Below are 144,179 nucleotides of genomic sequence, written 5' to 3' on the forward strand. Positions count from 1 at the left end.
GATACTTTTACACAATGTTTTATGCATGTTTGAAGAAAGAAAAATATATTTTTGTAAAAAATAGTATTAAGCAGGTTGCTATAATGTGTAATTGATCAGGATGTCAGTACAGGATATCAAAAACATCTGGCAAATTGACGTTCAATAATGAGACAAGCCATTCCAACCATCAACAAGGTCGTGTGCACCACTCTTAATGACAGAGGTTAATGCAGCTTCCTGTAATATTCACAGCTCTACATCCAGTTTCTGCTAGAGAAATGAGAACTGTTCTCAACAATGACTGGTTACATCTCTACCTCCAGTTACTGTTAGAGGAATGAGAACTGTTCTCAACAATGACTGGTTACATCTCTACCTCCAGTTACTGTTAGAGAAATGAGAACTGTTCTCAACAATGACTGGTTACATCTCTACCTCCAGTTACTGTTAGAGGAATGAGAACTGTTCTCAACAATGGCTGGTTACATCTCTACCTCCAGTTACTGTTAGAGGAATGAGAACTGTTAAAGGAATGAGTTCTACAACCAATTCCTTCGATCTCATGGCTTGGTTTTTTACCTGACGTGCACTATCTTTTTGAGACGCAGTTGGTAAACGTTTGATGGTGGAACAGCCATTTCCCCCCTGTGAAGGTAAACATTTCACTTTAGCCAAAACTAAGCAAATCACTTTATCGCCAACAATATGTACCTTTAGACGTTACATCAGGTGTGCAAATGTTCTATTCAGCAATTTAGTGATTTTAGACGTGACTTGTGAAACTGCAGAGAGGATTAATAATGTGAATGTGATAGGAGTTCTCCAAAACAACAGCACCATGAAGTATAGACACAGGCTACAGTTTGAGTGCAGCAACCCAGACACGTTCTGAAGGGGGTCGTAAAGCTTCAGCTTACATGAAGAGATGGGCTCTGGCTTGTTGGACAAACATGTCAATGGATATAACCCCCGTCAATAGTTTGCTCAAACTATTTTTTCTGGGGCTTGCATAAACTAAGGAACATTGATATCACAGGAGTTGTTTTTCATGTCAGTCCGAACTTCAATAAAGTACCTCTGGTTTTGAATACTCAATTATTTTGTCTGTTATTAGGGGAACAGTATTATACTAGACATGGTCAGAAACAACAACGGTGGGGATAAAGCATCTCATGGCAGGAAGTGGTCACAGCACAAGGCTCTTTCAGGTGACATCAGATGTTTTATTTACAGCAGTAGGCAGTCAAAGTAAATATTTACAGAATGGATTCAAGAATCGCTCCGGTATATTTTCTGTTTGGCATGTGCAAATTAGATCTAAATCACGTCTTTCTATAACCAGATGCTTCACACACACACCTATCTAGACAGTTAAAACGCCACGTTACTCACCCATTGTCAGGAGACTTCTAGTGTTTTTCTCCCACAGAGGTTTTTAGATCATTAACATGGGATAATAGTAATAGGTCTACATGTTCTTTAATTCACCCTTATTCAATCCATTAACCTACAGCCTAAATGCTTCCACCGTGTGGCCACCAACCATCAGTGTATACACCTTGCATCATGTCTTCTTATTGAATCAAATGTTATCAAAGACAACTCATGGAGCTTTTTCTAGATAGAATCAAAACATTAACAACGGTTCATGAAGTTATAGGCTATACAACACCCTGCAATGTGATCTTTCTCCGTAGTGGTGAGTTGTGTCCCCGAGGCTGCAGATGGACGGGTGGTTGTGAGCGGTCTGCCAGATGATGATGGTGTTATACAGTACGGTCATGAGCTCAGGTTCAGCTGCCCCAACCCAGCACACCAACTGAAGGGAAACCCACAGGTAGTGTGTGCCGCGGGGGGGATGTGGAACAGCCGTTTCCCCATCTGTGAAGGTAAACATTTAAGGTCAGCAAAAACAAAGCAAATCACTTTACGGACAACAACACATTACTTCAGGTGTGCAAATGTTCTACAGCTGCACCATTGAGAGCATCCTGACCGGATGCATCACCGCCTGGTATGGCAGCTGCTCGGCATCTGACCATAAGGCACTACATAGGGTAGTGCGTACGGCCCAGGACATCAATGGGGCCAAACTTCCTGCCATCCAGGACATATATACTAGGCGGTGTCAGAGGAAGGCCCAAAAAATTGTCAAAGACTCCAGTCACCCAAGTCATATACTGTCCTCTCAAGCCGGCAAGCAGTACTGGATCGCCAAGTCTAGGTCCAAAAGGCTCCTTAACAGCTTCTACCCCTAAGCCTGCTGTACAATTAATAAAATGGCCACCAGGACTATTTACATTGACAGCCCCCCATCCCCCTACCCCTTTGTCTTTACACTGCTGCTACTTGCTGTTATTATCTTTGCAGTCACTTTACCCCTGCCTACATGTACTAATGACCTCGACTAACCTGTACCACCGCACATTGACTTGCTACTGTAGCCTCGGTATTATTTTATTGTGTTACTATTTATTTTGTTTATTTAGTAAACATTTTCTTAACTCTATTTCTTGAACTGCATTGTTGGTTAAGGGGCTTGTAAGTAAGTATTTCACAGTAAGGTCTACAGCTGTGGTATTCGGCGCATGTGACAAATTACATTTGATTTGATCTATTCCGCAATTTAGTGATTTTTCTCTCTTTTTCCCCCAGAGTCTTTTCTCTCTTCACAGAGTCTTGTGAAGCTGCAGAGAGGATTAATAATGTGAATGTGTTAGGAGTTCTCCAAAACAACACCATGAAGTATGGACACAGGCTACAGTTTGAGTGCAGCGACCCTAAACACGTTCTGAAGGGGAACCAGAGGTCGTCTGCTCAACCAATGGACAGTGGAGTCACTCCTTTCCAATTTGTTGTGGTAAATAGTATTTGTATTGATCTAACACATTGGGAAAATAATGCAACACAACCAAGTTATTTATTGTTTAAAGTAGATTTACAGTTATTTCCAACTCACACACAAAATTAAGCAAAATAAAGCATTTTGGAAACTAGGAAAGTTTCCTGGACTGCTATTCTTGCTGGGAAAAAAGCAGCTGGGTACATTAAATCACTAGTACTTTTATGACCTCACTCATGTCTTCCTAGAGCCCAAGGATTTCTGTGGACCACCTCCACATCTCATGAACGGCGACACGATGGGCCGTACCAGAGAATGTTACAGAAACAGAGAATCAGTTCATTATGAATGCCAGTCTTACTACACCCTTAATAGCCTTTCATCCTACAAGACGTGTCCTAGTGGGATCTGGATTGGAGAGATGGCATGCCTGAGTTAATTATATCTCTGAAACAACATTTGCCTGATTCATATCCAATCACTCGCTCACATCCCTATGCTATGCCCATGCTCACTCCCATTCACAGATCATGGTGGATTGTTGGGATCAATTCCCTTTCAAAGCCCCTCTGTGATCTCTGACTAGCCAGGGGAGATAATAAGGGCCTAGGGATTGGAGTGAGGGAGCAAATTGGAACGGGGCCCAACTGTAATGCCACCTGATCTTCAGGACATTTTCACACACTGATTCCTGTACCATCTTCTCGTTTCAGAAACCTGCACTGTGGATGAACAGCTAATGAACACACAGAAAATCCAATTCATGCATCCTCAGAAAGATCAAACTAAACACTATGTCACACATGTGGACTATATCACTTTTAAGTGTGCTGCTCATAGTAGACTTAGCCCAGGAAGTGTTGATTTTCGTCAGCAGTGTATACATGGGGTCATGAACTTGCCTCATTGCCAATAGTGGCTTCAGCTCACGGGAAGAGATGGCCACTGGCTTGTTGGACAAACATGTCAATGAATAACCCCTGTCAATAGTTTTCTTAAATTATTTTCAGCTTCATGATTGTCCAACATTAAAGTGCCTCTGATTCTAATTTAATTTAATAAAATCTAATCTATTCTAATCGAATCTAGTCTACTCTAATCTACTCTTATACAATGTACTCTAATCTAAACGAATCTAGTCTACTCTAATCTAAACAAATCTACTCTAATCTAATATTTATTATTTTAATTGTTCCCTGGAATATTATCCCACACACCATCAAGCCTTCTCATCCCACTGGACACAGACGCCAAATCAACATCTATTCCACGTTGGTTCAATTTAATTTCAATGACATGGAAACAACGTTGATTCAACCAGTGTGTGCCCAGTGGGAAGTTAGTGGTGCTGGGATTGACATGATCAAAGTTCACTATAAAGATACATAACGTATTTTTTTTACAATATCAAAGCAGCCAGACAATATCTAGTAAAATGTCCTTGTGTTCCTTGCCAAGTATTTCAACTGCATCATCGTTGCTGAGTGTCATAGATGTGTTCTTTGCATTCTACACATTGAGGCAGGAACATTGACCTTCAATTCTCATATGCAAGAAAAAGTTAAATGTAACATTGTGTGTTTTGTTGAGTTGGTAGGTTAATGTGGGGTAAACCCTGGCATGCTCTCAAGGTGTAGAAGTCAATAAAACATTAACTTTAAATCGATTTTGGCCCTCCCATTTTGCCCCTGGAAAATACGGCTTGACGGGAAAAGGTTGTCTTGCTGGAACAAACATTAGCTATGTCAATAGACAGTAAACAGACAGGTTTATGTCAGTACAGATTTGTTCAGCATATTTGGTGATTCATCAATGACCTTACAAATGGAGCTTATCATCATTACAATCAACATTCAAAGTATTTGCTACCTGTCTAAATGTCTTTCTATCTCTAAACCTATGCACTTCAGATTAGATATGTCTCTATATGGCTGACCAAATGATTTGCACTTTTAAATTTGTTTTGATTTGCTCAATTAATTAATAGACTGAACCAATGCAGTTCCTACATTGAGCATTTTCCTCAGTGTTTCCCCTCCCCGCAATGTAGGTTTGATTGAATTCTAGTATTTTGGGTCAGTCCCCCTGGACAGTGGTTCTCTTCAGTGCTCCCTGGGGGCTGGAACTCTGTAGACAAACATTAACTTTGGGATAGACACTGTTTATTTATGTTCTATTCCTTCCATTTTTACTGCATCTACTATTTGATCAACATGAAATCATCTCTGACTCTGCTGTGTCTGGTGGTATGGCTGAATGTGGATGCTTCATCAGCTCAGACTGGTAAGGATGTGTTTTCCTTCACTTTCTCACATGCTTCTAGTTCCCACATTGTGTTAGTATCCACCAATTGCTCTGTAAGACTCTGACTAGACAAAGTGAGTAAACGTAATTGATGTACTCACATTTCTTATTATAGCTAATAATTTAGCTCATTGTCAATATATAAGTAAGTGAAATAACAATTAACCAGCAGAAAATCTTGCAGACATAAGCGTGATTTGTTATTCAGGGTGAATTTTCTTGTCCGGGGGGGGGGGGGGTGGCAATGGCCAGGATCACACACTACTTTTGTGTAGAAAAAAATATACTGCATGTTTTTACATTTTTCAGGGGGTGCTGCTACTTCCCATGGCTAATTTTGCAGAATGTGCCTTTAAAAGGTTTTAATCCTAGTCTCCAACTCATGTAACCCCAATTCCTCTCTAACTTATTCCACTGCAGATGAATCTCATAATTTCTAATAATATTCATCATGATTTAATGTTGTATTGATACAGATCCGAAAATGTCACAGAACTGAAACATATTTGTGCTAAACTACTGTAATCGAGCTGTGGGATGATCCATGCTTGGGACTAGAAGGTTCTATCGGCTAAAAGAAGATTCTGAGATAATTGGCTTTAAAACTCCAAACCCTCATTGGTTTGAATGGTGTCAGCAAATTTGATCTTGTATTTTTTTTTTACTTAACAGCATGAATTAGGGTATTTAGAGTATATAGGTAGAGAACATTGAACAGAACAAGGCTGTGTCAATAACAACATAGAACCTTGTAGTCCCAAGCTCTCTATTTGTCTAAAGGTTTTTCCTCTGCTTCTCTGTCAGTGTGCAGGGGACCTCTTCCAAATGTGCCCAATGCCAGGGTCACTGAGGAAAGCGTCAAAGAAGAGTACAAAGAGGACGACATTGTCCTCTTTTCCTGCAACTTTGGCTTTGTGCCAGCAGGCAGAATAAGTTATCAGTGTAAGAAGAATAAGTGGGTGGTGCTCCGTCAGGGGAAATGCAATCGTGAGTATTTATTTAAATGTTATAGATTCAAAATTGTCATTATACATATTACATTTTAGTCATTTAGCAGATGTTCGTACTCAGAGCGACTTATTGTTCGTGCATTTATCTTAAAGGGATAGTTTGGGATTTTGTCAATGAGGGGAAGTAGATAATGGGCCTCACTGCCAAAATCCCTATCCCTTTAAGATAGCTAAGTGAGACAACCACATTATCAGTGGTAGTAAGTACATTTTACATCAACAAAATAGCTATAGTAGCAGTTATGATTAGCATAACCCCATAATAGCTTAGTTAAACACTCTAAAATATCTGTTGGACATCATTTTCTAAAATACTGTATCATGATCTTGTTTTCCTGCTGTTTCCTGACATCTAGCTAAACCATGTGAGCTCCCTGATGAAACTGCCAATGGCCACTACAGCATCCACGCTGGGGATGACTTTGTCTTTGGGGCCACTATCAAATACACTTGCAATGATGGGCAAGTTTATTTTTTTTAAAGATTGCATTTCATTATTATTTAAGATAAATGTTTTTGTTAATAGCTCCCATGCCAATAGCCCTCTGTCCTTCCAATCCAGCCTGCCTAGTGTGGGGCTGAATCCAGCCTGTCTAGTATGGGGCTGAATCCAGCCTGTCTAGTATGGGGCTGAATCCAGCCTGTCTAGTATGGGGCTGAATCCAGCCAGTCTAGTATGGGGCTGAATCCAGCCAGTCTAGTATGGGGCTGAATCCAGCCAGTCTAGTATGGGGCTGAATCCAGCCAGTCTAGTATGGGACTGAATCCAGCCAGTCTAGTATGGGGCTGAATCCAAAACGTCTAGTATGGGGCTGAATCCAGCCTGTCTAGTATGGGGCTGAATCCAGCCTGTCTAGTATGGGGCTGAATCCAGCCTGTCTAGTATGGGGCTGAATCCAGCCTGTCTAGTATGGGGCTGAATCCAGCCTGTCTAGTATGGGGCTGAATCCAGCCTGTCTAGTATGGGGCTGAATCCAGCCTGACTTTTATGGGCTGAATCCAGCCTGCCTAGTATGGGGCTGTAACCCAGCCTGTCTAGTATGGGCTGAATCCAGCCTGTCTAGTATGGGCTGAATCCAGCCTGTCTAGTATGGGGCTGAATCCATCCTGTCTAGTATGGGCTGAAACCAGCCTGCCTAGTATGGGGCTAAATCCAGCGTGTCTATAGTATGGGGCTAAATCCAGCCTGCCTAGTATGGGGCTGAATAGAGACTGCCTAGTATGGGCTGAATCCAGCCTGTCAAGTATGGGGCTGAGTAGAGACTGCAAGTATGGGCTGAATCCAGCCTGCCTAGTATGGTGTCATGTCTTTGGCTATGCCGGATTAAGTGATATGACATGCTAACCTATAAAATTCTTTCTCTAATTAATATTACCTGATTAAGCTAATCATGTAAATGTAATTAACTAGAAAGTCGGGGCACCACGGAAGAACGTTTATAGAGCTGTTATCTTCCAAATAAACTCTTAAAATACTTAGTAATACTTTACATCGATAGCAGTCAATATTAACCCTTATCTTATTTTCAGTCTCATAATGAAAGTTGTAAATTCTTGGCTATCTTCACGAACCCTGGCTAACAAGTTGAATCAGCAATACAAAATTGGGTTTAATTATTTATTTACTAAATACCTAAACTAATCACACAGAATTACAAATACACCGAATACAAATGATGTCATACATGATGGCTGGTTACACAAAGGAAAGGGGGTTGGGCTTGAATGAAAGAGCGGGAAGATTTAGGAACAAAGAAACAGCAGCTATGCTATCGTAAATACATTATCTTATGCATTCTAAATTACCGCCCATTTGGAAAAGGAAAATGCAATAAATATTTACTCTGAGCTGCGCTTCGGTAGATTGGTCGTAGATGCTGTCCGGGTTGGCCAACAGATCTTCCTGTCCTCGGAAGAATGTCTCTGGTGGTAAATTGGATACGTGGTGGTATCTTTGTCCGTCTGTTCGACTGGATCCGTCGTCCGTCCTTTCCTAGCCCCCGTCTACAGCGGCCGCTGCTAACTCAACGGCTAGGAAGTATCACTTCTGTAGTGAATAAGCTCAAAGTTCATACCATTTGCCACCAAAGCTCACGCCGAGGTTGGCTTAGTTCTATACTTGACGTGTGTCCTTCTAACGTAGAGGCTGCAGACCTCACGTACTGGAACATGTGGTTATCTTTTCGTCAAAGGCTTATATAGTGGAGAGGGGGAAGGATGTGTTTCATCATTTATAACCCCTGTCTCTTCACAGGGGTGGGCCACTGATCAAGCAGGGCACTTTCCTTATGAAAACCCAATTCTCTCATTTGGAAGCTAAAATTACATTTAATCTCCTAACAACCAATTTCAATATCAAACATTTCAATTGCATAACAATTCCATGTTACTCTGATAACTAGAGGGTGTATACTTTCTCAGGTACAGTTTATGTCGTCCTGTCATCAGTCATAATGTCTCAGATGACAACCGAACTGACATCCATACTCATTACGTTCCCAAGCATATTTCCAACTGGTTTTATTACCAAAATATGTGGTACCTTTCCCCATTTGTTTGATGTTCCCAGACTCTCTATATTTAACACAGGCTATTCAAGTCCTTCAGTAGGGTCAGAAAGAGAGGGGAAGGGAGAAAGGTATTTATGGTGGGGGTCATAAACCTTACCCACAGGCCAACATCATGACAATGGGCTGAATCCAGCCTGTCTAGTACGGGGCTGATTCCAGCCCGTCTAGTACGGGGATGAATCCAACCCGTCTCGTATGGGGCTGAATCCAGCCCATCTAGAATGGGGCTGAATCCAGCCCGTCTAGAATGGGGCTGAATCCAGCCCGTCTAGAATGGGGCTGAATCCAGCCCGTCTAGTATGGGGCTGAATCCAGCCCGTCTAGTATGGGGCTGAATCCAGCCCGTCTAGTATGGGGCTGAATCCAGCCCGTCTAGTATGGGGCTGAATCCAGCCCGTCTAGTATGGTGCTGAATCCAGCCCGTCTAGTATGGTGCTGAATCCAGCCCGTCTAGTATGGTGCTGAATCCAGCCCGTCTAGTATGGTGCTGAATCCAGCCCGTCTAGTATGGTGCTGAATCCAGCCCGTCTAGTATGGTGCTGAATCCAGCCCGTCTAGTATGGTGCTGAATCCAGCCCGTCTAGTATGGGGCTGAATCCAGCCCGTCTAGTATGGGGCTGAATCCAGCCCGTCTAGTATGGGGAGAATCCAGCCTGTCTAGTATGGGGCTGAATCTAGCCTGTCTAGTATGGGGCTAAATCCAGCCTGTCTAGTATGGGGCTAAATCCAGCCTGTCTAGTATGGGGCTAAATCCAGCCTGTCTGGTATGGGGCTGAATCCACACTGCCCAGAATGGGTTGAATCCAGCCTGTCTAGTATGGGGCTGAATCCAGCCCGTCTAGTATGGGGCTGAATCCAGCCCGTCTAGTATGGGGCTGAATCCAGCCCGTCTAGTATGGGGCTGAATCCAGCCCGTCTAGTATGGTGCTGAATCCAGCCCGTCTAGTATGGTGCTGAATCCAGCCCGTCTAGTATGGTGCTGAATCCAGCCCGTCTAGTATGGTGCTGAATCCAGCCCGTCTAGTATGGTGCTGAATCCAGCCCGTCTAGTATGGTGCTGAATCCAGCCCGTCTAGTATGGTGCTGAATCCAGCCCGTCTAGTATGGTGCTGAATCCAGCCCGTCTAGTATGGGGCTGAATCCAGCCTGTCTAGTATGGGGCTGAATCCAGCCTGTCTAGTATGGGGAGAATCCAGCCTGTCTAGTATGGGGCTGAATCTAGCCTGTCTAGTATGGGGCTAAATCCAGCCTGTCTAGTATGGGGCTAAATCCAGCCTGTCTAGTATGGGGCTAAATCCAGCCTGTCTGGTATGGGGCTGAATCCACACTGCCCAGAATGGGTTGAATCCAGCCTGTCTAGTATGGGGCTGAATCCAGCCTGTCTAGCATGGGGCTGAATCCAGCCTGCCTAGTATGGGCTGAATCCAGCCTGCCAATTATGTTTTGAATCCAGCAAGTCTAGTATGGAGGTGAATCTAGCCTTTCTAGTATGGAGCTGAATCTAGCCTGCCTAGTATGGGCTGAATCTAGCCTGCCTAGTATGGAGCAGAATCCAGCCTGCCAATTATGTGTTGAATCCAGCAAGTCTAGTATTGAGCTGAATCTAGCCTGCCTAGCATGGGCTGAGTCTAGCTTGTCTAGTATGGGGCTGAATCCAGCCTGCCTAGTATGGGTCTAAATCCAGCCCGTCTAGCATAGGGCTGAATCCAGCCTGCCTAGTATGGGCTGAATCCAGCCTGCAAATTATGTTTTGAATCCAGCAAGTCTAGTATGGAGGTGAATCTAGCCTGCCTAGTATGGGCTGAATCTAGCCTGCCTAGTATGGGTCTAAATCCAGCCCGTCTAGTATGGGGCTGAATCCAGCCTGTCTGGTATGGGGCTGAATCCACACTGCCTAGAATGGGCTGAATCCAGCCTGCCTAGTATGGGTCTAAATCCAGCCTGTCTAGTATGGGGCTGACTCCAGCCTGCCTAGTATGGGGCTGACTCCAGCCTGCCTAGTATGGGGCTGAATCCAGCCTGTCTAGTATGGGGCTGAATCCAGCCTGCCTAATAGGGGGCTGAATCCAGCCTGCCTAATATGGGGCTGAATCCAGCCTGCCTAATATGGGGCTGAATCCAGCCTGTCTAGTATGTAGAGAAATCCAACCCGTCTAGTATGGGGCGGAATCCAGCATGTCTAATATGAACTGAATCCAGCCTGTCTAATATGAACTGAACCCAGGCTGTCTTACATTTGCTGAATCCAGCCTGAATAGTATGGGTCTGAATCCAGCCTGTCTAGTATTGGGCTGAATCCAGCCCGCCTAGTATTGGGCTGAATCCAGCCCGCCTAGTATTGGGCTGAATCCAGCCCGCCTAGTATTGGGCTGAATCCAGCCCGCCTAGTATTGGGCTGAATCCAGCCCGCCTAGTATTGGGCTGAATCCAGCCCGCCTAGTATTGGGCTGAATCCAGCCCGCCTAGTATTGGGCTGAATCCAGCCCGCCTAGTATTGGGCTGAATCCAGCCCGCCTAGTATTGGGCTGAATCCAGCCCGCCTAGTATTGGGCTGAATCCAGCCCGCCTAGTATTGGGCTGAATCCAGCCCGCCTAGTATTGGGCTGAATCCAGCCCGTCTTATATGGGGCTAAATCCAGCCCGTCTTATATGTGGCTAAATCCAGCCCGTCTAGTATTGGGCTAAATCCAGCCCGTCTAGTATGTGACTGAATCCAGCCCGTCTAGAATGGGGCTGAATCCAGCCTGTCTAGGATGTGGCTGAATCCAGCCTGTCTAGGATGTGGCTGAATCCAGCCCGTCTAGTATGGTACTGAATCCAGCCTGTCTAGTATGGGGCTGAATCCACACTGCCTAGAATGGACTGAATTTAGCCTGCCTAGTAGGTAGCTGAATCCAGCCTGTCTAGTATGGGGTTGAATCCAGCCTGTCTAGTATGGGGTTGAATCCAGCCTGTCTAGTATGGGGTTGAATCCAGCCTGTCTAGTATGGGGTTGAATCCAGCCTGTCTAGTATGGGGTTGAATCCAGCCTGTCTAGTATGGGGTTGAATCCAGCCTGTCTAGTATGGGGTTGAATCCAGCCTGTCTAGTATGGGGCTGAATCCAGCCTGTCTAGTATGGGGCTGAATCCAGCCTGTCTAGTATGGGGCTGAATCCAGCCTGTCTAGTATGGGGCTGAATCAAGCCTGTCTAGTATGGGCTGAATCCAGCCTGCCAATTATGTTTTGAATCCAGCAAGTCTAGTATGGAGGTGAATCTAGCCTTTCTAGTATGGAGCTGAATCTAGCCTGCCTAGTATGGGCTGAATCTAGCCTGCCTAGTATGGAGCAGAATCCAGCCTGCCAATTATGTGTTGAATCCAGCAAGTCTAGTATTGAGCTGAATCTAGCCTGCCTAGCATGGTACTGAATCCAGCCTGTCTAGTATGGGGCCGAATCCAGCCTGTCTAGTATGGGGCTGAATCCACACTGCCTAGAATGGACTGAATTTAGTCTGTCTAGTATGGGCTGAATCTAGCTTGTCTAGTATGGGGCTGAATCCAGCCTGCCTAGTATGGGTCTAAATCCAGCCCGTCTAGCATGGGTCTAAATCCAGCCCGTCTAGCATGGGGCTGAATCCAGCCTGCCTAGTATGGGCTGAATCTAGCCTGCCTAGTATGGGTCTAAATCCAGCCCGTCTAGTATGGGGCTGAATCCAGCCTGTCTAGTATTGGGCTGAATCCAGCCCGCCTAGTATGGGGCTGAATCCAGCCCGTCTAGTATGGGGCTAAATCCAGCCCGTCTAGTATGGGGCTAAATCCAGCCCGTCTAGTACGGGGCTAAATCCAGCCCGTCTAGTACGTGACTGAATTCAGCCCGTCTAGGATGTGGCTGAATACAGCCCGTCTAGTATGGTACTGAATCCAGCCTGTCTAGTATGGGGCTGAATCCACACTGCCTAGAATGGACTGAATTTAGCCTGCCTAGTATGGGCTGAATCTAGCCTGCCTAGTATGGAGCAGAATCCAGCCTGCCAATTATGTGTTGAATCCAGCAAGTCTAGTATTGAGCTGAATCTAGCCTGCCTAGCATGGGCTGAGTCTAGCTTGTCTAGAATGGGGCTGAATCCAGCCTGCCTAGTATGGGTCTAAATCCAGCACGTCTAGCATGGGGCTGAATCCAGCCTGCCTAGCATGGGGCTGAATCCAGCCTGCCTAGTATGGGTCTAAATCCAGCCCGTCTAGTATGGGGCTGAATCCAGCCCGTCTGGTATGGGGCTGAATCCACACTGTCTGGTATGGGGCTGACTCCAGCCTGCCTAGTATGGGGCTGACTCCAGCCTGCCTAGTATGGGGCTGACTCCAGCCTGCCTAGTATGGGGCTGACTCCAGCCTGCCTAGTATGGGGCTGACTCCAGCCTGCCTAGTATGGGGCTGAATCCAGCCTGTCTAGTATGGGGCTGAATCCAGCCTGTCTAGTATGGGGCTGAATCCAGCCTGCCTAATATGGGGCTGAATCCAGCCTGCCTAATATGGGGCTGAATCCAGCCTGCCTAATATGGGGCTGAATCCAGCCTGCCTAATATGGGGCTGAATCCAGCCTGCCTAATATGGGGCTGAATCCAGCCTGCCTAATATGGGGCTGAATCCAGCCTGCCTAATATGGGGTTGAATCCAGCCTGTCTAGTATGGGGTTGAATCCAGCCTGTCTAGTATGGGGTTGAATCCAGCCTGTCTAGTATGGGTCTGGATCCCGCTTGTCTAGTATGGGTCTGGATCCCGCCTGTCTAGTATGGGGTTGGATCCCGCCTGTCTAGTATGGGGTTGAATCCAGCCTGTCTAGTATGGGGTTGAATCCAGCCTGTCTAGTATGGGGTTGAATCCAGCCTGTCTAGTATGGGGTTGAATCTAGCCTGTCTAGTATGGGGCTGAATCCAGCCTGTTTAGTAGGTAGCTGAATCCAGCCTGTTTAGTAGGTAGCTGAATCCAGCCTGTCTAGTATTGGGTTGAATCCAGCCTGTCTGGTATTGGGTTGAATCCAGCCTGTCTGGTATGGGGTTGAATCCAGCCTGTCTAGTATGGGGCTGAATCCAGCCTGTTTAGTAGGTAGCTGAATCCAGCCTGTTTAGTAGGTAGCTGAATCCAGCCTGTCTAGTATTGGGTTGAATCCAGCCTGTCTGGTATGGGCTGAGTTTAGAACACGGCTAATGAAGTCAGACTTCGTAATACCACCTAATCACTTTATTAATGTTTGTAGTTATCAGATGGTGAGCAAAATGGACATCAGAACCTGTATGGTGTCAGGATGGAGCAACCACCTGCCCATCTGTGAAGGTAAACATGATTCATTCAATATTTAAAACTGGGTAGTTTGGCTCCTGATTGGCTTAAAGCCGTGGTATATCATACCGTTTACCATGGGTATAACCCCCTCAAAAAACGTCTTAATGTTCGAACGTTGTAACAAGTTTATAATAGCAAAAATGCACCTCGGGGGTTTTTGGTATATGACCAATATGTCACAGCTAATAGCTGTTTCCAGGCACGCCGTGTTACATTGTGTCTAAGAACAGCCCTTAGCCGTGGTATATTGGTAATATATATTGGCCATTTTTCTCAGGACTTATTGCTTAAATATAGTATGTACAGCATAACACCTTACTTTATACAATACACATTACACTGTAACTCGGTGGGTTCATGAAGTTATACTGTACAATACCCTGCAATGTGATCTTTCTCTGTAGTGGTGAGTTGTGTCCCCGAGGCTGCAGATGGACGGGTGGTTGTGAGCGGTCTGCCAGATGATGATGGTGTTATACAGTACGGTCATGAGCTCAGGTTCAGCTGCCCCAACCCAGCACACCAACTGAAGGGAAACCCACAGGTAGTGTGTGCCGCGGGGGGGATGTGGAACAGCCGTTTCCCCACCTGTGAAGGTAAACATTTCATCGACAACAATATGTACCTTCAGCCGTTACATCAGGTGTGTGCTCTATTCAGCAATTTAAAAAAAAAAATCCCTCCATAATAGATGTGACTTGTGAAGCTGCAGAGAAGATTAAGAATGTGAACGTGATAGGAATTCCCCAAAACACCATGAAGTATGGACACAGGCTACAGTTTGAGTGCAGCAACTCTAAACACGTGCTGAAGGGGGAATCAGAGGTCACCTGCTCAACCAATGGACAGTGGAGTCACTCCTTTCCAATTTGTGAAGGTAAAATTGTATTTTAATTGATTTGACACATTGGGAAATGGGACAATCAAGTTTTGTTTAAAGTTGATTTACAATTATATCTAAATCACAAAACATTTTGCAAAATAAAGCATTTTTGAAAGGGAAGGAAAGTTTTCTGGACTACTATTCTTGCTGGGGGAAAAAAAAGCAGCTTGGTACATTTTATCACTGGTATTTCTCTGACGTCACCCATGTCTTCCTAGAGCCCAAGGATTTCTGTGGACCACCTCCACATCTCATGAACGGAGACACGATGGGCGGTACCAGAGAACGCTTCAGAAACGGAGAATCAGTTGAATATGCCTGCCAGAAATACCACATCCTTGATCCCCCGTCAGCGTACAAGACATGTCGTGACGGGATCTGGACAGGACTGATAACCTGCCTGAGTAAGTTCTCACTAAAATAACATTCGCCCAATTCCTAACCACACACTTGCTAACTTCACTTTAACGATCGGAAAGGATGACTTCCAGGAATAGAATTCAAGATCAACTGATTCACTATTATTTTAAAATGCATCTAGAATTTAAAGGTAACTGTTGAACCATGCTCCTGAGGCATTGACAAGTGACATTCCTCAAGGATCTATGGGCATTCATTAAAATGAAAAACAACTAAACATCTTTGGCCCTTGAAGCTGATTCCTGTACCATCTTCCCGTTTCAGAACCCTGCACTGTGGATGAACAGTTGATGAACACACAGAACATCCAATTTCTATATCCTCCGGAACATCAAAATAAACTCTATGCCGAACATAAGGATCACATCACTTTTAAGTGTATTGGTCATCTTAGACTGAGCCCAGGTAGCGTTGCTTTTCGTCAGCAGTGTATAAATGGGGTCATGAACTTGCCTCATTGCCAATAGTTGCTTCAGTTTACGGGAAGAGATGGGCAAAGACTTGTTGGACAAACATGTCAATGAATAACCTGTCAATAGTCTGCTCAAACTATTTGTTCTGGGGCTTGCATAAACTAAGAAACATTGATTTCACAGGAGTTGTTCGTTATGTCAGTCCGAACTTCAATAAAGTACCTCTGGTTTTGAATACTCAATTATTTTGTCTGTTATTAGGGGAACAGTGTTATACTAGACATGGTCAGAAACAACAACGGTGGGGATAAAGCATCTCATGGCAGGAAGTGGTCACAGCACAAGGCTCTTTCAGGTGACATCAGATGTTTTATTTACAGCAGTAGGCAGTCAAAGTAAATATTTACAGAATGGATTCAAGAATCGCTCCGGTATATTTTCTGTTTGGCATGTGCAAATTAGATCTAAATCACGTCTTTCTATAACCAGATGCTTCACACACACACCTATCTAGACAGTTAAAACGCCACGTTACTCACCCATTGTCAGGAGACTTCTAGTGTTTTTCTCCCACAGAGGTTTTTAGATCATTAACATGGGATAATAGTAATAGGTCTACATGTTCTTTAATTCACCCTTATTCAATCCATTAACCTACAGCCTAAATGCTTCCACCGTGTGGCCACCAACCATCAGTGTATACACCTTGCATCATGTCTTCTTATTGAATCAAATGTTATCAAAGACAACTCATGGAGCTTTTTCTAGATAGAATCAAAACATTAACAAGCAAAAAAAAAAAAAAAGGACATCAGCATAGAGTACATAAAAAAAAAATACAATTATCATATGCGTATCATTTAATAAACAATTATACAAAAAAATGTCTATGGAAAAAGCTAAAGAAAATATTTCATTAAGTATATTTAAAGCACAATAGAGAAGACGTCAGCCACCATCTGTACAGCTCGGAGAGGGTCAACGATGTCTTGCAGTTTGTCCTTTCTGAGAACCCAGTCAGGGGAGAATCTGAGAAGAAAATAATGCATTAAAATCTGTGACAACAGGTTTACTGAAGAAATAGTTTGAGTACATCTTACTCATACTTGGTTCAAGTAGAATCAGCATTATTGACAAAGATTGTTTCGGGCAACTTTTCTAAGTCCTAAGCAGTTACCTAGATACTTGATGCGCTTGATTTAGCTTGATAGACATGCAGGGTGGGCAGTTTGCACTTTTAGGACTATCCCATTTGTTCCATGGTACTGGTACCAGCGTACTCACTTAGGCACTGGCTTGGATTTGCGGGGGGTTGCCGGGACCATGAAGCTTCCATTTATGGATGCGCCCATCTTCTGCTTGACCACTGTTCTCTCTGCATCCATCTTGTGTTTGCGTGCAGTGAGGCGGTAGATGCTGCGGAGCCGGTCAACTGCCTTGGAAAGCTTCCTCACTTCCTGAAGACCACAGAAACCAACCCAAGTCAGACATGTTGAGTTGTGAACAACATTAACCAGTCAGACAGAAGCAGTAGCAGCAGTAGCCGCCGCAGGTTGAAGTAGCAGCAGAAAAATAACCCATTTGTCATACTTGAGTAAAAGCAAAAATACACCTTAATAGAAAATTACTCAAGTGAAAGTCACCCAATAAAATATTACTTGAGTAAAACTATAAAAGTAAATTGCAAAAAGAGAGTATCAAAAGTATAAACAATTTTAAATTATTTCTATTAGGCAATCCAAACGGCACAACATTCTTGTTTTTTTAATTTACGGATAGTCAAGGGCACACTCCAACATAATTTACAAATGGAGCATGCATGTTTAGTGAGTCCACCAGATCAGAGGCAGTAGGGATGACCAGGGATGTTCTCTTGATAAGTTTGTAAATTAGACCATTTTCCTGTCCTGTTAAGCATTCAAAATGTAACGAGTACTTTTGGGTGTCAGGGAAAATGTATGAAGTAAAAAGTACATTATTTTCTTTAGGAAAGTAGTAATAATAAAAGCACCGCAGCAATAGAAGCACCGCAGCGATAGCATCGCAGCAGCAGCGATAGCATCGCAGCAGCAATAGAAGCAGAGATAGCAGCAGAGACAGCAGCAATAGCAGCAGAGATAGCAGAAGCAGCAGCAATAGAAGCAGATAGCAGCAGATGGCAGCAATAGCAGCAGATGGCAGCAATAGCAGCAGATGGCAGCAATAGCAGCAGATATCAGCAGCAATAGCAGCAGATATCAGCAGCAGCAGCAGCAGCAATAGCAGCAGATAGCAGCAGCAGCAATAGAAGCAGATAGCAGCAGCGATAATAGCAGCAGCAGCAATAGAAGCAGCAGCAATAGAAGCAGCAGCAGCAGCAAATGATATAGCAGCAGCAGCAGCAAAAGATATAGCAGCAGCAGCAGCAAAAGATATAGCAGCAGCAGCAGCAAAAGATATAGCAGCAGCAGCAGCAAAAGATATAGCAGCAGCAGCAGCAAAGATATAGCAGCAGCAGCAGCAAAGATATAGCAGCGGCAGCAGCAAAAGATATAGCAGCAGCAGCAGCAAAAGATATAGCAGCAGCAGCAGCAAAAGATATAGCAGCAGCAGCAGCAAAAGATATAGCAGCAGCAGCAGCAAAAGATATAGCAGCAGCAGCAGCAAAAGATATAGCAGCAGCAGCAGCAGCAAAAGATATAGCAGCAGCAGCAGCAGCAAAAGATATAGCAGCAGCAGCAGCAAAAGATATAGCAGCAGCAGCAGCAAAAGATATAGCAGCAGCAGCAGCAAAAGATATAGCAGCAGCAGCAGCAAAAGATATAGCAGCAGCAGCAGCAAAAGATATAGCAGCAGCAGCAGCAAAAGATATAGCAGCAGCAGCAGCAAAAGATATAGCAGCAGCAGCAGCAAAAGATATAGCAGCAGCAGCAGCAAAGATATAGCAGCAGCAGCAGCAAAAGATATAGCAGCAGCAGCAGCAAAGATATAGCAGCAGCAGCAGCAAAAGATATAGCAGCAGCAGCAGCAAAAGATATAGCAGCAGCAGCAGCAAAAGATATAGCAGCAGCAGCAAAAGATATAGCAGCAGCAGCAAAAGATATAGCAGCAGCAGCAAAAGATATAGCAGCAGCAGCAAAAGATATAGCAGCAGCAGCAAAAGATATAGCAGCAGCAGCAAAAGATATAGCAGCAGCAGCAAAAGATATAGCAGCAGCAGCAATAGAAGCAGCAGCAGCAATAGAAGCAGCAGCAGCAATAGAAGCAGCAGCAGCAATAGAAGCAGCAGTAGCAATAGAAGCAGCAGTAGTGCCATACCAGAGCCCTGTACTTGTCCTGTAGCAGGATGATCAGGAGGAAGCAGGCCTTGGTGAAGATGCTGCCTCCTTTGTCGGCCACCTTGTCTCCAGCCTTCTCCCTGTATATCTGGAGCAGGTCCAGCAGTGTGTCCACAGAGTTCTCCACCGCATAAACTGCCTCGATTGTCTTGTCATACTGATGAAGAGCGAAAGAAACACGCAGCGTTAGTCTATTGAGCCAGGAGGGCTGCAGCGAAGGCCGAGAATATTCACAATTAAACAAACATTTTGTTTTACAAAGTAAAAATAACAGGAAGAATTATAGTTTTATCTGGGCAGAATTGACATCTACTCAAAAGTATCCATATAGGCCTGTGCACAACAAGGGGTGTTAGGGAGGACCCACCTTGGAGAGGTTGAGGAGCACCTGGATGGCATAGGTAATGACCTCCATAGAGGGGACGCTACGGTTGCAGCTGCGGATCAGCGTGAAGATGACCAGCGTGGCTCCGCTCGTCACCAGACGCTCACAGCACTCTGGGGACAGCCTAGTGGCGGTCTCTGCATAAACAAACATCCACCTCCTGTTAGCCAACCAGTCCCCCTAACATGGTTCATCATGTCAATACACCCCCACACTTCCTGTTAGTCAACCAGTCTCCCTAACATGGTTCATCATGTCAATGCCCCCACCCCCCACACTTCCTGTTAGTCAACCAGTCTCCCTAACATGGTTAAATGTCAATACCCCAATAGTACCATCCAGTGTACTACTCTACCAACAGCCGTTAAGCTCTGACATGCTGTCAACTAGCTCTAACCCTGCATATATCAGTAAAGATATTTTTCACATTTCCATGTAATGGTCATTTCAGGACTATTATTGCTTCAGTGTAGTGGGATGAGCGCGGTCTCACCCAGATTCTTCAGAGCCTCCAGGATATAGGAGAACTGCTTGTATTTGAGGAGGTATTCGATGGCCCAGGACGTCTTGTTGCACAGCCGGTCCTCCTCTCGTACCTCCTCAGACACCTTCCGCAGACGATGCCTCATGGACACCACTTTACGATTGTCATGGAGCTTTCTGGACTGGTGGCCTCGCCACAACGCCTAAACAGAGAGAGGGATAAGACCCAGGGGTGGTGAAGAGAGAGGAGTAGAGGGAGAGAATGAAAAAAGCATTCATTTTTTTTCTAATGACAACATAAAGCAAGGATGCTGTACTGAGTGGAACTTAATTCCCTCTTGAATGTATTGAACAGAGACTCTGGCTCAGTACAGTACCTGTGCCTTGATGATTCCCTGCTGAACCCTCTGTTCCCGCCTACGGAGGAGGAAGGTCCTGGCGGCCTGCTGGATGGTGGAGGCGGCGTGATGGCGGCGGGCTAACCAACTCCTGGCTGCCCTCTGGGCCACGACCAACCTCCTCCTGTCCTCCAGGTATCGCCGCCTCTGGAGCCGTGCTCTCAGCCACCTCTGGCAGGAACAAAATGTCAGAAAGACATGTTTACTGTCCTTCAACAGAACTGTCCATTCATAATGATCCCCCTCCAGTAGTAGAACTGATGCGATGTCTTGTTACTCTCAACTCATATTGATGACAACATACAGTTTGGGGGGGTTCCAGTAGTTAAAAAGGGATGACGTTGTACCTGTATAAATATGACAGAGGTGATCTGTCTCTTGGCAGACTGCAGAGCCCAGTGTGACCTCAGAGCTCTCTGGATCCTCACAGCACAGAGGTGGTGGTACACAGCCGCGCAGAAACGCACCCTCCTCTCCGCAGAGGCCGTGTCTCTCAACTACAAGACAGAGGACAAAACAAAAGATGGTGTTCCGATCTCGTGTTCTCTGAGAACACTATAGAAGAGAAGCGACAGTTGGCTTTCTTGTAATAATCTCAGCATTTACCACTGATTCAGGGTCAGTTGATTTCACCCATCCTAAATAGTAACACTAACGATTTACCGTAGGCTTAACTGATCCTAGATCAGGTTACACAGTAAGTTCTATTACCTGTCTTCTGACGATCCAGCCTCTGCAGTGAGCCTGGACAGTGATGGTAGCCTGTTTCAAACGTGTGTATTTGACCCTCTCTGCTTTAGCCTGCTGCATAGCTCGGACTCTCCTCTGTAGGACCAGGGCAGCCTCTTTTTGTCTCTGGAACGCCCGTTTCTGGACCCATCCCCGGAAGGACGACTGGACCAGCACCGCAGCCCTCTGCTCCTGGAGGGGAGATAGAGGTTCAGTCTGGATGACTCAATCATCAGAGTTGGCCATCAAAAGAAAGATGGACCTGGTTAGATCCATGAGATGAAATAGTCTTACCTTACGCAGGTGATTCCTGGTCGCATGGCCTCTCCATGACGCTTCGATTGTAACAGCGGCGGCTTTCATGACCAGGAAGTTGTGACGCTCTTCCCTGGCTTTCAAGGTCTCCCTCCATCTGCACTGAATGACCCTTACACTACGCTGGATCACTAGGAACCTGGAGGAAAACAAAACCAAAGCACTTCATTTGACTGAGGCCCACTTTTCCATAGTAAAGTAAGGCACATCCAAAACAAGTCGACAGGACCCTAGTCATCAAAGCAATCTATGAAACTTAAGAGGACAAACCATTTCTGATGCTCAAGTAACTAAAAAAGATAAGTTGTATTATTACCTGTTGCGTAGATGCCTGGTCTGCATACATCGGTGGACTGTGGCGACAGCCACCTGGCGATTCTTGGCACTCTGTCTGGCAAGGTCACCACGGAACACTGCCTGCAATCCAAACAAGCAACAAGATAACATTCGACCATGATCAATAAAATAACATTGATTCATCTCAGTACGGAATATTATTAGCAGTAGTCGTCGATTGATTACTAACTTGAATAAGAACAGCAGACTTCTTCATTTCCAGGTACTTTGCCCTCTCTCTTTGGCAGAGGAGATGGGCCCTGAAACGTTCCTGTATTATAGCAGCAGATGCCCTTTGATGCTGAAACCGTCGCCTCTCCACCATTCCACGGTAAAATGCCTGAATGAAAAAGGAACAGTAATTTTTGTCAACTGCATTTACGGTCCAATTTTGGCATATAGTTAAGGTATTTTTAATAAATCCAAAGAATGTTAACATCAACAGACTATATAGGAAATATTACTTTGGTACAGACCTGAATTGTGACTGCACTTCTCTTGAGATTCTGGTACCTCTTGAGTTGGATGTGTCCACGCACTCTGGCCTGCAGCGTTTTGACAGTGGTCAGGGTCTTTAGGTACAGGGATCGCTGCTCTCTCTGGGCCTGCCGGCCTCTGTAGTACTTTTGGAGAGTCGCGGCCGCTGTCCGACGCTTCAGGAATATCCTCCTCGCCACCCAAGCCCTGCAGTGAGACTGCAGCTTTACCGTGCTGGTTCGCAGGGTCAGATACCTTGTCCGTTGGATGGACATGCGTATCACGGACTGGATCTTGACAGCCGCACGTTTGCGTCTGGCCAGCCTTCTTGCCAGCGTTCCACGGATGGCTGACTGAAGCTTCACAGCAGCTTCTCGGAGGGCCAAGTAATCATCCCTTTGTCGTCTGAGGACGTTGCATGATCTGTACCATCTTTGGATCGTGACGGCAGAGGCTTGTGTTTTGTTGTACCGTGTCCTGGCCTGGTGTCTTCTGAAGGCAGACTGGATCACAGTAGCAGCTCTGCACATCTTAGCAACGTCTTGTCGAACACGATACCCTCTGAAAGCAGCCTGAAGGACTATGGCAGACACTCTGCACTTTTTTAACCTGTCTCGGTCTTGTTTCATTTGAATGTAACATCTGCAGTATCTCTGGATGATGGTGGCAGCAAACCTCATGGCCTGGAACTTGACTTCCTCTCTGTGCTTTCTGAAGCCAGCCTGGATCATGGTGGCAGCTTGATGTTGAAGACTGATCTCCTTTCTGGCTCTCTGGCCTCTGTATGCTGCTTGGAGCAGGATTGCAGCACTGCGCATTCGTTGGTAGTGATGCATCTGCTGTTTCGCTGCAACAGCGGCACGATATTTTTGTTGAATGGCAAGGACAGAGGATCTCAAGGAGAGGTATAGTCGGCGTACGCAGTGAGCCCTGTAACTTCTCTGGAGAACACTGGCGGCCTTGTGCATCTCTCTCATGCGCTGTCTGGATAGCATGCCCCGGAAGGCAGACTGTAACACGACAACAGCACTCCTCTTTACACTCAGTGCTTTCCTGTCTTCAATCATCTTCTTGTTGGCTCTGTAACGAGCCTGCACTGTGTTTACAGCCCAATGAAGCCTCTTATAGTGCGCCCTCTGCAGGCGTTTCCGGACGTGAGATTGAATGAGTACGGCCGCTCTGCATTCAGTCTGAAACTGCTTCAGGGCCATCATTTCTCTAAAAGCTTCCTGAAGGACGATGGCGGACTCTCTGATCTTAATGAATCTGTCTCGGTCTCGTTTCATGTGAATGTGAGATCTGTAGTACCTCTGAATGATGACAGCAGATAGTCTCATGGCCTGGAACTTGACCTGCTCCTTGTGCATTCTGAAGTTGGCCTGAATCACAGAAGCAGCTCTGTGCATCTTAGCATCTTGTTGAATGTGATATGCTCTGAAAGCTGCCTGAAGGACTATGGCAGACTCTCTGAGCTTTATGAATTTGTCTCGGTCTTGTTTCATTTGAATGTGAGATCTGTAGAACCTCTGAATGATGACAGCAGACAGTCTCATGGCCTGGAACTTGACCTGCTCCTTGTGCATCCTGAAGCTGGCCTGAATCACAGAAGCAGCTCTCTTCATCTTAGCAACGTCATGGCGCACACAACGCCCTCTGAAAGCTGCCTGAAGGACTATGGCTGAATCCTTCAGTGTCAAGAACTGGTCTCGGTCTTGTTTCATTTGAATGTGAGATCTGAAGTATCTCTGGATGATGGTGGCAGCAAACCTCATGGCCTGGAACTTGACTTCCTCTCTGTGCTTTCTGAAGGCAGCCTGGATCGTGGTGGCAGCTTGATGTTGAAGACTGGTCTCCTTTCTGGCTCTCTGGCCTCTGTATGCTGCTTGGAGCAGGATTGTAGCACTGCGCATTCGTTGGTAGTGATGCATCTGCTGTTTCGCTGCAACAGCGGCACGATATTTTTGTTGAATGGCAAGGACAGAGGATCTCAAGGAGAGGTATAGTCGGCGTACGCAGTGAGCCCTGTAACTTCTCTGGAGAACACTGGCGGCCTTGTGCATCTCTCTCATGCGCTGTCTGGATAGCATGCCCCGGAAGGCAGACTGTAACACGACAACAGCACTCCTCTTTACACTCAGTGCTTTCCTGTCTTCAATCATCTTCTTGTTGGCTCTGTAACGAGCCTGCACTGTGTTTACAGCCCAATGAAGCCTCTTATAGTGCGCCCTCTGCAGGCGTTTCCGGATGTGAGATTGAATGAGTACGGCCGCTCTGCATTCAGTCTGAAACTGCTTCCGGACCTTCATCCCTCTGAAAGCTGCTTGCAGAGCAGTGGCTGCCCTAAGCCTCAACAGATAGTCCCTCTGGTATTTTCTTACCATGGCCACATCCCTGCATCTCTGTTGACATAGTAGAACAGCAGTTTTGACCGCAAGGAAGCGTTTCCTGTCCCTGAAAGTGAGGAACCTCCTCTGAATGACCATGGCTGAGTGGTGCATCCTAGCAACCTCTATTCTTGCTCTGTGACCGCGATACACTGCCTGAATCACAACTGCAGCAGACTTCACTGAGGTGTACTGCTGCATCTGTAGATCTCGGAGCCGATTGGCCCTGTAATGCTGCTGTACGATGATGGCCGCCACCTTTGTGGCAATATAGGCCTGACGCACTTTGTGCATTCTTAACCGAGCTTGGATGACCATAGCAGCTTGGTGTTTCGTCCTTAGGTCTCTTCGGACTGTGTCTCCCCGGTAAGCAGCCTGTAGCTTTACAGTGGCCAATTTCAGCTGGCTGTACTGCGCTCGCTGTGTTCTGCCTGCTACAAGAGCCCGGTACCGACACTGGAGGACTATAGCGGCACGTTGCAGTAACACATATCGTCTTCTACAGAGAAAGACTCTCACTACTGACTGAAGGACAGTGGCGGCCTGGTGTTTTTGACTCTGCTCTTGCCTAACTCTCATGCCACGGAACCTGGCTTGTACAGTAACAGCAGCTTTCTTGACCAGGAGATAGTCAGTTCTAATCGTTTTCCCTGCCCTATAAGCTCTGTACTGGCTTTGGATGGCCAAAGCAGCCTCCTTTCTCGACCTGAACTGTGACTGCAACACATGTCTACGGTAGGACGACTGAATGAGTGTGGCGCATTTATGCAGTTTTTCCTTCCTCTTCCTCTCGGCCCTACCTCTCCAGATAGATTGTATTCTCAATGCAGAATATTGGAGGGCCATATATTCTTTCCTTGATTTCCCCCCTACTAGCTTGGCTCGAAATCTCTGTTGGACAACAATCGCAGATTTTTTCAAGGACAAGAATTTTCTTCTGGCCACAAACTTCATGAAAGTTGTCTGGATGACTGTGGCTGCCTGATTCTGTTGTTGCATTAGTCTCCGAGCCGTATGTCCACGATAAGCGGACTGTATGGTAACAGCAGCACATCTCATTTTCAGGAACTGTTGCCTCCCTGCATCTCTTTGTACAGAGGCCCTGAACCAACGCTGAATCACGACTGAGGATTGTCTCATCGTCGCCATCTGTTTTCTGACCGTGCTTGCCCTAAAAGCACTTTGGATGATAGTGGCAGAGTGATGCTGCAGTTTCAATGTCTCAAAGTTACGTCTCTGTGCATGCCCTCTACACCAAGTCTGAATGAGGATGGCGCTCCGCTGGGTGCTCATGTACTGTTCTAGGCACCTGCGCATTCTGTAGCAAGACTGAATCTTCAGGGCAGCTGCGGTCCTTCGGGACATTTTGTCACTGTGCCATTTCTTAAATGCAGTTTGTATCACTGTGGCAGCATGGTTCTCCCTCTGCAGTCTCCGAGTCTTCCGTCTCCGATAGTTTCTCTGGATTTTGACAGCTGCCGATCTTAGTGAGCAGTAACGTTCACGCTCTTCCCTTGCCAGAGTCGAGGCCCTAACATGCTTCTGAATTACTGTTGCAGCCCACTGTGTCCTTCTGTAGGTAGTGACTGCCATCTTCATCCGCCAGAGAGCTTGAACTTTAACAACGTGCAATCTCAAGCGCTGGTAGTTTTTCAAGGTAACATACTTCTTCCATTGTGCCTGTTTGACAAGTGAAATGTGCTTAGATAACTCAAAACCAGTTACCAGTTATCAATACTGTTCAAGATCTTTCCACAGTGATGCAAACTGGCAGAGATTACTTTACATACTATACCTCATGCATGTAGTATAGCTATAACTAATGGTGAGTAGGTTACTAAGTATGAGCATGATGGGTGGGTGGGTAGGTAGGAACAACAGCAGATATATGAAATTCTATAATAATAACAAACATACTTGGATGGTGGTAGCAGCAGCAACCTGGAGAGCCCAGAGTAGAGCCTTTCTCCTCAGTGTCAGGGCGTTCCGTGCCTTGTAGCCCCTCCATGCAGCCTGGATGCGGATGGCTGCAGCTGTCTGACAGACAGCTCTGCGTCTCTGGAGAAACTGCCTGACCAGCACCTGGATCTTCCCCGCAGCTACAGTCCTTTCCTATACCAGATGAGGGGATAGATGAGATGTGAGAAGTTTTTCCATGTACAAGAGATGACATCTGCACCAAACAGAAAATCACAGAAAAACAGTAACTTTGACAGGTAATATAGACTAGATGTAACCTGGTAAAGCTTCAGATCCTTCTTCAGCCGGTACTTTCTCCAAGCTTCCTGGATGACCCTGGCAGCACGGGTCTCATTCCGCAGGTCCAGGAGACGGGCACACAGGAAGGACAGGTAACATGTCACCACCTGGAACAGAGAAACACAGATCAAATGGATCTGGAAACACTTGAGATTCAGCATTTTTGTAAAAAAAAATAAATAATAATAATTAAAAAAAAAAAGGCACTGACAATTACAAGAATGTATCGAAATGAATCAAAGTTGAAACAGTTCCCTAGTTTTCCCTGAGAAAATAAATGCACAGTCCAACCTTGGTAGATCATAAAGCACCTCCCACCTTCTCATTTGGGATAGTGTTTGACATGTCAGCAGGGTTCATCATGGCAGGAACCCCTCCCAGGTCAGACACTGCAGTGTTGACCAGCCTGAAGTTATTCTTCTCATTCTCCAGAAGCTCTTTGAACTCCATTGATGGCGACACTAGGCCTATTAACAATAACAGAATAAAAATAACCTGCCCATTTTCTACTTACGCAATGAAAACGTTTTAACTGCTTCACTAAATGGATGCATTTTGGGAAGAAATACCATTTTGTGTGGTGGGCCAGGTGTCAAAGGAGATGTCCGAGTCGCTAGAGGAGCTGTTGAGTTCAACTCGTCCTCTCTGGGAGCACTCCACAGTTTGGGTGGTGTTGTGGCTGACGCTGTCTGCCGGTAGGTGGCTGGGGTGGTAGTGGTGGATCAGGTAGCAGAGGATACGACCGTCTGAGAACGACACCGTGAAGTTCTCTGCCTGGAAAAAGAGATCAATTCAAAATGGCTGACCATAAAATGCATGTATGTGAAGTATTAAGTTGTTTAAAAAGATTACCTGATTTTTATTTTTTATTTAACTAGGCAAGTCAGTTAACTTCTTTGGGATAGGGGGCAGTATTTTCACAGCCGGATAAAAAAAACGTACCCGATTTAATCTGGTTACTACTCCTGCCCAGAAACTAGAATATGCATATAATTAGTAGATTTGGATAGAAAACACTCTAAAGTTTCTAAAACTGTTTGAATGGTGTCATATGGCAGGCCAAAACCTGAGAAGATTCCATGCAGGAAGTGCCCTGTCTGACAATTTGTTGTCCTTCTGTTACATCTATCAAAATTACAGCATCTGTGCTATAACGTGACACGTTAAGGCTTCCATTGGCTCTCTAAAGCCACCTGAAATTGGAATGGGGTGTCTGCTGTCTCTGGGCAAAGTATAGGAGCAGAGTTTGTAAGTGGTCAGCCTGGGGACAGTGAGACTGGAGATGCGCGGTCACGAGAACCCGCCATGTTTTTCTTTCAGTCTTTGAACGAATACAACGTTGCCCGGTTGGAATATTATCGCTATTTTACGAGAAAAATAGCATAAAAATCTATTTTAAACAGCGTTTGACATGCTTCTAAGTACGGTAATGGAATATTTTGACATTTGTCACGAAATGCGCTCGCGCGTTACCCTTCGGATAGTGACCTGAACGCACGAACAAAACGGAGGTATTTGGATATAACTATGGATTATTTGGAACCAAAACATTTGTTGTTGAAGTAGAAGTCCTGGGAGTGCATTCTGACGAAGAACAGCAAAGGTAATCCAATTTTTCTAATAGTAATTCTGAGTTTAGGTGACCCCGAAGTTGGCGGATGTCAAAATAGCTAGCCGTGATGGCCGAGCTATGTACTCAGAATATTGCAACATGTGCTTTCGCCGAAAAGCCATTTTAAAATCGGACACCGCGATTGCATAAAGGAGTTCTGTATCTATAATTCTTAAAATAATTGTTATGTATTTTGTCAACGTTTATCGTGAGTAATGTAGTAAATTCACTGGAAGTTTTCGGTGGGTATGCTAGTTCTGAACATCACATGCTAATGTAAAAAGCTGGTTTTTGATATAAATATGAACTTGATTGAACAAAACATGCATGTATTGTATAACATAATGTCCTAGGAGTGTCATCTGATGAAGATCAAAGGTTAGTGCTGCATTTAGCTGTGGTTTTGGTTTATGTGACATATATGCTTGCTTGGAAAATGGCTGTGTGATTATTTGTGTCTATGTACTCTCCTAACATAATCTAATGTTTTGCTTTCGCTGTAAAGCCTTTTTGAAATCGGACAATGTGGTTAGATTAACGAGAGTCTTATCTTTAAAATGGTGTAAAATAGTTGATTGTTTGAGAAAATTGAATTGTGGTATTTTAGTTGGTTTTGTATTTCGCGCCGTGCGATGCCATTGGCTGTTCGCTAGCGGAACGTCTGTCCTCAACAGGTTAAGAACAATTTCTTATTTACAATGACGGCCTAGGAACAGGGGCAGAACAGATTTTTACCTTGTCAGCTCAGGGATTCGATCTAGCAACAAACTCACCTTCAAGTGGTAGAACTGGCAGACAGCACTGACCCATTCCATGAGTAGAGTGATCTTTGAGCTACTGTGCTCGAACGGGGGTCTAGGCTTGGCAGTCTTCTGCAGCACACCTTTGTCGGCCCTCAGTGAGGCCAGCCTCTGTTTGGTGGTCCAGGTGTGTTTGAGGAAACTGATCTCTTCTCTCAGCTGGTCCTCGTCCAGAAGCACCTCCACCTGGACAGAAGGTGGGGGGGGGGGGGTCATTCATAAAAACAGAGATGAATGTGGGATAAAATGTGTTATTGTAATGGGAGTGGATGAAGCGACACTTATCCAAAGTCATTGTCAGGTTATGAAATGTACCTGGAAGGTAAAAATGATCTTCCACAGCAGGCTCAGTGTCTTCTCCCTGTGTCCATCCACAATATCTCTGGAGTCAATGACAGCATCTGGAAGACATGATGGCAATTAGTTAAAAAGCGACTGCACTTCCTGATTTTTTTTCACCCCTTTTTCGTGATATCCAAATTGGTAGTTAGTCTTGTCCCATCGCTGCAACTACTGTACTGACTCTGGAGAGGCAAAGTTTGAGAGCCATGCGTCCTTCGAAACACGACCCAGCCGCTGCTTCTTGACACACTGCTCGCTTAACCCGGAAGCCAGCCGCACCAATGTGTCGGAGGAAAGACTGTACAACTGCCGACCATGTCAGCATGTATGCGCCCGGCCTGCCACAGGAGTTGCTAGACCACAATGGGACAAGGACATCTCGGAAGGCCAAACTGTCCCTTAACCAGGACGACGCTGGGCCAATTGTGCGGCGCCTCATGGGTCTCCTGGTCGTGGGCAGCTGCGACACAGTCCGGGATCGAACCTGGATCTGTAGTGATGCCTCAAGCACTGCAATGCAGTGCCTTAGACCACTGCAGCATTAGGGAGGCCCTGCACTTCCTGATTTGGCCTAGTTTTAGATTTGGTTGATTAAGAAACGCTAGCGGCCACGACGAAATTAAAACAAGTTTGTTCAGCGTGTGGTTTGATACGGGTGTCTCGTGTGTCTGCAGGTGGGAAACGTTAAACCAAATTATTTAGCCAATTAGCTTCACCTGGCTGATGTGCAACTATCGCAAAGTAGGTTCAACTTTGGACAGCACATCTCTGGGGGAAGTTAGGGACCGTCAATAAATTACAGAATGTAAATGAAACAATATTTTCACGTTGCACATCTTTTAGCCTTCAATATTTGTACATGAATTTCTACAATTTAAAATTGGTTTTAAGTTAAGTCATTGAAATTTGGAGCTAACGTCCCATGTACATTATTTAATTTAATGAGGGTCCATAACTAGCCCTATAGGGGTATCTAATGTCAATCCAAATTGACCATTACGATCTAGTCACATGCAGCTGTGCTCTGAATTGATTATTATTTGGGTGCTGTCGGCAGAATTAAAATTATCCCAAGAAAAACTGTTACGGTACACTTCATCCCGTGACATACCATTTCTTCCTATCTTGTAAATCTGTTTTAGACGAGACTGACTTTCACCAAAATTATCCTATTCACTCTTAGTAGTACATTTTGACACTAGAACAAATGTTTGAATCATATCGATGCCACGGGCCATTTTCAAAACAATACGTTTCTTTTTAGAGTCAGTCACCTGTTAATCTTCACTGGGACACCTCACTGTCTAACTAGCAGAGTTTCTCATTCATTATTTTTGTCAAATTCTATTTGACAAAGAATTGGAGAGAAAAAGGTGAATTTACCATGCTCATCCTTGAGGTCAACCCCTCTGGCTCGGAGCACCTGCAGGGCTATGTCAACGTTGTGGACCTTCTGCAGACGACTGATTGCAGGCATCCTCAGCTTATGGGACAGGCTCCAGTCCTGAATGAACAGCTCCATCACACGCCTGACAGAAAAACATACGCTAATACAGTCACCAACCCTTAACATGGAGAGCCAACACTTTGTGCAGGCTTTCTTTACACCCCAACAATGACACCAAAATGACAGGTGTGATAATATGTCTTACACTAGACGGATTCCACACTTAAGGTCAACGGACAGATTCTTGACAGCGAAGTTGAACTCGTCCAGAGGCGTCTGGACGTGGGAGACCGGTAGGCCCATGTAAGCCAGGTGACGAGGGAGGATCCCCTCTCCACTCAGGAAGTCCCTGGAGAACGCCAGCAGCAGGTCCTTGGTAGTCTGGAGAATAAAAAACAATCAAGAGATCAATGGGAGGTACTACGGGGGGGGGGGGGGGGGGGGGCTGCAAAGGAATGATAATAATTTAATAGAGTCAAACTCTGTTAATGTCTGTCAGACAGATTACTTAATTTGTGGCCATGGGAGTTGGTGTCACCTTACCTTGAATTCTGCATCCATACAGAACAGACAGGGGTCATGTTCGATCATCCTGGACTCTTTGGCTTTATCCAGGAAGCACACCAGGAGGAGAAGCTTCTTCAGAGTGAAACGAGACAGCGCCTTCTCGTGGCCTACACAACATAGACCAATAACAATCAATGACCAACTAATATAATACACTTCATAGAATATTCCATTCAACAGATTTAAATAAATTATATATATAGATTTAAATAAATAATATATATAGATTTAAATAAATAATATATATATATATATATTTTTTTTTAAATCACTGAAAATAGCAACAAAAAAGCTGAGCATAATGGAAGATAGGAGAGCAATGAGTTACCATCTTTGTAGAGGTTGGGTACTTTGGCATGTCTGAACTCCGCAGCGATGTCAGGGTTCCACAGCAGACGTTTCAGAATGAACAAGGCTAAGCCCATGACGTCACTGTTGCTCTCCAGTGAGATCATCTCCCCGTAGATAGTCTGAAAACAGGTTGCATTTCATGAGACTTCAACATGGACAATAGACATATAGGGAAAAAAACATGAAACAAATAAAACCAATATCTGACTGCCTACCTCAAGTCCAATCCGTAACCAAAGAGGATTGTACGATAGAAGCCAGTTGAGAACCTTTTGGCGTTCCCCTAAAAAAACAAGGAAAAAACAACTTTGCATTGGCTTTTGGACCTGAACCTTTGAATATGCGTACTACTACTTAGAAATGACATAACTTTTAATTCAACTCGAGTTTTAACGCACATCCATATGAATCAGACTGTTAAATATGTCTAACGCCACTGTGCATACATACCGATGTCCTTCCAAAGATGCCGATCCCCGCGTACCAGTAACCTTCTAGCCTCCACCTCCAACTCCAGCCTCTGGATGGCTTTGACCATGGGCTCGGAGGTGAAAAGCTGGCAGGCGGAGCGACGCAGCCGGTTGAGCCGCCGCCTGGCAGTGTAAGTACTAAACGACATCTCCTCTTTGGTGGGAGCCTTGTTGACGGCAAACTTGTCATTACCGCCCATCGCCAGGGATACGGCATTCACTACACATCAAGAGAGATGGTGAGATACGAAGCAATGGAATTCTATATCCAGTTGAAGTCGGAAGTTTACATACACTTAGGTTGGAGTCATTAAAGCTGTTTTTTCTACCACTCCAAAAATGTCTTGTTGAACTATAGTTTTGGCAAGTCGATTAGGACATCTACTTTGTGCATGACACAAGTAATTATTCTAACAATTGTTTACAGACAGATTACTTCACTGTATCACAATTCCAGTGGGTCAGAAGTTTACATACACTAAGTTGACTGTGCATGATGTCATGGCTTTAGAAGCTTCTGATAGAATAATTGACATCATTTGAGTCAATTGGAGGTGTACCTGTGGATGTATTTCAAGGCCTACCTTCAAAAATACTAAATTGTTATCTTATCCACTGATTAGAACCACTATATGAAAATTCAACATCATGCCATCAGTTGACTATCATGCCACAAATGCCCATGGGTAGCAGGGTTCCAAGTAGGAAGCCGTCATGGCCCATGTGGTCTATAGCAGGTCCAGTCAGTGAATAAGAACAGTGGTCCCTCCACGAGAGCTCTAGCACACCAAGACAACACGTCAGGGTGAGAGTCTCGGAACTAACAGTACTCTACGTCACCGTCTTGCTCTAGCCAGGTGAACATTACCTTTGGTGACCTCCGTGTTGACCTTGAAGTCATCAGGGGTGAGGACGTAGTTGATCCACCAGGTAAACCCAGTCTCCTGTTTCTCTATCCAGCGCTCATCATAGAACATGTTCTTCGCAGCGAACGGCATCGGGTGTCTTGGTATGGCTGCAAGTGACAAGTATGTTCCGTAAGAGAAAGAGATATATCTATCTATACACACACACACACCACATGGCCAAAAGTATGTGGACACCTGATCGTTGAACATCTTATTCCAAAATCATGGGTATTAATACGGAGTTGGTCCCCCTTTTGCTGTTAGAACAGCCTCCGCTTTTCTAGAAGAACATTGCCAGAGGGGACTTTGCTTCCATTCAGCCACAAGAGCGTGAGAGGTTGTGAGAGGATGTTGGGCGATTAGGCCTGGCTCACAGTTGGCGTTCCAATTCATCCCAAAGGTGTTTGATGGGGTTGAGGTCAGGGCTCTGTGCAGACCAGTCAAGTTCTTCCACACCGATCTTGACAAACCATTTATGTGCAGACCTCGCTTTGTGAACGGGGGAATTGTCATACTAAAAACAGTAAAGGGTCTTTCCCAAACTGTTGCCACAAAGTTGGAAGCACAGAATCGTCTAGAATGTCATTGTAAGCTGTAGCGTTAAGATTTCCCTTCACTGGAACTAAGGGGCCTGAACCATGAAAAACAACCCCAGACTATTATTCCTCCTCCACCAAACAGCATTGGGGCAGGTAGCGTTCTCCTGGCATCCGCCAAACCCAGATTCGTCCGTCAAACTGCCAGATGGTGAAGCGTGATTCATCACTCCAGAAAACGCGTTGCCACTGCTCCAGAGTCCAACGGTGACTAGCCTTCTACCACTCCAACCGACGCTTGGCATTGCACATGGTGATTTTAGGCTTGTGCGGCTGCTCAGCCATGAAAACCCATTTCATGAAGCTCTCAACCAACAGTTCTTGTGCTGACGTTCCTTCCAGAGTCAGTTTGTAAGCGTCGGTGGTCCCGTTCTTTGAGCTTGTGGCCTACCACTTCACGGCTGAGCCGGTGTTGCTCCTAGACGTTTCCACTTCACAATAACACTTACAGTTGACCATGGCAGCTCTAGCAGGGCAGAACCTTGACTAACTTGGAAAGGTGGCATCCTATGACGGTGCCATGTTGAAAGTCACTGAGCTCCTAAGTAAGGCCATTCTACAGCCAATGCATGGCTGTTTGGTTGATTTTTTTCACACCTTTCAGCAACAGGTGTGGCTGAAATAGCCAAAACCACTCATTTGAAGGGATACTTTTGGCCATGTAGTTAGTTAGTGTATGCATGTATGTATGTATGAAAAGGGCTAGCTTACCTGTTTGACCAGGCTTGGTGAATGTGAGCTTTGACTGGGCCACAGCTACAATCTTTGCAGTTTTTACAGATGAGCCACCAAATGATTTCAAAGACTGTGCACCTATGATCAGAGTAGAAAACAAAGATATGCAAAACTCTTCCACATAGAAAGTGGCCTACTAATTTACCAATACAACACATCTACAGTGTACTGTCTTGTTTTCCACATTGTAGGACAAGCTTTTTGTACCTCGCTGGCCAGGTTTTGGAGCTGGCTGCTTGGCTTGGGCAGGGGAAACAGACTTTGGAGCCATAATGGAGGAGGCAGAACTAGTACGCACAGAAGCTGAAAAACAAGAATACACACAGATCACATCATTTAAGAAGTATAGACCAGGGAATGTTAAATATTCATAGCAATAGGCATGTCGTGACAGTGCACGGGGTTTCACACTGTCTTGGAGGCCAGGCATAGGCAGTGACAAAAGGTTGACTCAGACAGGAGCGTGGTGCAAACAAAGAGGCTTTAATTAACAAAAGGAAAATAGAATTCTGGCTCTTCCAGAGCTCTACAGGGCCAGAATTTAAACTTAGAAAACTAAAGCATGAAGTGAACAAGACTAGCCAAAAGCTTAAACGCTGCAAATCATAAAAATCAGTCCTAGCCATACCTGACAGGATGTGCGCTCTAGAGCAGGTATTCCAACCCCAGGGGTACGCGCAATGCCGTCGGAGATACACAAAATAGAAATGTGATTCACATTTTTCAAAATGTAAACAATTATATTTTCCAATGGGGCTACACATTTGGGTGAGTTTCTCTCGCCTGTGTAGCCTCGTTTCACTGTTAAACACACATTTTAATAATCTAGTGTTCAGCAAAATAACATCAATAGAGGCAGCCAAGACAAATAATTAACATCCAATCACATTAAGTTGGGTACAATTACGCAGGTACTTTCCCAAAACAGATGACACAAACAACTGGATTTGTTATCCCGTTCATGCCCTGCCTCCAGTCCACTTAACGATATCTGAACAGGAGAGCCTCATTGAAATGGCAACAAGCAGTTCTGTGAAAATGTCATTTAAATCAGAAGCCACTGCCAGATTTCTGGATTGGGCTGCGCTCAGAGTATCCTGCCTTGGCACATCACGCTGTTAAGACACTGATGCCCTTTGCAACCACGTACCTATGTGAGAGTAGTTTCTCGGCCCTCACTAGCACGAAAACTAAATACAGGCACAGACTGTGTGGAAAATGATTTAAGACAGACTCTCTCCAATAAAACATTGCAGAGTTATATGTGCATCCTTTCAAGCACACCCTTCTCATTAACCTGAGGTGAGTTACTCACCCTTTTCGATGAACAAATAAGGTTTTATATGCAAGATGGTTAAACGAAGAGCAAAATTATTGATGATTATTATTAGTGACCTGGTCTTATAAAGAGCTCTTTGTCACTTCCCACAAGCCGGGTTGTGACAAACTCACTCATTCTTATGTTTAATAAACGTATCATATAGTGTGTGTGTGGCAGGCTTACAATGATGGCAAAACACACCCTGGTGCTAGAGGGGATACGGCTGGAGGTTGAATGTTTGAAGGGGTACGAGACTATAAAAATTTGGGAACCACTGCTCTAGAGAATGCTCCCCCCATAGTGACAGCTGCACACCTTTAAGTCTTCAGGCAGTCAATTAGGAGGGCTGCCACACCCTCTTTAAGGGAACTGTGCTCAACTGCAGCTTGTTCCCCTAGTCAGCAGTCCTCATGCTTTCTAAGCTTGGCCCTACTACTCCACTAGAATGCTGCCATCCTCGTTAACAGTCCTCATGCTTTCTAAGCTTGGCCCTACTACTCCAAAGCAGTCCATTAGAATGCTGCCACCCTTGTTAACAGTGCTCAACTGGAGTTCGCCCTCCCCTAGCCTTGCTGCACCACACAAGTCAATGTGCACAATGGTTAAAATCAATTCAATTTACAGAGAATACCGTGGAAATGTCAAAAATCAACATTTACCAACTCACCTGATGTTTTTGTGTGCTGCCTGTGAGAGGAGGCACTGAACCCCTTCTGCTGAGCTGGTCTGTTGGGTGCCTTCACCACTGTTGACACCCTACTCTTTTTCACATGGAACGTTTTCTCCACAGCATCCTCCACTTTCTCCCCTCCATCCCTCAGAAACTCATCGCTCTTCCTCTTTTTGCTCCGCACCACCCTCACGTCAAACTGGCTCTGGTTGTAAACAGGAAACACACCTGCCCGGTCAGGTAGAGGTTCCACTACTGGTGCTGTGTGGAGCTGAGTGGCTCCCAGAATGGAATCGTCCAGGCCAAGGTGCTGGGGGCCACCAGTGGGGGGGTTCATAGGCAGAGGAGAGCTGAGGGAGAGGTTGACTGGAGCAGGGATATCATCCAAAAACACTGGGCTATAGGAAATTGACTCCAGCACCTGCAGCCTGGCCTCCCGTGGGGAGATAATTAATGGAGAATCATGGTTTGCATCAGAGTCTATGACAGGGAGACCAGGGGTAACTGTAGTACCAGGGCTTGACTCTGAATGGCCACTGTCTCCAGACAGCTCCAGTGTTTTCTCCAGGAGACGGCGCCTAGAGGTTTTGATTCTCCTCACCCCAGGACTGCGTACCTGGACAGGGGCTGGTTTGCTTTTGATGACTGTGGTGGAGGTGAAAGTAACCTTTTTGGATTGAGGAAGAACTTCTCCAACCTCTACTCTACCCTCCTTGTCAGTAACACGTTTTGGTTTGATGAAGAAGGTTAGTCTAGGCTGTGCAGGATCTGACTTGATGGGGCTTTCAGACAGGGCTTTGAGGTCAATCACAGATTTGACAGGGCCACAATTCTTCTCTCCATTTGCTGACTCCAAGGAGTGGGAGAAATCAAAGCTAGAGCACGCATTTGGAGGGCTTGCACCAACCACATGAGTTAGATCTGACTCAATCAAGACCAGTGCATCTCTCACAGACAACACTGGTGTTCCGGCCAACACTGTATGGCTTATGTCCGCAACAGTGTCATCAATCACAGGGGCTGGGCTCTGTATAGACTGAATACGGGGCATCAGCTTTTGAAACCTCTCTGGAGTGCCTACAGGGGACACAGTCGTGTTCAGTAGTCTGGTGAGGTCTCTGCACTCAGGTGTGCCTACTGGGCAACTGTAGCTGGCTGCTGCATCAGAGGAATCGATGAGCTTTGCAGCGGGGACTAGAAAGACAACTGGCGAGTTATTTTGGACATTGTCAAAACTCAACTGTCCCAACACATCCTGCTTAAATGTCTGCCCTTCGACAGGTGTGCAGGCTTTTTTGTTAAGTGAGGCAAGCGGGCTGCGAACCTTCTCCCGTCTGTACTGTGGTGTCCGGGACACATGGAAGGTCTTGTTGGCTGCCATCTTCAGGGAAGACACAGAGTGTTTCTTCCCCCTTGGTGGGTCTGATAGATCAAATGCCTTCTTGCTTTTGATTGAGTCCCACAGACTCTTCTGTAACAAAGGAATAAATAACATGAAGTGATTTGTAGTTATTTATAGAGCATTTGTGATGCTTTTAAATAGTTCAAATGAAATTGGATTTCTTAGGTTACATGTTGATATTAGTGTGAATTAGTTAGTATGCGACGCATAATATATATATATATATATTTTTTTAAGTACGTTACCTTTCTCTTTTTAGGTGCGTCTGCTCTACCGAGCAAAATGGCTTGGTGTTTGACCACCCCATTGGCAATGAAAGTGATCAGCTCTCGAATACCACCTTCCTCTATCGGTGTCCAAGTTATTGTCAAATTGACATGTTCCTCAGGCTGGGAAAAAAACGACAGGGGAAATAACGTTAGCTAGCTACGGGTAAAATGTATGGCTAGCTAGCTAGTAGAACTTGAAAACAAATGTGACAACTGTTGGCTGGCTAGCTAGTTTACGTTACATCTGACAGCTAACAAAACGTTAACTTGGTGAATGTCATGCCAACTAGCCCCACTCGTTGCCATCTAACGTTAAGTTAGCTAACTAGTTATAGTATTATATTTGAGCACATGCTAGCTAGCCCTTACCTGAATTGTAAATCGGGTTTGATCCACGGAAAAGCCTTTCGTCGATGCAATCTTATCAATTGCCACCTCTATGTTTGCATCTTCAACAGGATTCTCAATGCAAAGAACTGATGATTTGGAAGATCCCAACTTTACATTTCCAAATGTTACAAACGGAGCCCTTGAAAACTGAATTAAACTCAAAACTGGATGGGAACTATTGTTTTCTTTATTGCCATAAGAAACAGCAGATGAATCTTCTTTCTTGATGGGACTAAAATCCAGGAAACCTCCCCTCGCTGATAACTGAGCCATTTCCAAACTTCTCTGTAGAAATCAACGCAAGTTAGTCACCGAATCATCTCAAGAAATATCGCGCTAATTAAAGAAATTATTTTTCTTACTATTCTCTACAACGCGCTAACGTTAACTGCCTGAAAACACCTTTCTCTGTTAATAGTTACGTTCAGTTTGAATTTCTCTTTAGTTTGTTAGCCAATCATATCGTAGGTTGGCCGCTTCATGTTCCAATCGCTGCGGGGTAAACAATGAATGGCCAATCAGAGATCCTCAACATGTTTAAACTGCCATAAGCCGCGCCTACTCCGAGATGCACACGACAGTCATCAGATGCAACTCAGGAAGGGGCGAGGTTGATATTAGATTTTGTAGCAGTTTTTAGCTAGAAGTTATAATCTACAGTGGATGTGCATTCACGGTTCAGACAGTGTATTCTTATCACTTAAGACAACATTCAGGCGGGGCTATGTCTTCCACATAGCCTACTAAATTAGTAAATAAATGTTGATACGTGATGCAATGCTTGTTGGCGAAAATAATTTGACCCATATAGTGAGTGCTACGTTTGGCCTTCTGTTGTCCAATTCAAAAGTTAACCAGTGGAACAAATGTTGTACAAAATCATGTAAATGAAATTGCATTGACTGGTACTTGATTTGTGTTTGATTGAGTTTTGTGTGTTGTATGCAACATCTGAACTTTTTTCGAATTAGGTTTACAATGTTCAGGCTCGATAAGAGAAGCTAGGCTATTCAGTACAGTGCTGGAGCCTGAAAGAGCAGCAGCGGAAGACAGCATCCTCGGCTACATCTTCCCGCATGATTAGGCTATTCAGTGCGGTGCTGGAGCCTGAAATAGCCATTCTCATTATGTATGTAATATGCACCGTTTCCTCCTTCCCATCCACTTACATTTATATTACAGTATTTCAACACTGACAGACCATCTCATTGAGCCTACCAGTGCTATATTGAACAAACACCAGCAATCCGCTTCCCCGGCGGCCTTTTTATAGCGTTCACGTTTGATTGAGGATCATCTGAAGAGCTGACGGTAGAGAGAGCCCATTGGTGCGTCAGGGGACAAGGGCGCATCAAGTGATTGGTGAGCCTAGCTCAGGAATAGTGGCACTTGAGTTCACAACAAGCACAGCACATCAGAGAGAGAGAGAGCGAGGAGTAGCCTACCGACATGCTTCACACAGAGCGAGCAGGATGATTTTCTATCACGAATATGGATTTATTGCGATCTACTAGGTTTCATTCACTTGCGTGCGCCTTGGTGATCTCTGGCGCACTAATTATAGGGATAGATGGTGAGTAAGTGTACTTGTATTATGTATTGTTTGGTTATACCAGTTGATAACTGTTAAATTCTCATTTCGCAGTTTTTTAGAAGACAGGCTAAAGTATAAAATGTCATCTGGTGGTTGGGTTTATTGATTTTGCAGGTGTCCTCATTGTGTTGTCACCCTAGTTTGTGTACCCGTCTGTTTAGCTATCATTCCACTCCTTGTCACTACTTGTCGTGCTACACAGGTTAAGTTATATAAAATGTTTTGTATAGCGCACCATTACTGCTGCTGCGTTTCTTCTGAAAATAATGCTGATCAGATCATCCTCATTCTCTAATTGAAATATATTAAGGGATCGTCTGAAAGTGTAAATGAATCCATCACAGTAGTAGCCAACACTATCTAATTGAACCAGTGTGATCCATTTCTGTTTTATTTTTAATAAGTGTTAATAATAGTCCTATAACCCGCTTATATAGGCATGAAAAAGTATCCATTTACATGTAGGATATCTATGTTTTTTAATTTACCTTACATAAATGTTGCCCTCAGCTGTAAGTGTGTAGGAGATCTTAAAAGTATTGGCATACCTGCCTTTTCTCTGATCAGGGGCATTCTCTACTCTCTAACCCCTGAGCTGCATGTGTCACAACAACTTTTGTTAAGTAGCTGATCAGTAGACTGTTGTTTCTGATTAGATATAGTGATTCTAACTGTCATGCCTTGAATTTCAATTGGAAATGTGAGGGGTGACATCACTGCTATCTCCCAGTGTTCATGGCACATTCTGTAAGGAGCTCTGAAGCTAAAAGAGCACACAAAGACAGACCCAACAATGAGGTGCAGCGTAAGCCCCCACAGGGGGCGGGCATATTCTATGTCTCCAATACTCCTAAGAGTGTGTGTGTTTGAGTCTGTGTGTGGGTCTGTGTGTGAGTCTGTGTGTGCATGTGAGCGCTTGTGTGTGTGTGTGTGTCTGTGTGTGCTCGTGCATGCTTGTTCTGTTATCACCACTGAAACAAGCAAACACACCAGCCTGTGTGCGCATCAGTCAGTCTGTGAAAGAGAGGCCGGTCAGATCTCCCCTCCACATATGCTGCAAAAATGAAAGGGCCTTTCTACAAGAGATAGCACTGAACAAAGAGCTATACCTCCATTAGCATATGAAAGAGGCCTTACATGCTGTGGGAGGGGATGTTTGGTTGGCTGGCGCTACGTTTTGAACGCACCATTAGTCAACAGGCTTGTGGTTGAATCTTAAGGTACTGATATGCCTCACAGGAAGACCTCTTGGTCTTATAAAGGGACTGTGGTTTCTTAAATGAATGCCATGCAACAGTTATTGTCTTCAAAAAAGTATTTCCTGATTAATTGATTGATTAAAAGGCATCTCCGTCAACAACCTGTTGGTGTTGGCAAGGCCAGGATGTGTGACTGCACAGTTGGCAGCTTGCGACCTTGACGGTGTGTGTCCCCCAATGGGAGCAGACGTCAGTTCAACGTCTAGTTTTTATTTACATTTTGTTGAGTAGTCAACTAACATGAATTCAACATAAAATCATAAACAAATTTCACAATGTCATTGGATTTAGGTTAAATGTTGGGTGAAAAAAACATTGAATTTCACATTCATTTTTTGTTGTTGGAATGACATGGTTTCAACCAGTTTTTGCCCAGTGGGGCGTGTGTGTGTGTGTGTGTGTGTGTGTGTGTGTGTGTGTGTGTGTGTGTGTGTGTGTGTGTGTGTGTGTGTGTGTGTGTGTGTGTGTGTGTGTGTGTGTGTGTGTGTGTGTGTGTCTGTGTGTGTGTACACTGGTAATGCACACTGGGTGATCCACTGTCTGATCTGCCTTGGATCTACGTACTTCCAGCTGATAGTCCGTGATAGTGGACATATGGCTGGACACCCGATATTCTCCCCCGACCTTCCCCAGCCCACCTGGACACCAACCCACAACCGGGGCCATGCTGAGATGAGGTCTAGACACTCATAAGCTGCTCTAGTGAAAATCTGGAGGCTCTCTGTGAAATTGATTGACCTTCACAAATGATACTAAGGAGAGAGAGGATGAGTAAGTTGTGCCATTGTCCACCGTGGAAAGTGTGATTGCACCACCACCGTGATTGGTCTGATTTGACCATTTTCACAGTCACTGATTGGTCTGATTTGACCATTATGATAGTCATTGATTGGTCTGATTTGACCATTTTGACAGTCACTGATTGGTCTGATTTGACCATTTTGACAGTCACTGATTGGTCTGATTTGACCATTTTGACAGTCACTCACCTTTCCAGTCAGAATTTGACTGATCTGTTCACCTACTTTACCAATACATATCTGTAGTTAGAATGGAGTGGAAAGCTAAGATTTTTGGCACAATACATTCCTGTGTAACTTGATGTGATATACCCTTATGGTTGTGTCACCTGCATAACATGGAACTCTGTAAATCCCAAATCTTCAAACGATCGTCATGCAGTGCACACCCACAACATGACAGGCCATTCATCGTTTATTGTCATATCCAGCTTTGAGAAAGGCCCGCTGGAATGAACCAAAATGAAAACAGGTGTGCACTTCACACCCCTCTGTGTGTTAAATGCTGTGGGTCCCTTCTTACACGCATTCCATCCATTACACGGCCTGCCACTGCTGATGATCTGGTTCTGCTGGGGGGTTATGGTAACTTTGGGTTGCCATGTTTGGGGAAATCCTTGTCTTTGATATTATCCGTTGTCGGTCCGTATCCTAGAGCTAGTTTTCTTATTCATCACGTGCTGTTGGCAGTAAGTGCACCCGATTCAGCTGCCCTCCGCGCCATTTTGGGTGGCAGGTAGCCTAGTGATTAGAGCGTTGGACTTGTAACTGAAAGGTTGCAAGATCAAATCCTCAAGCTGACAAGGTAAAAATCTGTAGTTCTGCCCCTGAACAAGGCACTGTTCCTAGGCCGTCATTGAAAATAAGAATTTGTTCTTAACTGACTTGCCTAGTTAAATAAAGGTAAAATAAAACACATTTTTTTGAACCATTTCACGTGTCTAAAGGTACAAACTCTGACTTCCCGGCGGGCCCGGGGGGAACAAATCAAGTATACTATACGCCTACCTCTGGCCAATCGGATGGCTCACATTACCGTGTCTGTAGTAACGTAGTAGGCGTAAACGACTGCTACAGCTAAATTGATACTGTGAAAAAATGTGAAAACCATGAATAGAGAGACTGTCAATGAATACAGCAAAGATCTGCTGTTTTTATGAGTCAGTTCATGTTTTTTCTCAGCACTATCCACTTTCTATTCAACACTTTTGTAATTCATAAACTGTGTGTTCTCCCTAGTTCCACTTGCGCTACAAATCAAATCAAATGTATTTATATAGCCCTTCTTACATCAGCTGATATCTCAAAGTGCTGTACAGAAACCCAGCCTAAAACCCCAAACAGCAACCAATGCAGGTGTAGAAGCACGGTGGCTAGGAAAAACTCCCTAGAAAGGCCAAAACCTAGGAAGAAACCTAGAGAGGAACCAGGCTATGAGGGGTGGCCAGTCCTCTTCTGGCTGTGACGGGTGGAGATTATAACAGAACATGGCCAAGATGTTCAAATGTTCATAGATGACCAGCAGGGTCAAATAATAATAATCATAGTAGTTGTCGAGGGTGCTACAACCAGCACTGCAGCTGAAATGAGTAGGAAAGGGTATCGATAGGTTTGCGTTCTTACTATTAGCCGCATGGATCTTTTTTTAATATCAAGGAATATTTCACGTTCTCCGGTCATAGGAGTAACAACATGAATTTGTGCATGAGGCAGAAATAATGTGGTGCGACTTGAGTTTTGCCATCGGCTGGAAGATGGTGTCGCTTTTGGGTCAGTGTCAGCGGAGGCAAAGGAGAGCGGAGGGACGTTGAGAGGCGGACATTCAGTCTGCTGCCCTCTCCCTCCGCTGAGACTGACCATCAGATGCAGGCATTCTCCATCAGCCCAGTAAAATAAAAAAAAGCGAATGATTTACATTTATACTCTCTCAGCGTGTGTCACAAATAATACAACAGCTAATACCAGTGTGATCATATAGCCTACCTCAAATGTTGAAATATATATATTTTAAATGGTCTGAGAAGAACGACAAAGCATTGGCAGGGCAATTCAAGCAAAGCCAATATGCTGTGAGAATGTTTTGTGCCTGCAGCCTACTGAACAAACCTCATTAGTACAGTACTGTTTTTAATAGGTTCATGTTGCATAGGCTTATGTGTTATTCTTTTTTGAATGGTAGATCTAAGCTTGCATTTTAACTGAGAAAGTGATCTCGACTCAAAAAAGGTTGGTGACCACTGAGCTAAGGGATGAGGAGACGGAAGTGATTCATCTTCATTCTGTTACAGTATCTCTGTCAGGTGTAATGTTTAGGAATGTTCTGTCTCCTTTGGTACCATGTAGGATCTGGTGTTTATCTGGTAACATGTAGGTAACGTAGGATCTGGTGTTTATTTGGTAACATGTAGGATCTGGTGTTTATTTGGTAACATGTAGGATCTGGTGTTTATTTGGTAACATGTAGGATCTGGTGTTTATTTGGTAACGTAGGATCTGGTGTTTATTTGGTAACATGTAGGATCTGGTGAGTGTTTGTTTGGTAACATGTACGATCTGGTGAGTGTTTGGTAACATGTAGGATCTGGTGTTTATTTGGTAACATGTAGGATCTGGTGTTTGTTTGGTAACATGTAGGATCTGGTGTTTATTTGGTAATGTAGGATCTGGTGTTTATTTGGTAACATGTAGGATCTGGTGAGTGTTTGTTTGGTAATATGTAGGATCTGGTGAGTGTTTGGTAACATGTAGGATCTGGTGTTTGTTTGGTAACATGTAGGATCTGGTGTTTATCTGGTAACATGTAGGTAACGTAGGATCTGGTGTTTATTTGGTAACATGTAGGATCTGGTGTTTATTTGGTAACGTAGGATCTGGTGTTTATTTGGTAACATGTAGGATCTGGTGAGTGTTTGGTAACATGTAGGATCTGGTGTTTGTTTGGTAACATGTAGGATCTGGTGTTTGTTTGGTAACATGTAGGATCTGGTGTTTGTTTGGTAACATGTAGGATCTGGTGTTTGTTTGGTAACATGTAGGATCTGGTGTTTATTTGGTAACGTAGGATCTGGTGTTTATTTGGTAACATGTAGGATCTGGTGAGTGTTTATTTGGTAACATGTAGGATCTGGTGAGTGTTTGTTTGGTAATATGTAGGATCTGGTGAGTGTTTGGTAACATGTAGGATCTGGTGTTTGTTTGGTAACATGTAGGATCTGGTGAGTGTTTGTTTGGTAACATGTAGGATCTGGTGTTTGTTTGGTAACATGTAGGATCTGGTGTTTGTTTGGTAACATGTAGGATCTGGTGAGTGTTTATTTGGTAACATGTAGGATCTGGTGAGTGTTTGTTTGGTAATATGTAGGATCTGGTGAGTGTTTGGTAACATGTAGGATCTGGTGTTTGTTTGGTAACATGTAGGATCTGGTGAGTGTTTGTTTGGTAACATGTAGGATCTGGTGTTTGTTTGGTAACATGTAGGATCTGGTGTTTGTTTGGTAACATGTAGGATCTGGTGAGTGTTTATTTGGTAACATGTAGGATCTGGTGAGTGTTTGTTTGCTTACTTGAGTTTAGCAGTTTGTCCGATAACAGCAATGTAGCCCCTTTCTGCTTTGGGATGAGTTGTTTATACTGTATGTACAGTCATGGCCAAAAGTTTTGAGAATTACATAAATATTAATTTCCACAAAGTTTGCTGCTTCAGTGTCTTTATATATTTTTATCAGATGTTACTATGGAATACTGAAGTATAATTACAAGCATTTCATAAGTGTCAAAAGCTTTTATTGACAATTACATGAAGTTGATGCAAAGAGTCAATATTTGCAGTGTTGACCCTTCTTTTTCAAGACCTCTGCAATCCGCCCTGCCATGGTGTCAATTAACTTCTGGGCCACATCCTGACTGATGGCAGCCCATTCTTGCATAATCAATGCTTGGAGTTTGTCATAATTTGTGGGTTTTTGTTTGTCCACCCACCTCTTGAGGATTGACCACAAGTTCTCAATGGGATTAAGGTCTGGGGAGTTTCCTGGCCATGGACCCAAAATATCGATGTTTTGTTCCCTGAGCCACTTAGTTATCACATTTGCCTTATGGCAAGGTGCTCCATCATGCTGAAAAAGGCATTGTTCGTCACCAAACTGTTCCCGGATGGTTGGGAGAAGTTGCTCTCGGAGGATGTGTTGGTGCCATTCTTTATTCATGGCTGTGTTCTTAGGCAAAATTGTGAGTGAGCCCACTCCCTTGGCTGAGAAGCAACCCCACACATGAATGGTCTCAGGGTGCTTTACTGTTGGCATGACACAGGACTGATGATAGCACTTACCTTGTCTTCTCCGGACAAGCTTTTTTCCGGATGCCCCAAACAATCGGAAAGGGGATTCATCAGAGAAGATGACTTTACCCCAGTCCTCAGCAGTCCAATCCCTGTACCTTTTGCAGAATATCAGTCTGTCCCTGATGTTTTTCTTGGAGAGAAGTGGCTTCTTTGCTGCCCTTCTTGACACCTCCAAAAGTCTTCGCCTCACTGTGCGTGCAGATGCACTCACACCTGCCTGCTGCCATTCCTGAACAAGCTCTGTACTGGTGGTGCCCTGATCAACTTTAGGAGACGGTCCTGGCGCTTGCTGGACTTTCTTGGGCGCCCTGAAGCCTTCTTCACAACAATTGAACCACTCTCCTTGAAGTTCTTGATGATCCGATAAATGGCTGATTTAGGTGCAATCTTACTGGCAGGAATATCCTTGCCTGTGAAGCCCTTTTTGTACAAAGCGATGATGACGGCACGTGTTTCCTTGCAGGTAACCATGGTTGACAGAGGAAGAACAATGATTCCAAGCACCACCCTCCTTTTGAAGCTTCCAGTCTGTTATTCGAACTCAATCAGCATGACAGAGTGATCTCCAGCCTTGTCCTCGTCAACACTCACACCTGTGTTAACGAGAGAATCATGATGTCAGCTGGTCCTTTTGTGGCAGGGCTGAAATGCAGTGGAAATGTTTTTGGGGGATTCAGTTAATTTGCATGGCAAAGAGGGCCTTTGCAATTAATTGCAATTCATTTGATCACTCTTCATAACATTCTGGATTATATGCAAATTGCCATCATACAAACTGAGGCAGCAGACTTTGTGAAAAGATATTTGTATCATTCTCAAAACCTTTGGCCACGACTGTAGGAGTTAAATAAAGAACAAGCTCATAATGGATTTATAACATAATTTATCCCAGAATGACCTCTACCTGATCCCATCTTTATCACCTAGATGCCTGACACACACACGCACGCATGCAGGAAAGCAAAATGGGGATACCTAGTCAGTTGTACAACTGAATGCATTCAACTGAAATGTGAAGGACCCACACATGCACACACACAAACACACACCCTACCCTCTCTGTGTACCTCTGGAATCCCTATAACCGCAGAGCTCACTGCCCAGGGGAACTCCTCTCCAGCTCATCCACAACACCGAGGTCATCCCACCTATTAACACTGAACCTTTCTCTCTCTCGTGCACATCTACAGCAGTTTCCATTCACCCATGGCTTTGTGTGTCGACCTGGCTGTTACTTGTTAAACTTCTATTCTTGTGATAATTGAAGTAGTGTGTGATACTGTTGGAGAAGTTATGTGCCATGTGTGACTTGTCTGGATCTCATCATATGTGGGAACTCCTTCAAGACTGTTGGAAAAGCATTCCAGGTCAAGCTGGTTGAGAGAATGCCAAGAGAGTGCAAAGCTGTCATCAAGGCAAAGGGTGGCTATTTTGAAGAATCTAAAATATGAAATGTATTTTCATTTGTTTAACACATTTTTCGTTACTACATGATTCCATATGTGTTATTTCATAGTTTTGATGTCTTCACTATTATTCGACAATGTAGAACATTTGAAAAATAAAGAAAAACCCTTCAATGAGTAGGTGTGTCCAAACTTTTGACTGGTACTGTATGCCATGTGTGACTTGTCTGTATCCATCTCATTAGAAATCCATTATCAGGAATAAATTATTGTACAGTCCACATCTTACCTGTACAGTAGGAGGTCATATCTTCCATCCCCAGTATGTGTACTAACCTACCTCTCTCAGATGAGTGTTTACTGGTTGAAATGGGTGCTATAGAATATACTCTACGTCCTCCTGGAGAGCTACTGGGTGTGAAGGCTTTTGCTCCATCCCTACTGTAACACACCTGAGGTACCGTAAAAATGATCTCTCCAGGAGAAGGATTGGCCATCTTTGATCTGATCTACAGTGTAAATGATACCAGTTCATCTGAATGGACGTTCTATATCCCAGTAAGCCAGGCATTAGGAGGAGCCATTCGGTTAATTCCTCTCTCCCCTGGTAGACGTGTTGGACAAACACGTGAATGGATTAATCCACTAATTAGTATGGGCGGCAACATGTTTACAGCCAAACTAATGAACAGAACAGCAACATAGCTGTGATTGGCAGGCGTTGTGTCATTAATCTCTGCAGTGCTGTGCGATTAAATAGATGTACAGCAGCACCGAGGCCGTACTAGGAATGAATGCATTGATAAATTACTGACTTCTGTCCGCCTGCTGTCGTCATGGCGATAGAGAGACTGCAGAAACAGAACCGTGGAATTAGTTGCCATGGAGGCCAGCTGTGATGCTTTGTGAGGCTATTAAGTTCCAAAACATCCTTGTACCGGAGATGAGAATGGGGAGCGAGGAGGCCTGTTTTCATAGGAGGAGAGAGAGCCTTTTGTGTCATATGCTATAGGACACAGTTGCTGTGTGTGACAATGCAAAACTTGACTCATTGTAACACACTGCTGAGAGAATAAAATACATTAGTAGACATATGAATCCCTTTTAGTTCATCCTCACTAGTACATTTTTTAGTGGTACTGACATTTGTACGACAATGTAAAAGAGACAGAGAATGTATGAAAGACACCTTGAGAATAATATACAGTATATCAGAATAAGTCTGCTGTGACATATTTCAATTTCCCCCTGAAGATCAATTGCTATTAGTTGAATCAGACATTTTAGTGCACGTCCGGAACTAAAGCCTGCACACCTTTGGCCCTCCGGGTCTGGAATGTTCCACCCATGTGCTATAACAGAAACACACATAATGACAGAATATGGAGAATGAACAGAGCGCATCTTCAAGACCCAAAATGTATTAAATACTTAACTGAAAAAATAAAGGCCTTTACCATTACAAATGCAGACATAGAGGACAGAGAAAAGCCGACCCTCGACATAATTTGGGATGCTTTTAAGGTCTACATTAGGGGAATGGTAATATCATACTCTGCTAAAATTAAATCTGAGTTAAAAAAAAATCATTCAAGAAAAATATAAATAAATCCCTATCTTACAAAAAGCCCTAAAAATCTTTACAAGGTAAAGAATAAAATACAATTTCAGAACTTAAGTAGGAATATGATGTTTTACTCTTGAAGAGAGCCAACAACTACAGGTTAAGTAAGGGATAAACATCGATATTCTGTACATTACCTTGGAAATAATGGACGATTCAGCAGAGTTCATTTTTCCAAGGTAATGTACAGAATGGAAGCCTTTATGTCGTTTATACCACAATTGCCAAAGAAAAATAATAATAACAATACTAAAGCACACATTTACCAGTAGAAATAACATTATTTTGTTGAAATTTAAATTTATATAAGATAATTCATACTTTTTGTTGCTAGAGACGCGACCCAGTCGTTCGTTCGATTGGTTTGATATTTATGGTCGCGACCCAGTCGTTGGTATTTTATGTTTCGTTGCTATGCTTGTTCATTCTTTATGTCCCTTGTTTGCTAGCTAGCCATCTAGCTACGGCTAACACAGCCACGACCTCTGCAGCCAGAATAACAGCAAAGTGGCTGCATTTGCGTTTGTTTAGTTATTTTCTATTGACATTCATTTGGATACGTCCATAACAATGAGCTGGTGATGCCCGATTTTTGCCTGGCATAGCTAGAAAAGTTAGCCTTCTCGTCAGGATACTCGACAATGTTCATTACAGGGAGATGGAATTGCACGTCAAACACTAGGCTAGAAGCTAGCTAAACAGTTTGTTGCTAGCAAACCTGCCAATATGACAACCAAATAAAAAAAATATCAGATGTTGTAAACAGCTTGTCAAATTAGAAACATGTGGGAGGATTTGATAGCATACAAATAATAACTCATGATCTACAGCAATCCTTTAAGTGAACCACAAAAAATATTAAATACTTAATATGTTTAACAACAAACGACAAATATATAAAGATAACTTTATCCCATTACTCAACAACATGAAAGCAGATCTAACTAAATATGGGAATAATTGTTTGAATGTTAAATGACGAGACAGAGGCGTTGATGCGAGTAACCAGTCTTGTTCAGTACATTACAATACATCCGGGAATCTCAAGCACACCTGTAAAAACACTGGAGTTGCAGTAATTAACATTTACCAACAGATGGCATCACTGTGCCATCTTACACCCATAACATCTTCTCTTTTATAAAATAGGACAGGAGCTGTCAATTCACTAACAAAACAAACCTAGTAATAATTTCCAACATGAACAATTTTTTTTCCTTTTGTATTTTTTATTTTTTTTCAGGTAACAACTTAACACATTTTGATACTCTCTTCCCTTTTATCTCTGTCTGTCAACAATCCCTAATGGGAAACCTACAGATTAAGTATTTTTGGTGGCTGGGACAGACGCCCGCAGCGTGAAAAGACAGGGGGCTTGTCTGCGAGGACTGCGGGTTCCCGCACAGGCATGTCACCTGACTGTCTAGGGGGAGTATTGATGGGCGAGGGAGCGGCCTACCTGTGATCCCCTGTCTCTTCGCCCAGTGCCTCAGGCCCCATGTGACTTGCTGGGGTTCCGTCTTTTGTCATGCGACCCCTTTGACCATCAGGGTTCTGAGTAGGTGCTGGCTCAGCAATCCGAAGGTCAACCCTGTTACGACGGTACAGAGATCCATTCATTTCGACCAAGTAGGAGCGTGGTGCCACTTTCTGTTCACAGGATCTGAGTCTCCAGAGGCCCGGACGGTCCCCTGGTAGTGGCTTCATTCGCACCGTTTCACCCACCCTGAGCTCAGGTAAGTCTTTGCTGATTTGTCATAAATGAACTTGGAGACCTGTCTTCTGTGACGTAGCTTCACCAGCACATCTGTCACCACACATGGCTCCAGGAGAGTGCTGGCTACTGGCAGAGCTGCTTTTAAGCGCCGTGCCATGAGGCGCTGGGCCGGGCTGCTATCCATGCCTTCTGTCGGGGTATTGCGCTACTGCAGGATTGCTTTCCAGGCATCTTTGCCCTCTCGCAGAGCTTTTTTGCTGAGGTTCTTTGTGATTTTGACTGCAGACTCCGCCTTCCAATTAGCTTTTTGGGTGTCGTGGTGATGAAGTGACGTGCTCGAATTCCCATTCTGTAGCAAATTTTCGGAACTCAACTCCGGAGAATTGGGGTCCATTGTCTGAAATTACCCTATCTGGCTGGCCATAGCGGGCAAACTGAGCCTTGCGGCATTTGATCGTTGTCTCTGCTGAGAGGTCGGGGAGGAGGTCAATCTCCCAGAAGTCTGAGTAATGATCGACTACCAGTAGAAAGTCTTTGCCACTGTGCTGGAAGAGATCTAGACTTACTATCTGCCAGGGGCGCATCGGTAGCTTGTGGGACATCATCGTCTCTCTCTGTTGCTCAATGGCATATTCATTGCAGATTGTGCATTTACTGACATAGTCTTTGATTTCACTCTGCATTCCTGGCCAATACAGTGTGTCACGTGCTTGTCTGTAACAGGCCTCACCTCCTATGTGACTTGAGTGCACGCGCGCAAACATCTCAGGGCGCAGAGACCGGGGAATAACGACTCTCTGACCCTTGAATATTACTCCGTTTTGAACACTGAGCTCCTCTTTGACTGGCCAATATTCTCTGACGGCTAAAGCAGTTTCTTCCTTGCAGTCGGGCCAGCCCATCAGAATCACAGACCTCAATGCCTGGAGTTGCTCGTCCCCGTCTGTGTGCTGTCTGATTTGTATAAGGCGCTGGTCCGTAACATTGAGGTAGTCAGCCTGGTTGATGTGTTCAACATCCACTTGCTCTGTTTGTAAGCTGGACACTGCGTGTCGTTCCTGCATGGAGCGTGTGTGAGTGCCTGATGCAGTAGCCCTGCTGAGCGTGTCACTCACATACATCTCTGGCCCTGGCTTATACACCACCTTGAGGTTGTAGTTTTGTAGGGCCGGTAGCATGCTCTGCAGTCGTTTCGGGGCATTCAGGAGAGGCTCGCTGAATATAGAAATAAGGGGCTTGTGATCTGTCTCTGTGGTAATATTGTTGCGCCCGTACAGGTAGTGGTGGAAGCGTTGGCATGCAAACACAATGCTGAGGTACTCCTTCTCTATCTGGGCATAGTTCTGCTCTGTTAGGGTGAGTGCCCTAGAGGCAAATGCCACAGGCTGGCCCTCCTGCATGAGGCAACAGCCAAGTCCATACTGGCTTGAGTCACTTTGAATCGTGACAGGTTTTGACACACCGTAGTATCGCAGTACAGGTGTCTGGGTGACCAGTTGTTTTATTTCCCTCACCGCTGCGTCATGTTTTGGGAGCCAATGCCAGATGGTGTCCTTGTCCATGAGCCTCCTTAGTGGCTCACACACTTCAGAGAGCCGCGGTAGGAACTTGGCCAGGTAGGTGACGAATCCGACGAAGCGCTGCACTCCCTTCACGTCAGATGGGTGGGGCATTTCCAAGACCGCCTTCACTTTTTCAGGATCCGCCTTCAATCCGGTGGAGGACAAGATGTGCCCATGAAAGAGGACCTCTGGCACTTTAAACTGAAGCTTTTTTATGCTTAGCCTTAGCTTGACCTGTCTACATCTGACCATCAGGGCAAGCAGCTTGGCATCATGGTCACATTCTGCCTCCTCATCACTGTCCCCACAGCCCACTACGAGGATGTCATCTGCTATGGGTTCCACGCCACTGAGTCCCATCAACAGCTCGTGCTGTTTCTGCTGATACACCTCTGGGCCACGGAGACACCAAACGGGAGCTTCAACCACCTCTTCCTGCCCCAGGGTGTCCAAAAGGTGGTCATGTAGCTGCTGGGCTCGTCGAGCTTGCACTGCAGGAAGGCATCTCTGGCGTCCACGAGCGTGCAGACTCTGGCCTTTGGGAGCTTGTAAAGAACATCCTCCAACGTGGGCATAATGTAATGTGAACGTCTCAGAGCTCGGTTGAGGTGTTTAGGATCAATGCATATCCGTAGCTTGTCTGGTTTCTTGACGATAACCATATTACTTATCCAGTCTATAGGCTCGGTGACGGATATGATGTGGCCATCTGCTTCGTATTTGTCAAGCTGAGCCTTTGTAGCTGCTTTCATGGCCACTGGTACATTGCGGGTGCACACTGGACAGGCTGGATTGCTGCGTCCAACTCAAAGTGGACTTCGCCGGGAACTGACTTGACCGGTGCATTGAAGACATCATGGTACTTGCTTAGGAGTGTCTCCTTGCTCAGGGGCCCAGCCTGGACTTTGTCTATAATGTTAAAATCAGCTGGGATGGTGAAGTTAATAAGCCCAAGGCACTCGCATGTAGAACCTGACAGTAATGGCTGTTGACTAGCCTCAACTATTTCAAACTCAAGGGTGTGTTTCTGGCCACGTAAAACACACTGTCACAAACAGGCCTAAAGAGGTCATGAACTGGCCTGAATACAGTTTCAGCTTGGTGCAACTCTGTGAGTTTGTCTCTGGGCGCGAGCCTCCTTTTATCTTTAAGGCTCATAACGTTACATGTGGCCCCTGAATCTAGCTGGCATTGCAGTGGTTTATTATTAAGTAGTAGAGTGACAAACCACTTTTGTCCTTTTGCCCTCACTGCCCCTATGCACTCGCTAGCATATACATCCTCTGTGCTGTTGTTCCCTTCATCTGTGTTTGTTTCAATGGAGTGCACTTTACCCTCCTTTCTCTTGCTTTTCATGCAGGCCCTTGCGAAGTGATTAGCTATACCACAGGATTTGCATATTTTTCCATAGACTGGGCAGTGTTCTTTTCCTCGTCCATGAGAAATGCCACAATATCGGCATGTATTGGGGTTGTCTACTGCAGAGTTGGCTGTAGTATTAGCATTAGCTGTGGCAAATGGGAATTTCTTTACTGGCTGCCTGAATGTAGCATTGACATTGTCCATATGTTGCCTTTCTAGCTCCATGGACCTTATCCGTATATCAGTAAGCTCTGCTGTAAGGCATGTCTCCACTGCTAAGACCAGCGTCAGGTCAGGTTCTCTCAGCAAACGTCTGCGGGTGCCCTCATCAGTTATGCCAAGCACTATCTTATCTCTGTTCAGTTAATCTCTTAAAGCACCATAGTCACATGTAGCTGCCTTTTCCCTTAGCCTAGTGACAAAGCTGTCAATGGACTCCCCGTCCTCCTGTTTGCAACAACCGAAAACATAACGCTCGTAGATAACGTTCTTTGCTGGCTTAAAGTAATGTTAAAAGTAATGCATCAAGAATAGCTGTAGCATTACCTTGCTGAGCTGCTGTTAGGTTCAGGTTGTGTTTGTATACGTGTCGGCATTCAGTTCCCATTATAGTCCTCAAAGTGGCAGCCACTACCTCATCATCCTTTTCCAGAAGTCCCGTTGCTAGCGCATAGTCCTCCCATTCACCTCTAAACGTATCCCAGTTTGTGCTCCAGTCTCCGCTGAGCTTCATAACGGTGGGAGGGGGAATGTTCGCTGCCATGTCTAACCGGTGCTAACAACACTGAAGCTAACTAGCAAACTCACTCTAGCTAAGGCCAATTCCGGCGAAGTTTTACTCAAATAAGGATTTTTTTTGGTAAACCAGAACAGGTGACTCTAATTTGCGGAAAGCATGGTTAGTTATCCGACTCTGACACCATGTTTGAATGTTAAATGACGAGACAGAGGCGTTGATGCGAGTAACCAGTCTTGTTCAGTACATTACAATACATCCGGGAATCACAAGCACACTGGTAAAAACACTGGAGTTGCAGTAATTAACATTTACCAACAGATGGCATCACTGTGCCATCTTACACCCATAACAATAATCTTCCCATAAATCTTACTGGTAGAATAAACTTCTTCAGAATGGAATGGCTCGCAAAGTTGTTGTTTTTTCGGTAGTACTAACTACTCCACCAAAGACATTCTTTAAAAAAGTATACTCGGCTATAACAGACCTCATATGGGCAAATAAAACTCATAGAGTAAATAGAAAAGTTTTACATCTCCCTAAATCTGAGGATAGTTTTAAACTTCCAGATTTGATATGCATCAACTTGCCACACAAGGTTTTTACTTGCGACATATAGTTAAATGCACTAAAGAGGAACAATGGGAACGTATTGAAGATGTGCATGCTCATCCCCAGAATATTTGCTCATATTTGTTTTCAGAGGATAGAGCTAAGAGGATTAACAACTCTATAGTTAATAACACTTTAACAATATGGACGAAAATGACACAAATTCTACAAGAACCAATATCACTCCCTAAAAACACACCCCAATGGAACAATCCTTGGATAGCTTTTCAGAATTCACTGATGAATTGGCCCACATGGGCATAGAAACCGTAAATGATGTGGTAACAGGAAATACAAATATTTCCATGTCAGAATTAAAAAGCGGGTTGGACTGACCAATGTAGACATTTTCAATATATACAACTTAAAAGTTTTATATCACGAAATATTGAGCTGTAAGCAATGCTGAGGGAATCCTATTTGACTCAGAAAAATATACGCATATGATAGGTAAGATATACAAAACCTTGCAGAGAGCATATCTAACTGACAATGTCTTAGAAAAAAATATAAACTATTCGAGTCAAGACTTAAACATAACTGATATACAGTGGAGGAAAAAAGTATTTGATCCCCTGCTGATTTTGTACGTTTACCCACTGACAAAGAAAGGATCAGTCTATAATTTTAACGGTAGGTTTATTTGAACAGTGAGAGACAGAATAACAACAACAAAAAAACAGAAAAATGCATGTCAAAAATGTTATAAATTGATTTGCATTTTAATGAGGGAAATAAGTATTTGACCCCCTCTCAATCAGAAAGATTTCTGGCTCCCAGGTGTCTTTTATACAGGTAACAAGCTGAAATTAGGAGCACACTCTTAAAGGGAGTGCTCCTAACCGCAGCTTGTTACCTGTAAAAAAGACGCCTGTCCACAGAAGCAATCAATCAATCAGATTCCAAACTCTCCACCATGGCCAAGACCAAAGAGCTCTCCAAGGATGTCAGGGACAAGATTGTAGACCTACACAAGGCTGGAATGGGCTACAAGACCATCGCCAAGCAGCTTGGTGAGAAGGTGACAACATTTGGTGCGATTATTCGCAAATGGAAAGAACTGTCAATATCCCTCGGCCTGGGGCTCCATGCAAGATCTCACCTCGTGGAGTTGCAATGATCATGAGAACGGTGAGGAATCAGCCCAGAACTACACGGGAGGATCTTGTCAATGATCTCAAGGCAGCTGGGACCATAGTCACCAAGAAAACAATTGGTAACACACTACGCCGTGAAGGACTGAAATCCTGCAGCGCCCGCAAGGTCCCCCTGCTCAAGAATACATATACATGCCCGTCTGAAGTTTGCCAATGAACATCTGAATGATTCAGAGGACAACTGGTGAAAGTGTTGTGGTCAGATGAGACCAAAATGGAGCTCTTTGACATCAACTCAACTAGCCGTGTTTGGGGGAGGAGGAATGCTGCCTATGACCCCAAGAACACCATCTCCACCGTCAAACATGGAGGTGGAAACATTATGCTTTGGGGGTGTTTTTCTGCTAAGGGGACAGGACAACTTCACCGCATCAAAGGGACGATGGACGGGGCCATGTACCGTCAAATCTTGGGTGAGAACCTCCTTCCTTCAGCCAGGGCATTGAAAATGGGTCGTGGATGGGTATTCCAGCATGACAATGACCCAAAACACATGGCCAAGGCAACAAAGGAGTGGCTCAAGAAGAAGCACATTAAGTTCCTGGAGTGGCCTAGCCAGTCTCCAGACCTTAATCCCATAGAAAATTTGTGGAGGGAGCTGAAGGTTCGAGTTGCCAAACGTCAGCCTCGAAACCTTAATGACTTGGAGAACATCTGCACAGAGGAGTGGGACAAAATCCCCCCTGAGATGTGTGCAAACCTGGTGGCCAACTTCAAGAAACGTCTGACCTCTGTGATTGCCAACAGGGGTTTTGCCACCAAGTACTAAGTCATGTTTTGCAGAGGGGTCAAATACTTATTTTCCTCATTAAAATGCAAATCATTTTATAACATTTTTGACATGCGTTTTTCTGGATTTTTTTGTTGTTATTCTGTCTCTTACTGTTCAAATAAACCTACTATTAAAATTATAGACTGATCATTTCTTTGTAAGTGAGCAAACGTACAAAATCAGCAGGGGATCAAATACTTTTTTCCCTCACTGTAGATGGAGGGAGTGTTGGAACATAACATGAAATTACAGTTAACAAAAATGTATGCTTAATCCAGTATAAACTAATGAATAGAATGTATTATACAAGAGACAAAATTATACAGCAAAACAGCAGAGTCATATCTTAAGTGTAAAACGAGTTATGGGTGGATGAAACAAAAATATATTATTATTTAAATATTGGAAAGGTGTGGGCTACAGAGAAAAATAGAACAGTGCAATTTGTGGCATAGAGTGCTACAAGCACTGGAAAGTTCCAGAGGATGAAGGATGAGGGGGAGTGTGCTTGTGAAACATATGTGATGTGTATGGTTGCTGTGGGAACATGTGGGTCTGAGCAGGTGTGATGTAATAATGTGTATGGTTGCTGTGGGAACATGTGGGTCTGAGCAGGTGTGATGTAATAATGTGTATGGTTGCTGTGGGAACATGTGGGTCTGAGCAGGTGTGATGTCATAATGTGTATGGTTGCTGTGGGAACATGTGGGTCTGAGCAGGTGTGATGTCATAATGTGTATGGTTGCGGTGGGAACATGTGGGTCTGAGCAGGTGTGATGTCACTGATGTGCATGGTTGCTGTGGGAACATGTGGGTCTGAGCAGGTGTGATGTCATAATGTGCATGGTTGCGGTGGGAACATGTGGTCTGAGCAGGTGTGATGTCATTGATGTTTGTTGAAATGTGTGTACGTCTGTTTATTGTCTCATGTTTATGTATTGTTGTTATTGTTTGAGAGGGAAAAAAACATAGTAAAAAAAAAAGAAACCTATCAGTCAGACAATCAATCAAAACATGACTTCCTGTCCCCAGGTGCATCCCCTCTGAAAGCGAGGTCGGCGGCCCCGTTAACGGACCAGTGTTTCCCCAACCCCTGCTACAACCGGGCCATCTGCCGTAGCCGTGGTGATGGTTACTCTTGTTTCTGCGTGCCGGGGTTCCAGGGTGAGCGCTGCCAGATTGAGGTGAACGAGTGTGTGTCGCAGCCCTGCAGGAACCAAGCCACCTGCGTAGACAGGGTGGGCAGGTATGCCTGCCTCTGCAGCCCGGGGTTCACAGGTAAGAGGAGAGAAGAGACGGCTCCTCCAGGGCTCTGTTCAGTAATGCACCAATAGGGAAACGGATGTACTACCTGAACTTAGGCTGCAAAGGGTTCTGCTCCATTGTTTGGTGAAAAGTATGGAGAACACCTCCAAATGGTTCAGGTAAAGGGGTGCCCAATCTTACATGGGTGCAGGCTTTTGCTCCAGCCAAGCAGTAACACACTGCATAATCAACTAGGCTTTAATTATATCTTTGATTAGTTGAATCAGGTGTGTTCCCAGTCAAGGGATGAATATTGCTCACCACTGGCCCCAATGAGTGTACAATGTTGTCATCTAGTGTCTGTTTGAGCTCATTACACTAGTCCTCAATCTAACCCTACCTTCTTCTATGCTCTCTAGCTCATACTGTGTTTAAAAGAAGAAAAACAAACACAAAAAATCAGAATATCTATATCGTTTCCATACTCTATGACAGTTATAGATAGAGAATAATGCTAATTAAAGATAATCTGTGGGTAATCCTAGTTCTTTAGACTATTTTAGGTACGATAAGGTTAAATACAAGGCTACTTTCAGATGGACGAATCTTGTTAAATCTACTCTGTTTACTATTTTGCCACCTGTCCAAGGCCGAACTCTCCATCACTCTGTGTTCTGGTTTACAGTGTGATTGATTAGTGGAGTCTGCTGAGTGGAGGCCAGCTAATAATAATGTCTGGAACGGAGTGAGTGGAATGGCATCAAACACATAGAAACCGTGTGTTTGATACCATTCCAACGCGTCCGCTCCAGCCATTACCACGAGTCCGTCCTCCCCAATTAAAGTGACACCAACCTCCTGTGTCTGGGCTCCAGAATAACATGTTAGAACATGATCAGGTTGAGAGCTTCAAATTCCTTGGTGTCCACATCAACAACAAATTAGAATTGTCCGAACACACCAAGACAGTCGTGAGGAGGGCACGACAAAGCCTATTCCCCCTCAGGAAACTAAAAAGATTTGGCATGGGTCCTGAGATCCTCAAAAGGTTCTACAGCTGCAATACCAAGAGCATCCTGACCGGTTGCATCACTGCCTGGTACGGCAATTGCTCGGCCTCCGACCGCAAGGCACTTCAGAGGGTAGTGCGTACGACCCAGTACATCACTGGGGCTAAGCTGCCTGCCATCCAGGACCTCTACACCAGGCGGTGTCAGAGGAAGGCCCTGAAAATTGTCAAAGACTCCAGCCACCCCAGTCATAGACTGTTCTCTCTACTACCGCATGGCAAGAGGTACCGGAGTGCCAAGTCTAGAACAAAAAGGCTTCTCAACAGTTTTTACCCCCAAGCCGTAAGACTCCTGAACAGGTAACCAAATGGTTACCCGGACTACTTGCATTGTGTGCCCCCCCCCCCCCCCCCCTGCTACTCTCTGTTTATCTTATATGCATAGTCACTTTAACTATACATTCATGTACATACTACCTCAATTGGCCCAACCAACCAGTGCTCCCACACATTGGCTAACCGGGCTATCTGCATTGTGTCCCACCACCCGCCAACCCCTCTTTTTACGCTACTGCTACTCTCTGTTCATGATATATGCATAGTCACTTTAACCATACCTACATGTACATACTACCTCAATCAGCCTGACTAACCGGTGTCTGTATATAGCCTTGCTACTCTTATTTTCAAATGTCTTTTTACTGTTGTTTTATTTCTTTACTTACCTACACACACACACCTTTTTTCAATTTTTTCAATTTTTTATACTATTGGTTAGTGCCTGTATTCAGCATTTCACTGTTGTATTCGGCGCACGTGACAAATAAACTTTGATTTGATCATCGGTGCTTCGATCAGGAAACGGACTCAGAAATAACCATTAACAAAACAACAACACAAGGGCTCCCGAGTGGTGCAGCAGTCTAAGGCACTGCAGTGCAAGAGGCGTCACTACAGTCCCTGATTCGAATCCAGGCTGTATCACATCTGGAGTCCCATAGGGCGGCGCACAAATTGGCCCAGCATTGTCCGGGTTTGGCCAGGGTAGGCCGTCATTGTAAATAAGAATTTGTTCTTAACTGACTTGCCTAGTTAAATAAAGGTTAAATAAAAAATAAATTATAAAAGAAACAGCCTCTAATATCAGTACATGATGATCAGTCAGCCAGTCAACATGAAATCATTTCATCCTCAGTATGATCCCCACAGGTGCATGTTGACATTCCCCTTCATGTTTCTCTAACAGACCTGTCCAGATGGCTTGGCCAATGTGTTTTATAAGACCACAGTCCATGTTACAGACCCTCTGACGGCCATGTTTGATGTTCCAGGTGCCACCTGTGAGGTCCAGATTAACGAGTGTCAATCACAGCCCTGCCTCAATGGCGGGAGTTGTCATGACTACGTCAACGGCTTCTCATGCACCTGCATGCCCGGTTTCCAGGGCGACCGCTGTGAAATCGACGTTGATGAGTGCCAACACCAGCTATGCCAAAACGGGGCCCTGTGTATTGATAGGTTGAATGGGTCAGTAGTTTGTGAGTGAGAGAGAGATTTGTATTCATTTGTGTTGAGTAAAACAAGACACGCCTGCGTAATGAGCAAGGCAGTTCACCCACTGTTCCCCGGGCGTCGAAGACGTAGATGTCGATTAAGGCAGCCCCCCTCACCTCTCTGATTCAGAGGTGTTGGGTTAAATGAGGAAGACACATTTCAGTTGAATGCATTCAATTGTATAACTGACTAGGTATCCCCCTTTCCCTTTCATGCTTGCTTGCAAAGCTTCACTTTTTATTGGAAAAGTCATTGGCACTGAAACTGCAAGATCCGTAACTGAAAATCCTTATCATTTCAGGTACAGCTGTGACTGCTCTCAGACCACTTTCACTGGGCGACACTGTGAAACTGCTGCTCCTCCATGCACGTCCCAGCCCTGCCTCAACAGCGCCATCTGTGTGGAGGACGAGGGGAACTACACCTGTGACTGCTGGCCAGGTACAGTACAGTCACAGGACAGAAAGAACTGTAGGTACTTCATTAGCAGTCAAGTCTGAAGTCTGTTCTTGAAATGGCACCTGCAGCCCCAAGGAGGTATTTTGTATTTGTATTTATTATGGATCCCCATTAGTTCCTGCCAAGGCAGCAGCTACTCTTCCTGGGGTTTATTATGGATCCCCATTAGTTCATGCCAAGGCAGCAGCTACTCTTCCTGGGGTTTATTATGGATCCCCATTAGTTCCTGCCAAGGCAGCAGCTACTCTTCCTGGGGTTTATTATGGATCCCCATTAGTTCCTGCCAAGGCAGCAGCTACTCATCCTTATCTCTTCCATAAGGTGTATTTTATCTGTTTAAAAAAAAATCTGATTCTACTGCTTGCATCAGTTACTGGCTTCCAGCCACAGCAGCTTGTGCTAATGTCCTGCCTGCCTGCGGCTAAAGTTAAAACAGTGTGTGTCTGAGTTTCAGGCCTAAAATGCACCTCTCCCCCAAATGTGTGGAATGTTCTTTGTTATCCTGAGAAATATAGAGAGAGGTGTGTGTGTGTGTGTGTGCGTGCATGGGTGCGTGTTGTCTATCCCCCTGTATGTCTTACATTCTGTCTATGTCCTGCCCAGGGTTCAAGGGTCGTCAGTGTGAGGTGGATGTGAGTGAGTGCAGCAGCAGCCCCTGTCTGTACAGGGGACGCTGTATAGAGCTGTCCTGGCAGAGCCTGTATGGTTCAGAGCCTCTGCTTCCAGACCACTACGACCCACAGCAAGCTGCAGGCTTCAAATGCAGCTGCCCACCAGGAACCACAGGTAATGTCCCATTTGAAACACATTATGAACCAGGAACCACAGGTAATGTCCCATTGAAACACATTATGAACCAGGAACCACAGGTAATGTCCCATTGAAACACATTATGAACCACAGGTAATGTCCCATTGAAACACATTATGAACCACAGGTAATGTCCCATTGAAACACATTATGAACCAGGAACCACAGGTAATGTCCCATTGAAACACATTATGAACCAGGAACCACAGGTAATGTCCCATTGAAACACATTATGAACCAGGAAACACAGGTAATGTCCCATTGAAACACATTATGAACCAGGAACCACAGGTAATGTCCCATTGAAACACATTATGAACCAGGAACCCCAGCTAATGTCCCATTGAAACACATTATGAGCCACAGGTAATGTCCCATTGAAACACATTATGAACCAGGAACCACAGGTAATGTCCCATTGAAACACATTATGAACCAGGAACCACAGGTAATGTCCCATTGAAACACATTATGAACCAGGAACCACAGGTAATGTCCCATTGAAACACATTATGAACCAGGAACCACAGGTAATGTCCCATTGAAACACATTATGAACCAGGAACCCCAGCTAATGTCCCATTGAAACACATTATGAGCCACAGGTAATGTCCCATTGAAACACATTATGAACCAGGAACCACAGGTAATGTCCCATTGAAACACATTATGAACCAGGAACCACAGGTAATGTCCCATTGAAACACATTATGAACCAGGAACCACAGGTAATGTCCCATTGAAACACATTATGAACCAGGAACCACAGGTAATGTCCCATTGAAACACATTATGAACCAGGAACTAGAGGTCGGCCGATTAATCGGAATGGCCAATTAATTAGGGCCGATTTCAAGTTTTCATAGCAATTGGAAATCGGTATTTTTGGACACCAATTTGGCCAATATTTTATTATTATTATTATATATATTTTTTTTACACCTTTATTTAACTAGGCAAGTCAGTTAAGAACACATTCTTATTTTCAATGACGACCTAGGAACGGTGGGTTAACTGCCTTGTTCAAGGGCAGAACGACAGATTTTTACCTTGTCAGCTCGGGGATTCAATCTTGCAACCTTACGGTTAACTAGTCCAATGCTCTAACCACCTGCTTTACATTGCACTCCACGAGGAGCCTGCCTGTTACGCAAATGCAGTAAGAAGCCAAGGTAAGTTGCTAGCTAGCATTAAACTTACCTTATAAAAAAACAATCAATCAATCATAATCACTAGTTAACTACACATGGTTGATGATATTACTAGTTTATCTAGCCTGTCCTGCATTGCATATAATCGCTTAGGTACACGTTGCTCCAATGTGTACCTAACCATAAACATCAATGCCTTTCTTAAAATCAATACACAAGTATATATTTTTAAACCTGCATATTTAGTTAATATTGCCTGCTAACATGAATTTCTTTTAACTAGGGAAAATGTGTCACTTCTCTTGCAACAGAGTCAGGGTATATGCAGCAGTTTGGGCCGCCTGGCTCGTTGCAAACTATGTGAAGACTATTTCTTCCTAACAAAGACAGCCGACTTCACCAAATGGGGGATGATTTAACAAAAGCACATTTGCGAAAAAAGCACAATTGTTGCACGAATGTACATAACCATAAACATCAATGCCTTTCTTAAAATCAATACACAGAAGTATGTATTTTTAAACCTGCATATTTAGCTAAAAGAAATCCAGGTTAGCAGGCAATATTAACCAGGCGAAATTGTGTCACTGCTCTTGCGTTCATTGGACGCAGAGTCAGGGTATATGCAACGGTTTGGCCCGTCTGGCTCATTGCGAACTAATTTGCCAGAATTTTACGTAATTATGACATAACATTGAAGGTTATGCAATGTAACAGCAATATTTAGACTTAGGGATGCCACCCGTTAGATAAAATACCGGACGGTTCCGTATTTCACTGAAAGAATAAACGTTTTGTTTTCTAAATGATAGTTTCCGGATTCGACCATATTAATGACCTAAGGCTCGTATTTCTGTGTGTTATTATGTTATAATTAAGTCTATGATTTGATAGAGCAGTCTGACTGAGCGATGGTAGGCACCAGCAGGCTCGTAAGCATTCATTCGAACAGCACTTTCGTGCGTTTTGCCAGCAGCTCTTCGCAATGCTTCAAGCATTGCGCTGTTTATGACTTCAAGCCTATCAACTCCCGAGATTAGGCTGGTGTAACCCATGTGAAATGGCTAGCTAGTTAGCGGTGTGCGCGCTAATAACGTTTCAAACGTCACTCGCTCTGAGACTTGGAGTAGTTGTTCCCCTTGCTCTGCATGGGTAACGCTGCTTCGAGGGTGGCTGTTGTCGATGTGTTCCTGGTTCGAGCCCAGGTAGGAGCGAGGAGAGGGACGGAAGCTATACTGTTACACTGGCAATACTAAAGTGCCTATTAGAACATCCAATAGTCAAAGGTATATGAAATACAAATACAAATCAAAAGAGAAATAGTCCTATAATAACTACAACCTAAAACTTCTTACCTGGGAATATTGAAGACTCATGTTAAAAGGAACCACCAGCTTTCATATGTTCTCATGTTCTGAGCAAGGAACTTAAACGTTAGCTTTCTTACATGGCACATATTGCACTTTTACTTTCTTCTCCAACACTTTGTTTTTGCATTATTTAAACCAAATTGAACATGTTTCATTATTTATTTGAGGCTAAATTGATTTTATTTATGTATTATATTAAGTTAAAATAAGTGTTCATTCAGTATTGTTGTAATTGTCATTATTACAAATACATTTTTTGTATTTAAAAATCGGCCGATTAATCGGTATCGGCTTTTTTGGTCCACCAATAATCGGTATTGGCGTTGAGAAATAATAATCAGTCGAACCCTACCAGGAACCACAGGTAATGTCCCATTGAAACACATTATGAACCAGGAACCACAGGTAATGTCCCATTGAAACACATTGTGAACCAGCAACCACAGGTAATGTCCCATTGAAACACATTATGAACCAGGAACCACAGGTAATGTCCCATTGAAACACTTTATGAACCAGGAACCACAGGTAATGTCCCATTGAAACACATTATGAACCATAGGTAATGTCCATTGAAACACATTATGAACCAGGAACCACAGGTAATGTCCCATTGAAACACATTATGAATGATTTCTGATCACTGTCATTACCCATCAAAGGTTCAAATTTCTGCTCGATGAGGCTAGGCACTCCCATAACAAATGAGTACATGCTCATACGCTAAATGGTAAAATATGACAGCCATAAGTATGGATACTGGTCCAGCCTATTGTTTAGGTCACCCCCAACAACCAATGATCAACTCTGTTTCATAACTATATGACAGGCAACAACCATATGTATGGTTGTAGCTTGGGCCTACTCACAGTTTTCACCCATTAGGGAAAGGGGGGATACCTAGTCAATTGTACAACTGAATGCATTCAACTGAAATGTGTCTTCACATTTAACCCAACACCTCTGAATCAGAGAGGTGTGGGGGGCTGCCATAATCAACATCCACGTCTTCGGCGCCCGGGGAACAGTGGGTTAACTGCCTTGCTCAGGGGCAGAACGGGGATTCGATCCAGCAATCTTTTGGTTACTGGCTAAACACTCTAACCACTAGGCTACCATTAGCGCTCTATTCTATTCATCCTGCTGCATATGCAGGCCTGTGATCTGCCTGTAAGGCCCAGCAGGTAAGACTAGTGGCTGTGTCTATAATTGACTCCCCCAGCAGTCACCAGTGTTCACTCTGTAAGAAGGCTGTAATTGCATTAGTGTTAATCCTGAGGATCTGGCTTCCCTGGACTACTTCCTGCAGAAGGACTCAGCACTGTGTTCAGTTGTGTATGGCTGGAAACCAGAGGACAGGGACTGTCGGCTACTATCATGACCTATGGTCACAATGGGATTGAACACTCAGTGGTAGTTGACATCTAGATGAGTGTATAGTTATTGGTGGGAAACTCGAAAACCGGCGCAATGCTGCAAGTGGAAGTATGGATTTGGAGCATTCTATTGCTAAGTGCAGGTATGGTTATAGGTTATGCCTTACGTTTGTTTTTTGTCAATAACAATATACTACTGTATGCTGGTAATGACCTTGTTATACTTAATCTCATTGAAGTAAATTGTATGAAGTGATTATTGTTGATCGTCATCGTGTTTTAGAGCAAGATTCCCGCTTTTGCTGTTTGTTTTTGCAAAGATTGAAAAAATGTCTTAGTGTAGTAGCTTTTGTTGCTATGTGGTTTTCTACTGTATAAATGATTGGATGGGTCTATTGGGTCTGTGGACCAGAGGTTGCCCAAAGACTTTATGCAACAGGCACACGATAGTCCAGTTAGGTTTGAGTATGAACTTGACATGGTGTAGAGGTTTGCGAGCTTTAGCTCACAGACAGCATCATGGGAAGGGTGGCACCGCAGGGAGCTTCCTTTAGTCTAAAGCTTAAAATCACTCATCATATACAGTACAATGGAAGACGTGTTTATGGTGAAGATTTACGTGTGTCTTCGGTAAGAAGTTATAGTGTTTATTGTGAAGGTTTACATGTGTCTTCAGTAAGAACATATAATGTGGTCATGTGCCTCAATAAGTTATATACTGTATATTATTCATGATTCAAAATAGTGCTTCAAAAGATGAGGAGAAGAAGTATATTTTCTGTACTAGAATAGCAGGAAATGCAAAGAGTGAATATTTCACGCCTGGTACCAGCTCTTAGAGAAAAAGTAATAACGTACTTTAATTTCCATTCCTCCACAGACTAATTTCTACCGATCGTAGTATTATCAACCCACATCATCACCCAGTCTCCCTTCTCTTCCAGGTACTCTTTGTGAGGAGGTAGTGGACGCGTGCGACCCCAGCCCTTGTGAGAACGGGGGTGAGTGTGAGAGCCTTGTGGGGGGCTATGTGTGCCACTGCTCTCTGCAGAACCAAGATGAGTTCCTGTACGGGGGACAGAACTGTAGCGAGGCTATGGTGGGCTGTGAGGGCCATGAGTGTCAGAACCAGGGCTTGTGTTCTCCCTTCCTGAGCGATGGCCATCATGGCTACTCCTGCCTCTGCCCCCCGGGCCTCACCGGGCCTCTCTGCCAGACGCCCACAGCTTTCTCCTTCGAGCAGAAAGGCTATTTGCTGTTGCAGAGCCCACTGGTGGCCGCGGAGGCCTCATGCAACATCACCCTGAGCTTCCGGACAGTGCTGCCCAGGGCCGTGCTCTTCCAGCGGGGCAGTGGAGGGCTGGTCCTGGGTCTGGAGCTACTGGGGGGCCAGCTGACACTCAGCCTGAGGAGGGAGGCCTTGGCTGGGGGTGGGGAAGAGGGAGAGGCCCTGCAGCTTAGGCAGACCCTGGAGCTCCCCCTTAACGTGACTGATGGGGAGTGGCACTCTGTGAAGGCCGTGCTGGAGAATGGCCTGCTCAGCCTCAGGCTCCTGGATGGTGGGGTCTGTCAGGAGCAGGACTGTGAGAGCGAAGCCTGGGTTGATGGCACCCTGGCTGGGGCGGACTTTCCAGAGTCTCCCCTCCAAAACACTTTCATCGGCGGGGTGGTGGAGGCAGGCGGCGCCCTGGTCCCAGTCCCGGCCTTCATTGGCTGTCTGCGGGATGTGTTTGTGGACTCCCAGCTGGTGGTTCCGGAGGAGTGGCTCAGCGACTCGGCAGTGAACGTGACTGCAGGCTGCAGCCACAGGGACCGATGCCAGGACAGCCCATGTGAGAACAGAGGACAGTGCATCAACCTGTGGCAGAGCTACCAGTGCCGGTGCACCCGGCCATACGAAGGTCACGACTGTGCTGAGGGTAAGAATGGAGGAATGAGTGGAGGAGGATAGGGGTAGTGAGGAAAAGGCATGGGAGCCCCCGAGATCTTCTCTAATTTCAAGGGCTAGTTTTGCCCATTACATACAAACAGTTGAAGTCTGAAGTTTACATACACTTTGGTTGGAGTCATTAAAACTAGTTTTTTAACCACTCCACAAATGTATTGTTAACAAACTATAGTTTTGGCATGTTGGTTAGGACATCTACTTTGTGCATGACACAAGTAATTTTTCCAACAATTGTTTACAGACCGATTATTTCAGTTATAATTCACTGTATCACAATTCCAGTGGGTCAGAAGTTTACATACACTAAGTTGACTGTGCCTTTAAACAGCTCATAAAAATTCCAGAAAATGATGTCATGGCTTTAGAAGCTTCTGATAGGCTAATTGACATAATTTGAGTCAATTGGAGGTGTACCTGTGGATGTATTTCAAGGCCTACCTTCAAACTCAGTGCCTCTTTGCTTGACATCATGGGAAAATCAAAAGAAATCAGCCAAGACCTCAGAAAAACAATTGTAGAACTCCAAAAGTCTGGTTCATCCTTGGGAGCAATTTCCAAACACCTGAAGGTACCATGTTCATTTGTACGCAAGTAGTAACACCATGGGACACCATAGTACACAAGTATAAACACCATGGGACCACGTAGCTGTCATACCGCTCAGGAAGGAGACGTGTTCTGTCTCCTGGAGATGAACATACTTTGGTGTGAAAAGTGCAAATCAATCCCAGAACAACAGCAAAGGACCCTGTGAAGATGCTGGAGGAAACAGGTACAAAAATATCTATATCCACAGTAAAACGAGTCCTATATCGACATAACCTGAAAGGCCGCTCAACAAGGAAGAAGACACTGCTCCAAAACCGCCATAAAAAAGCCAGACTACGGTTTGCAACTGCACATGGGGACAAAGATTGTACTTTTTGGAGAAATGTCCTCTGGTCTGATGAAACAAAAATAGAACTGTTCGGCCATAATGACCATCGTTATGTTTGGAGGAAAAATGGGGAGGCTTGCAAGCCAAAGAACACCATTCCAACCGTGAAGCACAGGGGTGGCAGCATCATGTTGTGGGGGTGCTTTGCTGCAGGAGGGACTGGTGCACTTCACAAAATAGATGGCATCATGTGGAAGGAAAATTATGTGGATATATTGAAGAAACATCTCAAGACATCAGTCAAAAAGTTAAAGCTTGGTCGCAAATGGGTCTTCCAAAGGGACAATGACCCCAAGCATACTTCCAACGTTGTGGCAAAATGGGTTAAGGACAACAAAGTCAATGTGTTGGAGTGGCCGTCACAAAGCCCTGACCTCAATCCCATAGAAAATGTGTGGGCAGAACTGAAAAAGCGTGTGCGAGCAAGGAGGTCTACAAACCTGACTCAGTTACACCAGCTCTGTCAGGAGGAATGGGCCAAAATTCACCCATTTTATTGTGGGAAGCTTGTGGAAGGCTACCCGAAACGTTTGACCCAAGCTAAACAATTTAAAGCAATGCTACCAAATACTAATTGAGTGTATGTAAACTTCTGACCCACTGGGAATATAATGAAAGAAATAAAAGCTGAAATAAATCATTCTCTCTACTATTATTCTGACATTTCACATTCTTAAAATAAAGTGGTGATCCTAACTGACCTAAGACAGGGAAGTTTTACTCGGATTAAATGTCAGGAATTGTGAAAAACTGAGTTGAAATGTATTTGGCTGAGGTGTATGTAAACTTCCGACTTCAACTGTAGCTACGTATGGGAAGAAGTGGAGGGCACTCAACCAACGTGAGTCGAGGTGAAAACAAAAAACGTATTATATAATTTAAGCAACTATTAAAAACTTGACGTTTCGGCCTTCATCAATGGCCATCATCAATGGCCTTCACCAGTGGCCATCATCAATGGCCTTCACCAGTGGCCTTCATCAATGGCCATCATCAATGGCCTTCACCAGTGGCCTTCACTGGTGGACATCATCAATGGCCTTTATCAATGGCCTTCACCAGTGGCCTAGAAAATAAGGGAAAGCCGCACACTCTAAGAGCTCAGATGCAAAAATTAAATAACCAACGTTTCGACAGCAAAGCTGTCTTCATCAGGGTATCATCACAAACACTGCGAGATGAGTCATTTATATAGTGTCAACTGACACACAGGTGTTTGTAATCATGGCCAAGTGTGACCTAATATCATTGGTTAACTCAAATATTTAAAAAAATGGCATACAAAGAACATACAAAATGACAAACAAATGGATAGCATACGATCATAGCATTTGTAGTCTAAAATGTATCTAACAAACAATTACAATGGCAAAATCACAATAATCACAAGAATTGTAATTGTTTGTTAGATACATTTTAGACTACAAATGCTATGATCGTATGCTATCCATTTGTTTGTCTTTTTGTATGTTCTTTGTATGCCATTTTTTTTAATATTTGAGTTAACCAATGATATTAGGCCACACTTGGCCATGATTACAAACACCTGTGTGTCTCTTGACACTATATAAATGACTCATCTCGCAGTGTTTGTGATGATACCCTGATGAAGACAGCTTTGCTGTCGAAACGTTGGTTATTACATTTTTGCATCTGAGCTCTTAGAGTGTGCGGCTTTCCCTTATTTTCTAGTTTTCTACTCCGCTAGCCAGCACCTCGCCTTTATAGGTGTGCGTTTCTTTTTTCTAGATTCTTCACCAGTGGCCATCATTAATGGCCTTTATCAATTGCCTTTACCAGAACCATACATAGCTTCATACCCATGCTCAGATGTATTGAACAGAACATCCTTAGTAGGCCTACATAACAGAGAGAGTGTAGAATAGAGTAGAGCAGAGCAGTCAGAAGTCACATTTAGAGATCAGCTCCCTGAAAGGATAAATGGATTAAAGGAGGGAGGAAATCTGTTGGAAACGATGACGTAATGCATTGTCATGTAAGGACTTACAATACTTACACAATACAAAACACAGATTGAGTTGCAATCCTAGACTCACACAAATGCCAGTGCAGAGTATACAGTACACCCAGGCAAGTCATTTCAGCCCTTTGTTTTTCTGAGAGGGATATTATTAGCCAGTTGCCATCAAAGCAGATTAGTAATAATCTGACTGTATTTAAGGAAAGACACACAGAAACACAAACGCTATACACACATCTAGATGTAGATTTGAACTGTAGCTCGCCTGGCTGCACCGAATGCCCTGGGAATAAGCTACATAAGCGGTCGCTTAGGGCCCCCCCACCAAAAAGGGGCCCCTCACAAAAAAAAAAGACTTGGGGTCTCAATTTACTTTTGAGCGTTAGGATAGTAGGTGCAATTTGGTAGTGCATCAGCAGTTTTTCTGTTATGTCAGACACTCCATTAGCCCATGTCAGCTAAAAATAATTTTCTGTAAATTACTAGGCAAGTCAGTCTAGCCAGCAATCTAAAACTTGTAGTAATCATGGCCGAATTACTGACCGGGCACATAGCCAGGGGCCCTGACCTTTAGGGGGCACCCATTCATTTTATTTGTCACTCTCACCCAGATATCGTATCAACATGGTATAAATCATGACAAAATGTTTAGAATGGCAGAATATATGTGGAATTGTGGGAAAGGATCTTTGAAGCTGCAAAATGTTCTCCCTGCCCCATGGCATATATGTGGAATTGAATGAAATTAGCTTCGAAACTGCATAATTTTGTCTTCACCTAAGAGCAAAATGTGTAGAATTGCAGTAAAGTAACTTTAAAACGGCATAATGTTCTCTCCACCCAATGGTAAATGTGTAGAATTGCAGTAAAGTAGCTTTAAAACGGCATAATGTTCTCTCCACCCAATGGTAAATGTGTAGAATTGCAGTAAAGTAGCTTTAAAACGGCATAATGTTCTCTCCACCCAATGGTAAATGTGTAGAATTGCAGAAAATTGCTATATTTTGTCTACTCATTTGTCTAAAATTGCTATATTTTCTCTACTCATTGCAAAATGTGTAGAATTTTTTACGCTGTCAAGAGGGGGGACCACTAAAAGGTTTTGACCCTGAGGGTAGCTGGGGGGCCCAAACCAAATCTCACTGTGTATGGATAATTCAAACCCTTTCTTCTCAAATGCCTACAGATCACCAACATGCCAATCTGTGTGTGTTTTTTCTCACACATGCATGTTTGCATCCATGCGTGAGTGCTTGCATGCACGAGTGTGTGTGTGTGTGCATATAAGTACGTGTGTCTGTGCATGTGATTGTATTTGGCGGCGTTTACACAGGCAGCCCAATTCTGATCTTTTTTTCAATAATTGGGCAACAGATCAGAATTGGGCTGCCTGTGTAAACACAGCCTGTGATTTGGGAAAAGGCAGACAGTGCAGGCTATAGTGTATGATATGGGAAAAGGCAGACAGTGCAGGCTGTAGTGTATGATATGAGATTGATCAGACATTACAGGCTGTAGCTGCTATCTGAGATTGATCAGACATTACAGGCTGTAGCTGCTATCTGAGATTGATCAGACATTACAGGCTGTAGTTGCTATCTGAGATTGATCAGACATTACAGGCTGTAGCTGCTATCTGAGATTGATCAGACATTACAGGCTGTAGTTGCTATCTGAGATTGATCAGACATTACAGGCTGTAGCTGCTATCTGAGATTGATCAGACATTACAGGCTGTAGTTGCTATCTGAGATTGATCAGACATTACAGGCTGTAGCTGCTATCTGAGATTGATCAGACATTACAGGCTGTAGTTGCTATCTGAGATTGATCAGACATTACAGGCTGTAGTTGCTATCTGAGATTGATCAGACATTACAGGCTGTAGCTGCTATCTGAGATTGACGAGACATTACAGGCTGTAGTTGCTATCTGAGATTGATCAGACATTACAGGCTGTAGTTGCTATCTGAGATTGATCAGACATTACAGGCTGTAGTTGCTATCTGAGATTGATCAGACATTACAGGCTGTAGTTGCTATCTGAGATTGATCAGACATTACAGGCTGTAGCTGCTATCTGAGATTGATCAGACATTACAGGCTGTAGTTGCTATCTGAGATTGATCAGACATTACAGGCTGTAGTTGCTATCTGAGATTGATCAGACATTACAGGCTGTAGTTGCTGTCTGAGATTGATCAGACATTACAGGCTGTAGTTGCTGTCTGAGATTGATCAGACATTACAGGCTGTAGTTGCTATCTGAGATTGATCAGACATTACAGGCTGTAGTTGCTGTCTGAGATTGATCAGACATTACAGGCTGTAGCTGCTATCTGAGATTGATCAGACATTATAACACAATCACTATATCCCTAACTCTGTTATAATAACGCAATCATTATAACCCTGTTATAATAACACAATCATCATAACCCTGTTATAGTAACATAATCATCATAACCCTGTTATAATAACACAATCATCCTAACCCTGTTATAATAACACAATCATCATAACCCTGTTATGATAACACAATCATCATAACCCTGTTATAATAACACAATCATCATAACCCTGTTATAATAACACAATCATTATAACCCTGTTATGATAACACAATCATCATAACCCTGTTATAATAACACAATCATCATAACCCTGTTATAGTAACACAATCATTATAACCCTGTTATAATAACACAATCATCATAACCCTGTTATAATAACACAATCATCATAACCCTGTTATAGTAACACAATCATCATAACCCTGTTATAGTAACACAAGTGGCGCAGGGGTCTAAAGCACTGCATCTCAGTTCTTGCCTTGTTAAATAAAGGTTCAATAAATAATACAGAAATCATCAGAACCCTGTTATAATAACACAATCATCATAATCTTAACCCTGGATCTCTCTGTACAGTACATGATGGTCCTAACCTGTCTCTCTCTCTGTACAGTACATGATGGTCCTAACCTGTCTCTCTCTCTGTACAGTACATGATGGTCCTAACCTGTCTCTCTCTCTGTACAGTACATGATGGTCCTAACCTGTCTCTCTCTCTGTACAGTACATGATGGTCCTAACCTGTCTCTCTCTCTGTACAGTACATGATGGCCCTAACCTGTCTCTCTCTCTGTAGAGTACATGATGACCCTAACCCTGTCTCTCTCTCTGTAGAGTACATGATGGTCCTAACCTGTCTCTCTCTCTGTACAGTACATGATGGCCCTAACCCTGTCTGTCTCTCTGTAGAGTACATGATGACCCTAACCCTGTCTCTCTCTCTGTAGAGTACATGATGGCCCTAACCTGTCTCTCTCTCTCTGTACAGTACATGATGGCCCTAACCCTGTCTGTCTCTCTGTAGAGTACATGATGACCCTAACCTGTCTCTCTCTCTGTAGAGTACATGATGACCCTAACCCTGTTTCTCTCTCTGTAGAGTACATGATGGCCCTAACCTGTCTCTCTCTCTCTGTACAGTACATGATGGTCCTAACCCGTCTCTATCTCTGTACAGTACATGATGGCCCTAACCTGTCTCTCTCTCTGTACAGTACATGATGATCCTAACCTGTCTCTCTCTCTCTGTACAGTACATGATGGTCCTAACCTGTCTCTCTCTCTGTACAGTACATGATGGCCCTAACCTGTCTCTCTCTCTGTAGAGTACATGATTACCCTAACCCTGTCTCTCTCTCTGTAGAGTACATGATGGCCCTAACCCTGTCTGTCTCTCTGTAGAGTACATGATGACCCTAACCCTGTCTCTCTCTCTGTAGAGTACATGATGGTCCTAACCTGTCTCTCTCTCTGTACAGTACATGATGGCCCTAACCTGTCTCTCTCTCTGTACAGTACATGATGGCCCTAACCTGTCTCTCTCTCTGTACACTACGTGATGGCCCTAACCCTGTCTCTCTCTCTGTACAGTACATGATGACCCTAACCCTGTCTCTCTCGCTGTAGAGTACATGATGACCCTAACCCTGTCTCTCTCTCTGTACACTACGTGATGGCCCTAATCTGTCTCTCTCTCTGTACAGTACGTGATGGCCCTAACCCTGTCTCTCTCGCTGTAGAGTACATGATGGCCCTAACCCTGTCTCTCTCTCTCTCTGTACAGTACATGATGGTCCTAACCTGTCTGTCTCTCTGTAGAGTACATGATGACCCTAACCTGTCTCTCTCTCTGTAGAGTACATGATGACCCTAACCCGTCTCTCTCTCTGTACAGTACATGATGATCCTAACCTGTCTCTCTCACACTGTACAGTACATGATGGTCCTAACCTGTCTCTCTCTCTGTACAGTACATGATGGCCCTAACCTGTCTCTCTCTCTGTAGAGTACATGATGACCCTAACCCTGTCTCTCTCTCTGTAGAGTACATGATGGCCCTAACCTGTCTCTCTCTCTCTGTAGAGTACATGATGGCCCTAACCTGTCTCTCTCTCTCTGTAGAGTACATGATGGTCCTAACCTGTCTTTCTCTCTGTACAGTACATGATGGTCCTAACCTGTCTCTCTCTCTGTACAGTACATGATGGCCCTAACCTGTCTCTCTCTCTGTAGAGTACATGATTACCCTAACCCTGTCTCTCTCTCTGTAGAGTACATGATGGCCCTAACCCTGTCTGTCTCTCTGTAGAGTACATGATGACCCAAACCCTGTCTCTCTCTCTGTAGAGTACATGATGGTCCTAACCTGTCTCTCTCTCTGTACAGTACATGATGGCCCTAACCTGTCTCTCTCTCTGTAGAGTACATGATTACCCTAACCCTGTCTCTCTCTCTGTAGAGTACATGATGGCCCTAACCTGTCTCTCTCTCTGTACAGTACATGATGGCCCTAACCTGTCTCTCTCTCTGTACACTACGTGATGGCCCTAACCCTGTCGGTCTCTCTGTAGAGTACATGATGGCCCTAACCTGTCTCTCTCTCTGTACAGTACATGATGGCCCTAACCCTGTCTCTCTCTCTCTCTGTACAGTACATGATGGCCCTAACCCTGTCTCTCTCTCTCTCTCTCTCTCTCTCTCTGTACACTACGTGATGGCCCTAACCCTGTCTCTCTCTCTCTCTCTGTACAGTACATGATGGCCCTAACCTGTCTCTCTCTCTGTACAGTACATGATGGCCCTAACCTGTCTCTCTCGCTGTACACTACTTGATGGCCCTAACCCTGTCTCTCTCTCTCTCTGTACACTACTTGATGGCCCTAACCCTGTCTCTCTCTCTCTCTCTCTGTACAGTACATGATGGCCCTAGCCCTGTCTCTCTCTCTCTGTACAGTACATGATGGCCCTAACCTGTCTCTCTCGCTGTACACTACGTGATGGCCCTAACCTGTCTCTCTCTCTGTAGAGTACGTAACGGCTCGCTTCGGCAATGAGGACTCTCAGAGCTATGCCGTCTTCACCATCACAGACGACCCAGGAAGTGACATCACTGTCTCCCTCTTCCTGCGCACACGGCGCCATGCTGGCCTCTTATTGGTGCTCGTCAACAGCACCAGCCAATACCTGCGCCTGTGGCTGGACAAGGGACGGGTCAGAGTTCAGCTCCATAACTTTGAAACCTTGACCAGTGAGAGTGCGGTCAACGACGGAGACATCCATTTTGTGAGCATGGTGGTTGACCGTGAGCATATGGTCCTGTATGTAGACAACCAGAAGCAGGGCTCGGTGGAGGTCAGGACGGTGGACAGTCAACTGGGAGATGTCGTGTATGTTGGGGGTCTGACGGAGCAGAAGGCATCAGCAGCGTTTGGGGGCTACTTTAAAGGCTGTATACAGGACCTGAGGATCAACGGAGAGAGACTGCAATTCTTCAGGCTGGACACCCCAGTGACGTCATATCCTGTCGAGCTCATGGCTAACGTCACAGCGGGCTGCACTGGGGATGACTCCTGTAGTGTGAGTGGACTGATCAGTTCTTAATCCTCTCTACACTTGCCCCTCCCTGTCCTACTCTGTCCCCTGTCTTGTACCTGTCCTACTCTTGTCCTGTCCCCTACCTGTCCTACTCTGCCCCCTGTGTTTTACCTGTCCTACTCTGGTCCCTGTCTTTCACCTGTCCTACTCTGGCCCCTGTGTCTTACCTGTCCTACTCTGTGCCCTGTCCTACTCTGTCCCCTGTATTTGAACTGTCCTACTCTGTTTCCTGTCCCTACATGGCCTTACTCTGGTCCCTGTCTTGGACCTGTCCTACTCTGGCCCCTGTGTCCAACCTGTCCTACTATGTAACCTGTCCTATCCTCCCCCCTGTCTTTTACATGTCCTATTATATCCCCTGTCTTTTACCTGTCCTACTCTGTTCCCTGTCTTTTACCTGTCCTACTCTGATCTCTGTCCTACTCTGTCCCCTGTCTTCTTTTACCAATCCTACTTTTGTCCTGTCCTACTCTGTACCCTGTCTTTTACCTGTCCTACTCTGGTCCTATCTTTTACCTGTCCTACTCTTCCCCCTATCCTACTCTGTTCCCTGTCTACACTGCGTGCACAATTATTAGGCAAATTGTATTCCTCTGGATTAATTTTATTGTTGAACAAACACAATGCTCTCAGTCAATCCAAAATGTTATTGAACCTCAAACCTGAATGTTTAACAAAGGAAAAGTGAGTTTTGTCTTTCTCAGGGAAATATATAAGTGTGCACAATTATTAGGCAACTATTAGTGTGCAGAATTATTAGGCAACTAAATTACAAAAATAATTTCTCTCAACTCACTTGTTTATTCTCAATTTTTAGAGTAAGTGTAACAGATAAGTAACACAAAATTACAATTATATAACATTTTTGGCCTTTCAAAAATATTCAGTGACCAATATAGCCACCCTTATTTTCAATAACTGCCATGAACCTTCCACCCATGGAGTCTGTCAGTTTCTTGATCTGTTCACGATCAATTTTCACTGAAGCAGCAACCACAGCCTCCCAAATGCTGTTCAAAAAGGTGTATTGTCTTCCATCACTGTAAATCTCACGTTGGAGAAGGGCCCACAAGTTCTCAATAGGATTTAAGTCAGGTGAGGAAGGGGGCCAGGTCATTATTCAGGCAACTTTGAGGCCCTTGCTGGCTAGCCAAGCAGTGGAGTACTTGGATGCATGTGATGGAGCATTGTCCTGCATAAAGATCATGGCCTTCTAGAATGCTGAGGACTTCTTCCACTGTTTGACGAAAGAATCTTCCAGAAACTGGCAGTTGGTTTGGGAGTTGAGTTTCAGCTACCTCATCCTCAATGATAGCAGCCCATACCAGTACCCCTCCTTCACCTTGCTGGCACCTGACTCAAAGTGGTGCCCTGTGTCCATTACTGATCCAGCCACGGGCCCATCCATTTGGTCCATCAAGAGTCACTTTCATTTCATCTGTCCATAAAACCTTTGAAAAATCTGTCTTCAGGTATTTCTTTGGCCAATCTTGACGCTTCAACTTGTGAATCTTATTCAGTGGTGGTCTTGTTTCAGTCTTCTTGACCTTGGCCATGTCTCTGAGCACTTGACACCTTGTACTTCTGAACACTCCAGGTAGGTTGCAGTTCTGGAATACGGTGGCACTGGAGGATAATGGGTTCCTGGTAGTTTGACGTTTAATTCTTCTCAAGTCTTTTGCAGTTAATTTGCGCCTTTTCTTCCCCATGCGTTTTTTGCACCCCAGTTGATTATTCGCAACAAAACGTTTGAATGTACGGTGGTCACACCTCAATAGTTTAGCTATTTAAAGAGTGTCGCATCCGTCTGAAAGGCATTTTAAATTTTTTGTTTTTCAGTGTCAGTTAAATCTATTTTTTGGCCCATTTTACCTGAGGTAATGAGGCTGCCTAATAATTATGCACACCTTGATATAAGGTGTTATTCACTTTCGCCACTCCCTCATTACACAAATACATATCACCTGAAAATGATTAAATCCAATAAGCATTCAAGTTTATATGGTTTGGAGTTCGAAAATGTGAATAGAAACAATGATAAGATCAGAATACTCACTTGCCTAATAATTGTGCATGCAGTGTATAACATGTCCTACTCTGTCCCCTGTCTAATACCTGTCCTACTCTGTACCCTGTTCTACTCTACCCTTGTATTTTCACCTGTCCTACTATGACCCCTGTCCTACTCTGTCCCCTGTCTATTACCTGTCCTACTCTATCCCTTGTCTGTGTCCTGTCCTACTCTGTCCCCTGTCTTACTCTGTCCCCTGTCTAACACCTGTCCTACTCACCCTTGTCTTTTACCTGTCCTACTCTGTACCCTATCCTACTCTGTCCGCTGTCTATCTCCTGTCCTACTCTGTACCCTGTCCTACTCTTTCCCCAGTCTAATACCTGTCCTACTCTGTCTCTGTCCTGCTCTGTCTCCTGTCTTTACCTGTCCTACTCTGTCCCCTGTCTATCAGCTGGCCTACTCTGTCCCCTGTCATCAACTGTCCAACTCTGAACCCTGTCCTTCATTTGTCCTACTCTGAACCCTGTCCTCATTTGTCCTACTCTGTCCCCTGTGTTTAATCTGTCCTACTCTGTCCCCTGTCTTTTCCATATGTCGTACCCTGTCCTTTTCCCATGCCATACCCAGTCCTGCCCTGTCTTTCCCTGCTCTGCACACTGCCCTGTGCCACCCTTGCCTATCCCAACCATGCTCTACCAGTCTGGCCCCAGTCTGGCCCCTGCCCATCCCTTCTCAGCCTTCATTATCTCACTCGTCCTCATTGCCTTAGAAAAGGATGAACGTCACCAATCCCACACAATCAAATTAAATGGTGTTCAAGGGTAAGGGTGTTAAACAGAAGTGATGTGATGTACTTAATGTCAAGTAGAGAGGGTGATTAAAGAAACAAAGAGGACTGGTAGAGAATAAGGACCTAGAAGAATACTGACAACTGTTTAGATTTGGGTTGGAGTTAGCGTTAGACTCAGAGTTAGGGTTAAACTCAGCGTTAGGGTTAGTGTATGTTAGAGTTAGGATTTGAGTCAGGGTTAGAGTCAGTTAAACTCAGAATTATGGTTTGAGTCAGTTAGACTCAGAGTTATGGTTAGAGTCAGGGTTATAGTTAGGGTTAGAGTCAGAGTTAGGGTTAGGGTTATGGTTCGACTCAGTTAGATTCAGAGTTATGATTAGAGTCAGGGTTATAGTTAGGGTTAGAGTCAGAGTTAAGGAGTAAGTTAGGGTAAGTTATGGTTAGAGTCAGAGTTAGGATTAGAGTCAGAATTAGCATTAGATTCAGAGTTAGCGGTACACTCAGCATTAGGGTTAGACTCAGAGTTAGGGTTAGAGTTAGGGTTAGACTCAGTTAGACTCAGAGTTAGGGTTAGAGTCAGAGTTAGGGCTAGAGTCAGTTAGAATCAGTTAGACTCAGAGTTAGTGTTAAACTCAGAATTAGGGTTAGAGTCAGTTAGGGTTAGAGTAAAAGTTAGGGTTAGAGTCAGAGTTAGGGTTAAACTCAGCGTTAGGGTTGGAGTATGTTAGGGTTAGAGTCAGGGTTAGAGTTAGGGTTTGAGTCAGGGTTAGAGTCAGTTAAACTCAGAATTATGGTTTGAGTCAGTTAGACTCAGAGTTATGGTTAGAGTCAGGGTTATAGTTAGGGTTAGAGTCAGTTAGGGTTGGAGTCAGTTAGGTTTAGTGTCAGAGTTAGGGTTAGAATCAGGGTTAGACTCAGAGTTAGCGTTAGACTCAGAGTTAGGGTTAGAATCAGTTAGTTAGGGTTAGAGTCAGGGTTAGAGTCAATTATTCTCAGAGTTAGGGTTAGAGTCAGGGTTAGGGTTAGAGTCAGAGTTAGGGTTAGAGTCAGAGTTAGGGTTAGAGTCAGAGTTAGCGTTAGAGTTAGGGTTAGAGTCAGTTAGGTTTAGAGTCACAGTTAGGGTTAGAGTCAAGAGTTAGCGTTAGACTCAGAGTTAGGGTTAGACTCTGAAAGCCTCAGAGTTAGGGTTAGAGTCAGAGTTAGGGTTAGAGTCAGAGTTATGGTTAGAGTCAGTTAGGGTTAGAGTTAGGGTTAGAGTCAGTTAGACTCAGAGTTATGGTTAGAGTCAGTTATGGTTAGTGTCAGAGTTAGGGTTAGAGTCAGTTAGACTCAGTTAGGGTTAGACTCAGAGTTTGGGTTAGAGTCAGAGTTAGCGTTAGACTGAGAGTTAGGGTTAGACTCATAGTTAGGGTTAGAGTCAGAGTCAGAGACAGAAAGACAGAGTCAGAGTTAAGGTTAGAGTCAGAGTTAGGGTTAGAGTCAGAGTTAGGGTTAGAGGCAGAGTTAGGGTTAGAGGCAGAGTTAGGGTTAAGGTCAGAGTTAGGGTTATAGTCAGTTAGGGTTAGAGTCAGTTAGGGTTAGAGTCAGTGTTAGGGTTGGAGTCAGTTAGACTCAGAGTTAGGGTTAAACTCAGCATTAGGGTTAGAGTCTGTTAGGGTTAGAGTCATGGTTAGAGTCAGGGTTAGAGTCAGTATTATGGTTCGAGTCAGTTAGATTCAGAGTTATGATTAGAGTCAGGGTTATAGTTAGGGTTAGAGTCAGAGTTAAGGAGTAAGTTAGGGTAAGTTAGGGTTAGAGTCAGAATTAGCATTAGACTCAGAGTTAGCGGTACACTCAGCATTAGGGTTAGACTCAGAGTTAGAGTTAGGGTTAGACTCAGTTAGACTCAGAGTTAGGGTTAGAGTCAGAGTTAGGGCTAGAGTCAGTTAGAATCAGTTAGACTCAGAGTGAGTGTTAAACTCAGAATTAGGGTTAGAGTCAGTTAGGGTTAGAGTCAGAGTTAGGGTTAGAGTTAGGGTTAGAGTCAGAGTTTAGGTTAGAGTCAGTTAGGTTTAGAGTCAGAGTTAGGTTTAGAGTCAGAATTAGGGTTAGAGTTAGACTCAGAGTTAGGGTTAGAGTCAAAGTTAGGGTTAGACTCAGTTAGGGTTAGAGTCAGAGTTAGGGTTAGAGTCTTAGTTATGGCTAAAGTCAGCTAGGCTCAGAGTTAGGGTTAGACTCAGAGTTAGCATTAGAGTCAGAGTTAGGGTTAGACTCTGAAAGCCTCAGAGTTAGGGTTAGAGTCCGTTAGGGTTAGTGTCAGAGTTAGGGTTAGAGTCAGAGTTATGGTTAGAGTCAGTTAGGGTTAGAGTTAGGGTTAGAGTCAGAGTTAGGGTTAGAGTCAGTTAGACTCAGAGTTAGGGTTAGTGTCAGAGTTAGGGTTAGTGTCAGAGTTAGGGTTAGTGTCAGAGTTAGGGTTAGAGTCAGAGTTAGGATTAGAGTCAGGGTTAGAGTCAGTTAGACTCACAGTTAGCGTTAGACTCAGAGTTAGGGTTAGACTCAGAGTTAGGGTTAGAGTCAGTTATGGTTAGTGTCAGAGTTAGGGTTAGTCAGTTAGACTCAGTTAGGGTTAGACTCAGAGTTAGGGTTAGAGTCATTTAGGGTTAGTGTCAGATTTAGCGTTAGATTCAGAGTTAGGGTTAGACTCAGAAAGACAGAGTTAGGGTTAGAGTCAGGGTTAGGCTTATAGTCAGTTAGGGTTAGAGTCAGTTAGACTCAACGTTAGGGTTAAACTCAGCGTTAGGTTAGAGTCTGTAAGGGTTAGAGTCAGGGTTAGAGTCAGTTAAACTCAGAATTATGGTTTGAGTCAGTTAGACTCAGAGTTATGGTTAGAGTCAGGGTTATAGTTAGGGTTAGAGTCAGGGTTAGAGTCAGTTATGGTTAGTGTCAGAGCTAGGGTTAGAGTCAGAGTTAGGGTTGGAGTCAGTTAGACTCAGAGTTAGGGTTAGAGTCAGTTAGGGTTAGTGTCAGAGTTAGGGTTAGAATCAGGGTTAGAGTCAGCGTTGAAGTCAGTTACTCAGAGTTAGGGTTAGAGTTAGGGTTAGAGTTAGCGTTAGACTCAGAGTTAGGGTTAGACTCAGTTAGAGTCAGAATTAGGGTTAGAGTCAGAGTTAGGGTCAGAGTTAGCGTTAGACCCAGCGTTAGGGTTAGACTCAGCGTTAGGGTTAGACTCAGCGTTAGGGTTAGACTCAGAGTTAGGGTTAGAGTCAGTTAGGGTTAGTGTTAGAGTTAGGGTTAGACTCAGTTAGACTCAGAGTTAGGGTTAGAGTCAGAGTTAGGGCTAGAGTCAGTTAGAATCAGTTAGACTCAGAGTTGGGGTTAGAGTCAGTTAGGGTTAGAGTCAGTTAGGGTTAGAGTCAGAGTTAGGGTTAGAGTCAGAGTTAGGGTTAGTGTCAGAGTTATAGTCAGAGTTAGGGTTAGGGTCAGGGTTAGAGTCAGTTAGACTCAGAGTTAGGGTTAGGGTTAGAGTTAGGGTTGGAGTCAGTTAGACTCAGAGTTAGGGTTAGAGTCAGTTAGGATTGGTGTCAGAGTTAGGGTTAGAGTCAGTTAGACTCAGAGTTAGGGTTAGACTGAGCGTTTGGGTTAGAGTCAGTTAGAGTTAGGGTTAAACTCAGGGTTAGAGTCAGAGCTAGGGTTAGAGTCAGAGTTAGAGTCAGAGCTAGGGTTAGAGTCAGTTAGGATTAGACTCAGAGTTAGGGTCAGTGTCAGGGCTAGATTATTTGACTTCATTTCAGAACATAGGCCATTAACTTAATGTCCTCCATCTCCCTCTCTATCTCCATCCCAAATCCCTTCATATGATACTACACTGAGTACACAAAACATTAGGAACACCTTCCTCATATTGAGTTGCACCTCCAGTTCTTGGTTCTTGACACAAACCAGTGTACCTGGCACCTACTACCATACCCCGTTCAATGGCACTAACATTTTTTGTGTTGCCCATTCATCCTCTGAATGGCGCACATACACAAACCATTTCTCAATTGTCTCAAGGCTTAAAAATGCTTCTTTACACTGATTGAAGTGGATTTAACAAGTGACATCAATAAGGGATCATAGCTTTCACTTGGATTCACCTGGTCAGTCTATGTCATGGAAGAATGTTTCGTAAATTCAGTGTATGAATCGTGTATAATGGCACACCAGAGATGCTTTCTCTATGCATGCCTTGTCGATGCTAAGCGTCCAGTAAACTACTAGCTGTATTAGTACAGCTGACACTATGCTCTCTTACCCAATCAGACATGGGCATTTATGAATAATACAAGATAGCCTGTCCCTCTATGCTTTAGTTCTAATAAAATAATAATCAAGAGTATTGTTCTCCCTCTCCAGAGGAACCCGTGTCAGAACGGAGGGATGTGCTACTCCATGTGGGACGACTTCACTTGCACCTGCCCCCCCAACACTGCAGGGCGACGCTGTGAGGAGGTCAAGTGGTGTGAGCTGTCACCCTGCCCCGCACGGGCAGAGTGTCACATCCTCAGCCAGGGATACGAATGTAAGTCATTCTGCTCTAAATCTGTCGCCCGTCAGTCCGTCCGTCCGTCCGTGAGCTGGGAATGGGATTAGGCCAGATTAGCCTGTGGTTGGATTAGTGATGATTTACATGGCTGTCCGTCTGCCCTGTCACCCCTGTGATTAGCTGTCCTGGAATAAGGACAGAAACAACACCGTCATTCACAAGCACACTATACAGTGTTGTTGTGTATACCCAGCACACGTACCTTCATCATATCCATCCTGCTGTGGCTGATTTTCTGTTTACTTGTTCATATCTTTATTTATTGCTTCACTACTACTTGTATTCCGTGGTCCGTATTCCATGACATGGTTGAGGATTAAAACCTTTTTTTAAATGTTCACATATTTACATAGTTATCCCTTCTTCTCCTTCACAGGCTTTTCCAACGCCACTTTCCTTGATGACAGCAGTGTGCTGTCTTATCGCGGTAACGGCCGTATCCAACGCAGCCTGCCCAGCATCTCCCTCAGCATACGCACCCGTAAACGCCACGCCGCCATCTTACACGCTGAGAGTGGGCCGGAGTTTGTGACGGTGTCTGTGCAGGATGGCCTTCTCTTCCTTGAGCTCCAGAGCGGGGTGGGGGAGGGCTCCTCCACAGTGTCCCTCAGCAGCCGGAGGAGGGTCAGCGACGGCGAGTGGCACAGCGTCCACCTCTTCATGGTCACCCCCTGGGCAGAGGCATCCCGCTGGACCATGGTGCTGGATGAGGAGGCGGAGGAGGCAGGGACCTCCAGCAGCGAAGGGGGCAACCTGGACTTCCTCAGGGAGGAGGTGGACATCCTTCTGGGGGGGGGCTGGGGCCCGAGGCTGGCTGGAGCCTAGTGGGGTGCCTGGGCACCGTGGAGGTGGGGGGCATCGCCCTGCCTTACTATAGCCCTTCAGAGGTCAACCTTCCCCGGACTCAGGAGGAGCAGTTCCTGCGGACATCCCCCAGCCCGCCGAGGGGCGGGTGCAGTGGAGGCCCGGTGTGCCAGCCCAGCCCATGTGTGAACAGAGGCAGCTGCCAGGACCTCTGGAACCTGTTCAACTGTAGCTGTGACGAGGGCTGGGCCGGACGCCGTTGTGAGCTCAACACAGACACCTGCGCCTCCAACCCCTGTATCCATGGCAACTGTAGCGTTCAGGGGCTGGCATACAAGTGTTCCTGTGAGTTTGGCTACACTGGTATGAACTGTGAGGAGGAGGTGGATGTGTGTGAGAACCATCTATGTGCTCATGGAGGGACGTGTCTACATGGAGTGAACAAGTATGCCTGTCTGTGTGCTGAGAACTACACCGGACCTTACTGCAAGTGAGTCACATGGGTGGGGTCAGGAATGGATTGAAATGTAATATTTATTTTTATACAAAGGAATACACGCACCAGGAAACCGTCACCTCATTCTGAAACATTGTCACCAAATTGCTATTGCTTTTATGTTATTTTTGTCTGTCAAGTTTTTTTTAAGTCCCTTTGAGTTTAAACACAATTTTGAAAAATATTAAGTATGAAGACTACAAATAGACTTTAATAACTGGCAGTTGAAACAATAACATCATGAAACAATGTTTCATGTTTTGAAAACGGATTCTGCAACTTGTACATTTCAATGAGATAAAAGTTTAATCAACGCATCTCCATGCAACTTCACCAACATGATATACAGGACAGGACACCAGCGGGACTCCCTTTTAGTGGTATACAGGACAGGACACCAGCGGGACTCCCTTTTAGTGGTATACAGGACAGGACACCAGCGGGACTCCCTTTTAGTGATATACAGGACAGGACACCAGCGGGACTCCCTTTTAGTGATATACAGGACAGGACACCAGCGGGACTCCCTTTTAGTGATATACAGGACAGTACACCAGCGGGACTCCCTTTTAGTGATATACAGGACACCAGCGGGACTCCCTTTTAGTGATATACAGGACAGGAAACCAGCGGGACTCCCTTTTAGTGATATACAGGACAGGACACCAGGGGGACTCCATTTTAGTGATATACAGGACAGGACACCAGCGGGACTCCCTTTTAGAGATATACAGGACAATACACCAGCAGGACTCCCTTTTAGTTTTGCAACACACTAAGGCAAAAGGAGATCTTCTAAATTCAGATGTGTATAAGGCACTGAAACCGTGCATGAACTGCGTGTTTTACTTGTTGCAAGTCTGTTGTACTAAACGTCATATGGCTATGGCTCTAGTGTGTCGCTGAAGTGTACTGCGTAATCAGTTCCCTGGTGGTTCAGTGCTACTGCCTCTCCTCTTTTGTTAGTTTCGGAGCATCATCGAGGGAATTCCTCCATTCATTTATCTTGTAAACACACACTCTCTCTCACACGCACTCTCAACACTCTCTCTATCTCACATCGCTCCTTCACAAGGACGTTTTTGAAGCAGCCTCCCTCACTAAGCTATAATTAAAGAGTTTACATCCTAAATCAAACTTTTCTTCTGTGTATCTCTCTCTCTCTCTCTCTCTCTCTCTCTCTCCTCTATCTCTCTCCCTCCAGTGATCATGTTGAGGAAATTCCATGGTACATAGTAGTCAACAGGAATGTGTAAGTTATTTTTATTATTTGCTAGTCCTCTCACTCCTCCCTACCTATTTCAAGAAATGCCATATCAACCAGCCTACATATGGGATGTTGTAAGTCCCATAGAGCAGGACTGAGTCCACGATGTGTTAAATTCCCACAGTTATGGTTAAATGTCCTGTAGTTTAGGAGCAGTAGGGGGTCTATCACCTAAACCCCGTAGTCTCCCAGTGGGGAGACAGACAGTACCTCCCACTCCCCCTAGTTCTCAAATAAACCCCCTTACACAAGTACCCAATAACCCCAGCCCCACATTGTCACATTGCCTCCCAACCGCGCGCGCACACACACACACACACACACACACACACACACACACACACACACACACACACACACACACACACACACACACACACACACACACACACACACACACACACACACACACACTCTCTCTAGAGAAGTGTGCCTGTCTGATGGGTTGTCCTGTCTGATGGGTTGTCCTGTATGTGTTTGTGTTTCTGCTCAGTCGGCCCAAGCTGCCAGTGTCTGTCTGTGGAGATGAAACCAGAAACTACACCTGCTTCAACGCAGGGAACTGCACCGAGAGAGAGCTGTCCTGTGACTGTCTACCCGGCTTCACAGGGCACCGGTAAGAGACAGAGGGAGAAAGAGGGAAGGGGTAGGGAACTGCACGAGAGAGAGCTGTCCTGTGACTGTCTACCCGGCTTCACAGGGCACCGGTAAGAGACAGAGGGAGAAAGAGGGAAGGGGTAGGGAACTGCACGAGAGAGCTGTCCTGTGACTGCCTACCTGGCTTCACAGGGCAGCGGTAAAAGACAGAGGGAGAAAGAGAAAAGAGAAGGAAACAGAGGGAGAAAGAGGGAAGGGGTAGATGGGAGGGGAGAGATAAAGTAAGAAAATATACCCAGAATATAGGTGAACTTTGTAAAACATACACACAGAACACATACATTACACATAGAACACATGATGTTGTCTGTTTTTCTGACCCTCTCTCGGCCTCTGTCTCTGTGTCTGTACTGTGTAGCTGTGAGCAGGAGGTGGATGAGTGCAAGTCCAACCCCTGTCTGAACGGGGGCTACTGCCGAAACCTCATCAACAAGTACCACTGTGTGTGTGACATGAGTTTCGCCGGGGACAATTGCCAGATCGACGTAAGCGACATTTACTTTTACGTGGCCGTTCTGCTCTGGCAGAACCTCTTCCAACTACTCTCCTACCTTATCCTGCGACTCGATGACGACCCTGAGATCGACTGGGGAGGGCAGGAAGACTGAGAGAGAGTGTGTGTGTGTGTGTGTGTGTGTGTGTGTGTGTGTGTGTGTGTGTGTGTGTGTGTGTGTGTGTGTGTGTGTGTGTGTGTGTGTGTGTGTGTGTGTGTGTAGCTTGTGGTGGAAGCTTGAGACTTATGGTGGTGGGTGTTTCATTGTTAAATGCCTGTCCAATGAAAAACAGTGTGTGAGTACTGTTATATCTGTGTCTGTTTTACAGTACCAACAGGGTTCCCAGAGAGGGTTCTCTTAACCGGGTGTTAAGGGGTTAAATCTGGCTGTGACAGCTGACCACTACGTACTTGATTTAGCCTTAGACAGGAGTCTTTAATGAAACAATAGGGGTTGATCCTAAACTTCGCCAATGAGAAATTGGAGATGTGGACCAGACTGAAGGTCTCTGACTGTTCAAAAGTTTGTGGTCACTTATAAATGTCCTTGTTTTTGAAAGAAAAGCACCTTATTTTGTCCATTAAAATAACATCAAATTGATCAGAAATACAGTGTAGACATTGTTAATGTTGTAAATGACTATTGTAGCTGGAAACGGCAGATTTTCTATGGAATATCGACATTGGCGTACAGAGGCCAATTATCAGCAACCATCACTCCTGTGTTGCAATGGCACGTTGTGTTAGCTAATCCAAGTTTATCATTTTAAAAGTAATTGATCATTAGAAAACCCTTTTGCAATTATGTTAGCACAGCTGAAAACTGTTGTGCTGATTAAAGAAGCAATCAAAGTGGCCTATTTAGACTAGTTGAGTATCTGGAGCATCAGCATTTGTGGGTTCGATTACAGGCTCAACTTCGGCAGAAACAAAGACCTTTCTTCTGGAACTCGTCAGTCTATTCTTGTTCTGAGAAATGAAGGCCATTCCATGCGAGAAATTGCCAAGAAACTGAAGATCTCGTTCAACACTGTGTGCTACTTCCTTCACAGAACATCGCAAACTGGCTCTAACCAGAATAGAAAGAGGAGTGAGAGGCCCCGGTGCACAACTGAGCAAGAGGACAAGTACATTAGAGTGTCTAGTTTGAGAAACAGACACCTCACAAGTCCTCAACTGGCAGCTTCATTAAATAGTACCCGCGAAACACCAGTCTCAATGTCAACAGTGAAGAGGTGACTTCGGGATGCTGGCCTTCTAGGCAGAGTTCCTCTGTCCAGTGTCTGTGTTCTTTTGCCCATCTTAATCACCACCAAAGCCCCCCCAGACCATCACATTGCCTCCACCATGCTTGACAGATGGCGTCAAACACTCCTCCAGAATCTTTTCATTTTTTCTGAGTCTCACTAATGTTCTTCTTTGTGATCCGAACACCTCAAACTTAGATTAGTCTGTCCATAACACTCTGTCCAGAATCTTCTTCTGTCCAGTGTCTGTGTTCTCTGTCCAGTGTCTGTGTTCTTTTGCACATCTTAATCTTTTCTTTATATCGGCCAGTCTGAGATATGGCTTTTTCTTTGCAGCTCTGCCTAGAAGGCCAGCATCCCAGAGTCTTATGGCTTGGGGGTAAAAACTGTTGACAAGCCTTTTGGTCCTTAGCTTGGCACTCCAGTACCGCTTGCCATGCGGTAGTAGAGAGAACAGTCTATGACTGGGGTGGCTGGGGTCTTTGACAATTTTTAGGGCCTTCCTCTGACACCGCCTGGTGTAGAGGTCCTGGATGGCAGGCAGCTTAGCCCCAGTGATGTACTGGGCCGTACGCACTACCCTCTGTAGTGCCTTGCGGTCGGAGGCCGAGCAGTTGCCGTAACAGGCAATGATGCAACCAGTCAGGATGCTCTCGATGTTGCAGCTGTAGAACCTTTTGAGGATCTCAGGACCCATGCCAAATCTTTTTAGTTTCCTGAGGGGGAATAGGCTTTGTCGTGCCCTCTTCATGACTGTCTTGGTGTGTTTGGATCATACTAGTTTGTTGGTGATGTGGACACCAAGGAACTCGAAACTCTCAACCTGCTCCACTACAGCCCCGTAGATGAGAATGGGGGCATGCTCGGTCCTCCTTTTCCTGTAGTCCACAGTCATCTCCTTAGTCTTGGTTATGTTAAGGTTGTTATTCTGGCACCACCCAGCCAGGTCTCTGACCTCCTCCCTAAAGGCTGTCTTGTCGTTTTCGGTGATCAGGCCTACCACTGTTGTGTCGTCTGCAAACTTAATGATGGTGTTGGAGTTGTGCCTGGCCACGCAGTCGTGGGTGAACAGGGAGTACAGGAGGGGACTGAGCACGCACTCCTGAGGGGCTCCAGTGTTGAGGATCAGTGTGGCAGATGTGTTGCTACCTACCCTCACCACCTGGGGGGGCGGCCCATCAGGAAGTCCAGGATCCATTTGCAGAGGGAGGTGTTTAGTCCCAGGATCCTTAGCTTAGTGATGAGCTTTGAGGGTACTATGGTGTTGAACGCTGAGCTGTAGTCAACGAATAGCATTCTCACATAGGTGTTCCTTTTGTCCAGGTGGGAAAGGGCAGTGTGGAGTGCAATAGAGATTGCATCATCTGTGGATCTGTTTGGGCGGTATGCAAATTGGAGTGGGTCTAGGGTTTCTGGGATAATGGTGTTGATGTGAGCCATTACCAGCCTTTCAAAGCACTTCATGGCTATGGACGTGAGTGCTATAGGTCTGTAGTCATTTAGGCAGGTTGCCTTAGTGTTCTTGGGCACAGGGACTATGGTGGTTTGCTTGAAACATGTTGGTATTACAGACTCAATCAGAGACATGTTGAAAATGTCAGTGAAGACACCTGCCAGTTGGTCAGCACATGCCCGGAGCACATGTCCTGGTAATCCGTCTGGCCTTGTGAATGTTGACCTACAGAGAGCATGATCACACAGTCGTCCGGAACAGCTGGTGCTCTCATGCATGCCTCAGTGTTGCTTGCCTCGAAACGAGCATAGAAGTGATTTAGCTCGTCTATTAGGCTCGTGCCACTGGGCAGCTCGCGGCTGTGCTTCCCTTTGTAGTCTGTAATAGTTTGCAAGCCATGCCACATAAGACGAGCATCGAAGCCGGTGTAGTACAATTCAATCTTAGCCCTGTATTGACGCTTTGCCTGTTTGATGGGTCATCGGAGGGCATAGCAGGATTTCTTATAAGCTTCCAGGTTAGAGTCCCACACCTTGAACGCGGCAGCTCTACCCTTTAGCTCAGTGCGAATGTTGCCTGTAATCCATGGCTTCTGGTTGGGGTATGCACATACAGTCACTGTGGGGACGACGTCCTCGATGCACTTATTGATAAAGCCAGTGACTGATGTGGTGTACTCCTCAATGCCATCGGAAGAATCCCGGAACATGTTTCAGTCTGTGATAGCAAAACAGTCCTGTAGTTTAGCATCTGCTTCATCTGACCACTTTTTTATAGACCGAGTCACTGGTGCTTCCTGCTTTAATTTGTGCTTGTAAGCAGGAATCAGGAGGATAGAATTGTGGTCAGATTTACCAAATGGATGGCGAGGGAGAGCTTTGTACGCGTCTCTGTGTGTGGAGTACAGGTGATCTAGAATTGTTTTCCCTCTGGTTGCACATTTAACATGTTGATAGAAATTAGGTAGAGCTGATTTAAATTTCCCTGCATTAAAGTCTCTGGCCACTAGGCGTGCCGCCTCTGGGTGAGCGGTTTCCTGTTTGCTTATTTCCTTATACAGCTGACTGAGTGCGGTCTTAGTGCCAGCATCCGTCTGTGGTGGTATACAAACAGCCATGAAAAGTATAGATGAAAACTCTCTTGGTAAATAGTGTGGTCTGCAGTTTATTATAAGATACTCTACTTCAGGCGAGCAAAATCTAGAGATTTCCTTAGATTTCGTGCACCAGCTGTTGTTTACAAATATGCACAGACCGCCCCCCCTCGTCTTACTGTCTTACTGTGTGCTGTTCTATCTTGCCGGTGCAGCTTATATCCCGCTAGCTGAATATCCATGTCATCATTCAGCCACGATTCCGTGAAACATAAGATGTTACAGTTTTTGATGTCCCGTTAGTAGGATATTCATGATCGTACCTCGTCTAATTTATTGTCCAATGATTGCACGTTGGCGAGTAATATTTACAGTAACGGCAGCTTTCCCACTCGCCTTCGGCGGATCCTTACGAGGCACCCCGCTCTGTGTCCTCTGTACCTGTGTCTCTTCCTCTTGCCAATAACTGGGATGTTGGCCTTGTCAGGTGTTCGGAGTATGTCCTGTGCGCCCTGCTTGTTGAAGAGAAAATCTTTGTCTAATCCGAGGTGAGTGATTGCTGTCCTGATGTCCAGAAGCTCTTTTTTGCCATAAGATACGGTGGCAGAAACATTATGTACAAAATAAGTTACAAATAACTTGGAAAAACACATAATAGCACAATTGGTTGGGCGCCGTAAAACTGCTGCCATTTCAAACTGCTGCCATTTCTTCTGGCGCCATTTCGAACAATGTAGATATTCCATAAAAAAATTCTGCCGTTTCCAGCTACAACAGTCATTTACAACATTAACAATGTCTACACTGTATTTCTGATCAATTTGATGTTATTTTTAATGGACCAAAAATTGTGCTTTTCTTTCAAAAACAAGGACATTTATAAGTGACCACAAACTTTTGAACGGTAATGTGTGTGAAAGTACAACTTAGTTATTGGTTTAATTCTGTTATATATTGTTGAGGTGAGCTACATTTAAATGGATTTATCTTATTTTTCTGAAAAGAGCACAGAGCTGTTATTGTGCCTTAAAAACAACACATTTTCTATAGGCAGCATGTTTTTGAATAAAGTTGTGTGATTTTTGAATATGCTCTTTGTTGGATATGGCAATATGAATATCCTTTGGGCGATGGCGCAAAACTAACACAGCTCAGGTAGCATTATATTTAAGCAATAAGGCCCGAGGAGGTGTGTTATATGACCAATATACCACGGATAAGGGCTGTTCTTTATGCACGACACAACGCAGAGTGCCTGGATACAGCCCTTAACCGTGGTATATTCACCATATACCACAAACCCCTGAGGTGCCTTATTGCTGTTATAAACTGGTTACCTACGTAATTAAAACTGTAAAAATATGTTTTTTTTGTCATACCCATGGTAAACAGTCTGATATTCCACGGCTTTCAGCCTATCAGCATTCAGGGCTCGAACCACCCGGTTTATAATCTACATTAGACTAGGCTAGACAGAAACTGTAATAAAGGGTATTTTACAAATGGAACAAATGGAAAAGAAGACACTGGTTTTGCAATTGCACAGGCTAGTCAGTGTATAAGCACAATTTCCCGAAAGGAATGTTATTTCTTATTGAAAAACTTTTGCACTTTTGGAAAAGTATAGAGTGTTTTCTGAGATTAATCTCATTTACAATATCTGGTCAGCCTCGTGTTCATTTATACTTTGTATTCCTTGAGGATGATGGTACTGTCCTGATACTGTATGAGATGTAGCTAGAGAGATGGCCCTAGGCCCTTGAAGGCAACGAATCACACCTAACGTTTATTCATTTTTAACCATTTTAAACTCTGTCACACATTCCCTGTTGTTGTCTAGACCTAAAAATATGTTTGTCTCTTTGTCTGTCTGTCTGTCTCTATGTCCATCTCTCTGTCTGTATGTCTGTCATCCGTCAGATCTGTCTGTCATCCGTCAGATCTGTCTGTTTGTCTCTATGTCCAGCTCTCTCTCTCTCTCTGTCTGTCTGTCTGTCTGTTCTGTCATCCGTCAGATCTGTCTGTCTGTCATCCGTCAGATCTGTCTGTTTGTCTCTATGTCCATCTCTCTGTCTGTCCGTCCGTCCGTCCGTCTGTCTCTATGTCCATCTCTCTGTCCTTTCATGTCTTCTTTAAACAAGTATGTCTCTATGTCCGTCTCTCTGTCTGTCCATCTTTATGTCCATCTCTCTGTCTGTTTTCAAATAAACATTTCCTGTCTTTTCACCCTCAATCTGTTGTTTGTCCTCCTTTCACTTCCTGTCTTCATTTATCCAACATCAAGCAGTTATGTCACTGGTCAGTGCTGGGCGGGTTTACCAGTCATCTGGTGAGCTGTGTGGCACTGCTGCGTGACATCCAAACATAGTGACCTAATCTCTCTTAACAGGATACACAGAGAGAAGTGACCTCTTGATAAACTCACACATACTGTACACACACAAACCTTTCCTATCCGTGTGTGTATGAATGCGCACGTCAATATGCCAGCGCGTGTGTGTGTGTGTGTGTGTGTGTGTGTGTGTGTGTGTGTGTGTGTGTGTGTGTGTGTGTGTGTGTGTGTGTGTGTGTGTAGAGATAAAGTAGAGAGAAATAGTGAATCTTCTCCTCAGAGGCTTTACTGATGTGTCTCTCTTCAGAGAGAATGAGAAAGAGAGAGAGCATGAGAGGGAGAATGAGAGAGAGAGAACAGAGAGAGAGAGAGAGCATGAGAGAGAAATAGAGGGTGTTGTAGAGGGTGAAGGTCTGATGAAGATGGGAGAAAGAAGAGAAAGACTAGTGTGTTAGCGTGTTTCTTCCCCTTTTATCATATTTTGTCCTGTCACCCTATCCTATCTGATTAACATCTATTGTTGAATTCTGATTGGGAACTTTTAAAAGTGGAAAGTGTTTGAATTTGACTGTGTTACTAACTGTTCTGTGAAGCCTATTTCAAAGTAGAGGTCTTCACGGATCTTTCGGAATCCTATTGCACGAGATCCGGGATCCCACATTTTGTAGTTAACCCACGGATCCCCGGTCGGATCCTGCTCAGTGGCCACGGGCCTCGGATCTGTGTAGAAAAAATGTGAAATACCGACCGGATCCAAAATGATATTTGAAGAGTTTAGTTCCTAAACAACAGACGCAAATTTTACACATTTAGATTGTATTCTCTTAAATGACTGTCATGGGTTCCCTTTCATCAAACCAAATGTGTCAATATCATGTTGTGACAAAATGCTATATTCTCTTTATGAAAATAAGCCACTGCATATCAAGGGGTAAAATAGGCTACTTGTTGTGGAAGAGGAGGAGGACGCAGCGGAAAAGAGTGATAGCCCCTAGTCTATAAAGTCTACAGAATATTAGGGTACAGACAAACGTGAACGGCAGGTAGCCTAGTGGTTAGACTGTTGGGATAGTAACTGAAAGGTTGCTGGATTGAATCCCCGAGCTGACAAGGTAAAAATCTATCATTCTGCCCCTGAGCAAGGCAGTTAATCCACTGTTCCCTGGGTGCCGAAGACATGGATGTTGATTAAGGCAGCCCCCCCACTCCTCTCTGATTCAGAGGGGTTGGGTTAAATGAGGAAGACCTGTTTCAGTTGAAGACATTTCCCTGCTATTCGCTGCTCTGTGTCTGGCACGTGATGATCATGACATAAAAAAGAGTTTCTGAAACATTGAATCGCTCTTTGCTGAATGAAAGCGAGTACAGGGAGGAAAAACCAACAGGCAAATCGTCATTCATCCACATTATACAGAGGGGGAAAATACCGTAATGTAATGTAACAAAATGTGGAAAAAGTCAAAGGGGTCTGAATACTTTCCTAAGGCACTGTACACACCCTGCACACTCTAATTGACAAACGATAATAAGTGTGTGGTCAATAAATACACAGATTTCTTCCCTGGGGGGAGACAGGGATTCAGCTTGAGCCCAACCCTCTTCAGCATTTATATAAATTAATTGGCAAGGGCACTAGAACAGTCTGCAAAACCCGACCTCACCCTACAATAATCTAAATTAAAATGTCTACTTTTTGCAGATGATCTGGTTCTTCTGTCACCAACCAAGGAGGAACTACAGCAGCACCTAGATATTCTGCACAGATTCTGCCAGACCTGGGCCCTGACAGAGAATCTCAGTAATTCAAAACAAACATAAATTCTATCTAGACACTGTTGGCCTAGTGCATCAAAGAATTATACCTACCTCGGCCTAAACATCAGCACCACAGGTAACTTCCACAAGGCTGAGACAAGACAAGAAGGGCCTTCTATGCCATCTAAAGGAACATAAAATTTGACATACCAATTAGGCAAAAAATACTTGAATCAGTTAGAGAACCCATTGCCCTCTATGGTTGTGAGGTCTGGGGTCCCTCACCAACCAATAATTCACAAAATGGGACAAAAACCCAACTGAGACCAAAAATATCAGAGTGCAATGCAAACCCTTAAATAATCCATGCAGAGCAGAATTAGGACTATACCCACGGGTTATCAACATCCAGAAAAGAGAAGTGGTTCTGGGGCTCTGGTCACAAATACAAACAGACCCCACAGAGCCCCAGGACAGCAACACAATTAGACCCAACCAACCAACCAACCAACCAACCAACCAACCAAATGATGAGAAAACTAAAGGAGAACTACTTGACACATTGGAAAGAATCAACCAAAACACAAAGCAAATTGTAATGCTATCTTGCCCTAAACAGAAAGTACACAATGGCAGAATACCTGACCACTGTGAGTGACCCAAAACTAAGAAAAGCCTTTAATAAGGATAGACTCAATGAGCATAGCCTTGCTATTGAAAGAGGCCACCGCAGGCAGACCTAGTTCTCAAGAGAAGACAGGTTATGTGCACACTGCCCACAAAATGAGGTGGAAACTGAGCTGCACTTCCTGTCCTCCTGTCAAATGTATGACCATATTAGAGACACATATTTCCATCAGATTACACAAACCTGCAAAGAATTTGAACACAGATTACATTTTGACAAACCTCCGTAACTGTTAAGTGAAATATCGAAGTGTGCAATACATTTACATTTACATTTACGTCATTTAGCTGTTTCATAGATCTGGTGGCGTTCCAGCAGGTTGGCACTGTTTCATAGATCTGGTGGCGTTCCAGCAGGTTGGGACTGTTTCACAGATCTGGTGGCGTTCCAGCAGGTTGGGACTGTTTCACAGATCTGGTGGCGTTCCAGCAGCTTGGGACTGTTTCATAGATCTGGTGGCGTTCCAGCAGGTTGGGACTGTTTCATAGATCTGGTGGCGTTCCAGCAGGTTGGGACTGTTTCACAGATCTGGTGGCGTTCCAGCAGGTTGGGACTATTTCACAGATCTGGTGGCGTTCCCGCAGGTTGGGACTGTTTCACAGATCTGGTGGCGTTCCAGCAGGTTGGGACTATTTCACAGATCTGGTGGCGTTCCAGCAGGTTGGGACTGTTTCATAGATCTGGTGGCGTTCCAGCAGGTTGGGACTATTTCACAGATCTGGTGGCGTTCCCGCAGCTTGGGACTGTTTCATAGATCTGGTGGCGTTCCAGCAGGTTGGGACTGTTTCATAGATCTGGTGGCGTTCCAGCAGGTTGGGACTGTTTCATAGATCTGGTGGCGTTCCAGCAGGTTGGGACTGTTTCATAGATCTGGTGGCGTTCCAGCAGGTTGGGACTGTTTCATAGATCTGGTGGCGTTCCAGCAGGTTGGGACTGTTTCATAGATCTGGTGGCGTTCCAGCAGGTTAGGACTGTTTCACAGAAATGCACATTGGGTAGCTTATCTGGCAGATACGATCGTTCATCGAGATACAGTCACACACACACACACACACAGAACTCAGCAGAACACACACACACACAGACATCACAGGATACATCTCCCTCTCAGACACCTAGGTTCTGAGATGTACACTGTGTAGCTGTAGTAGGGACAGACAGTGTGTGTGTGGCCTTGCTCTGCTATAGAAACCGCTAAGAGTGTAGACTGGTTAGAGAGTCCTCTGGACCTGTCTGGCTGTGACTGATGAAGAGCCGTGGTGGCTGTGGAGTTCTCTGGGTACTCTGACAGTCAACCCTTCTCTTCTGTCAGACAAACAATCAATAGTCATTTAAACAAGGCATTCGTGTAGCTTTATTTCAGTGTTTCCTGGTGCTATGACTCTTTTAAGGAGTGTTTTGCTGTGACATCACAAGGGCATGTTGCTCACTCTTTTTCCTGTGTGAAGTGACAGTTAACTTGGTTTAACGGGTTAAATCTTCCAGTAGCACCTCAGCTTGGCTCCAATATGACACATGTAAGTGCATTCTGACAGCAGTGGCTTAATAAGATGGAACACACAGTACTTAACTTAGTCAAAGTCATCAGATATATAACATCCAATGTGCTGTGAATCACTGTGTCAAAAACAGTGATGATTTTACTTCCTTAATCGGTCATTGTGTGTTGTTTGAGCAGCCCTGGCAACAGTTGTCTGTGATGTGTGTTTGGATTGTGTTGGCACGGTGTACGTGTTTCTCGGTGTCTGAGCTGAATTGACGCGACCCTGCGTGTGTGTGATTCTCCTCAGATAGAGCGGGCTCCAAGTGGCTCACACAGGGCAGCAGTGTGTTGGCATGACGATAATCCTGTTACCGGTGCTGGTGTTAGCCGTGAGCGGCGGCAGATAGAGGGGGGGTTCACACCTCAGAGACTCCAGTCTCCTGTGCAGCCTGGTCCTGTCCACCCTCGTCCTATCCCTGATCCTCGTCTGATCCCAACTCTACTGCCTCCTGGCTAGGGGACAGATCCACCATGACGCTTCACAGTGCTTGGAACCGGAGCACCTTGTGTAACATATCCAGAAGAGAGAGTGTGTGTGTGTGTGTGCGTGTGTGTGAAATGGAGAGAGAGATTAAAGACAGAGTTTGTGTTTTTCTTCCCTCTGGTCTGACCAGTTTGTTAATGATGCTGCCAATGTACTTTAGCACCTATGTATTGTTGCCTGCTTCCCAGTTTGTAGTGTACTTGTACTAACCCCCGTCTCCCCTCCTCCTCTTCCTTCCACCTCTACCCCTGTCCTCCTCCTCCTCCTCCTATTCCTCCCACCTCTACCCCTGTCCTCCTCTTCCTCCCACCTCTACCCCTGTCCTCCTCTTCCTCCCACCTCTACCCCTGTCTTCCTCCTCCTCCTCTTCCTCCCACCTCTACCCCTGTCCTCCTCTTCCTCCCACCTCTACCCCTGTCCTCCTCTTCCTCCCACCTCTACCCCTGTCTTCCTCCTCCTCCTCTTCCTCCCACCTCTACCCCTGTCCTCCTCTTCCTCCCACCTCTACCCCTGTCCTCCCCCTTTCTCCTCTTCCTCCCACCAACACTGTCCTCCCCCTTTCTCCTCTTCCTCCCACCTCCACCGCTGTCCTCCCCCTTCTCCTCTTCCTGCTACCTCCACCCCTATCCTCCCACCTCCACCCCTGTCCTCCCCCTCCTCCTCTTCCTCCACCCCTGACCTCCGCCATTCTCCCCTTCTGTCCTCCTCTTCCTCACCCCTTCTCCCCCTCCAGTTGACCTCTGAAGGGCTGACCGCTGACCTGTTGCTGTCGGTCAGTCTGGTGTCAGTGGTGCTGCTACTGGCCCTGGTCAGTACCTCTGTGGGCCTGGTGGTGGCTCTGAATCGTAGGGCCACCCACGGTAACTACAGCCCCAGCCGACAGGAGAAGGAGGGATCCCGCGTAGAGATGTGGAACATAGCCCAGCCGCCGCCCGTGGAGAGACTCATATAAAACATGGCCCAGTTCCAAACCCACCACTCAGCACTCACCACTGTCCCAACACTGTTCCATGGAGACATACTGAGACACACTCACTGGCCTGGGCCCAGTTCCAAACCCACCACTCACCACCGACCCAACACTGTTCCATGGAGAGATATTGAGGCACACTATACTGGCCTGGGCCCAGTTCTAAAACCACCACGCAGCACTCACCACTGTCCCAACACAGGCTGAATCTCAAACCGAACACTTGGCCCTTGAGCCCTTTATCGAGTGATCCAGCCACACTGACTGTCCTGGGCCCAGTTCCAAACCCACTACTCAACACGATGGAGAGACTCATAGAGGAGACTTTATCCCAATATCATCGCTGGGGTAATATAATACTATATGCCATTTAGCAGCGACTTTTATCCACGTTTTACGTATGTGTGGTCCCAGGAACCGAACCCACTATCCTGGTGTTGCAAGCACCATGCTTCACCAACTGAGATACAGAGGTCCTTCCTGACCTGATCTTAAAGCCTGGTCTCATAGACTAGATGTAACATAGTAAAGGTAAATCCAGAATTCTCAAATGAGTATGATGTGTTACATTTTGTATGGTTACATAAGACATAAGGCAAAAACGAAAGTACGGTGGTTGGTCTGGGTGGATGTATAACGCCAATGTCTAGCAACCCAAATGTTGTGTGTTTGAATCATGACGGGCAGATTTATAATTTTAGCCACTACTTACTACTTTTTTAGCTACTTTGCAACTGCTTAGCATGTTAGCTAACCCTTCCCCTAACCCATTAACCTAACTCCTAACCTTAACTCCTATCCCGTAGCCTAACTAACCTCGCTAATGTTAGCATTTAGCCACTTAGCTAACGTTAGCCACAACTAATTGGAATTCGTAACATATCATGCGTTCTCAAAATCGTAACATATTGTACGAAATGTATGATGGACATCCATAAATCAATACATACCATACGAAACGTAACATAATCGTACTAATTGGAGAATTCGGGATTTACTATGTTACGTTTATCCCTGAGTCCAGGTTGGATCTTATCAAGGAACACTTCACTTGGGATTTCTATTGTTTCTTCTGAACTGCTTGCAACCCGTAATTTTGCCTCAGCCGCAAATACAAATAATGCACCTTTAATTTGGTCATCAAAAAACTTGAATGTTGTAGTGAAATGGGAGATCCAAAGGACCACTCTGCACTAGATGAGGATATGAATAGATAGACAAAGAAGGCTTCCAGTCTTGCCACTAGATATAGAAGTATTCTGCTTTACTTAAACATATAAGAACACAGTGGTCTGAAAAGAGGGGATGACCAGGGATGTTCTCTGTTTAGTAAGTCCTCCAGATCAGAGGCAGTAGGGATGACCAGGGATGTTCTCTGTTTAGTGAGTCCTCCAGATCAGAGGCAGTAGGGATGACCAGAGATGTTCTCTGTTTAGTGAGTCCACTGGATCAGAAGCAGTAGGGATGACCAGGGATGTTCTCTGTTTAGTGAGTCTACCAGATCAGAGGCAGTAGGGATGACCAGGGATGTTCTCTGTTTAGTGAGTCCTCCAGATCAGAGGCAGTAGGGATGACCAGGGATGTTCTCTGTTTAGTGAGTCCACCAGATCAGAGGCAGTAGGGATGACCAGGGATGTTCTCTGTTTAGTGAGTCCTCCAGATCAGAGGCAGTAGGGATGACCAGGGATGTTCTCTGTTTAGTGAGTCCTCCAGATCAGAGGCACTAGGGATGACCAGGGATGTTCTCTGTTTAGTGAGTCCTACAGATCAGAGGAAGTAGGGGTGACCAGGGATGTTCTCTGTTTAGTGAGTCCTCCAGATCAGAGGTAGTAGGGATGACCAGGGATGTTCTCTTGATAAGTGTGCGAATTTGACCATTTTCCTGTCCTGCTAAGCTATCTAGCTAAGTACTCTTGGGTTTCAGGGAGTAAAAAGTACATCATTTTCTTTAGGAATATAGTGAAGTACAAGTATAAGTTGTCAAAAATAAAGTACAGATACTCCCCCCAAAAACTATTTAAGTAGTACTTTAAAGTATTTTTATTTAAGTTCTTTACACCACTGAGAACACACAAAAGCAATCAAAGGCTGGGATTCAATCCGAGCTCGCTTTGTCCGCTATGCACCTTTTAAGACAATGTTGGCCCGTTCGCTGAGACTGCATTCTTGGTAAATGCTGCATATGTTCGGCTCAATCGGAAATTACCTTTAAATGGCGCATAGCCGACAAAGCGCAATCGAATTGAATCCTGGACCAAGTTTCAAAAGACGTTGCTTGTATATATTGTTACATTACTTGTTGAATCTATACAGCTTTCTATTATTTTCCATTGATTGTGTATATACTGTATGAAGACAGATCCTGTTGTGTATATGTACTTTGATGATTTGTGTGGTAATTTATTCTTCTGTCCTTTGGGAACCTGGTGACTATCTGAAGAAGTCTGTATGTAAAGCTCAGGAGGGAAGGGGTTAGCATTTTGTATATTTCCTCTGCTATGGAAAAGACTTTGGAGAGTCAGCCAGCCGGTGAACCATTTGTTAGTCACATGTCTCAAGCGAGGCGAAGCCTGCGTCCTCAGTGTTTTTACCCCACAGCCTCAACAGTCCCTCCAAGTTACCAGAACATCCTCTCCTATTCAGTAACATGTGAAAATGTAGAGTTTTTCAGGTCCTCAACATTACTGATTTTTGTTGAAAAGCAATTCATGATCAATTTGTACTTCTGCAGTCAACTGTATTGTATATCATATGACATGTGTTCATATTGCTGTATGTCCAAAGGACTGTCTTACAACAAAACAAAACATCCCATTGTCAATTATGTCTAATAAAGTGGAATCAGTTGGCCTGTAGATTTCTCCTAATGTAGCCTAGTGTAATGAGTGTATGGAGGAAGCTAGACTACGATTGGTTCTGAATGTGACTGCATGCCCACCGGTTGGGTATCTCCTATATGTCAATAAAGATCCCATCAGATCTTTATGTAACTCACTCTCTTATAATCAGTTATAATAATGACACTCATTTCACTGGTAGGTTTCAATTCAATAAATCTTTGTCCATGAAATGTGTTTCATTGCTCTATTTATTATAAGGCATTGCTGAGAATACAGTACCATATCTAGCCACTGGATGGCAGTGTGTCTCCATGTTGAAACTAGCCATTGACATTCTCTGAGATGTTTTGGGCAACTTCAGGCACCACTGAAGAGAACTGAGGCAGATGCCTATTCACTGCACCACTGCTGCTGGTGGCTTACCACCATATCACCTGCTAACACAGGCCAGATATAGGCATGCCTACAGTCAGTGGGGATGCTGCCTTGGTCAAATAGCTACTCTGTCTTCTAGTGTACGTGTGTCCGTCTTAGCTGCTGTGGTTTGGGCTCTCTGGCAGTGTGTGTGTGTGTGTGTGTGTGTGTGTGTGTGTGTGTGTGTGTGTGTGTGTGTGTGTGTGTGTGTGTGTGTGTGTGTTTGTGTTTGTGTTTGACTGATAGACTCCTAATGAGGACAGCCCAGAGCTCTGAACCTTGCCCTCCGGACGGACAGATGCACACACACACACTCCCTGTGTGTTGTCATATCAACACACATAATGCATGTCATGGCTTTGTCTAGCAGGATGAATACAACCTCACACAATACCTCACAGTACCACACCACACCACATAATACCTCACAGTACCACACCACACCATAACACACCACACAATACCTCACAGTACCACACCACACAATACCTCACAGTATCACACCACACTATAACACACCACACAATACCTCACAGTACCACACCACACAATACAATACCTCACAATTCCACACTACACAATACAATACTTCAAAGTACCACACAATACCTCACAATACCACACCATACCTCACCATATAATACAATACCATGCAATACCACACCTCACAATACAACACCTCACAATACAATACCACACAATACAATACCACACCTCACAATACCACACCACACCTCACAATACAATACCACACCTCACAATACAATACCACACCACACCTCACAATACAATACAATACCTCACAATACAATACCACACCTCACAAAACAATACCACACAATACAATACCACACCTCACAATACCACACCTCACAATACAATACCATACAATACAATACCACACAATACAATACCACACCTCACAATACAATACCACACCTCACAATACAATACAATACCACACAATACCACACCTCACAATACAATACCACACCTCACAATACAATACAATACAATACCACACAATACCACACCTCACAATACAATACCACACCACACAATACCACACCTCACAATACAGTGTCACACCTCACAATACCACACCACTCCTCACAATACAATACCACACAATACAATACCACACCTCACAATACAATACCACACCTCACAATACAATATCACACCACACAATACCACACCTCACAATACAATACCACACCTCACAATACCACACCTCACAATACAATACCACACCTCACCACACAATACAATACCACACCTCACAATACCACACCTCACAATACAATACCACACCTCACAATACAGTGTCACACCTCACAATACCACACCACACCTCACAATACAATACCACACAATACAATACCACACCTCACAATACAATACCACACCTCACAATACAATATCACACCACACAATACCACACCTCACAATACAATACCACACCTCACAATACAGTATCACACCTCACAATACCACACCACACCTCACAATACAATACCACACAATACAATACCACACCACACAATACCACACCTCACAATACAAGACCATACAATACCACACCTCACAATACAGTATCACACCACACAATACCACACTACACAATACCACACGTCACAATACAACACCACACAATACCACACCTCACAATACAGTATCACACCACACAATACAATACCACACTACACAATACCACACCTCACAATACCACACCACACAATATCACACCTCACAATACAGTATCACACCACACAGTACAATACAATACCACACCTCACAATACCACACCTCAAAATACAATACCACACCTCACCACACAATACCACACCTCACAATACCACACCTCACAATACAATACAATACCACACAATACCACACCACACCTCACAATACAATACCACACCACACAATACCACACCTCACAATACAATACCACACCTCACAATACAATACCACACCACACAATACCACACCTCACAATACAATACCACACCTCACAATACAGTATCACACCTCACAATACCACACCTCACAATACAATACCACACAATACAATACCACACAATACCACACCTCACAATACAAGACCACACAATACCACACCTCACAATACAGTATCACACCACACAATACCACACTACACAATACCACACCTCACAATACAACACCACACAATACCACACCTCACAATACAGTATCACACCACACAATACAATACAATACCACACTACACAATACCACACCTCACAATACCACACCACACAATATCACACCTCACAATACAATACAATACCACACCTCACAATACCACACCTCAAAATACAATACCACACCTCACCATACAATACCACACCTCACAATACAATACCACACAATACAATACCACACCACACAATACCACACCTCACAATACAATACCACACCTCACAATACAATACCACACCTCACAATACAATACAATACCACACAATACCACACCTCACAATACAATACCACACCTCACAATACAGTATCACACCTCACAATACCACACCACACAATACCACACCTCACAATACCTCACCATATATCACAATATCACACCTCACAATACAGTACCACACCACACAATATCACACCATACAACACCACACAATACCTCAGATACACCTCTTAAACCTGGAGAAATGTGGCCTGGGATACAGAGATAGGAATGACACTCGCAGAGACACACACAGTGGGGTTATTATAGATTGGAATGACGGTGAGATGACATAGCTGGAGAGCTGAAGATGGGAACCATGAGCAGCGTGTCGTATCCCTCTGTCTCCGACCCACCCTCCCTCTCCATCCCCCTCCCTCTCTCTCCCTCCGTCTCCGACCCACCCACCCTCCCTCTCCATCCCCCTCCCTCTCTCTCCCTCCGTCTCCGACCCACCCTCCCTCTCCATCCCCCTCCCTCTCTCTCCCTCCGTCTCCGACCCACCCACCCTCCCTCTCATCCCCCTCCCTCTCTCTCCCTCCGTCTCCGACCCACCCTCCCTCTCCATCCCCCTCCCTCTCTCTCCCTCCGTCTCCGACCCACCCACCCTCCCTCTCATCCCCCTCCCTCTCTCTCCCTCCGTCTCCGACCCACCCTCCCTCTCCATCCCCTCCCTCTCTCTCCCTCCGTCTCCGACCCACCCACCCTCCCTCTCCATCCCCTCCCTCTCTCTCCCTCCGTCTCCGACCCACCCTCCCTCTCCATCCCCCTCCCTCTCTCTCCCTCCGTCTCCGACCCACCGTCCCTCTCCATCCCCCTCCCTCTGTCTCCGACCCACCCTCCCTCTCCATCCCCCTCCCTCTCTCTCCCTCTGTCTCCGACCCTCCCTCTCCCTCCATCCCCCTCCATCACTCTCCGTCTCCCTCCATCTTTCTTCATTTCTCTTCTCTGTAGGAGCTGAATAAAAGCATAGCCAATTAAAATAGCAGGTTGATGGATACGCTGAAGAAAGACATAACTCCATAACACTCTCTCTCCCTGGCAGTGACAGAACTGGTCTACGACACTCTCTCTCCCTGGCATTGCCAGAACAGGTCAATGACACTCTCTCTCCCCGGCAGTGACAGAACTGGTCCATGACACTCTCTCTCCCCCGGCAATGACAGAACTGGTCCATGACACTCTCTCTCCCTGGCAGTGACAGAACTGGTCCATGACACTCTCTCTCCCCGGCAGTGACAGAACTGGTCCATGACACTCTCTCTCCCCACAGTGACAGAACTGGTCCATGACACTCTCTCTCCCCACAGTGACAGAACTGGTCCATGACACTCTCTCTCCCCGGCAGTGACAGAACTGGTCCATGACACTCTCTCTCCCTGCGCAGGGACAGAACTGGTCCATGACACTCTCTCTCCCGGCAGTGACAGAACTGGTCCATGACACTCTCTCTCCCCGGCAGTGACAGAACTGGTCCATGACACTCTCTCTCCCCGGCAGGGACAGAACTGGTCCATGACACTCTCTCTCCCCGGCAGTGACAGAACTGGTCCATGACACTCTCTCTCCCCGGCAGGGACAGAACTGGTCCATGACACTCTCTCTCCCCGCAGTGACAGAACTGGTCCATGACACTCTCTCTCCCTGGCAGTGACAGAACTGGTCCATGACACTCTCTCTCCCTGGCAGTGACAGAACTGGTCTACGACACTCTCTCTCCCCGGCAGTGACAGAACTGGTCCATGACACTCTCTCTCTCCCCGCAGTGACAGAACTGGTCCATGACACACTCTCTCCCCACAGTGACAGAACTGGTCCATGACACTCTCTCTCCCCACAGTGACAGAACTGGTCCACGACACACTCTCTCCCCCGGCAGTGACAGAACTGGTCCATGACACTCTCTCTCCCCACAGTGACAGAACTGGTCCATGACACTCTCTCTCCCCACAGTGACAGAACTGGTCCATGACACCTCTCTCTCCCCACAGTGACAGAACTGGTCCATGACACTCTCTCTCCCCGGCAGTGACAGAACTGGTCCATGACACTCTCTCTCCCCGCAGTGACAGAACTGGTCCATGACACTCTCTCTCCCCGCAGTGACAGAACTGGTCCATGACACTCTCTCTCCCCACAGTGACAGAACTGGTCCATGACACTCTCTCTCCCCCGCAGTGACAGAACTGGTCCATGACACTCTCTCTCTCCCGACAGTGACAGAACTGGTCCATGACACTCTCTCTCCCCCGCAGTGACAGAACTGGTCCATGACACTCTCTCTCCCCTGGCAGTGACAGAACTGGTCCATGACACTCTCTCTCCCCACAGTGACAGAACTGGTCCATGACACTCTCTCTCCCCGGCAGTGACAGAACTGGTCCATGACACTCTCTCTCCCCGCAGTGACAGAACTGGTCCATGACACTCTCTCTCTCCCCCGCAGTGACAGAACTGGTCCATGACACTCTCTCTCCCCGCAGTGACAGAACTGGTCCATGACACTCTCTCTCCCCCGGCAGTGACAGAACTGGTCCATGACACTCTCTCTCCCCGGCAGTGACAGAACTGGTCCATGACACTCTCTCTCCCCCACAGTGACAGAACAGGTCCATGACACTCTCTCTCCCCAGCAGTGACAGAACTGGTCCATGACACTCTCTCTCCCCACAGTGACAGAACTGGTCCATGACACTCTCTCTCCCCGGCAGTGACAGAACTGGTCCATGACACTCTCTCTCCCCCGACAGTGACAGAACTGGTCCATGACACTCTCTCTCCCCGCAGTGACAGAACTGGTCCATGACACTCTCTCTCCCCACAGTGACAGAACTGGTCCATGACACTCTCTCTCCCCACAGTGACAGAACTGGTCCATGACACTCTCTCTCCCCACAGTGACAGAACTGGTCCATGACACTCTCTCTCCCCCGCAGTGACAGAACTGGTCCATGACACTCTCTCTCCCCGCAGTGACAGAACTGGTCCATGACACTCTCTCTCCCCGCAGTGACAGAACTGGTCCATGACACTCTCTCTCCCCACAGTGACAGAACTGGTCCATGACACTCTCTCTCCCCGCAGTGACAGAACTGGTCCATGACACTCTCTCTCCCCACAGTGACAGAACTGGTCCATGACACTCTCTCTCCCCACAGTGACAGAACTGGTCCATGACACTCTCTCTCCCCACAGTGACAGAACTGGTCTACGACACTCTCTCTCCCCACAGTGACAGAACTGGTCCATGACACTCTCTCTCCCCACAGTGACAGAACTGGTCCATGACACTCTCTCTCCCCACAGTGACAGAACTGGTCCATGACACTCTCTCTCCCCACAGTGACAGAACTGGTCCATGACACTCTCTCTCCCCACAGTGACAGAACTGGTCCATGACACTCTCTCTCCCCACAGTGACAGAACTGGTCCATGACACTCTCTCTCCCCGCAGTGACAGAACTGGTCCATGACACTCTCTCTCCCCACAGTGACAGAACTGGTCCATGACACTCTCTCTCCCCACAGTGACAGAACTGGTCCATGACACTCTCTCTCCCCAGCAGTGACAGAACTGGTCCATGACACTCTCTCTCCCCCGCAGTGACAGAACTGGTCCATGACACTCTCTCTCCCCACAGTGACAGAACTGGTCCATGACACTCTCTCTCCCCACAGTGACAGAACTGGTCCATGACACTCTCTCTCCCCACAGTGACAGAACTGGTCCATGACACTCTCTCTCCCCACAGTGACAGAACTGGTCCATGACACTCTCTCTCCCCACAGTGACAGAACTGGTCCATGACACTCTCTCTCCCCACAGTGACAGAACTGGTCCATGACACTCTCTCTCCCCACAGTGACAGAACTGGTCCATGACACTCTCTCTCCCCACAGTGACAGAACTGGTCCATGACACTCTCTCTCCCCACAGTGACAGAACTGGTCCATGACACTCTCTCTCCCCACAGTGACAGAACTGGTCCATGACACTCTCTCTCCCCACAGTGACAGAACTGGTCCATGACACTCTCTCTCCCCACAGTGACAGAACTGGTCCATGACACTCTCTCTCCCCACAGTGACAGAACTGGTCCATGACACTCTCTCTCCCCACAGTGACAGAACTGGTCCATGACACTCTCTCTCTCCCCACAGTGACAGAACTGGTCCATGACACTCTCTCTCCCCACAGTGACAGAACTGGTCCATGACACTCTCTCTCCCCCACAGTGACAGAACTGGTCCATGACACTCTCTCTCCCCACAGTGACAGAACTGGTCCATGACACTCTCTCTCTCCCCACAGTGACAGAACTGGTCCATGACACTCTCTCTCCCCACAGTGACAGAACTGGTCCATGACACTCTCTCTCCCCACAGTGACAGAACTGGTCCATGACACTCTCTCTCCCCACAGTGACAGAACTGGTCCATGACACTCTCTCTCTCCCCACAGTGACAGAACTGGTCCATGACACTCTCTCTCTCCCCACAGTGACAGAACTGGTCCATGACACTCTCTCTCCCCACAGTGACAGAACTGGTCCATGACACTCTCTCTCTCCCCACAGTGACAGAACTGGTCCATGACACTCTCTCTCCCCCGGCAGTGACAGAACTGGTCCATGACACTCTCTCTCCCCACAGTGACAGAACTGGTCCATGACACTCTCTCTCCCCACAGTGACAGAACTGGTCTACGACACTCTCTCTCTCCCCACAGTGACAGAACTGGTCCATGACACTCTCTCTCCCCACAGTGACAGAACTGGTCCATGACACTCTCTCTCCCCACAGTGACAGAACTGGTCCATGACACTCTCTCTCCCCCACAGTGACAGAACTGGTCCATGACACTCTCTCTCCCCACAGTGACAGAACTGGTCCATGACACTCTCTCTCCCCACAGTGACAGAACTGGTCCATGACACTCTCTCTCCCCACAGTGACAGAACTGGTCCATGACACTCTCTCTCCCCCGCAGTGACAGAACTGGTCCATGACACTCTCTCTCCCCACAGTGACAGAACTGGTCCATGACACTCTCTCTCCCCACAGTGACAGAACTGGTCCATGACACTCTCTCTCCCCACAGTGACAGAACTGGTCCATGACACTCTCTCTCCCCACAGTGACAGAACTGGTCCATGACACTCTCTCTCTCCCCACAGTGACAGAACTGGTCCATGACACTCTCTCTCCCCACAGTGACAGAACTGGTCCATGACACTCTCTCTCCCCACAGTGACAGAACTGGTCCATGACACTCTCTCTCCCCACAGTGACAGAACTGGTCCATGACACTCTCTCTCCCCACAGTGACAGAACTGGTCCATGACACTCTCTCTCCCCACAGTGACAGAACTGGTCCATGACACTCTCTCTCCCCACAGTGACAGAACTGGTCCATGACACTCTCTCTCCCCACAGTGACAGAACTGGTCCATGACACTCTCTCTCTCCCCACAGTGACAGAACTGGTCCATGACACTCTCTCTCCCCACAGTGACAGAACTGGTCCATGACACTCTCTCTCCCCACAGTGACAGAACTGGTCCATGACACTCTCTCTCCCCACAGTGACAGAACTGGTCCATGACACTCTCTCTCCCCACAGTGACAGAACTGGTCCATGACACTCTCTCTCTCCCCACAGTGACAGAACTGGTCCATGACACTCTCTCTCCCCACAGTGACAGAACTGGTCCATGACACTCTCTCTCCCCACAGTGACAGAACTGGTCCATGACACTCTCTCTCCCCACAGTGACAGAACTGGTCCATGACACTCTCTCTCCCCACAGTGACAGAACTGGTCCATGACACTCTCTCTCCCCACAGTGACAGAACTGGTCCATGACACTCTCTCTCTCCCACAGTGACAGAACTGGTCCATGACACTCTCTCTCCCCACAGTGACAGAACTGGTCCATGACACTCTCTCTCCCCACAGTGACAGAACTGGTCCATGACACTCTCTCTCCCCACAGTGACAGAACTGGTCCATGACACTCTCTCTCCCCACAGTGACAGAACTGGTCCATGACACTCTCTCTCCCCACAGTGACAGAACTGGTCCATGACACTCTCTCTCCCCACAGTGACAGAACTGGTCCATGACACTCTCTCTCCCCACAGTGACAGAACTGGTCCATGACACTCTCTCTCCCCACAGTGACAGAACTGGTCCATGACACTCTCTCTCCCCACAGTGACAGAACTGGTCCATGACACTCTCTCTCCCCACAGTGACAGAACTGGTCCATGACTCTCTCTCTCCCCACAGTGACAGAACTGGTCCATGACACTCTCTCTCTCCCTGGCAGTGACAGAACTGGTCCATGACACTCTCTCTCCCCACAGTGACAGAACTGGTCCATGACACTCTCTCTCTCCCCACAGTGACAGAACTGGTCCATGACACTCTCTCTCTCCCCACAGTGACAGAACTGGTCCATGACACTCTCTCTCCCTGGCAGTGACAGAACTGGTCCATGACACTCTCTCTCCCCACAGTGACAGAACTGGTCCATGACACTCTCTCTCCCCACAGTGACAGAACTGGTCCATGACACTCTCTCTCTCCCCACAGTGACAGAACTGGTCCATGACACTCTCTCTCCCCACAGTGACAGAACTGGTCCATGACACTCTCTCTCCCCCAGCAGTGACAGAACTGGTCCATGACACTCTCTCTCCCCCGGCAGTGACAGAACTGGTCCATGACACTCTCTCTCCCCCACAGTGACAGAACTGGTCCATGACACTCTCTCTCCCCACAGTGACAGAACTGGTCCATGACACTCTCTCTCCCCACAGTGACAGAACTGGTCCATGACACTCTCTCTCCCCGCAGTGACAGAACTGGTCCATGACACTCTCTCTCCCCACAGTGACAGAACTGGTCCATGACACTCTCTCTCCCCACAGTGACAGAACTGGTCCATGACACTCTCTCTCTCCCCACAGTGACAGAACTGGTCCATGACACTCTCTCTCCCCACAGTGACAGAACTGGTCCATGACACTCTCTCTCCCCAGCAGTGACAGAACTGGTCCATGACACTCTCTCTCCCCGCAGTGACAGAACTGGTCCATGACACTCTCTCTCCCCGCAGTGACAGAACTGGTCCATGACACTCTCTCTCCCCACAGTGACAGAACTGGTCCATGACACTCTCTCTCCCCACAGTGACAGAACTGGTCCATGACACTCTCTCTCTCCCCACAGTGACAGAACTGGTCCATGACACTCTCTCTCCCCACAGTGACAGAACTGGTCCATGACACTCTCTCTCCCCACAGTGACAGAACTGGTCCATGACACTCTCTCTCCCCACAGTGACAGAACTGGTCCATGACACTCTCTCTCCCCACAGTGACAGAACTGGTCCATGACACTCTCTCTCCCCACAGTGACAGAACTGGTCCATGACACTCTCTCTCCCCACAGTGACAGAACTGGTCCATGACACTCTCTCTCCCCACAGTGACAGAACTGGTCCATGACACCTCTCTCTCCCCACAGTGACAGAACTGGTCCATGACACTCTCTCTCCCCACAGTGACAGAACTGGTCCATGACACTCTCTCTCTCCCCACAGTGACAGAACTGGTCCATGACACTCTCTCTCCCCACAGTGACAGAACTGGTCCATGACACTCTCTCTCCCCACAGTGACAGAACTGGTCCATGACACCTCTCTCTCCCCACAGTGACAGAACTGGTCCATGACACTCTCTCTCCCCGCAGTGACAGAACTGGTCCATGACACTCTCTCTCCCCACAGTGACAGAACTGGTCCATGACACTCTCTCTCTCCCCACAGTGACAGAACTGGTCCATGACACTCTCTCTCCCCACAGTGACAGAACTGGTCCATGACACTCTCTCTCCCCACAGTGACAGAACTGGTCCATGACACTCTCTCTCCCCACAGTGACAGAACTGGTCCATGACACCTCTCTCTCCCCACAGTGACAGAACTGGTCCATGACACTCTCTCTCCCCACAGTGACAGAACTGGTCCATGACACTCTCTCTCCCCACAGTGACAGAACTGGTCCATGACACTCTCTCTCCCTGGCAGTGACAGAACTGGTCCATGACACTCTCTCTCCCCACAGTGACAGAACTGGTCCATGACACTCTCTCTCCCCACAGTGACAGAACTGGTCCATGACACTCTCTCTCCCCACAGTGACAGAACTGGTCCATGACACTCTCTCTCCCCACAGTGACAGAACTGGTCCATGACACTCTCTCTCCCCACAGTGACAGAACTGGTCCATGACACTCTCTCTCCCCACAGTGACAGAACTGGTCCATGACACTCTCTCTCCCCACAGTGACAGAACTGGTCCATGACACTCTCTCTCCCCACAGTGACAGAACTGGTCCATGACACTCTCTCTCCCCACAGTGACAGAACTGGTCCATGACACTCTCTCTCCCCGCAGTGACAGAACTGGTCCATGACACTCTCTCTCCCCACAGTGACAGAACTGGTCCATGACACTCTCTCTCCCCACAGTGACAGAACTGGTCCATGACACTCTCTCTCCCCACAGTGACAGAACTGGTCCATGACACTCTCTCTCCCCCACAGTGACAGAACTGGTCCATGACACTCTCTCTCCCCACAGTGACAGAACTGGTCCATGACACTCTCTCTCCCCACAGTGACAGAACTGGTCCATGACACTCTCTCTCTCCCCACAGTGACAGAACTGGTCCATGACACTCTCTCTCCCCACAGTGACAGAACTGGTCCATGACACTCTCTCTCCCCACAGTGACAGAACTGGTCCATGACACTCTCTCTCCCCACAGTGACAGAACTGGTCCATGACACTCTCTCTCCCCGCAGTGACAGAACTGGTCCATGACACCTCTCTCTCCCCACAGTGACAGAACTGGTCCATGACACTCTCTCTCCCCACAGTGACAGAACTGGTCCATGACACTCTCTCTCCCCACAGTGACAGAACTGGTCCATGACACTCTCTCTCTCCCCACAGTGACAGAACTGGTCCATGACACTCTCTCTCCCCACAGTGACAGAACTGGTCCATGACACTCTCTCTCCCCACAGTGACAGAACTGGTCCATGACACTCTCTCTCCCCACAGTGACAGAACTGGTCCATGACACTCTCTCTCCCCACAGTGACAGAACTGGTCCATGACACTCTCTCTCCCCACAGTGACAGAACTGGTCCATGACACTCTCTCTCCCCACAGTGACAGAACTGGTCCATGACACTCTCTCTCCCCACAGTGACAGAACTGGTCCATGACACTCTCTCTCCCCACAGTGACAGAACTGGTCCATGACACTCTCTCTCCCCGCAGTGACAGAACTGGTCCATGACACTCTCTCTCCCCACAGTGACAGAACTGGTCCATGACACTCTCTCTCCCCACAGTGACAGAACTGGTCCATGACACTCTCTCTCCCCACAGTGACAGAACTGGTCCATGACACTCTCTCTCCCCACAGTGACAGAACTGGTCCATGACACTCTCTCTCTCCCCACAGTGACAGAACTGGTCCATGACACTCTCTCTCCCCACAGTGACAGAACTGGTCCATGACACTCTCTCTCCCCACAGTGACAGAACTGGTCCATGACACTCTCTCTCCCCACAGTGACAGAACTGGTCCATGACACTCTCTCTCCCCACAGTGACAGAACTGGTCCATGACACTCTCTCTCCCCACAGTGACAGAACTGGTCCATGACACTCTCTCTCCCCACAGTGACAGAACTGGTCCATGACACTCTCTCTCCCCGCAGTGACAGAACTGGTCCATGACACTCTCTCTCCCCACAGTGACAGAACTGGTCCATGACACTCTCTCTCTCCCCACAGTGACAGAACTGGTCCATGACACTCTCTCTCCCCACAGTGACAGAACTGGTCCATGACACTCTCTCTCCCCCGCAGTGACAGAACTGGTCCATGACACTCTCTCTCCCCACAGTGACAGAACTGGTCCATGACACTCTCTCTCCCCACAGTGACAGAACTGGTCCATGACACTCTCTCTCCCCACAGTGACAGAACTGGTCCATGACACTCTCTCTCCCCACAGTGACAGAACTGGTCCATGACACTCTCTCTCCCCACAGTGACAGAACTGGTCCATGACACTCTCTCTCCCCCACAGTGACAGAACTGGTCCATGACACTCTCTCTCCCCACAGTGACAGAACTGGTCCATGACACTCTCTCCCCCCCAGTGACAGAACTGGTCCATGACACCTCTCTCTCCCCACAGTGACAGAACTGGTCCATGACACTCTCTCTCCCCACAGTGACAGAACTGGTCCATGACACTCTCTCTCCCCACAGTGACAGAACTGGTCCATGACACTCTCTCTCCCCCGGCAGTGACAGAACTGGTCCATGACACTCTCTCTCCCCACAGTGACAGAACTGGTCCATGACACTCTCTCTCCCCACAGTGACAGAACTGGTCCATGACACTCTCTCTCCCCACAGTGACAGAACTGGTCCATGACACTCTCTCTCCCCACAGTGACAGAACTGGTCCATGACACTCTCTCTCCCCCGGCAGTGACAGAACTGGTCCATGACACTCTCTCTCCCCCGGCAGTGACAGAACTGGTCCATGACACTCTCTCTCCCCACAGTGACAGAACTGGTCCATGACACTCTCTCTCCCCACAGTGACAGAACTGGTCCATGACACTCTCTCTCTCCCCACAGTGACAGAACTGGTCCATGACACTCTCTCTCCCCACAGTGACAGAACTGGTCCATGACACTCTCTCTCTCCCCACAGTGACAGAACTGGTCCATGACACTCTCTCTCCCCACAGTGACAGAACTGGTCCATGACACTCTCTCTCCCCACAGTGACAGAACTGGTCCATGACACTCTCTCTCCCCACAGTGACAGAACTGGTCCATGACACTCTCTCTCCCCACAGTGACAGAACTGGTCCATGACACTCTCTCTCCCCACAGTGACAGAACTGGTCCATGACACTCTCTCTCCCCACAGTGACAGAACTGGTCCATGACACTCTCTCTCCCCACAGTGACAGAACTGGTCCATGACACTCTCTCTCCCCACAGTGACAGAACTGGTCCATGACACTCTCTCTCCCCAGCAGTGACAGAACTGGTCCATGACACTCTCTCTCCCCACAGTGACAGAACTGGTCCATGACACTCTCTCTCCCCACAGTGACAGAACTGGTCCATGACACTCTCTCTCCCCACAGTGACAGAACTGGTCCATGACACTCTCTCTCCCCACAGTGACAGAACTGGTCCATGACACTCTCTCTCCCCACAGTGACAGAACTGGTCCATGACACTCTCTCTCCCCACAGTGACAGAACTGGTCCATGACACTCTCTCTCCCCACAGTGACAGAACTGGTCCATGACACTCTCTCTCCCCACAGTGACAGAACTGGTCCATGACACTCTCTCTCCCCACAGTGACAGAACTGGTCCATGACACTCTCTCTCCCCACAGTGACAGAACTGGTCCATGACACTCTCTCTCCCCACAGTGACAGAACTGGTCCATGACACTCTCTCTCCCCACAGTGACAGAACTGGTCCATGACACTCTCTCTCCCCACAGTGACAGAACTGGTCCATGACACTCTCTCTCCCCACAGTGACAGAACTGGTCCATGACACTCTCTCTCCCCACAGTGACAGAACTGGTCCATGACACTCTCTCTCCCCACAGTGACAGAACTGGTCCATGACACTCTCTCTCCCCACAGTGACAGAACTGGTCCATGACACTCTCTCTCTCCCCACAGTGACAGAACTGGTCCATGACACTCTCTCTCCCCACAGTGACAGAACTGGTCCATGACACTCTCTCTCCCCACAGTGACAGAACTGGTCCATGACACTCTCTCTCCCCGCAGTGACAGAACTGGTCCATGACACTCTCTCTCCCCACAGTGACAGAACTGGTCCATGACACTCTCTCTCCCCACAGTGACAGAACTGGTCCATGACACTCTCTCTCCCCACAGTGACAGAACTGGTCCATGACACTCTCTCTCCCCACAGTGACAGAACTGGTCCATGACACTCTCTCTCCCCACAGTGACAGAACTGGTCCATGACACTCTCTCTCCCCACAGTGACAGAACTGGTCCATGACACTCTCTCTCCCCACAGTGACAGAACTGGTCCATGACACTCTCTCTCCCCACAGTGACAGAACTGGTCCATGACACTCTCTCTCCCCACAGTGACAGAACTGGTCCATGACACTCTCTCTCCCCACAGTGACAGAACTGGTCCATGACACTCTCTCTCCCCACAGTGACAGAACTGGTCCATGACACTCTCTCTCCCCACAGTGACAGAACTGGTCCATGACACTCTCTCTCCCCACAGTGACAGAACTGGTCCATGACACTCTCTCTCCCCACAGTGACAGAACTGGTCCATGACACTCTCTCTCCCCACAGTGACAGAACTGGTCCATGACACTCTCTCTCTCCCCACAGTGACAGAACTGGTCCATGACACTCTCTCTCCCCCGGCAGTGACAGAACTGGTCCATGACACTCTCTCTCCCAACAGCGACAGAACTGGTCCATGACACTCTCTCTCCCCCACAGTGACAGAACTGGTCCATGACACTCTCTCTCCCCACAGTGACAGAACTGGTCCATGACACTCTCTCTCCCCACAGTGACAGAACTGGTCCATGACACTCTCTCTCTCCCCACAGTGACAGAACTGGTCCATGACACTCTCTCTCCCCACAGTGACAGAACTGGTCCATGACACTCTCTCTCCCCACAGTGACAGAACTGGTCCATGACACTCTCTCTCCCCGGCAGTGACAGAACTGGTCCATGACACTCTCTCTCCCAACAGTGACAGAACTGGTCCATGACACTCTCTCTCCCCACAGTGACAGAACTGGTCCATGACACTCTCTCTCCCCACAGTGACAGAACTGGTCCATGACACTCTCTCTCCCCACAGTGACAGAACTGGTCCATGACACTCTCTCTCTCCCCACAGTGACAGAACTGGTCCATGACACTCTCTCTCCCCGGCAGTGACAGAACTGGTCCATGACACTCTCTCTCCCCACAGTGACAGAACTGGTCCATGACACTCTCTCTCCCCACAGTGACAGAACTGGTCCATGACACTCTCTCTCCCCACAGTGACAGAACTGGTCCATGACACTCTCTCTCTCCCGACAGTGACAGAACTGGTCCATGACACTCTCTCTCCCCACAGTGACAGAACTGGTCCATGACACTCTCTCTCCCCACAGTGACAGAACTGGTCCATGACACTCTCTCTCTCCCCACAGTGACAGAACTGGTCCATGACACTCTCTCTCCCCACAGTGACAGAACTGGTCCATGACACTCTCTCTCCCCACAGTGACAGAACTGGTCCATGACACTCTCTCTCCCCCACAGTGACAGAACTGGTCCATGACACTCTCTCTCTCCCCACAGTGACAGAACTGGTCCATGACACTCTCTCTCCCCACAGTGACAGAACTGGTCCATGACACTCTCTCTCCCCACAGTGACAGAACTGGTCCATGACACTCTCTCTCCCCACAGTGACAGAACTGGTCCATGACACTCTCTCTCCCCACAGTGACAGAACTGGTCCATGACACTCTCTCTCTCCCCACAGTGACAGAACTGGTCCATGACACTCTCTCTCCCCACAGTGACAGAACTGGTCCATGACACCTCTCTCTCCCCACAGTGACAGAACTGGTCCATGACACTCTCTCTCCCCACAGTGACAGAACTGGTCCATGACACTCTCTCTCCCCACAGTGACAGAACTGGTCCATGACACTCTCTCTCCCCACAGTGACAGAACTGGTCCATGACACTCTCTCTCTCCCCACAGTGACAGAACTGGTCCATGACACTCTCTCTCCCCACAGTGACAGAACTGGTCCATGACACTCTCTCTCCCCACAGTGACAGAACTGGTCCATGACACTCTCTCTCCCCGCAGTGACAGAACTGGTCCATGACACTCTCTCTCCCCACAGTGACAGAACTGGTCCATGACACTCTCTCTCCCCACAGTGACAGAACTGGTCCATGACACTCTCTCTCTCCCCACAGTGACAGAACTGGTCCATGACACTCTCTCTCCCCACAGTGACAGAACTGGTCCATGACACTCTCTCTCCCCACAGTGACAGAACTGGTCCATGACACTCTCTCTCCCCACAGTGACAGAACTGGTCCATGACACTCTCTCTCCCCACAGTGACAGAACTGGTCCATGACACTCTCTCTCCCCACAGTGACAGAACTGGTCCATGACACTCTCTCTCCCCACAGTGACAGAACTGGTCCATGACACTCTCTCTCCCCACAGTGACAGAACTGGTCCATGACACTCTCTCTCCCCACAGTGACAGAACTGGTCCATGACACTCTCTCTCCCCACAGTGACAGAACTGGTCCATGACACTCTCTCTCCCCACAGTGACAGAACTGGTCCATGACACTCTCTCTCCCCCACAGTGACAGAACTGGTCCATGACACTCTCTCTCCCCACAGTGACAGAACTGGTCCATGACACTCTCTCTCCCCACAGTGACAGAACTGGTCCATGACACTCTCTCTCCCCACAGTGACAGAACTGGTCCATGACACTCTCTCTCCCCAGCAGTGACAGAACTGGTCCATGACACTCTCTCTCCCCACAGTGACAGAACTGGTCCATGACACTCTCTCTCCCCACAGTGACAGAACTGGTCCATGACACTCTCTCTCCCCACAGTGACAGAACTGGTCCATGACACTCTCTCTCCCCACAGTGACAGAACTGGTCCATGACACTCTCTCTCCCCACAGTGACAGAACTGGTCCATGACACTCTCTCTCCCCACAGTGACAGAACTGGTCCATGACATCTCTCTCTCCCCACAGTGACAGAACTGGTCCATGACACTCTCTCTCCCCACAGTGACAGAACTGGTCCATGACACTCTCTCTCCCCAGCAGTGACAGAACTGGTCCATGACACTCTCTCTCCCCACAGTGACAGAACTGGTCCATGACACTCTCTCTCCCCACAGTGACAGAACTGGTCCATGACACTCTCTCTCCCCACAGTGACAGAACTGGTCCATGACACTCTCTCTCCCCACAGTGACAGAACTGGTCCATGACACTCTCTCTCCCCACAGTGACAGAACTGGTCCATGACACTCTCTCTCCCCACAGTGACAGAACTGGTCCATGACACTCTCTCTCTCCCCACAGTGACAGAACTGGTCCATGACACTCTCTCTCCCCACAGTGACAGAACTGGTCCATGACACTCTCTCTCCCCACAGTGACAGAACTGGTCCATGACACTCTCTCTCCCCACAGTGACAGAACTGGTCCATGACACTCTCTCTCCCCACAGTGACAGAACTGGTCCATGACACTCTCTCTCCCCCAGCAGTGACAGAACTGGTCCATGACACTCTCTCTCCCCACAGTGACAGAACTGGTCCATGACACTCTCTCTCCCCCGGCAGTGACAGAACTGGTCCATGACACTCTCTCTCCCCACAGTGACAGAACTGGTCCATGACACTCTCTCTCCCCACAGTGACAGAACTGGTCCATGACACTCTCTCTCCCCACAGTGACAGAACTGGTCCATGACACTCTCTCTCCCCACAGTGACAGAACTGGTCCATGACACTCTCTCTCCCCACAGTGACAGAACTGGTCCATGACACTCTCTCTCCCCACAGTGACAGAACTGGTCCATGACACTCTCTCTCCCCACAGTGACAGAACTGGTCCATGACACTCTCTCTCCCCACAGTGACAGAACTGGTCCATGACACTCTCTCTCCCCACAGTGACAGAACTGGTCCATGACACCTCTCTCTCCCCACAGTGACAGAACTGGTCCATGACACTCTCTCTCCCCACAGTGACAGAACTGGTCCATGACACTCTCTCTCCCCACAGTGACAGAACTGGTCCATGACACTCTCTCTCCCCACAGTGACAGAACTGGTCCATGACACTCTCTCTCCCCGCAGTGACAGAACTGGTCCATGACACTCTCTCTCCCCACAGTGACAGAACTGGTCCATGACACTCTCTCTCCCCACAGTGACAGAACTGGTCCATGACACTCTCTCTCCCCACAGTGACAGAACTGGTCCATGACACTCTCTCTCCCCACAGTGACAGAACTGGTCCATGACACTCTCTCTCCCCCACAGTGACAGAACTGGTCCATGACACTCTCTCTCCCCACAGTGACAGAACTGGTCCATGACACTCTCTCTCCCCACAGTGACAGAACTGGTCCATGACACTCTCTCTCCCCAGCAGTGACAGAACTGGTCCATGACACTCTCTCTCCCCACAGTGACAGAACTGGTCCATGACACTCTCTCTCCCCCGCAGTGACAGAACTGGTCCATGACACTCTCTCTCCCCACAGTGACAGAACTGGTCCATGACACTCTCTCTCCCCACAGTGACAGAACTGGTCCATGACACTCTCTCTCCCCACAGTGACAGAACTGGTCCATGACACTCTCTCTCCCCACAGTGACAGAACTGGTCCATGACACTCTCTCTCCCCACAGTGACAGAACTGGTCCATGACACTCTCTCTCCCCACAGTGACAGAACTGGTCCATGACACTCTCTCTCCCCACAGTGACAGAACTGGTCCATGACACTCTCTCTCCCCACAGTGACAGAACTGGTCCATGACACTCTCTCTCCCCACAGTGACAGAACTGGTCCATGACACTCTCTCTCCCCGCAGTGACAGAACTGGTCCATGACACTCTCTCTCCCCACAGTGACAGAACTGGTCCATGACACTCTCTCTCCCCACAGTGACAGAACTGGTCCATGACACTCTCTCTCCCCACAGTGACAGAACTGGTCCATGACACTCTCTCTCCCCACAGTGACAGAACTGGTCCATGACACTCTCTCTCCCCACAGTGACAGAACTGGTCCATGACACTCTCTCTCCCCACAGTGACAGAACTGGTCCATGACACTCTCTCTCCCCACAGTGACAGAACTGGTCCATGACACTCTCTCTCCCCACAGTGACAGAACTGGTCCATGACACTCTCTCTCCCCACAGTGACAGAACTGGTCCATGACACTCTCTCTCCCCACAGTGACAGAACTGGTCCATGACACTCTCTCTCCCCACAGTGACAGAACTGGTCCATGACACTCTCTCTCCCCACAGTGACAGAACTGGTCCATGACACTCTCTCTCCCCACAGTGACAGAACTGGTCCATGACACTCTCTCTCCCCACAGTGACAGAACTGGTCCATGACACTCTCTCTCCCCACAGTGACAGAACTGGTCCATGACACTCTCTCTCCCCACAGTGACAGAACTGGTCCATGACACTCTCTCTCCCCACAGTGACAGAACTGGTCCATGACACTCTCTCTCCCCACAGTGACAGAACTGGTCCATGACACTCTCTCTCTCCCCACAGTGACAGAACTGGTCCATGACACTCTCTCTCCCCACAGTGACAGAACTGGTCCATGACACTCTCTCTCCCCACAGTGACAGAACTGGTCCATGACACTCTCTCTCCCCACAGTGACAGAACTGGTCCATGACACTCTCTCTCCCCACAGTGACAGAACTGGTCCATGACACTCTCTCTCCCCACAGTGACAGAACTGGTCCATGACACTCTCTCTCCCCAGCAGTGACAGAACTGGTCCATGACACTCTCTCTCCCCACAGTGACAGAACTGGTCCATGACACTCTCTCTCCCCACAGTGACAGAACTGGTCCATGACACTCTCTCTCCCCACAGTGACAGAACTGGTCCATGACACTCTCTCTCCCCACAGTGACAGAACTGGTCCATGACACTCTCTCTCCCCAGCAGTGACAGAACTGGTCCATGACACTCTCTCTCCCCACAGTGACAGAACTGGTCCATGACACTCTCTCTCCCCACAGTGACAGAACTGGTCCATGACACTCTCTCTCTCCCCGCAGTGACAGAACTGGTCCATGACACTCTCTCTCCCCACAGTGACAGAACTGGTCCATGACACTCTCTCTCCCCACAGTGACAGAACTGGTCCATGACACTCTCTCTCCCCACAGTGACAGAACTGGTCCATGACACCTCTCTCTCCCCACAGTGACAGAACTGGTCCATGACACTCTCTCTCCCCACAGTGACAGAACTGGTCCATGACACTCTCTCTCCCCGCAGTGACAGAACTGGTCCATGACACTCTCTCTCCCCACAGTGACAGAACTGGTCCATGACACTCTCTCTCCCCACAGTGACAGAACTGGTCCATGACACTCTCTCTCTCCCCACAGTGACAGAACTGGTCCATGACACTCTCTCTCCCCACAGTGACAGAACTGGTCCATGACACTCTCTCTCCCCACAGTGACAGAACTGGTCCATGACACTCTCTCTCCCCACAGTGACAGAACTGGTCCATGACACTCTCTCTCCCCACAGTGACAGAACTGGTCCATGACATCTCTCTCTCCCCACAGTGACAGAACTGGTCCATGACACTCTCTCTCCCCACAGTGACAGAACTGGTCCATGACACTCTCTCTCCCCACAGTGACAGAACTGGTCCATGACACTCTCTCTCCCCCGCAGTGACAGAACTGGTCCATGACACTCTCTCTCCCCACAGTGACAGAACTGGTCCATGACACTCTCTCTCCCCAGCAGTGACAGAACTGGTCCATGACACTCTCTCTCCCCACAGTGACAGAACTGGTCCATGACACTCTCTCTCCCCACAGTGACAGAACTGGTCCATGACACTCTCTCTCCCCACAGTGACAGAACTGGTCCATGACACTCTCTCTCCCCACAGTGACAGAACTGGTCCATGACACTCTCTCTCCCCACAGTGACAGAACTGGTCCATGACACTCTCTCTCCCCACAGTGACAGAACTGGTCCATGACACTCTCTCTCCCCACAGTGACAGAACTGGTCCATGACACTCTCTCTCCCCACAGTGACAGAACTGGTCCATGACACTCTCTCTCCCCACAGTGACAGAACTGGTCCATGACACTCTCTCTCCCCACAGTGACAGAACTGGTCCATGACACTCTCTCTCCCCGCAGTGACAGAACTGGTCCATGACACTCTCTCTCCCCACAGTGACAGAACTGGTCCATGACACTCTCTCTCCCCACAGTGACAGAACTGGTCCATGACACTCTCTCTCCCCACAGTGACAGAACTGGTCCATGACACTCTCTCTCCCCACAGTGACAGAACTGGTCCATGACACTCTCTCTCCCCACAGTGACAGAACTGGTCCATGACACTCTCTCTCCCCACAGTGACAGAACTGGTCCATGACACTCTCTCTCCCCCGACAGTGACAGAACTGGTCCATGACACTCTCTCTCCCCACAGTGACAGAACTGGTCCATGACACTCTCTCTCCCCACAGTGACAGAACTGGTCCATGACACTCTCTCTCCCCCGCAGTGACAGAACTGGTCCATGACACTCTCTCTCCCCAGCAGTGACAGAACTGGTCCATGACACTCTCTCTCCCCACAGTGACAGAACTGGTCCATGACACTCTCTCTCCCCACAGTGACAGAACTGGTCCATGACACTCTCTCTCCCCACAGTGACAGAACTGGTCCATGACACTCTCTCTCCCCACAGTGACAGAACTGGTCCATGACACTCTCTCTCTCCCCACAGTGACAGAACTGGTCCATGACACTCTCTCTCCCCACAGTGACAGAACTGGTCCATGACACTCTCTCTCCCCACAGTGACAGAACTGGTCCATGACACTCTCTCTCTCCCCACAGTGACAGAACTGGTCCATGACACTCTCTCTCCCCACAGTGACAGAACTGGTCCATGACACTCTCTCTCCCCACAGTGACAGAACTGGTCCATGACACTCTCTCTCCCCCGCAGTGACAGAACTGGTCCATGACACTCTCTCTCCCCACAGTGACAGAACTGGTCCATGACACTCTCTCTCCCCACAGTGACAGAACTGGTCCATGACACTCTCTCTCCCCACAGTGACAGAACTGGTCCATGACACTCTCTCTCCCACAGCAGTGACAGAACTGGTCCATGACACTCTCTCTCTCCCCACAGTGACAGAACTGGTCCATGACACTCTCTCTCCCCACAGTGACAGAACTGGTCCATGACACTCTCTCTCCCCACAGTGACAGAACTGGTCCATGACACTCTCTCTCCCCACAGTGACAGAACTGGTCCATGACACTCTCTCTCCCCACAGTGACAGAACTGGTCCATGACACTCTCTCTCCCCACAGTGACAGAACTGGTCCATGACACTCTCTCTCCCCACAGTGACAGAACTGGTCCATGACACTCTCTCTCCCCACAGTGACAGAACTGGTCCATGACACTCTCTCTCCCCACAGTGACAGAACTGGTCCATGACACTCTCTCTCCCCACAGTGACAGAACTGGTCCATGACACTCTCTCTCTCCCCACAGTGACAGAACTGGTCCATGACACTCTCTCTCCCCACAGTGACAGAACTGGTCCATGACACTCTCTCTCCCCACAGTGACAGAACTGGTCCATGACACTCTCTCTCCCCACAGTGACAGAACTGGTCCATGACACTCTCTCTCCCCACAGTGACAGAACTGGTCCATGACACTCTCTCTCCCCACAGTGACAGAACTGGTCCATGACACTCTCTCTCCCCCAGCAGTGACAGAACTGGTCCATGACACTCTCTCTCTCCCCCGGCAGTGACAGAACTGGTCCATGACACTCTCTCTCCCCACAGTGACAGAACTGGTCCATGACACTCTCTCTCCCCACAGTGACAGAACTGGTCCATGACTCTCTCTCTCCCCACAGTGACAGAACTGGTCCATGACACTCTCTCTTTCCCCGGCAGTGACAGAACTGGTCCATGACACTCTCTCTCCCCACAGTGACAGAACTGGTCCATGACACTCTCTCTCCCCACAGTGACAGAACTGGTCCATGACACTCTCTCTCCCCACAGTGACAGAACTGGTCCATGACACTCTCTCTCCCCACAGTGACAGAACTGGTCCATGACACTCTCTCTCCCCAGCAGTGACAGAACTGGTCCATGACACTCTCTCTCCCCACAGTGACAGAACTGGTCCATGACACTCTCTCTCCCCGGCAGTGACAGAACTGGTCCATGACACTCTCTCTCCCCACAGTGACAGAACTGGTCCATGACACTCTCTCTCCCCACAGTGACAGAACTGGTCCATGACACTCTCTCTCTCCCCCACAGTGACAGAACTGGTCCATGACACTCTCTCTCCCCACAGTGACAGAACTGGTCCATGACACTCTCTCTCCCCACAGTGACAGAACTGGTCCATGACACTCTCTCTCCCCACAGTGACAGAACTGGTCCATGACACTCTCTCTCCCCGCAGTGACAGAACTGGTCCATGACACTCTCTCTCCCCACAGTGACAGAACTGGTCCATGACACTCTCTCTCCCCAGCAGTGACAGAACTGGTCCATGACACTCTCTCTCCCCACAGTGACAGAACTGGTCCATGACACTCTCTCTCCCCACAGTGACAGAACTGGTCCATGACACTCTCTCTCTCCCGACAGTGACAGAACTGGTCCATGACACTCTCTCTCCCCACAGTGACAGAACTGGTCCATGACACTCTCTCTCCCCACAGTGACAGAACTGGTCCATGACACTCTCTCTCCCCACAGTGACAGAACTGGTCCATGACACTCTCTCTCCCCACAGTGACAGAACTGGTCCATGACACTCTCTCTCCCCACAGTGACAGAACTGGTCCATGACACTCTCTCTCCCCACAGTGACAGAACTGGTCCATGACACTCTCTCTCCCCAACAGTGACAGAACTGGTCCATGACACTCTCTCTCCCCACAGTGACAGAACTGGTCCATGACACTCTCTCTCCCCACAGTGACAGAACTGGTCCATGACACTCTCTCTCCCCAGCAGTGACAGAACTGGTCCATGACACTCTCTCTCCCCACAGTGACAGAACTGGTCCATGACACTCTCTCTCCCCACAGTGACAGAACTGGTCCATGACACTCTCTCTCCCCACAGTGACAGAACTGGTCCATGACACTCTCTCTCCCGGCAGTGACAGAACTGGTCCATGACACTCTCTCTCCCCACAGTGACAGAACTGGTCCATGACACTCTCTCTCCCCACAGTGACAGAACTGGTCCATGACACTCTCTCTCCCCACAGTGACAGAACTGGTCCATGACACTCTCTCTCCCCACAGTGACAGAACTGGTCCATGACACTCTCTCTCCCCACAGTGACAGAACTGGTCCATGACACTCTCTCTCCCCAGCAGTGACAGAACTGGTCCATGACACTCTCTCTCCCCACAGTGACAGAACTGGTCCATGACACTCTCTCTCCCCCACAGTGACAGAACTGGTCCATGACACTCTCTCTCCCCACAGTGACAGAACTGGTCCATGACACTCTCTCTCCCCACAGTGACAGAACTGGTCCATGACTCTCTCTCTCCCCCGCAGTGACAGAACTGGTCCATGACACTCTCTCTCCCCCAGCAGTGACAGAACTGGTCCATGACACTCTCTCTCCCCACAGTGACAGAACTGGTCCATGACACTCTCTCTCCCCACAGTGACAGAACTGGTCCATGACACTCTCTCTCCCCACAGTGACAGAACTGGTCCATGACACTCTCTCTCCCCACAGTGACAGAACTGGTCCATGACACTCTCTCTCCCCACAGTGACAGAACTGGTCCATGACACTCTCTCTCCCCACAGTGACAGAACTGGTCCATGACACTCTCTCTCCCCACAGTGACAGAACTGGTCCATGACACTCTCTCTCCCCAGCAGTGACAGAACTGGTCCATGACACTCTCTCTCCCCACAGTGACAGAACTGGTCCATGACACTCTCTCTCCCCCGGCAGTGACAGAACTGGTCCATGACACTCTCTCTCTCCCCACAGTGACAGAACTGGTCCATGACACTCTCTCTCCCCACAGTGACAGAACTGGTCCATGACACTCTCTCTCCCCGGCAGTGACAGAACTGGTCCATGACACACTCTCTCCCCACAGTGACAGAACTGGTCCATGACACTCTCTCTCCCCACAGTGACAGAACTGGTCCATGACACTCTCTCTCCCCACAGTGACAGAACTGGTCCATGACACTCTCTCTCCCCACAGTGACAGAACTGGTCCATGACACTCTCTCTCCCCACAGTGACAGAACTGGTCCATGACACTCTCTCTCCCCACAGTGACAGAACTGGTCCATGACACTCTCTCTCCCCAGCAGTGACAGAACTGGTCCATGACACTCTCTCTCCCCACAGTGACAGAACTGGTCCATGACACTCTCTCTCCCCACAGTGACAGAACTGGTCCATGACACTCTCTCTCCCCCGCAGTGACAGAACTGGTCCATGACACTCTCTCTCCCCACAGTGACAGAACTGGTCCATGACACTCTCTCTCTCCCCAGCAGTGACAGAACTGGTCCATGACACTCTCTCTCCCCACAGTGACAGAACTGGTCCATGACACTCTCTCTCCCCACAGTGACAGAACTGGTCCATGACACTCTCTCTCCCCACAGTGACAGAACTGGTCCATGACACTCTCTCTCTCCCCACAGTGACAGAACTGGTCCATGACACTCTCTCTCCCCACAGTGACAGAACTGGTCCATGACACTCTCTCTCCCCACAGTGACAGAACTGGTCCATGACACTCTCTCTCCCCACAGTGACAGAACTGGTCCATGACACTCTCTCTCTCCCACAGTGACAGAACTGGTCCATGACACTCTCTCTCCCCACAGTGACAGAACTGGTCCATGACACTCTCTCTCCCCACAGTGACAGAACTGGTCCATGACACTCTCTCTCCCCGACAGTGACAGAACTGGTCCATGACACTCTCTCTCCCCACAGTGACAGAACTGGTCCATGACACTCTCTCTCCCCCGGCAGTGACAGAACTGGTCCATGACACTCTCTCTCTCCCGGCAGTGACAGAACTGGTCCATGACACTCTCTCTCCCCAGCAGTGACAGAACTGGTCCATGACACTCTCTCTCCCCACAGTGACAGAACTGGTCCATGACACTCTCTCTCCCCACAGTGACAGAACTGGTCCATGACACTCTCTCTCCCCACAGTGACAGAACTGGTCCATGACACTCTCTCTCTCCTCTGGCAGTGACAGAACTGGTCCATGACACTCTCTCTCCCCACAGTGACAGAACTGGTCCATGACACTCTCTCTCCCCACAGTGACAGAACTGGTCCATGACACTCTCTCTCCCCACAGTGACAGAACTGGTCCATGACACTCTCTCTCCCCACAGTGACAGAACTGGTCCATGACACTCTCTCTCCCCCAGCAGTGACAGAACTGGTCCATGACACTCTCTCTCCCCACAGTGACAGAACTGGTCCATGACACTCTCTCTCCCCAGCAGTGACAGAACTGGTCCATGACACTCTCTCTCCCCACAGTGACAGAACTGGTCCATGACACTCTCTCTCCCAACAGTGACAGAACTGGTCCATGACTCTCTCTCTCCCCCAGCAGTGACAGAACTGGTCCATGACACTCTCTCTCCCCACAGTGACAGAACTGGTCTACGACACTCTCTCTCCCCACAGTGACAGAACTGGTCCATGACACTCTCTCTCCCCACAGTGACAGAACTGGTCCATGACACTCTCTCTCCCCCGGCAGTGACAGAACTGGTCCATGACACTCTCTCTCCCCACAGTGACAGAACTGGTCCATGACACTCTCTCTCCCCACAGTGACAGAACTGGTCCATGACACTCTCTCTCCCCACAGTGACAGAACTGGTCCATGACACTCTCTCTCCCCACAGTGACAGAACTGGTCCATGACACTCTCTCTCTCCCTGGCAGTGACAGAACTGGTCCATGACACTCTCTCTCCCCACAGTGACAGAACTGGTCCATGACACACTCTCTCCCCACAGTGACAGAACTGGTCCATGACACTCTCTCTCTCCCCCACAGTGACAGAACTGGTCCATGACACTCTCTCTCCCCACAGTGACAGAACTGGTCCATGACACTCTCTCTCCCCAGCAGTGACAGAACTGGTCCATGACACTCTCTCTCTCCCCCGGCAGTGACAGAACTGGTCCATGACACTCTCTCTCCCCACAGTGACAGAACTGGTCCATGACACTCTCTCTCTCCCCACAGTGACAGAACTGGTCCATGACACTCTCTCTCCCCACAGTGACAGAACTGGTCCATGACACTCTCTCTCCCCACAGTGACAGAACTGGTCCATGACACTCTCTCTCCCCACAGTGACAGAACTGGTCCATGACACTCTCTCTCCCCACAGTGACAGAACTGGTCCATGACTCTCTCTCTCCCCACAGTGACAGAACTGGTCCATGACACTCTCTCTTTCCCTGGCAGTGACAGAACTGGTCCATGACACTCTCTCTCCCCACAGTGACAGAACTGGTCCATGACACTCTCTCTCCCCACAGTGACAGAACTGGTCCATGACACTCTCTCTCCCCACAGTGACAGAACTGGTCCATGACACTCTCTCTCCCCACAGTGACAGAACTGGTCCATGACACTCTCTCTCCCCACAGTGACAGAACTGGTCCATGACACTCTCTCTCCCCCAGCAGTGACAGAACTGGTCCATGACACTCTCTCTCCCCACAGTGACAGAACTGGTCCATGACACTCTCTCTCCCCCGCCAGTGACAGAACTGGTCCATGACACTCTCTCTCCCCACAGTGACAGAACTGGTCCATGACACTCTCTCTCCCCACAGTGACAGAACTGGTCCATGACACTCTCTCTCCCAGCAGTGACAGAACTGGTCCATGACACTCTCTCTCCCCCGGCAGTGACAGAACTGGTCCATGACACTCTCTCTCCCCACAGTGACAGAACTGGTCCATGACACTCTCTCTCCCCACAGTGACAGAACTGGTCCATGACACTCTCTCTCCCCACAGTGACAGAACTGGTCCATGACACTCTCTCTCCCCACAGTGACAGAACTGGTCCATGACACTCTCTCTCCCCACAGTGACAGAACTGGTCCATGACACTCTCTCTCCCCACAGTGACAGAACTGGTCCATGACACTCTCTCTCCCCACAGTGACAGAACTGGTCCATGACACTCTCTCTCCCCAGCAGTGACAGAACTGGTCCATGACACTCTCTCTCCCCACAGTGACAGAACTGGTCCATGACACTCTCTCTCCCCGACAGTGACAGAACTGGTCCATGACACTCTCTCTCCCCACAGTGACAGAACTGGTCCATGACACTCTCTCTCCCCACAGTGACAGAACTGGTCCATGACACTCTCTCTCCCCACAGTGACAGAACTGGTCCATGACACTCTCTCTCCCCACAGTGACAGAACTGGTCCATGACACTCTCTCTCCCCACAGTGACAGAACTGGTCCATGACACTCTCTCTCCCCACAGTGACAGAACTGGTCCATGACACTCTCTCTCCCCACAGTGACAGAACTGGTCCATGACACTCTCTCTCCCCACAGTGACAGAACTGGTCCATGACACTCTCTCTCTCCCCACAGTGACAGAACTGGTCCATGACACTCTCTCTCCCCAGCAGTGACAGAACTGGTCCATGACACTCTCTCTCCCCACAGTGACAGAACTGGTCCATGACACTCTCTCTCCCCACAGTGACAGAACTGGTCCATGACACTCTCTCTCCCCGGCAGTGACAGAACTGGTCCATGACACTCTCTCTCCCCACAGTGACAGAACTGGTCCATGACACTCTCTCTCCCCAGCAGTGACAGAACTGGTCCATGACACTCTCTCTCCCCACAGTGACAGAACTGGTCCATGACACTCTCTCTCCCCACAGTGACAGAACTGGTCCATGACACTCTCTCTCCCCACAGTGACAGAACTGGTCCATGACACTCTCTCTCCCCGACAGTGACAGAACTGGTCCATGACACTCTCTCTCCCCACAGTGACAGAACTGGTCCATGACACTCTCTCTCCCCACAGTGACAGAACTGGTCCATGACACTCTCTCTCCCCACAGTGACAGAACTGGTCCATGACACTCTCTCTCCCTGACAGTGACAGAACTGGTCCATGACACTCTCTCTCCCCACAGTGACAGAACTGGTCCATGACACTCTCTCTCCCCACAGTGACAGAACTGGTCCATGACACTCTCTCTCCCCACAGTGACAGAACTGGTCCATGACACTCTCTCTCCCCACAGTGACAGAACTGGTCCATGACACTCTCTCTCCCCACAGTGACAGAACTGGTCCATGACACTCTCTCTCCCCAGCAGTGACAGAACTGGTCCATGACACTCTCTCTCCCCACAGTGACAGAACTGGTCCATGACACTCTCTCTCCCCACAGTGACAGAACTGGTCCATGACACTCTCTCTCCCCACAGTGACAGAACTGGTCCATGACACTCTCTCTCCCCGGCAGTGACAGAACTGGTCCATGACACTCTCTCTCCCCACAGTGACAGAACTGGTCCATGACACTCTCTCTCCCCACAGTGACAGAACTGGTCCATGACACTCTCTCTCCCCACAGTGACAGAACTGGTCCATGACACTCTCTCTCCCCACAGTGACAGAACTGGTCCATGACACTCTCTCTCCCCACAGTGACAGAACTGGTCCATGACACTCTCTCTCCCCACAGTGACAGAACTGGTCCATGACACTCTCTCTCCCCACAGTGACAGAACTGGTCCATGACACTCTCTCTCCCCAGCAGTGACAGAACTGGTCCATGACACTCTCTCTCCCCACAGTGACAGAACTGGTCCATGACACTCTCTCTCCCCACAGTGACAGAACTGGTCCATGACACTCTCTCTCCCCACAGTGACAGAACTGGTCCATGACACTCTCTCTCCCCGGCAGTGACAGAACTGGTCCATGACACTCTCTCTCCCCACAGTGACAGAACTGGTCCATGACACTCTCTCTCCCCAGCAGTGACAGAACTGGTCCATGACACTCTCTCTCCCCACAGTGACAGAACTGGTCCATGACACTCTCTCTCCCCACAGTGACAGAACTGGTCCATGACACTCTCTCTCCCCACAGTGACAGAACTGGTCCATGACACTCTCTCTCTCCCCACAGTGACAGAACTGGTCCATGACACTCTCTCTCCCCACAGTGACAGAACTGGTCCATGACACTCTCTCTCCCCACAGTGACAGAAATGGTCCATGACACTCTCTCTCCCTGGCAGTGACAGAACTGGTCCATGACACTCTCTCTCCCCACAGTGACAGAACTGGTCCATGACACTCTCTCTCCCCCACAGTGACAGAACTGGTCCATGACACTCTCTCTCCCCCACAGTGACAGAACTGGTCCATGACACTCTCTCTCCCCACAGTGACAGAACTGGTCCATGACACTCTCTCTCCCCACAGTGACAGAACTGGTCCATGACACTCTCTCTCCCCACAGTGACAGAACTGGTCCATGACACTCTCTCTCCCCGGCAGTGACAGAACTGGTCCATGACACTCTCTCTCCCCACAGTGACAGAACTGGTCCATGACACTCTCTCTCCCCACAGTGACAGAACTGGTCCATGACACTCTCTCTCCCCACAGTGACAGAACTGGTCCATGACACTCTCTCTCCCCACAGTGACAGAACTGGTCCATGACACTCTCTCTCCCCAGCAGTGACAGAACTGGTCCATGACACTCTCTCTCCCCACAGTGACAGAACTGGTCCATGACACTCTCTCTCCCCACAGTGACAGAACTGGTCCATGACACTCTCTCTCTCCCCACAGTGACAGAACTGGTCCATGACACTCTCTCTCCCCACAGTGACAGAACTGGTCCATGACACCTCTCTCTCCCCCAGCAGTGACAGAACTGGTCCATGACACTCTCTCTCCCCACAGTGACAGAACTGGTCCATGACACTCTCTCTCCCCACAGTGACAGAACTGGTCCATGACACTCTCTCTCCCCACAGTGACAGAACTGGTCCATGACACTCTCTCTCCCCACAGTGACAGAACTGGTCCATGACACTCTCTCTCCCCACAGTGACAGAACTGGTCCATGACACTCTCTCTCCCCCGGCAGTGACAGAACTGGTCCATGACACTCTCTCTCCCCACAGTGACAGAACTGGTCCATGACACTCTCTCTCCCCACAGTGACAGAACTGGTCCATGACACTCTCTCTCCCCACAGTGACAGAACTGGTCCATGACACTCTCTCTCCCCACAGTGACAGAACTGGTCCATGACACTCTCTCTCCCCACAGTGACAGAACTGGTCCATGACACTCTCTCTCCCCAGCAGTGACAGAACTGGTCCATGACACTCTCTCTCCCCACAGTGACAGAACTGGTCCATGACACTCTCTCTCCCCAGCAGTGACAGAACTGGTCCATGACACTCTCTCTCCCCACAGTGACAGAACTGGTCCATGACACTCTCTCTCCCCACAGTGACAGAACTGGTCCATGACACTCTCTCTCCCCACAGTGACAGAACTGGTCCATGACACTCTCTCTCCCCACAGTGACAGAACTGGTCCATGACACTCTCTCTCCCCACAGTGACAGAACTGGTCCATGACACTCTCTCTCCCCACAGTGACAGAACTGGTCCATGACACTCTCTCTCCCCACAGTGACAGAACTGGTCCATGACACTCTCTCTCCCCACAGTGACAGAACTGGTCCATGACACTCTCTCTCCCCACAGTGACAGAACTGGTCCATGACACTCTCTCTCCCCAGCAGTGACAGAACTGGTCCATGACACTCTCTCTCCCCACAGTGACAGAACTGGTCCATGACACTCTCTCTCCCCACAGTGACAGAACTGGTCCATGACACTCTCTCTCCCCACAGTGACAGAACTGGTCCATGACACTCTCTCTCCCCACAGTGACAGAACTGGTCCATGACACTCTCTCTCCCCACAGTGACAGAACTGGTCCATGACACTCTCTCTCCCCGGCAGTGACAGAACTGGTCCATGACACTCTCTCTCCCCACAGTGACAGAACTGGTCCATGACACTCTCTCTCCCCAGCAGTGACAGAACTGGTCCATGACACTCTCTCTCCCCACAGTGACAGAACTGGTCCATGACACTCTCTCTCCCCACAGTGACAGAACTGGTCCATGACACTCTCTCTCCCCAGCAGTGACAGAACTGGTCCATGACACTCTCTCTCCCCACAGTGACAGAACTGGTCCATGACACTCTCTCTCCCCACAGTGACAGAACTGGTCCATGACACTCTCTCTCCCCACAGTGACAGAACTGGTCCATGACACTCTCTCTCCCCACAGTGACAGAACTGGTCCATGACACTCTCTCTCCCCAGCAGTGACAGAACTGGTCCATGACACTCTCTCTCTCCCCCACAGTGACAGAACTGGTCCATGACACTCTCTCTCCCCACAGTGACAGAACTGGTCCATGACACTCTCTCTCCCCCAGCAGTGACAGAACTGGTCCATGACACTCTCTCTCCCCACAGTGACAGAACTGGTCCATGACACTCTCTCTCCCCACAGTGACAGAACTGGTCCATGACACTCTCTCTCCCCACAGTGACAGAACTGGTCCATGACACTCTCTCTCCCCACAGTGACAGAACTGGTCCATGACACTCTCTCTCCCCACAGTGACAGAACTGGTCCATGACACTCTCTCTCCCCACAGTGACAGAACTGGTCCATGACACTCTCTCTCCCCCACAGTGACAGAACTGGTCCATGACACTCTCTCTCCCCACAGTGACAGAACTGGTCCATGACACTCTCTCTCCCCCCACAGTGACAGAACTGGTCCATGACACTCTCTCTCCCCACAGTGACAGAACTGGTCCATGACACTCTCTCTCCCCGCAGTGACAGAACTGGTCCATGACACTCTCTCTCCCCACAGTGACAGAACTGGTCCATGACACTCTCTCTCCCCACAGTGACAGAACTGGTCCATGACACTCTCTCTCCCCACAGTGACAGAACTGGTCCATGACACTCTCTCTCCCCACAGTGACAGAACTGGTCCATGACACTCTCTCTCCCCACAGTGACAGAACTGGTCCATGACACTCTCTCTCCCCAGCAGTGACAGAACTGGTCCATGACACTCTCTCTCCCCACAGTGACAGAACTGGTCCATGACACTCTCTCTCCCCACAGTGACAGAACTGGTCCATGACACTCTCTCTCCCCACAGTGACAGAACTGGTCCATGACACTCTCTCTCCCCACAGTGACAGAACTGGTCCATGACACTCTCTCTCCCCACAGTGACAGAACTGGTCCATGACACTCTCTCTCCCCACAGTGACAGAACTGGTCCATGACACTCTCTCTCCCCACAGTGACAGAACTGGTCCATGACACTCTCTCTCCCCACAGTGACAGAACTGGTCCATGACACTCTCTCTCCCCACAGTGACAGAACTGGTCCATGACACTCTCTCTCCCCACAGTGACAGAACTGGTCCATGACACTCTCTCTCCCCCAGCAGTGACAGAACTGGTCCATGACACTCTCTCTCCCCACAGTGACAGAACTGGTCCATGACACTCTCTCTCCCCACAGTGACAGAACTGGTCCATGACACTCTCTCTCTCCCCACAGTGACAGAACTGGTCCATGACACTCTCTCTCCCCGCAGTGACAGAACTGGTCCATGACACTCTCTCTCTCCCCACAGTGACAGAACTGGTCCATGACACTCTCTCTCCCCACAGTGACAGAACTGGTCCATGACACTCTCTCTCCCCACAGTGACAGAACTGGTCCATGACACTCTCTCTCCCCACAGTGACAGAACTGGTCCATGACACTCTCTCTCCCCACAGTGACAGAACTGGTCCATGACACTCTCTCTCCCCACAGTGACAGAACTGGTCCATGACACTCTCTCTCCCCACAGTGACAGAACTGGTCCATGACACTCTCTCTCCCCACAGTGACAGAACTGGTCCATGACACTCTCTCTCCCCACAGTGACAGAACTGGTCCATGACACTCTCTCTCCCCACAGTGACAGAACTGGTCCATGACACTCTCTCTCTCCCCACAGTGACAGAACTGGTCCATGACACTCTCTCTCCCCCGGCAGTGACAGAACTGGTCCATGACACTCTCTCTCCCCACAGTGACAGAACTGGTCCATGACACTCTCTCTCCCCACAGTGACAGAACTGGTCCATGACACTCTCTCTCCCCACAGTGACAGAACTGGTCCATGACACTCTCTCTCCCCACAGTGACAGAACTGGTCCATGACACTCTCTCTCCCCACAGTGACAGAACTGGTCCATGACACTCTCTCTCCCCACAGTGACAGAACTGGTCCATGACACTCTCTCTCCCCCGGCAGTGACAGAACTGGTCCATGACACTCTCTCTCCCCACAGTGACAGAACTGGTCCATGACACTCTCTCTCCCCGGCAGTGACAGAACTGGTCCATGACACTCTCTCTCCCCACAGTGACAGAACTGGTCCATGACACTCTCTCTCCCCACAGTGACAGAACTGGTCCATGACACTCTCTCTCCCCACAGTGACAGAACTGGTCCATGACACTCTCTCTCCCCACAGTGACAGAACTGGTCCATGACACTCTCTCTCCCCACAGTGACAGAACTGGTCCATGACACTCTCTCTCCCCACAGTGACAGAACTGGTCCATGACACTCTCTCTCCCCACAGTGACAGAACTGGTCCATGACACTCTCTCTCCCCACAGTGACAGAACTGGTCCATGACACTCTCTCTCCCCACAGTGACAGAACTGGTCCATGACACTCTCTCTCCCCAGCAGTGACAGAACTGGTCCATGACACTCTCTCTCCCCACAGTGACAGAACTGGTCCATGACACTCTCTCTCCCCACAGTGACAGAACTGGTCCATGACACTCTCTCTCCCCACAGTGACAGAACTGGTCCATGACACTCTCTCTCCCCCGCAGTGACAGAACTGGTCCATGACACTCTCTCTCCCCACAGTGACAGAACTGGTCCATGACACTCTCTCTCCCCGGCAGTGACAGAACTGGTCCATGACACTCTCTCTCCCCACAGTGACAGAACTGGTCCATGACACTCTCTCTCCCCACAGTGACAGAACTGGTCCATGACACTCTCTCTCCCCACAGTGACAGAACTGGTCCAGGACACTCTCTCTCCCCACAGTGACAGAACTGGTCCATGACACTCTCTCTCCCCACAGTGACAGAACTGGTCCATGACACTCTCTCTCCCCAGCAGTGACAGAACTGGTCCATGACACTCTCTCTCCCCACAGTGACAGAACTGGTCTACGACACTCTCTCTCCCCACAGTGACAGAACTGGTCCATGACACTCTCTCTCCCCACAGTGACAGAACTGGTCCATGACACTCTCTCTCCCCACAGTGACAGAACTGGTCCATGACACTCTCTCTCCCCACAGTGACAGAACTGGTCCATGACACTCTCTCTCCCCACAGTGACAGAACTGGTCCATGACACTCTCTCTCCCCACAGTGACAGAACTGGTCCATGACACTCTCTCTCCCCACAGTGACAGAACTGGTCCATGACACTCTCTCTCCCCACAGTGACAGAACTGGTCCATGACACTCTCTCTCCCCACAGTGACAGAACTGGTCCATGACACTCTCTCTCCCCACAGTGACAGAACTGGTCCATGACACTCTCTCTCCCCACAGTGACAGAACTGGTCCATGACACTCTCTCTCCCCACAGTGACAGAACTGGTCCATGACACTCTCTCTCCCCGGCAGTGACAGAACTGGTCCATGACACTCTCTCTCCCCACAGTGACAGAACTGGTCCATGACACTCTCTCTCCCCACAGTGACAGAACTGGTCCATGACACTCTCTCTCCCCACAGTGACAGAACTGGTCCATGACACTCTCTCTCCCCACAGTGACAGAACTGGTCCATGACACTCTCTCTCCCCACAGTGACAGAACTGGTCCATGACACTCTCTCTCCCCACAGTGACAGAACTGGTCCATGACACTCTCTCTCCCCACAGTGACAGAACTGGTCCATGACACTCTCTCTCCCCACAGTGACAGAACTGGTCCATGACACTCTCTCTCCCCACAGTGACAGAACTGGTCCATGACACTCTCTCTCCCCACAGTGACAGAACTGGTCCATGACACTCTCTCTCCCCACAGTGACAGAACTGGTCCATGACACTCTCTCTCTCCCCACAGTGACAGAACTGGTCCATGACACTCTCTCTCCCCACAGTGACAGAACTGGTCCATGACACTCTCTCTCCCCACAGTGACAGAACTGGTCCATGACACTCTCTCTCCCCACAGTGACAGAACTGGTCCATGACACTCTCTCTCCCCGACAGTGACAGAACTGGTCCATGACACTCTCTCTCTCCCTGGCAGTGACAGAACTGGTCCATGACACTCTCTCTCCCCACAGTGACAGAACTGGTCCATGACACTCTCTCTCTCCCCACAGTGACAGAACTGGTCCATGACACTCTCTCTCCCCACAGTGACAGAACTGGTCCATGACACTCTCTCTCCCCACAGTGACAGAACTGGTCCATGACACTCTCTCTCCCCACAGTGACAGAACTGGTCCATGACACTCTCTCTCCCCACAGTGACAGAACTGGTCCATGACACTCTCTCTCCCCACAGTGACAGAACTGGTCCATGACACTCTCTCTCTCCCGACAGTGACAGAACTGGTCCATGACACTCTCTCTCCCCACAGTGACAGAACTGGTCCATGACACTCTCTCTCCCCACAGTGACAGAACTGGTCCATGACACTCTCTCTCCCCACAGTGACAGAACTGGTCCATGACACTCTCTCTCCCCACAGTGACAGAACTGGTCCATGACACTCTCTCTCCCCAGCAGTGACAGAACTGGTCCATGACACTCTCTCTCCCCACAGTGACAGAACTGGTCCATGACACTCTCTCTCCCCACAGTGACAGAACTGGTCCATGACACTCTCTCTCCCCACAGTGACAGAACTGGTCCATGACACTCTCTCTCCCCACAGTGACAGAACTGGTCCATGACACTCTCTCTCCCCAGCAGTGACAGAACTGGTCCATGACACTCTCTCTCCCCACAGTGACAGAACTGGTCCATGACACTCTCTCTCCCCACAGTGACAGAACTGGTCCATGACACTCTCTCTCCCCACAGTGACAGAACTGGTCCATGACACTCTCTCTCCCCACAGTGACAGAACTGGTCCATGACACTCTCTCTCCCCACAGTGACAGAACTGGTCCATGACACTCTCTCTCCCCACAGTGACAGAACTGGTCCATGACACTCTCTCTCCCCACAGTGACAGAACTGGTCCATGACACTCTCTCTCCCCACAGTGACAGAACTGGTCCATGACACTCTCTCTCCCCACAGTGACAGAACTGGTCCATGACACTCTCTCTCCCCACAGTGACAGAACTGGTCCATGACACTCTCTCTCCCCACAGTGACAGAACTGGTCCATGACACTCTCTCTCCCCACAGTGACAGAACTGGTCCATGACACTCTCTCTCCCCAGCAGTGACAGAACTGGTCCATGACACTCTCTCTCCCCACAGTGACAGAACTGGTCCATGACACTCTCTCTCCCCACAGTGACAGAACTGGTCCATGACACTCTCTCTCCCCACAGTGACAGAACTGGTCCATGACACTCTCTCTCCCCACAGTGACAGAACTGGTCCATGACACTCTCTCTCCCCACAGTGACAGAACTGGTCCATGACACTCTCTCTCCCCACAGTGACAGAACTGGTCCATGACACTCTCTCTCCCCACAGTGACAGAACTGGTCCATGACACTCTCTCTCCCCACAGTGACAGAACTGGTCCATGACACTCTCTCTCCCCCCACAGTGACAGAACTGGTCCATGACACTCTCTCTCCCCACAGTGACAGAACTGGTCCATGACACTCTCTCTCCCCACAGTGACAGAACTGGTCCATGACACTCTCTCTCCCCACAGTGACAGAACTGGTCCATGACTCTCTCTCTCCCCCACAGTGACAGAACTGGTCCATGACACTCTCTCTCCCCACAGTGACAGAACTGGTCCATGACTCTCTCTCTCCCCGACAGTGACAGAACTGGTCCATGACACTCTCTCTCCCCACAGTGACAGAACTGGTCCATGACACTCTCTCTCCCCACAGTGACAGAACTGGTCCATGACACTCTCTCTCCCCACAGTGACAGAACTGGTCCATAACACTCTCTCTCTCCCCACAGTGACAGAACTGGTCCATGACACTCTCTCTCCCCAGCAGTGACAGAACTGGTCCATGACACTCTCTCTCCCCACAGTGACAGAACTGGTCCATGACACTCTCTCTCCCCCAGCAGTGACAGAACTGGTCCATGACACTCTCTCTCCCCACAGTGACAGAACTGGTCCATGACACTCTCTCTCCCCACAGTGACAGAACTGGTCCATGACACTCTCTCTCCCCCAGCAGTGACAGAACTGGTCCATGACACTCTCTCTCCCCACAGTGACAGAACTGGTCCATGACACTCTCTCTCCCCACAGTGACAGAACTGGTCCATGACACTCTCTCTCCCCACAGTGACAGAACTGGTCCATGACACTCTCTCTCCCCACAGTGACAGAACTGGTCCATGACACTCTCTCTCCCCAGCAGTGACAGAACTGGTCCATGACACTCTCTCTCCCCACAGTGACAGAACTGGTCCATGACACTCTCTCTCCCCACAGTGACAGAACTGGTCCATGACACTCTCTCTCCCCACAGTGACAGAACTGGTCCATGACACTCTCTCTCCCCACAGTGACAGAACTGGTCCATGACACTCTCTCTCCCCACAGTGACAGAACTGGTCCATGACTCTCTCTCTCCCCCACAGTGACAGAACTGGTCCATGACACTCTCTCTCCCCACAGTGACAGAACTGGTCCATGACACTCTCTCTCCCCACAGTGACAGAACTGGTCCATGACACTCTCTCTCCCCACAGTGACAGAACTGGTCCATGACACTCTCTCTCCCCCGGCAGTGACAGAACTGGTCCATGACACTCTCTCTCCCCACAGTGACAGAACTGGTCCATGACACTCTCTCTCCCCCGGCAGTGACAGAACTGGTCCATGACACTCTCTCTCCCCACAGTGACAGAACTGGTCCATGACACTCTCTCTCCCCACAGTGACAGAACTGGTCCATGACACTCTCTCTCTCCCCACAGTGACAGAACTGGTCCATGACACTCTCTCTCCCCACAGTGACAGAACTGGTCCATGACACTCTCTCTCCCCACAGTGACAGAACTGGTCCATGACACTCTCTCTCCCTGGCAGTGACAGAACTGGTCCATGACACTCTCTCTCCCCACAGTGACAGAACTGGTCCATGACACTCTCTCTCCCCACAGTGACAGAACTGGTCCATGACACTCTCTCTCCCCGGCAGTGACAGAACTGGTCCATGACATCTCTCTCTCCCCAGCAGTGACAGAACTGGTCCATGACACTCTCTCTCCCCACAGTGACAGAACTGGTCCATGACACTCTCTCTCCCCACAGTGACAGAACTGGTCCATGACACTCTCTCTCCCCACAGTGACAGAACTGGTCCATGACACTCTCTCTCCCCACAGTGACAGAACTGGTCCATGACACTCTCTCTCCCCACAGTGACAGAACTGGTCCATGACACTCTCTCTCCCCGGCAGTGACAGAACTGGTCCATGACACTCTCTCTCCCCACAGTGACAGAACTGGTCCATGACACTCTCTCTCCCCACAGTGACAGAACTGGTCCATGACACTCTCTCTCCCCACAGTGACAGAACTGGTCCATGACACTCTCTCTCCCCACAGTGACAGAACTGGTCCATGACACTCTCTCTCCCCACAGTGACAGAACTGGTCCATGACACTCTCTCTCCCCACAGTGACAGAACTGGTCCATGACACTCTCTCTCCCCACAGTGACAGAACTGGTCCATGACACTCTCTCTCCCCACAGTGACAGAACTGGTCCATGACACTCTCTCTCTCCCCACAGTGACAGAACTGGTCCATGACACTCTCTCTCCCCACAGTGACAGAACTGGTCCATGACACTCTCTCTCCCCACAGTGACAGAACTGGTCCATGACACTCTCTCTCCCCAGCAGTGACAGAACTGGTCCATGA

At 47.3% G+C, this 144,179-nt stretch overlaps 4 protein-coding genes across 4 annotated transcripts in view; 3 read left to right on the plus strand and 1 right to left on the minus strand.

Annotated features, from left to right (window-relative positions):
- The window catches only part of LOC106560549 (complement factor H), a 15,130-nt gene extending 13,506 nt beyond the window's left edge, over positions 1-1,624 (plus strand). The window contains 1 exon segment of the mRNA XM_014123544.2: positions 1-1,624. This exon segment is cut by the window's left edge and continues 1,989 nt beyond it. The gene's annotated coding sequence lies outside the window, so the exon portion shown is untranslated.
- Positions 1,625-4,799: 3,175 nt separating this feature from the next.
- On the plus strand, positions 4,800-15,986 carry cfhl5 (complement factor H like 5). The gene is made up of 8 exons (XM_045687889.1): positions 4,800-5,107; positions 5,933-6,115; positions 6,495-6,600; positions 13,943-14,019; positions 14,433-14,624; positions 14,720-14,905; positions 15,130-15,315; positions 15,596-15,986. The coding sequence occupies exons 1-8, from the start codon at positions 4,993-4,995 to the stop codon at positions 15,796-15,798; spliced, it is 1,248 nt and encodes a 415-aa protein (XP_045543845.1). The 5' UTR covers positions 4,800-4,992; the 3' UTR covers positions 15,799-15,986.
- Positions 15,987-16,093: 107 nt separating this feature from the next.
- aspm (assembly factor for spindle microtubules) lies at positions 16,094-39,135 on the minus strand. Its single transcript, XM_014123543.2, has 30 exons — positions 38,687-39,135; positions 38,294-38,437; positions 36,644-38,117; positions 34,863-34,958; positions 34,632-34,733; positions 33,285-33,431; positions 32,397-32,636; positions 32,162-32,229; positions 31,924-32,065; positions 31,572-31,702; positions 31,234-31,409; positions 30,965-31,110; positions 29,555-29,640; positions 29,213-29,425; positions 27,397-27,601; positions 27,146-27,294; positions 26,806-26,934; positions 26,486-26,680; positions 22,184-26,248; positions 21,898-22,047; positions 21,688-21,788; positions 21,351-21,510; positions 21,039-21,248; positions 20,675-20,824; positions 20,307-20,498; positions 19,940-20,132; positions 19,429-19,583; positions 19,042-19,218; positions 17,029-17,201; positions 16,094-16,773 (listed from the first exon to the last, which is right to left on the minus strand). The coding sequence occupies exons 1-30, from the start codon at positions 38,978-38,980 to the stop codon at positions 16,671-16,673; spliced, it is 9,966 nt and encodes a 3,321-aa protein (XP_013979018.1). The 5' UTR covers positions 38,981-39,135; the 3' UTR covers positions 16,094-16,670.
- Positions 39,136-40,023: 888 nt separating this feature from the next.
- crb1 (crumbs cell polarity complex component 1) lies at positions 40,024-101,469 on the plus strand. Its single transcript, XM_014123546.2, is given in 14 exon segments — positions 40,024-40,280; positions 58,683-58,928; positions 61,236-61,431; positions 61,760-61,899; positions 62,521-62,703; positions 67,569-68,543; positions 76,870-77,420; positions 84,617-84,782; positions 85,183-85,595; positions 85,598-86,100; positions 87,311-87,358; positions 87,867-87,989; positions 88,389-88,515; positions 99,852-101,469. Coding segments are annotated over 14 exon segments (3,972 nt in total). The 5' UTR covers positions 40,024-40,198; the 3' UTR covers positions 100,071-101,469.
- The last annotated feature ends 42,710 nt before the right edge of the window (positions 101,470-144,179 follow it).

The sequence above is a fragment of the Salmo salar genome, chromosome ssa10, assembly GCF_905237065.1.
Source record: "Salmo salar chromosome ssa10, Ssal_v3.1, whole genome shotgun sequence".
Classification (NCBI taxonomy): Eukaryota; Metazoa; Chordata; class Actinopteri; order Salmoniformes; family Salmonidae; genus Salmo; species Salmo salar.

Excerpts from the sequence above, each read along its gene's own strand:
- cfhl5 (XM_045687889.1), top strand. The coding sequence starts at position 4,993 with ATGTTCTATTCCTTCCATTTTTACTGCATCTACTATTTGATCAACATG. Across the intron at positions 5,108-5,932 it reads TGCTTCATCAGCTCAGACTG|TGTGCAGGGGACCTCTTCCA; the intron begins GTAAGGATGTGT and ends CTTCTCTGTCAG. Across the intron at positions 6,601-13,942 it reads AAATACACTTGCAATGATGG|TTATCAGATGGTGAGCAAAA; the intron begins GCAAGTTTATTT and ends TAATGTTTGTAG.
- aspm (XM_014123543.2), bottom strand. The coding sequence starts at position 38,980 with ATGGCTCAGTTATCAGCGAGGGGAGGTTTCCTGGATTTTAGTCCCATC. Across the intron at positions 26,681-26,805 it reads AGGATCTGAAGCTTTACCAG|GAAAGGACTGTAGCTGCGGG; the intron begins GTTACATCTAGT and ends CATCTGGTATAG. Across the intron at positions 16,774-17,028 it reads AAATCCAAGCCAGTGCCTAA|ATTCTCCCCTGACTGGGTTC; the intron begins GTGAGTACGCTG and ends TTTTCTTCTCAG.